Source organism: Apium graveolens, unplaced genomic scaffold (assembly GCF_009905375.1).
Source record: "Apium graveolens cultivar Ventura unplaced genomic scaffold, ASM990537v1 ctg1815, whole genome shotgun sequence".
Taxonomy (NCBI): Eukaryota; Viridiplantae; Streptophyta; class Magnoliopsida; order Apiales; family Apiaceae; genus Apium; species Apium graveolens.
The window spans coordinates 1-111590 of NW_027417407.1; the positions used below are offsets into that span (position 1 = coordinate 1).

Consider the following 111590-nt stretch of genomic DNA (forward strand, 5'->3'; position numbering starts at 1 on the left):
TTGGATCAAAGGATGAAGCAAGTGAAATCATTATCAATCACATCAGGCAAGTCAATAATCATCCTGACTTGAAGGTTAGGAATATCAGGAGTGACAATGGAACTGAGTTCAAGAATTTATCAATGATGCTGTTCTGTGAAGAAAATGGAATCATGCATGAGTTCTCAGCTCCAAGAACACCTCAGCAAAATGGGGTAGTTGAAAGAAAGAACAGATCTTTAATTGAGGCCGCCAGAACAATGCTTGAAGAATCAAAGTTACCAACATATTTCTGGGCTGAAGCTGTTAATTGTGCCTGTTTCACTCAGAATATTTCTTTGATCAATCGAGCTAAAGGCATGACTCCTTATCAGTTGTTCAAGGGAAGAAAACCAACTCTAAACTTTCTTCATGTCTTTGGATGTAAATGTTTTATACTGAGAAATCAATCTGACCATAAAGGGAAGTTTGATGCAAAGGCTGATGAAGGGATATTTGTTGGTTACTCAGCTGGAAAATCTTATAGGGTCTACAATCTAAGAACCAACATTGTTATGGAATCTGTGCATGTTGTGTTTGATGATAAAAAGATTGATGGACTAACAGATGAGGGACATCATGAGAGACTCAAATTTGACAACATTGAGATATATTGTGATGATAGTGAAGAGGAGACTGATGGAGATGACACTTCAAAAGGGATTCAAAACATGCCCTTGGATAATGCACAAAATACTGCATCCGTTGAAAGTCAGAATTCTGCATCCGTTGATAGAGGCAATGCAGTATCCGTTGAAAGACATAGTGCATCATCCGTTGAAGTACAAAATGAAGCATCCGTTGATCATAGTTTATCAACGGATAATCGATTTACATCATCAGTTGATAGAACTCCAAGTTCCCTGCAAAGGACCAACAACTCAGGGGGAGTTTCAACTAATCAACACTCTGTCTCACATCATGACAATACTGAGGCCACCTCATCTAGAGCACATCTTCCACCTCAAAGGAAATGGACCAAGAATCATCCCTTTGAACTGATCATTGGTGATGTATCATCTAAAGTGCAAACAAGAAGAGCTACTCAAGATGAATGTCTGTATAGTAGTTTTCTATCTCAGGAGGAACCTAAGAAAGTGGAAGAAGCTTTAATGGATCCAGATTGGATATTAGCTATGCAGGAAGAGCTGAATCAATTTGAGAGAAACAAAGTTTGGAAGCTGGTACCCAAACCAAAGAACAAGAGTCCTATTGACACAAAATGGGTATTCAGAAACAAGATGGATGAAAATGGCATTGTCATAAGGAATAAAGCCAGATTGGTTGCTAAAGGCTATTCTCAACAAGAAGGAATAGATTTTGATGAGACATATGCTCCTGTTGCAAGACTTGAAGCCATCAGAATTTTTCTAGCCTATGCAGCCCATGCCAATTTCAAAGTCTATCAAATGGATGTCAAGAGTGCATTTCTGAATGGGAAATTAGAGGAAGAAGTCTATGTAAGTCAACCTCCAGGATTTGAAGATCCAAATTTTCCAGACTATGTGTATTATTTGTTGAAAGCACTCTATGGACTGAAGCAAGCACCTAGAGCCTGGTATGAAACCTTATCAAAATTCCTTTTGGAGAATCACTTCACTAGAGGTACTGTTGATAAAACTCTCTTCTTTAGGAATATTAATGGCTCTAGTATACTTGTTCAAATTTATGTAGATGACATAATATTTGGTTCTAAAGATAATAAACTTTGCAAAAAGTTTGCTAAGCTAATGCAAAGTAATTATGAAATGAGCCTGATGGGAGAACTAACCTATTTTCTTGGTTTACAAGTTAAACAAGTTAGTGATGGAATTTTCATTAGTCAAACTAAATATATTCATGATCTTTTAAAGAAGTTTGACTTAATGGAATGTTCATTTGCAAAAACTCCCATGGCCACTGCCACCAAACTTGAATTAAATAAGACTGAAAGGTCTGTGGACATTACAAGTTACAGAGGCATGGTTGGTTCACTTTTATATTTAACTGCTAGCAGACCAGATATAACGTTTGCTACATGTCTGTGTGCTAGATTTCAAGCTGATCCTAGGGAGTCTCACTTAATTGTTATCAAGAGGATTTTCAGATATCTCAAGGGTACACCAAATTTAGGTATTTGGTATCCTAGAGAATCTGGCTTTGATCTAATTGGTTATTCAGATGCAGACTATGCAGGTTGCAAAATAGACAGGAAAAGTACAACAGGCTCATGCCAATTCCTGGGAAACAAGCTTGTATCATGGTTTAGCAAAAAGCAAAATTCAGTCTCTACTTCTACAGCTGAGGCTGAATACATTGCTGCTCTCAAGTGTTATGGATGAGGAATCAACTCCTTGATTATGGACTTCATGTTGACAGAATTCCTATCTTTTGTGACAACACAAGTGCCATAGCCATAACAGAGAATCCTGTGCAGCACTCAAGGACCAAGCACATTGATATCAAGTACCACTTCATTAGGGAGCATGTCATGAATGGTACAGTGGAACTACATTTTGTTCCAAGTGAACAACAAATTGTAGACATATTTACCAAGCCACTTGATGAATCAACATTCACAAGATTGGTAAGTGAGCTAGGTATGCTTAATTACTCTTAAAATTCATGTCCATATTGCAATTTGAATTGAAGCCTGAAATGTATTAGTTGATAGAACAAATTTAACTTTTAACACAGATTATTCCATCAACGGATATTTCCTATTTGTTGAAAGTCAAAATTGTTCTGTCAACGGATGTTCATTATCCGTTGAAAGACATATACATTTCTGGAATTTTTATCCATCAACGGATAAAACTGAAGTGCCTTTCAACGGATGACAGTTTACTTTATCCGTTGAAATGTCACATCAGTCGATTCAGGTGTTTCACAGCCGTTGATTCTATTTTCTTAACCATTGATACTCATACATACAGCTGTATGTATTTGTTTTAAAGGTAGTTTTTAGAATACTTACAGTTTATTCTTAAACGGCTGAAATTCACTTACATATAATTATTGTTTAATCTTTTATTTATGCTTTTTAATTTGAGAAAGTATATAAGCCCTTCTGATTTTTCATTTCTACTTTACGCTTTCTTGAAATTTCGAAGCTTTTACCATTTTCTCTCTGCAAAACCTTCAAGTTATTCTCTGCAATTTCTACTCACAACAATGGCACCAGTAGTAAAGATTATGTCTCAATCTGGGTTTATCTATGAGAAGAACAATTTCATAGCCTTGGTAGCAAAGAATGAAGCCCACTCAGATTATCACAAAATGATGGACTTCATCAAAAACTGTAAACTTAGCTATGCAATGCTGGAAGCCCCAACGATTTACTGTGAAGTAGTCGAGGAGATCTGGACAACTGCTGAGTTCAACTCCATAGATATGACTATCTCCTTCACTCTCAAAGGTAAAAATCACTGTGTTAACTGTGATGATTTACAAGCATGTTTTAAATTACCTGAGAACAATGCCATGACACCACACACTGATAATGATGTATCAAGCATGTTAGATTCCATAGGTTATTCTCTTAACTCTGCTAGTTTAGGGAATATTAAAAGAAAAGGCCTTAGGAAAGAATGGAGTTTTCTTGGAGATGCCTTTATCAAGGTTTTTTCTGGAAAAATTAGTAATTTTGATGCCATAACTTCATCTCTTGTTAATATGCTCTATATGCTTGTTTCTGATAGGTATTTTAATTTTAGCAACTATGTTATGCTAGAATTGGGTACTAGATTAGGTAACAAAGCTAATAGACCTAATAACATCTATTATGCTAGATTCTTTATGTTATTGGCTAACCATGTTGCTGAAGGTTTGGTCATAACCAATGAGAATAATAAACTCAAGTGCTGGGCACAAGAGAAAAGAGTTCTTGCAGATTTATTGAGAATGGATCTCAACAGCAGTGTGCCATTGGTATATTTACCAATCATGAATGCACCTCAGGTAAGTGAGGTAATTGCTTCTACAACTCCTACTTCTTCCAACCCCTCTATTTCTTTATCTTCTAGTGTGGCCATGGAATCTGTGACAATGCCCCAACAGATTTCTACCCAGGTCACCAAAACTAAACTTTCAAAATCAAAAACAAAGAAAACCACCTCTGTTGTTTCTCAAAAGACAACAGTTGTAACACCTACCATTAACCCTGAGGGGAGTGAACAGGGTGTGAGTGGTGAGGGGAGGGGTGAACATCAAAGAAACCCCCAGGATAAGGAAGGAGAGATAAGTGCTTCCCAAGCTAGCCAAGCCACAGTTTCTCAAAAAGCTGTGGTGGTTGAAAAGGTCTCTAGCACATCCCTAGCTGCATCCTCCCAAAAGGATGTAACTATTGAAAATAGTTCCCAACCAGGAACACAGAACAAACGAGGGAGGGACACTGAAGCCAAACACTCACCAACAAAAGCTTTTATTAGAAGAAAGAGGGCTAGAACCCAATCTTCTACACAGGGTGCACACACTGCACAGATACATCCATCTGTATCTATGCCTTCTCAAACTCAGTTTGATGTGGCTCCACCAAATGTGGAGTCACAGCCCCATTCTCTCACAATAAACACACATCAATCACCACACACTTCATCACCATCTCTGGATGTGGATATGTTATTCCCATCAATTCCTGATTCTCCCTCTTTACAACTCAGGGAGGAGCCCCACTCAAATACAGGTGATCATCATCTTTTAGATGATTTGTTGGATCACCCGCAAATTCTTTCAGATGTAATTGAAGGATCTGTGTCACCAAATCTCAAATGAATCCACACAGATTCAACAGTTATATCACTTTCAATTTCTACTTCTTTTCCTTCTTCAACGGATATCACTCATCCGTTGACAAGTGGTTGTTCTTCAACGGATAAGCTTAACAGCAGTTATCCGTTGATACTATCAGTTTCACCTTCAACGGCTACTCCATATCCGTTGATAGTCTCTACACACTCAACTGAAACAATTCCAAGTGTAGAAGATATGATTACTGTACAATCACTTCTAGGACTGAGGGAAGGGAGTGATAATTTGAGTGAGAGGCTGGGTTGCTCCCAGGCAAAAGGAGAGATTGAGAGCTCAAATATGCATGCTATTTCTTCCAGCATGGCAAAAGTAAGTGAGAGGAGTACCACCTTAGTAGGTGAAGGTGAGGGTGTGAGGAGTGTGAGCCAGGGGGAGCCCCTGATGCAAGAAAATAGAGAAAATGAGAGAAAGGCAGGTACAGCAGGTATAAGGGTGGATCCAGCCATTGCTAGTGAGTCAATGATTGTGGATGATGCTGAAAAGGGAAGACAATTTCAGCAACATTACAAAGCTGTAATTGATAACATTTCCTTGGATGCTGACACTTTTACTCATCCTGTGCCAGCCTATCAATTGTTGGCTGCTCAGGGCAATGAGGAGGCAGAAAATACACTACATCTAGTACATACAACAGAATCTCTTCAAAGAGATAAAGCTGCTATTAACAAGATGCCTTCTACAGCTGGTGAGTCATCTGAGGAATTTGGAGTAAATTCTGATGATGATGACTCTGTTTCTTCTGATGGAAGCATGAACTTAGGGGGAGATGAAGGCCCTAGTTCTATTCCAAATTTACCTGAATGGGCCTTGACAAAGGATTCTACACCAGGGCAATTCAATGTCTCCTTAGTCAAACAAATCAGTTCTATCCAACAGGCCATTTAGAAGACTTCCCATGCTGGTACCAAAGCAATCCTTACAGCTCACCTGGACTCACTGCATCTCATGAAGTTGCAGCAAGTAAGACAGAATCTGAGTGTGGATGAACTCAAGAAGGATATTGCTGACTTGAAGACCTACAATTCTGAAAAATTGGATTCAGTCATGCCCTATGGTACAATGCAGGACTTATTGTTGAGATTGAAAAAGGAATCAAATACTGAAAAGAGGCTGGCCAAGTTGGAAGACAGAGTTCAAGTTATTGAAGATTCTGTGGCCACCATTCTTCACAACCAACAATCTCAAACAAGTCTACTTATGCAGCTGGCAAAGGCACAGGGCTTGACCCCTCTCCTTGATGATAACAAAAAGGGGGAGAGTAAAAGGGAAGGGGAAGGAGAGCCATCTACAAAAATTCAAATATCTAAAGTGCTAGTTCCTGCCATCACTACTTCTCCAACCATTCAGATCAAAAGAAAGCCTGATGGAATTGATCTAATTCAGCTAGCAGCAGCTGAAATTCAAGTGAAAGAGCAAAGGAGGAGAATTGATGAAAGGGTGCAACAGATGTTTGGTTCTACACAAGAGAAATCAATATCTGTGAAACATAGCACAAAGATTGAACCAATCATTATGGAGCACAAGCCAGAAAGGAGGAATAAGGTTGGAGAGACTTCTTTCAAGAATCTAAAACCTATGGTTCTCAATCCCAACACTAGATCCAGCAAGGACTCTACAAAGAACCCCCTAGACTTTGCTCAGATGAAAGAAGTGGACTTTCCTCTTCCAAAGCCTGATGAAGACAAAGTTTTGGGTGCTAACATCATAAAGCACAAGGAGACCAAGGACATAGTTGAAAGAATGAACATGGCCATTATCTTTAGAGAGGGAAAGAGTATCTGTGTGATGCAAGGACATCCCAAATTTCCAAAGGCCAAGAGGGAAGAAACCAAAAGGTTAAAGAAAGAAGCTGAAAAACTCAAGGCTGACAAAAGAGCACAAGCAAAGCTTGAACAACAGCTAAAGTCAAGTCAAGTTGAAGAAAAGAAAGGAATTGAAGTCAGGGGTGAAGACAAGATTGCAAACTTAGATGAGGTTTTTGGGAGTATATTTGGTGAAAGTATGGAGGAAAGAGAGGAATGGCAGAAGGGAAACAGAAGAAAGGCCAAGGCACATAGAAGGAGTGAAGATAACACTGAAGAAACTAAATCAATATCTAAACCACTACCTTCCATACCTGAACCCTTTGTTGTTGATCCCACTATAAACATCCATGGTGAACCAATCATCCCAAAAGAGGAACCTATTGATTGGGACACCATCAAATTGCCTACCTTTTTAACCACTCTTCCACTACCAAAGAAACAGAAAAGAAAATCCAAATCTACACCTCCCCTAACCTCTAAGAAATTCACTCAAAAACAAAAACCTAAGCCTAAGCCACCCATTTCTAAAGATGATTATGTTCACATCTGTGACATAAAAGAAATTTCAGACATTGAACTCTATCTGGATGAGCTGGAGGATGTAAGGGGAATAGCTGCCTACAGACAGCTACCAGAGAGATTGGTGTTCAGATACAAAGGAGCTGGGGAAAGAACATGGCCTCTCTACAGGATTCTGAATGAAGGCTACTCTACCTTGATCAGAGTCTATTCAGCCATACAAAAGGATTCTGGCTTTACCAGGACTGCCAAGACTGAAATTCTCAACAAGATTGCCAACATAAGGAAAACTTGGAGGGAGCCCAATGCTTTGCCCAGAACTTTACTCATTCAAGAAAGGGGAATTACAATCCACAAATCACCTCATTGGTTGATGGAATTCAGAGATGATAAAGGAGTCAGAAGATTTTTCAGACTTGAAGACCAACTCAAGATTGCCAGCAATGAAACTCTCAAGGAAATGCAATCTAAGTTGGATATCAGTGATGAAGATGAAGCTGAATTCTATAGACAACTCCAACTCCAAATTGAGGAAAATGACAGAGGGCTAGGAAAGAAAACAAGGGAACAAAGAAGAAAAAGATGATTTGCTCAGGCTAGAGGAGCACCCTTGGAAATACTGTAAATCTTCAATTACCTTCTAGTACATACACTTTTGCAGCACTTTTAAATTTCTACTTAGTTTCAGTTCATATATTTGTTAAGTGTTTTGTTATCATCAAGTTAACCCTGAATTTATGTCTACAATTCTTATAGACATAAATAGGGGGAGATTGTTAGGAATATATGTGCATTAGTTTGATGATATGTTTAACAAAACACTTAAGTAGAAATCTAGTGTTTGTAGCCTCAACGGATAAGACCACTTTGGCTATCCGTTGATGGTGTAGCTTTACTTAGAAATAAGTCTAGTGTTGTAGCACATTTCAGTCTCTGAATTTGAGATATTATTCTTAGAAGTTGAGGGAAATTATAAGTCATGTTGACTACTAGAGGATATGCAGATAGGAAGGCCAATTGTAAATATTTCATGCCTTGTTAATTTGTATAAATGAGGTGGTGTCAACGGATAACTTAAAGACCTTCAACGGATGAGAAACAAAGCTTCAACGGATGTCTCTAAAGCTTCAACGGATAACATCCTTCAACGGATGAGTGCATCAACGGATAGAGCTTCAACTGCTAACACATCAACGGATAAAGCCATCAACAGATGAAGGCTTCAACGGATGATCTGTTAAATAGCAGTTGATAAGTGGTAGTTGTAACTGCAGACAGAGACACATGGGTTAACAGAGACAACTGAGATGTGACAGCCTAATTTCAGGAACATCAGAAAAAGCAGCCGTTCTACTCTAGTATAAAGAGGCAATAGTCAACAATGTATTGGAGTGAACTGGAGTAAAAACAAGTGGAGAACTTATTTTATTATTGTATTTTTATCCTTGTCTTCACTTGTAAACTTGGTGATATATAAACCAAGTAGCAGCTAGTAATTAGATAAGAATTTTTCCAGAGCTGTTTAGAAAAATCCTGAGAGAAAAATTATCTAGTTTGTACTAGGACGCAGCTGTGATCAACTTCTTGAATCACAGATTTTCTGAAATACCATCTCTGGTGGAACAACAATCCACCAGAAAAGTTTTTAAGGTCTGTTGTATTCTTTACATTAGTGTTTGAATATATATATGTCTGTATTAGCTTAAAGCAATTCACACACTTGTTTATCTTGAACACATAGCCTTTCAAACTGCTCAAAACTTGAAAAAGTTTTGAGATTTACATTCAACCCCCCTTCTGTAAATCTCATTGTTAGTCCACTAGGAATAATAGTATGTCAACTCTAATTCAATACAACACAAGAAATGTTATCGCGCTCCCACTAACCCTTTTGTAGACGCATGGTTCATCTACGTTTTTGATAAAATCAAACTCTTTGATTGTCTCATCAAAACGAATGTTCCATCTTTCGAGAAGCTTGCTTTAAACCACATATAATTCGCAGTAGCTTACACACTAGGTTTTCATTTCCCTTGGAAAGAAAACCATCTGGCTATATGCCAGATCTCATAGTCGTAGTAAGCAACAATCGCAAGCAAAATCCGAACTGATTTTAACAGGGCTACAGGTAAAAGGTTTCATCAAATTCAATCCATTGCCTTTGTTTGAATCCTTTTTTCACAATCCTGGCCTTATAGGTCTCCACCTGGCCATCTGCTCCAATCATTCTTTCGTATACCGTATACATAGATTCCATTCCGGATTTCATGGCACTATGCCATTTCTCTGAGTCAACACTACTCATAGCCTCATTATAGGTCACAGGGTCGTCATCATCAATGATCGACAACTCATTGTCATTCTCAATGACAAGGCCATATTACCTCTCAGGTTGGCGAGACACTCTCCCTGATCTATGAATGGGTTGTTCCACAAAAGGTTGTTCAGTCAGAACAGGTGTTTCCACTGGATCCGTAGTAGTTTGTGCTTCTAGAACTTCATCAAGTTCAATTTTGCTCCCACTGTTTCCTTCATGGATAAACTCCTTTTCCAAGAAGGTAGCATGTCTGGAGACAAACACCCGATGATCGGTGTAAAAGTAATACCCTAAAGTCTCTTTAGGATATCCCACAAAACTACATTTTACGGATCGATATTCCAGCTTATCTGGGTCAACTTACTTGACATAAGCTGGACATCCCCAAATCTTAACGTGTTTAAGACTCGGTTTCCTTTCTTTCCATATCTCATACGAAGTTTGAGGAACAGATTTTGGAAGACACCATATTCAGTAAATATGCTGAGGTTTCCAATGCATAACCCCATAGGAATACTGGAAGATTTGCATAGCTCATCATGGACCGAACTATGTCTAACAAAGTTCGATTTCTCCTTTCAGATACCAATCTGGAGGAGTCCACTGAGAGACTATACCATTTACTTTGAGATAATCTAGAAACACTCCATTAAAGTATTCACCACCTCGATTTGATCGAAGAGTTATAATACTATGTTTGGTTGTTTCTCCACTTCATACTTATACTCTTTGAACTTTTCAAAGGCTTCAGACTTGTGTTTCATCAAACACATATCCGAATCTAGATCTATCATCTATGAAAGTAATGAAGTTTGAAAATCCACCCATGGCTTGCTTAGACATTGGTCCACATACATCTGTGTTTACCATTCCTAGCAAATTTGCAGTCCTCTCTCCATGTCTACTAAATGGAGACTGCAGTGCCACTATAAAGTGAGATTTTCATCATCCCTTTTCTTTTATTAGTTTGTTCAATCTGAAGTAAATTATGTCACATATATACAGACCATTATTTAAAGCACCACGTCCATAAAGAATATTATCTCTAAGAATAGAACATTCATTATTCTCAATAATAAATGAAAATCAACCAAGTCTAATATAGGAATAATATTCCTCACAATCGAGGGAACAAAATAACAATTATTTAAAATAATAGTCTTGCCCATAGGCATATGTAAATGAAATGATTCTACATCTTCAGCAGCAACTCTTGCTCCATTTCTCATCAGTAGAATCACCTCATCTTCCTCAAGAGTCCTACTTCTCCTTGGTCCCTGCAACAAATTGCAGATATGAGAACCACAGGCGGTATCTAATACCCAAGTAGAAATTTGATTTAATGACATATTCACTTCTATCATGAACATACCTGAATCAGAAGCGGTAGTCTCACTACCCTTCTTCTTCTTCAATTCTGCAAGGTAAACCTTGCAGTTCCTCTTCCAGTGCCCCACCTTGTTACAGTGAAAGCAAACAACTTTGCTCTTGGGGTCTTCAGCTTTTGGTGGAACCAGCTTTTCTTCACCTACTTTCTTCTTCTTGGAAGAGTTCTTCTTCCTTTTCTTAGGATTGGAACCTTCACCAATTAGAAGAACAGAACTCTTCTTAGGGGGAAAATTCGATTCCGCAGTCTTCAACATGTTGTGGAGTTCAGGCAGGCTGACATCCAATTTATTCATGTGAAAGTTCACAACAAACTGCGAGAACGAACTCGGAAGCGATTGTAAGACCAAGTCTTGGCTCAGCTCCCCATCCATGGCAAAACCAAGTTGTCCAAGACGTTCAATCATATTGATCATCTTAAGTACATGGTCATTCACAGATGATCCCTCAGACATCCTACAACCGAACAGCTCCTTCGATATCTTATATCGAGCTGTCCTCCCTACCACATCATACAACTCTTGTAGATGCATGAGGATAGTGTAAGCATCCATATGCTCATGTTGCTTCTGTAGCTCAATGTTCATGGAAGCTAGCATGATGCATTGAGCAATATTTGCATCATCTATCCACTTACGATACACAACATGTTCATCATTATGTGCATCACTAGCAGGTTAAGTAGGCTTAGGTGAGTCAATTACGTATTCCAGCTTCTCAATCCTGAGAACAATTCTCAAGTTTCGAAGCCAGTCAGCATAATTAGGACTAGTCAATTTATGAGCATCTAGTATGCTCCTGAGTGATAGTGCAGAAGACATAACGTACAAAGTAAATCTGTAAATGATAAACACATAACAACACTTAGCAAATATTTGATTTCATTTTAAAAACACTATATGAATCGGGTCTTTATTCATAAGTGGCTCCCACTAGTTTATCTAATTTATTCAACCCCCTACGTGGAAAAATTAAGCATTCATAATGCTAGTGGGAATAGGGATCCTACATTCCATTACACAACCCCGGCTGTGGCACGAAACGCCATGTAATGTTCAATAGGCAGACAACTCTTGTCAATTACATCTAATGTTATTCCCTAATCAAACTTTAGCCTCTTGAATAATTGAGTCACGGCTGTGGCATGACAAACTCAATATTCTAAGTCAAGTCTAACCCAACATTTCGTACAATTGAATCAGTCCCCAAAGGCCCACGGCTGTGGCACGTAACGACCTTTAGATTCTTATTCAATGTACGCATCTCTATGTAATAGACAAGTATTTCTTATTTCGAAATCAAAGCCCTCGGCTGTGGCACGAAACGACAATGATTCAAAAATAAGAACTACTTTTCTATCATGTTGGAAGGCTATGACCGACACAAGCCCGTTGTATCATTGGCCAATTACTACTTGATATTATTTAATTTTAGAGGGATTATATTACGTTACAATCATAATCATATTATAAAGAAATTCTTCCTTTTAAATTAAATATTTCAAATCAATAATCAATAATCAGATGATTCCCAGATCGGGTGGAGCATTGTCAAGAGGCGTCACTTAATAACCCTTTCTTACAGATAGAAATCTGTTGTTGACAGAATCATCCTTTCTCTCATATCGAAAATTCATATTCAATTACGTGTTTCATAAACACAAGAATCTCATGATTGTATTCATAATATTATTCTTAAGGTTATGAAACAATTTCACTATACTAGGTTGTCTAACAAACGCCTTATGTTCATTTAAGTTCACCTAAATCTATCATCGCATGATAAACTAAGCATATATCACATATATCAACATGAATAAACATCAAGGTAGGCATGTTATATCATCTAGCACATTAGTCTAAGCATTATACATCTATATGTATCACATGAAGCATTTAAAAGCAACTAAAATAGTCAAAAACAGCTTTAAAACACTTCATGGAAATATAAACAGTTCAAAACTTTTATATAAACTAAAATTGATCACTCCATTAGATCCGTCTCGGAAAAACGAATCCAACGGTATATTGCACGCCTAAAACGGAGTTACGAAACTCCCACAAAATCAATTTTAATGTAAACAGTCGGGTTGTAACGCATTACAGGAACGCGTTACAAGCCCTGTAACGCATTCCGGTGATGCGTTACAGCCCTTTTAACCAATTAAAAGGTGTAACGCATTCCGTGAATGCGCCACAGGTGTGTAACGCATTCCCGGAATGCGTGACACCCTCATATTTTTTTTTCTTTTTCAGCAGCCGCCGTTGCTATCTCGGTTGCCGTGCCGCCGTACTGACATTCACCTGTCTTTTCCCCGTGCAATCACAGACAGCAAGCAAATGTAGTACAGATATATATACATACTTACAAACAATTTATATATATATATATGTGATTTATTTAATTACGAATTTAATTGTAAGAACTTCAAAAATTCATAATAAAAAATCTATACATCCTAAAATTATGAAAAATTACCCAGACGATCTACAACACTTGTAGAACCCAGATCAACACTCAAAATTATTTTGAGAAACGATTTCTCATCAGACAAAATTAATCCATGATATAACTTGTAAAAATCATAATTAATTCATACAAGCACATAAAATTCTCAAATTTTTACCACAGATCTATATGCATTCAACCTATGCTCTGATACCATTGTTGGATTTTAATCGCAGCAGGGGCATGGAAAAACACTTTTACACACATAAAATCCACATAAAAGCATACAGATCATGAATAAAAATTCGAGGGATCGAATCTAACCTTTAAAATAATTCGGAGACAACGATCAGAGATCCTTAGCAGTTGTTCCTCATGTGTGAAGCACTCCGCCTGTATCCACCAAGAAAACGATGTTAAGGAGGTGGAGAGAATTGGGTTTTCCAAACTTTTTGGGTTTTGGGGTTCCAATGTTAGAATAAAAATAGGGTCTATAATAGTATATTTATAGGCAAAATTTTCAGCTGAAATTTTCCCATAAATATTATTATTATTATCCCATTTATTATTCTCATTAATAATTAAAACACCTTTTAATTATTAATCCTTTTTCTAAACACTTTAGAAATAATTCTCTCTCTTGATTTAATTTCCAAAAATTAAATCCTTAATTAATAATATTAAGAACTTTTCTTAATTAATTTATAATCAATTAAATCTCATTTAATCAATTATTAAATTTGTCAATTAATTATTTATTTCACAAATAAATAATTATTAGCCAGTATTAATTAATTCCTCCACCATTAAATCATTCTCTTTTTATGGTGTGACCCTGTAGGTTCAATATTAAGTCGGTAGTAGAAATAAATAATAATAAAACTATTTTATCATTATTTATATAAATTCTCTAATTTATTAAATATGATTAATTAATTAATCACATTTATTCTACATCGTGAGGGATACTTCTCAGCATATCGCGACTATCCGGATAATATGAATTCACTGCTTAGAATACCAAGAACCTATTCAGTGAATAGTTACCGTACAATAAACTCCTTCTACCCTACAATGTCCCGATTAAATACAAGGCATGGATCTCGTGTCAAGCCTATATAATTTAATCACTTGCTTACCATTTACTATGCGTAGTTCTATGCAAATTAGAAACTCCTTTCTAATTTCATTCACTCTGGCCAGAGATTCCTGAACTAGCATAAGTGGATCAGCCTTGAACATTCGTTTCCTTCACTGGAAGGGGTAGATCCTATATTGATCATACACTATCTTCGTGTACAAATTCCTATACCCAGTAGAGCCCTAATAATTGTCCCTGGAGACTAAGAACTAAACCAAAGCATAGTTCAGTGTACACAAGATGAATATGATGACCTCAAGTCTAAGGATACTTGTACAACTATCACTATGTGAACAACTGCTGACACGTGAGTGAACTCCATCAGTTGTTCAGATGTGCGAGTCATGTTCAGTGAACTTATTCTATAATAAGCACCTACATACTAGCTATAGTGTCACCACACAAATGTCTATGAGAACAGACATCATTCATAATGAAGCAAGCATAGTATGTACCGATCTCTGCGGATTATTAATTACCAGTTAGTAATCTTATGATCAGGAACTATTTAAGTTTAGAGTTATCATCTTTTAGGTCTCACTATTATGATCTCATCATAATCCATAAAAGGCTTTACTCTAAACTATGGTATATCTTATTTAAACACTTAAATAGATAGAGCCCGTAATAAAAACAAAACAAGTCTTTTATTAATATCAATGAAATCAAAACAGATTACATAAAAAAGTTATTCCTAAATCCTAATACATGATTGGACTTAGGACATATTCCTTTCAAGATAACTGCTGATGAGAGAGAAAGTAAAAACAGTTATGATATTAAATTCACGTAATCTTTGCCTTTTAATGTTTTTTAATTAAATTAATTGGATGGCTCATATTAAAAGCTGAAATAAGGATTGAACAACTAGGATTGGTTTCTAGTTTTTATTTTAATTTGGGTTTCTATTTGATCATTCCCCTATATATATATTATAAAATATTAGTTTTAAATAATTTAAGATATAGATGAAAAAATTGTCTAAATAATTCTCCTTACATTTATTCCTTATTCAATAATTTAATAATATCAATTCATTCTTTTCATTAAAGTAAGAGAGAAAGATGACGTGACTCGTTTTTTATTATAAAATATTCCCAATCATTTTTTATATACTTTTTGCTCATGCATTATACGCATTTTAAGGTTAATATAAACATAATTTTATAATTTATTTTTTTCTGCATAAAAGCTTAACTATTATATTGTTATTTAAAAGAAAAAATATTTAAAATTATTTAGGAAACGTTACTTTACGGAGCCTAACTTAAAATGCGTGTCGATCCCCGTCCCAAATATAAAAAAAAATTGGAGGGACGCAAGAAGTAATGTTTAAGGGAGTCCGCAAGGGTTGGCTCAGTTGGTTTATTGAGGGGATAACTATCATCTTGTTCACATGTTTGAATCCCACGGGAGGAAAATTTATGATTATGTCTCCTAAGTCAGAGCCCGTCGCTTAAATGCGGTTTATCTTGATTCACGTGATTTACTGGTTATTGCGTGAACCCGTAGGGCAATAATCCGTAGGGTTTACCCAGTGCGCATCCAAAGGGTAGCGGCTGCGGGTTATCTACGATAAAAAAAGTAATGTGTAAGGAATTCTTAAGAAAAGAAGAATGTAATTTAAAAATAATCATATAAGAGCAAGTCCAACAACATCTTAATTCAGTCATCAAATATAATACAAAAAATTAGTTCTTAATGAATTAAGACATAAATTAGGATGTTTATCTACAACAAAACAATACTATTTATACTTATTCCTTATTTAATATTTTATTATTAAAAATCCATCACATCAATTATAATTTAACATTTAAAAGAGAGAAAGAGATAATGGTCCCATAATATATTATAAATTAGTAGTTAAAGGATCCTTAAAAGGACGAGGCAAATACTTAAAAATAAGAACTCGGAGTAGAGTCTTAACATTTGAAGAAAGTAGTTAGAGGTTGTTGGAGTACAAATTTTATTCAAAATCCTTATAATCAGAAGTTAAAAGGCCATATAAGTAATCTGTTGGATTTGCTTTGAAGCATGACCATAAAATTGTTGGAAAAATGACTAAAATAACCGTTTTTTTAAAAAAATTAACATAAAATAAGCATTATGAAAAATGACCAATTTTAACCCATTTAATACTCCACTCTCACTTTAATATCACTATTTATATAAAATATACCCCACTAATATTGAAATATTTTATGTATGAGATACTCTACTAACAGTTCAGTATTTCATAAATTGGATATTTTATATAAAATAAATATTCAAATGACAATTGAATATGTGATCGACTAAAATTGGTCAAATTTTCAGAAATTAATCATATTTATTATTTTATATAAAAATTGACTAAATTTGTCTTTCTCCATAATTATTCCGAGCACGATTTTGATCTCATTTTGATCAACTGAAACAGATATCAAAACATATTTGCACAGAAATGAAGTACTCAAAAAATTATTATTTAAAAAATATTAATACCTGATTTTTTTCATTTTTCATATTATATAGTTACAAATTTTAATTATGAAATTAAAACGAAGTTCCGCAATTTTTTTATTTAAAAAATAATTAAAATTTGATGAAATAGTTTAAAGTGGTTATATAGTAGAATCACATTAAAAATACACTTATCCAAAATTAGTACATAGTAAAATCAAATTTTAAATTTTTTTCTTCCGAATTTCAATTGTTAAATGTTTATTATATTCAAAAATAATTATTATTTTATATTAGCAATGAATTTGATAAAATTCTATAATATAATAAAGGATTCTATATGTTCAGTATTTAAGATGTTCTGTATATAAGAGAGTTATCTGTTAAAGAAATGCCTAATTACATATATTAAGTTTATTTTTAATTTTATTTTAATGCAACCTGAATATTATTTTATTTTAACATGAATGAGTAGTATATATTATTACGTTTTAATCGTTATCATTATATCAACATATGAATTATCCTTAAATTACGTTGTAATTGAAAAGATAACGTGTTTTAGTTAAATAAGTTAATAGGTTTGTATATTAAGAAATTTTTTTATTTTAGATATTTTTAGGATGGTTAAAAATATTGAAAAATACAAAACAAAGTTTTTAAAAATATGATCGTTGTTGGGCCATGATTTTCAATATATTTGACCATTTTCTAAAATGACATTTAGAATAACATCAGAAATAAACACTCATAAACCATACTCCCCGGGTCATCCATAGCAAATCCAAAAGGGTCTTAACTTATTCCTTATATATATAAAATATTAGTTCTTAATAATTTAAGATATAGATAAAAAATTTGTCTCCAACAATTTTCCTTACATTTATTCCTTATTTAATAATTTAATAACATCAATTCATTATTTTCATTAAAGTAAGAGAGAAAGATGATGTGACTCGTTTTTTATTATAAAATATTCCCATTCATTTTTTTTATATACTTTTTCCTCATGCATTATGCGCATTTTAAGGCTAATATAAGCATAATTTTATAATTTATTTTTTATGCGTAAAAGCTTAATTATTATATTGGTATTTAAAAGAAAAAATATTTAAAATTATTTAGGCAACGTTACTTTACGGAGCCTAACTTAAAATGATTGTCGATCTCCGTCCCAAATATTAAAAATTTTGGAGGGACGCAGGAAGTAATGTTTAAGGGATTTTTAGAAAAAGAAGAATATTATTTAAAAATAACCATATAAGAGCAAGTCCAACAACCTCTTAATCCAGTCATCAAATATAATACAAAAATATAGTTCATAATAAATTAATCCATAAATAAGGATATTTGTCTACAACAATACTATTTATACTTATTCCTTGTTTAATATTTTATTATTAAAAATCCATCATATCAATTATAATTTAACATTTAAAAGAGAGAAAGAGATAGTGGTATCCTAATATATTATAAATGTTGGGAAAATTCAATAGTACAATGACTAAATTAACACAATGAGGCAGTTATATAACGAATAACAAGAATAAGGCAGATCACCTATAACGAAAACAGGTCATGAAGGTTGAAAACATAAAATAATCAGAAACTGCTAAATAATACAAGACAAGAAAAAAAGCTTATCGTAATGAAGCTTTCACAGCTGAGTCACCAATCCCTCAAGAGGAATAGACTGTTCTTGAAGAGTTTATTACCCCCACTTACTGTGTTCAGAGTCCGCAATAACCCTCCCATGATAAAATAACAACAAAACACCGGGCTCACAGCAGCGCGATGCTCAACGGCGATCAGACCTCAGTCGCCCGGAAAACCTATGTATGTATGTATATTTTTCATAGAGAGAGAAGGGAGATAAGGAGGCTGCTAGGGTTTTCTAGATGTATATCCCTCTTTTCATCAAAAACGTTTTTTTTCTTTTTAATCCCAAAAAAACGTAACTAATTAGTTTTAATTAACATAAATATTTCACTTAAAACATAATTCAATATGAATATTATTTAGAATTGTAACAGTTAGACAAACCCAATTTATCAAGCCCAAGCCTATAAATTCTAGGCCCACTAACAAATTCTAACACATAATATTTATATTAAAAATATTATATTAAGTCACTATTTATTTAATTAAAATAATAGTAAAATCCATCGTCCAGGTCGCCTCGCGTACGCGAGACACCGAGACATTCGCACAAATCGCCCTTCGACCCGACTCCACCCGAGTCGTGTCATGTCATGGCGAGGCGAGGCGCGCGTGTGTGTACGCGAGGCCCACACAACACCCATGCATATCTACATGCCTTAGTAGTTGTGCATTACACTTGCATGTTATACAATATAAAGCCACCAACACTCTTTTACCATGCCCATGAATCTCTGTTGTATCGCAGAAAAAATTCATGGCCATGAATTTATATTCATGTCCATGAATCTCTGTTGTAACTCAAGTTGGTTCCATTTTCTAACAATAAATTAGTAGTTAAAGGATTCTTAGAAGCAACAAGAAGATGAATAAGATGAGGTTTTGTTTGAGTTGCAAATCATCATCAGGTATTTATCTTACGCCCTTTCTTCATTCACATTCTCTTCACATTAACCCTAATCATCCTAAAAAACCCTATATTCCTTCTTTATCAAACCCTAATGCTCAATTACTACAATTACTTTACGAGAAATCAAAGGTTGGTTTCGATAAGCTCGATGATGCTCTCTTTGTGTTCGATAAAATGCTCAAAATGAAACCTCTGCTTCCTGCTTTGAATTTTAGTCAGCTCTTAGCTGGCCTTGTTCGAATGAAAGAGTACTCTGTAGGTGTCTCTATGTTTAGAGATATGTGCGTTTTATGCGTTCCCGTTAACATATTTACCTATAATACTGTAATCAACTGTTGCTGTCACCTGAATAGACTTGATTACGCCTTCTCGTTGTTGGGCGGAATCATTAAGCGTGGTTTTGTCCCAAATGTTGTCACCTACAGCACTCTTATCAAGGGCCTTCTATCTCAAGACAGGCCTGTTGAGGCTGAACATTTGTTTAAGAAGCTTATTTTATTCAATGAGGTTCAACCCAATGTAGTAACCTATAGCATTATCATCGACGGTCTATGCAAAACTTCAAATACTTTCATGGCTGTCAAGTTGTTTAGAAATATGGGGAAGAAAGGTTGTATTCCCAATACAGTGACTTATTCCACCCTTATTGATGCTTTATGCAAAGACCGACATGTTGATCATGCATTGAGTCTTCTTTCTGCAATGAACCACAAAGGCATTTCACCGAATGTTGTCACCTATACTTCATTAATTCAAGGTCTCTGTAACTTTGGTCGATGGGAAGATGCAATTCAATTGCTAGGAGAGATGAATGCTAGGAATATCTCTCCAAATGTGCATACTTATAGTGTATTGATAGATGCATGTTGCAAAGAAGGAAAGGTCAAAGATGCGGAATCTGTGATGGAATTGATGATTCAAAGAGGCCAATATCCTAATGTAGTCACATACAATTCACTGATGGATGGATATTGCTTGCGTGGAGAAATTGATGAAGCCTTAGAGGTGCTCAAAACCATGAGGGGAAAGGGTATATTGCCCAATTCTCGTACCTACAATATTTTGATAAATGGTTGTTGTAAAAAGATGGAAGTAGACAGAGCAATTGATCTACTTAAACAAATGCCCCTTGAAGGTTTGGTACCAACAATTGAAACTTTCAATACTATTTTGCAAGGATATTTTCAGGCAGGTAGAGTTGTTGAAGCACGGAACTTTTTCCAGGAGATGTTAACCAAAGGTCAGAAACTGAATATTGTGACATGTAGGATCATATTGCATGGTCTTTGTGAGAACCATCTCGTTGGTGAAGCACTCTCGTTTTTTCACACAATGGAATGCGCTGGTATACATCCAGATATAATTATTTACACTATTCTGATTGACGGATTGAGCAAAGATGGACATCTAGAGAAGGCAAGAAGTCTTTTTGAAAGCCTACCTTCAAAAGGTTTACAACCCAATGTCAAGACATATACAGTCATGATCAGAGCATTTTGTCATGAAGGGTTACTCGATGAAGCGAATGAACTATTTGCGCAAATGAAAGATAGTATTTGCTTGCCTAATAGTGCTACCTACAATATACTTATCCGCGGCAATTTTCGAAACAAGAAGTACAATGAAGCAAGTGCACTCATAGATGAGATGCGTGCTTGCGGCTTCTCAGAAGATGCATCTACCATGTCCTTGGTACTGGCTTTACTTGAATTAAAAGATCAAGATCCTGCTCTTCTTGCTTTGCATAAGAAATACTTGACATAGTTACCTGGTATAATTCCAGCCAGGCTTTGATAAGCTCTATGATCGGGTTTTTTTTTCCGGTTAAAATCTCCAATTGATACCTTTGTTTTCTGTTATGATATATAACTGAAGGTTCCTGTATGAATTTTAATTCACTGCTAGCAAAAATTGCTATAAATATTAACATTTTGATGGATGCATATTATAATAAAAGAGAAAACTAGACCTAACTATTTATCTTCATGGAGAAATTGCAACTGTTCAGCATTTTGTTACATGGATCGTGTCAGCTGGGTAAATACATAAAGTACATTTTTTTAATAAGATGTAAGATTAAGGCAATGTCTTTGTTTCACTTGATGCATTGTAATGCTTAATCTTTTTCAATATCATTATCTGTGTATATGTGTTCAACATAAGACTTATAGTGAAACATGTGTACCTATTGACGACATTTTTGGTTGTGGCTTTTAAGGGGATGCATTCATAAGGTCCCTGTTATCATACAAATGTGATATACTTCCTAAATTGAATATATATACAAATGTGATTATCAGATGTTCCAAGCCCCTTGCTATGCAGCAGACGTCCTTTCATTCAAGAGGTAATTGCAGACTCTGCTCCCCATTCCAACCCAACAGGATATGACAATGGCCTTCCTTTGTCAAGCGCGAACCACTCGGTTGACTGTTTGAGTCTGTTGAAGCCTTAGAGGTGCTCAAAACCATGAGGGGAAAGGGTATATTGCCCAATTCTCGTACCTACAATATTTTGATAAATGGTTGTTGTAAAAAGATGGAAGTAGACAGAGCAATTGATCTACTTAAACAAATGCCCCTTGAAGGTTTGGTACCAACAATTGAAACTTTCAATACTATTTTGCAAGGTTTTTTTTATACCGGTAGAGTTGTTGAAGCACGAAAGTTTCTTCAGGAGAGGATGCTAAACGAAGGTTGTAAACTAGATATTGTGACATTTAGGATCATATTGCATGGTCTTTGCGAGAACCATCTTGTTGGTGAAGCACTCTCTTTCTTTCACACAATGGAATGCGCTGGTGTACATCCAGATATAGTTATTTACACTATTCTGATTGACGGATTGAGCAAAGATGGACGTCTAGAAAAGGCAAGAACCCTTTTTGAAAGCCTTCCTTCGAAAGGCTTAAGACCTGATGTCAAAGCGTATACCGTCATGATCGGAGCATTTTGTCGAGAAGGGTTTCTCGATGAGGCGAATGAACTATTTGCGAAAATGAAAGATAGTATTTGCTTGCCTAATGGTGCTACCTACAACACACTTATTCGCGGCTGTTTTTGCAACATGAAGTACAGTGAGGCAAGTGCACTCATAGATGAGATGCATGCTCGCGGCTTCTCAGAAGATGCATCTACCGTGTCCATGTTACTAGTCTTACTTGAATCAAAAGATCAGGATCCTGCTCTTCTTGCTTTGTGTAAGAAGTACTTGACATAGTTATCTTGTATAATTCCAAATCAGGCTTTGATAAGCTCGATAATCGCTTCTTTTATTTTGGTTAAAATCTCCAATTGATACCTTTGTTTTCTGTTATGATATATAACTGAAGGTTCCTGTATGAATTTTAATTCACTGCTAGCAAAAATTGCTATAAATATTAACATTTTGATGGATGCATATTATAATAAAAGAGAAAACTAGACCTAACTATTTATCTTCATGGAGAAATTGCAACTGTTCAGCATTTTGTTACATGGATCGTGTCAGCTGGGTAAATACATAAAGTACATTTTTTTAATAAGATGTAAGATTAAGGCAATGTCTTTGTTTCACTTGATGCATTGTAATGCTTAATCTTTTTCAATATCATTATCTGTGTATATGTGTTCAACATAAGACTTATAGTGAAACATGTGTACCTATTGACGACATTTTTGGTTGTGGCTTTTAAGGGGATGCATTCATAAGGTCCCTGTTATCATACAAATGTGATATACTTCCTAAATTGAATATATATACAAATGTGATTATCAGATGTTCCAAGCCCCTTGCTATGCAGCAGACGTCCTTTCATTCAAGAGGTAATTGCAGACTCTGCTCCCCATTCCAACCCAACAGGATATGACAATGGCCTTCCTTTGTCAAGCGCGAACCACTCGGTTGACTGTTTGAGTCTGTTGAAGCCTTAGAGGTGCTCAAAACCATGAGGGGAAAGGGTATATTGCCCAATTCTCGTACCTACAATATTTTGATAAATGGTTGTTGTAAAAAGATGGAAGTAGACAGAGCAATTGATCTACTTAAACAAATGCCCCTTGAAGGTTTGGTACCAACAATTGAAACTTTCAATACTATTTTGCAAGGTTTTTTTTATACCGGTAGAGTTGTTGAAGCACGAAAGTTTCTTCAGGAGAGGATGCTAAACGAAGGTTGTAAACTAGATATTGTGACATTTAGGATCATATTGCATGGTCTTTGCGAGAACCATCTTGTTGGTGAAGCACTCTCTTTCTTTCACACAATGGAATGCGCTGGTGTACATCCAGATATAGTTATTTACACTATTCTGATTGACGGATTGAGCAAAGATGGACGTCTAGAAAAGGCAAGAACCCTTTTTGAAAGCCTTCCTTCGAAAGGCTTAAGACCTGATGTCAAAGCGTATACCGTCATGATCGGAGCATTTTGTCGAGAAGGGTTTCTCGATGAGGCGAATGAACTATTTGCGAAAATGAAAGATAGTATTTGCTTGCCTAATGGTGCTACCTACAACACACTTATTCGCGGCTGTTTTTGCAACATGAAGTACAGTGAGGCAAGTGCACTCATAGATGAGATGCATGCTCGCGGCTTCTCAGAAGATGCATCTACCGTGTCCATGTTACTAGTCTTACTTGAATCAAAAGATCAGGATCCTGCTCTTCTTGCTTTGTGTAAGAAGTACTTGACATAGTTATCTTGTATAATTCCAAATCAGGCTTTGATAAGCTCGATAATCGCTTCTTTTATTTTGGTTAAAATCTCCAATTGATACCTTTGTTTTCTGTTATGATATATAACTGAAGGTTCCTGTATGAATTTTAATTCACTGCTAGCAAAAATTTCTATAAATATTAACATTCTGATGGATGCATATTATAATAAAAGAGAAAACTAGACCTAACTATATATCTTTCTTGGAGAATTTGGAACTGTTCAGCATTTTGTTACATTTTTGGTTGTGGCTTTTAAGGGGATGCATTCATAAGGTCTATGTTATCATACGAATATGATATACTTCCTAAATTGAATATATATACAAATGTGATTATTAGATGTTCCAAGTCCCTTGCTATGCAGCAGATGTGCTTTCATTCAAGAGGTAATTGCAGACTCTGCTCCCCATTCGAACCCAACAGGATATGACAATGGCCTTCCTTTGTCAATCGCGAACCACTCGGTTAACTGTTTGAGTCAGTTCCATTTTATTAGATCATTTCTAATTTTATATTTATAAAGTTGTCTGCGCTGTAATATAGGAGACTGATGTGCATTATGATCTCTGCTAGTGTGGCAACTGATGTTCCGAATTTGTGTTTTGTTATTATGGTAGTTCTCATAATATTTATCATGACATCCTCAATATCTAATAGAAATGTTTGAAAAGAAGGGAGAAATAGGAGGATGTGAAATTCAGTTGAAGAAAAAGCTTTGGTAGGTTCTTATTCCCTAATAATCTCGAATTGTTGCAGGTTAGATAATGGCCAGTATAATAATTACTACTCAGTCGAGTTGGACAAAAATTTAATAGAAGCTTCTAAATACTGATCTGCTTGGAAGGCCATCTGTAGAATATAAAATAGAAATATGGAGAGAGCCATGAGGTTCCATTTAAACAGCTTCGGAATCTGACTTTCCTCACCAATCTGTTTTTTTCAACCTGGACAATGGGTGTCTCTTTCACTCTTGGTCTACTAAACAGGTACTTATTAAGCATTTAAGCTACAGTGCACCTACACGCTTGCACACACACTCATATATGTAGAAAATCGACATGACAACGTAGAATAGTTTTCACTGGTGACATCTTTTCGCTATTAATGATTGTAAAGTTTCTTCTACATATATTGATTTTTTTTTTACCATCTCTTCTCTCTGACAAATCTTGCGGCATAGCTTTAATGACTGACAAATAGTGACAATATCTTGCAGATTTCGAACTCTCTCAGTATCTTGTACATCGAATTAGAAAAGATGAGATACAGATCAAACATTCGATACTTACGATCTGTAACACCTATAGATACAACCACAACATCATCATCATCCTTAGGTATTTATCTTACGCCCTTTCTTCATTCACAGTCTCTTCACATTAACCCTAATCATCCTAAAAAACCCTATATTCCTTCTTTATCAAACCCTAATGCTCAATTACAGCAATTACTTTACGAGAAATCCAAGGTTGGTTTCGATAAGCTCGATGATGCTCTCTTTGTGTTCGATAAAATGCTCAAAATGAAACCTCTGCTTCCTGCTTTGAATTTCAGTCAGCTCTTAGCTGGCCTTGTTCGAATGAAAGAATACTCTGTAGGTGTCTCTATGTTTAGAGATATGTGCATTTTATGCGTTCCCGTTAATATATTTACCTATACTACTGTAATCAACTGTTGCTGTCACCTGAATAGACTTGATTACGCCTTTTCGTTGTTGGGCGGAATCATTAAGCGTGGTTTTGTCCCAAATGTTGTCACCTACAGCACTCTTATCAAGGGCCTTCTATCTCAAGACAGGCCTGTTGAGGCTGAACATTTGTTTAAGAAGCTTATTTTATTCAATGAGGTTCAACCCAATGTAGTAACCTATAGCATTATCATCGACGGTCTATGCAAAACTTCAAATACTTTAAAGGCTGTCAAGTTGTTTAGAAATATGGGGAAGAAAGGTTGTATTCCCAATACAGTGACTTATTCCACCCTTATTGATGCTTTATGCAAAGACCGACATGTTGATCATGCATTGAGTCTTCTTTCTGCAATGAACCATAAAGGCATTTCACCGGATGTTGTAACCTATAATTCATTAATTCAAGGTCTCTGCAACTTTGGTCGATGGGAAGATGCAATTCAATTGCTGGGAGAGATGAATGCCAGGAATATCCCTCCAGATTTGCATACTTACAATATATTGATAGATGCATGTTGCAAAGAAGGAAAGGTTAAAGATGCGGAATCTGTGATGGAATTGATGATTCAAAGAGGCCAATATACTGATGTAGTCACGTATAGTTCACTGATGGATGGATATTGCTTGCGTGGAGAAATTGATGAAGCATTAGAGGTGCTCAAAACCATGAGGGGAAAGGGTATATTGCCCAATTCTCGTACCTACAATATTTTGATAAATGGTTGTTGTAAAAAGATGGAAGTAGACAGAGCAATTGATCTACTTAAACAAATGCCCCTTGAAGGTTTGGTACCAACAATTGAAACTTTCAATACTATTTTGCAAGGTTTTTTTTATACCGGTAGAGTTGTTGAAGCACGAAAGTTTCTTCAGGAGAGGATGCTAAACGAAGGTTGTAAACTGAATATTGTGACATGTAGGATCATATTGCATGGTCTTTGCGAGAACCATCTTGTTGGTGAAGCACTCTCTTTCTTTCACACAATGGAATGCGCTGGTATACATCCAGATATAATTATTTACACTATTCTGATTGACGGATTGAGCAAAGATGGACGTCTAGAAAAGGCAAGAACCCTTTTTGAAAGCCTTCCTTCGAAAGGTTTAAGACCTGATGTCAAAGCGTATACCGTCATGATCGGAGCATTTTGTCGAGAAGGGTTTCTCGATGAGGCGAATGTACTATTTGCGAAAATGAAAGATAGTATTTGCTTGCCTAATGGTGCTACCTACAACACACTTATTCGCGGCAGTTTTTGCAACATGAAGTACAGTGAGGCAAGTGCACTCATAGATGAGATGCGTGCTCGCGGCTTCTCAGAAGATGCATCTACTGTGTCCATGTTACTAGTCTTACTTGAATCAAAAGATCAGGATCCTGCTCTTCTTGCTTTGCGTAAGAAGTACTTGACGTAGTTACCTTGTATAATTCCAAATCAGGCTTTGATAAGCTCGATAATCGCTTCTTTTATTTCGGCTAAAATCTGCAATTGATACCTCTGTTTCCTGATTGAGTGTTCCTGTATGAATTTTGATCAATTGCTAGCAACAACTGCTATACATATAATATTTTGTTGGATGCATATTGCAATAAAAGAGAAAACTAGACATGAATATTTATCTTCATGGAGAAATTGCAAATGTTCAGCATTTTGTTGCATGAATTGTGTCAGCCGGGTAAATAAATAAAGTACACTTCTTTTGAATAAGATGTAAGATTAAGGCAACAATACGGTGACATACACTCCCTGTTAGATTGTTTTTGGAAGAAGTATCATAGTGATATGTCACTGTCTTTGTTTCTCTTGATGCATTCTAATGCTTACTCCTTTTATATTCCTTAGTTTCTAATTGCATTGCTTACAATATTGTTATATGTATATGTATTCAACATTATTCTTCTAATGAAGCTTCTGTACTGATAGACAACATTCTTGTTTGTGGCTTCTTAGGAGATCCTACATAAGGTCCATGTTATCACACCTTCGATAAGTATGCATACTATTATACTTCCTAAATTGAATACATTTACAATTGTTATTTTAGATGTTTTTAATCTCTTGCTATGCAGCACACGTCGTTGCATTCAAGAGGTAATTGCAGAGTGCAGATTCTGCTCCCCGTTTCGAGGTAACAGAATATGACAATAGCCTTCATTTGTCAAACATGAACCACTCGGTTCACTGTTTGATTCGGTTCCAGATTATTAGATCATTTCTATTTTTAATTCTAAAAAATTGTCTTCTACTATATGCCTTGTAATCCGGGAGACTGGTGTATATTATGACCTCTGCTAATGGAAACTAATGTTCCAAAGTTTTGTTATTATGGTAGTTCTCATAATCTTTATCATGACATCCTCAATATCTAATAGAAATGTTTTAAGAGAAGGGAAAAATAGGTGGACGTGGAATTCAGTTGCAGAAAAAACGCAGACATAGAATGTTATTAACATAATTGGATATATGATGTAGCTACTGATTCGGTGATTCATTTACACGATGAAAGCGTAAACATGGAATTAGAAATCTTTAGAAATGTAATTTTTTTAATTAAAAATTGTTCATGTAGTGATTCTGATGATATAAGAAATAGCCGAGGAAAAGAATGTTATTAACATAATTGAATATATGATGCTCCTTATTCTAATTTGTTGCTTAAATTAATACTTTAATACACTTAGCAGTCAAAAAAATTGAATTGGTTTATGACCTTTTAATGCTCGACTAGATGTAATTGGTTTTAGCAGAAATCTTTATAACTATGGCTGTACTGTATGATTTTTAAGTGTATTCGAACTTGGATGTTGTCTTGGTATTGCGGTCAAAATGTGACCTTGAGGCTCTTTTAGGTTAATTGTTACTCGTGTGTAGATCTATTATTTAACGAGTATTAGTTTATGAGTAAGCAAATTGTTACATGTTTATTCAGGTATCTTTCGTTAGCTCCGGTAGCATATTTGGTGCTTCTGTTCCTGGGGATTCATTATCCTTACAGTCAAGAGAGCATAAGAATTGTAAACTACTATTCACTATTATAAGTGTCTACTGTAATATATGCTGTTTTGATTTCTATCCCCTGTAATTGTTACAGAAAATCTAGTTCTCGGAGTATCCAACCAATCCAAGTTACAGCCCCTGAACAGCCACCTACCATTCAGAGTAAGAAATTTACGTTGTTACCTAATGCATGGCAAAAAATTTGAGGATTTAGAACTTCTAAGTCTGCTCAATTTATACAGAACTGGGAGGAAGACAAGATTCGGAATCAATAGTAAGTTAAGTTATGTATTGTGTTGTGTTTTATTTTAGTTTCTCTAATTGATTTATTTCTGATTTAACAAGGCAAATTTAAAATCCCTTGTCTGACACGACATTATTTGTCAGATCGTTTGTCCGAAATGTGGACGTTTTGACCAAGTACTAACTGAAAGACCACATATGAAATGTTCATGGAATTCAAATTGAAAGATTTGAGAAATGAGAAAAAAGGAGAGGGAAAGAGGTTGCCTAATATGCAAAGTCAAATTTTACTTGTTTATTAATAAATTAGGTCATCTGCCTTACCCGTTACCAAAGATTGGGAATAGACAATAGTCGTTTTGTAATTATATATAGTTGTCCTGTACCAATGTCCTTGCTAATCAAATGTTTATGTATATTAATCTTTTAGTAAAAAACTTTAAGTGCACTACTGGACTTCACCAGGAACCCTGCAGAGATACCATGTAGTGAATATGGGGCAGACTTTGTTTTTGAATCTTATGGGGTTTTCACAACAGTTGACAAGGCTTCAGAACACAAGAAGGTGGGTGCAATCTCTCTTGTTCTATAGCTATCTCTCTCACGCACACAAATGTCTCTCTCATCTCTCTCAAACTTTCTCTAGCACTTCAATTTGAGTATTTAATACGTTAATCTGCAGTGTGGTTTGAAGAAAGTTGTAATTTTTTTCTCCCTCAGCTGATGCTCCTATGTTTGTTGTGGGTGTTAGAGAAAACATACAAAGTGAACATGGATATCATATGCACTACCAGTTGCCTTGCTCCTCTTGCCAAGGTTGGTTTGTACTTTGTATAAATGCTACTGTATCTTGTACTGTTAGCCTGTGAACAAACTGTAAGTAACATGATTTTAATTGCTCAGTCACACGACCAAGTGATCTTCTTCGGAAGTATGACAGGGAAAAAAGACTAATATATAATAGTTGACATGAACAAATTCATATCATGGTTATGGCAACTGTGGACTCAGTAAATGTTTGATTACAAAACAATTTGTGCAGGTGGTTCACGAAGAGTTTGGCATTCTGGCGAGGTTGATGAATAATTGACTACTGTGCAAGTGATTTTGTTGGTGGCAACTCAACTCAAGGTCCCTCCCTCCCTCACCCAAATCACATTTAATAAAAAGGGTGAAATAAGCTATACTTCATGGCCACTGGCCAGTTTGGTCTTTTTGTACCATTGTTATCCCTTGGTAACTCTAAAGATTTTACATGCAGTGGTGTTGTTGTATCATATCATGCAAGAGTTCAGGGGATCAGTCATTTGTATCTATCTGTGTTCCTAGAATATCCTTCCATTTGAAGCAGATGAAAAATGGGTTCTGTTTGGAATTTTGTGAATAAAAGCTCTCTACACTGATATGTAGATGTAGGTCTGTTTACAAACGTAGACAATTGGTCAGTCTTTACTCTTTGGTAGTTTCTGGTAAATTAGGATTGGCATAGTTGCTAGAGTAATTGTTTTACAATATGTTTTATTATCTCGCAGGTCAAGTAAATTTGACGCTCAAGATGGGATGGGGTTGAGTGGGTCCTTTATAAAAGCTTGTATCGTGGTACGACAATGAGTGTGGCTTCAGGTACAGTTTTACTTTCAAATTGAAGCGAGTGCTTGTAACAATACCCAGCTAATCTTTCTTTCAGCAATGGAGTGTTGGACCTGATCGAACGTGGCATTGGTAGCAGCCGGGAAGCAGCCGGTGCTTCAATTTTTGCTCTATCATAACTACTAACTAGTTTGTCTAACATAGAAATCAAAAATACAGTGGTCATTTTTTGCTGTTGAGTTGACCTTTGTTATCCTTTATAAGATCTGACCCAAGAGGAAACTTTTAGTTGAACTGTATCAGTATCAATGTTATATTAATGGTATGATTGTGTAAACTGTAGCCTTCAGATGTTTTTCATAATAATAACCATGTTGGAATATTTGCATGGTCCAATCAGTTTATTTTTTTTGGGTTTATTGTCATTCATGATTGTACTAATTCTATACTCCCCCGTTCATTTCTATACACTTTCCTTTTTGGATGTCCCATTCAATTCTATACGTTTCAAAACTTACCAAAAATAGTAAAAGTTTTATAATATAAAAATTTACACTCATTAACATCCACTATTTTTTTCCACTACACTAACTTTATACGTTAAATATTAATTTATCCCATCACTTTACCCATTTTTCTTACCTTTTCTTACAACATACCACTTTTTCTTAACCTTCGTGTCCAAAAACTTTTTTTAACCTCCGTGCCAAAACGAAACGTATACTTCTTAACGGGATGGAGGGAGTAGTAATTAAATGTTTCCAACAGTGCGCTCTAATTTAACGGATCATTTAGACTTGTCAATTGTCATCTATGCCTTCCAAATGTTTTAGTATGGAGGGGCATGGTTGGTGACTGGCACAGGTGTAGTAAATTATGTAGAAACAGTAGAAGAGAACTTGTGTTGAAATGGTAGTTGTAATTAGAGCCGGCCAAACGGGCGGTTTGGCTCGACACGAGCGTAGTTCGGCTCGCCTAATATTCGCATTACTCGTCTCGTCACGGTCCGATTCGTTATTCGGCACTATTCGGATATGCACACGAGCTCTGTATTTTGAGAAACCGGAACCGTCCCGTAACCACTCGCCAGAGCTGTAGACGAATAAACAACAGAAAAAATGAATAAAAAACGAATTAACCAGCCCGTTATTCGCGAGGCCCGCCAGCTCGGCGGTTATTCGCGAGTCATCTATTGACTTGTCCTCTTTGTGAACCAGAATATTAGCAATAGTTAGCTTCTGACTTTCTGACTTTGTGAATTAAGAATTCAAAACTTCATTACTTTATGTCACACTATTTGCTTCTAACTAAAAATCAATCAGATAATGAATTTGTTATAGTTTATATTTTATTTAAATTATAAATACGGTTTGTTCCGTTTTGTTAGAGAAGAGTTCTATATAATTAATTTTAACATTTTTTTAATTAATAAAATTTATAGAGGTACCGTCCTCTTTTTCCTTATTTTAATACATATTATATTTTAATACATATTAGTTTTCCAAAATCGAAAAAATATTTTAACAGAAAAAATTAAGATCAGAAAAAAAAGAAAAGTAAAAACAAAATATACATTATATACAATTTGCGTACATGTGTATAAAAAAGGAAAAAAATAAAAAAAACAAAGTAATAAATATAAGGAGAAAAACGTGTAAACAATAAACAAGTAAAACAAGTAGTGTGATTTATGAACTATGTGAAGTGCAAGTGCTAAACAACATGATGGAACCGATTTATTCTTTAGTTATTCGCCTAACCGCCTAAACCGTGTAACTCGGATAAATCGCGTGCCGTTCACGGTTGATTGCTTTTCAGGACCGGCTCGGCACGGCCCGGACCGTAAATTTATACGGGCTGTTCACGAATTCTATTCAACATTAACCGGCCTGTTAATTATTCGGCCCGACACGCACGGCCCACTCGTGTGGCCAGCTCTAGCTGTAATGCACGTACGTATCAACATTTCACTTAATAAGCGATGAATAAGCTCAATTCACCCTGCTTGTCACCAAGAAAGGGCCGGTGCAGTGGTTACGCTCTTATATTCTCTTGCAGGAGGTTATGAGTTTAACTCCCGGTGTAATTAATTAGCAAAAGAAAAAAAAAGTTAACCCTGCTTTTAAACACCATAAATTGACCTAAAGCGTTTTCACAATCATGCCATCAAGAAAACAATGATAACTAGTTCAACGGAAAGTTGTTGGACAAATTGTATCAAGCTCCAGCCTTTTGTTAATAATCTTACAAAGGATAACAACAAAGTTCAACTCCACAGCAAAAATGACCTATATTTCTGATTTCTATGTTTGACAAACTAGTTATTAATTGAGCGAAAATTGTAGCATCGGCTGCTTCCCATCAAATTTAGTACGTAGCTGCTACTAATGCCATGTGTTCGATCAGGTCCAGCACTCGGTTGCTGAAAGAAAGATTCGCAAGATATTGGCACAGGCACTCACATCGAAGAGAGATAACAGAGTAAACGGATTTGAAAGTTAGATGTAGGATATTAACTGTACCTGTAGCCCCACTCATTGTCGTACCACGATACAAGCTTCATGAACGATGCACTCAACCCCATTCCAGCTTGTGCATCAAATATACTTGACCTGGGAGATGGCAAAGATAACATATATTGAAGGAATTACCCTAGCAGATATGACTAGTTGTCCAAATTTATTAGAAGATTGACCAACTGTCTAGGTTCAAGACCAAAGCTACATTTCAAAATATAGAGCTTTTAAATTGCATAAATCCGACCAGAACCCATCTCTAGTTTTTAAATTGCTTCATAAGCTTCAATTTTAGGACTATAGATATACACAAATGACCGAACCCCTGAACTCTTGCATGACTTGGTACAACATTATTGCATGCAACATCTTTAAAATTACCAAGGGAAAAACAATGGTAAGGAAGACCATGCTGGCCATTAAGTATAGCCTATTTTTGCCCATTCACATAATCTCATAACAGAATATCGGGTAATAATTTAGTCGGCGCCTCCATTTCCACGATAATTTTTAAATCATTATGTAAATGTGTGTGTGTGTGTGTGTGAGTGAGAGAGAGAGAGAGAGAGAGAGAGAGAGACCTTGAGTCGCCAACAAAATCACTTGAGACAACATCGTCATCAGTGTACCCAAGAATCCCATGAAGTGGTCCCTCAGATGCGTACCTTCAAGCCAAATTACAATTGTAAATATAAAAAAGAGTGCCACAAATACAATGAGCATACATGAAGGATGTAACAGGAAAAGCAGAAAAAAGAAGACAGTACTTTATGGCAGCTTTTACATCTTCGTATGAAGCACTCTTCTCAAGTCGACAAGTCAAATCAACAACAGAAACATTGGGTGTTGGAACGCGGAAAGCCATTCCAGTGAGTTTGCCATTGAGTTCTGGCAGCACTTTTCCAACAGCCTACAAATCCGATATTAAGCAGAATCATGCACAAGGTCTTGACAGTATCAATATGAATATAACTCCAGCTCATACCTTTGCAGCACCAGTAGAACTAGGGATAATATTTTGCCCAGCACCACGTCCCCCGCGCCAATCTTTCATGGAAGGGCCATCAACTGTCTTTTGCGTAGCTGAAAATTCAATATGAAAATTTAAAATTACGAAAATGCAAACAGAAGTGCAAAATGCATTTTTTTTTTGTGTGAGAAATACCTGTTGTTGCATGGACAGTAGTCATCAACCCCTACAGAATGCCAAACTCCTAGTGAACCACCTGCACAAATTTTTTTGTTATAAACATATAAAAACTCCGTTCATTGTCAATTATTTTATTCTAGTTTTTTTCTCTATTATATTTTCGAAGAAGATCACTTGGTATTGAGGCTGTGAGCAATTAAAGTCATGTTATAGTTTGGATAAGCACATTTCACAACCTAATAGTACAAGAAACAAGTAGTGTTTATACGAACCAACCTTGGCAAGAGGAGCAAGACAATTGGTAGTGCAGCTCGCGTTAGATACGATATCCATGTTTGGATTGTATGTTTTCTCATTAACACCGACAACAAACATAGGAGCATCAGCTGAGGGAGCAGAAATTACAACTTTCTTCGCACCACCCTGCAGATAAATGTTGCAAATACGCACATTAAAGTTCTAAACACAGTTCAAAAGAGAGGGAAAGAGATGAAAGAAAGACATTAAGAGCGATAGATAGAGAGAAATGGTACCCACCTTTTTGTGTTCTGAAGCCTTTTCAATCGTTGTGAAAACCCCAGAAGATTCAACAACAAAGTCTGCCCCATATTCACCCCACGGGATCTCTGCAGGGTTCCTGGTAAAGTTCAGTAGCACATTTCAGTTTTATAATAAAATAAATTAAATACATAAACTTTTGACAAGCAGGAACATTGGTACAGGACAACTATTTATAATTGCGAAATGAAAAGCTGTACTACCTGTTGCTAGTAACTTTAATCTTCTTTCCATTTATTTCTAAAGTGGTTGCATCCAATACTTTAATGGATCCAGTGTATACACCATGAGTAGAATCATATTTAAACATGTATGCCTGTATTGTGAATAATAAAATCCATATGAGCTCTTTAGAATAAGCTAATTGCAATCATCTTCATAAGTTTGACAATAACAGAAAAGTTAGCATTTAAAATTTAGGGGTCGTTTGGTTCGCTAGGTGGTATCGGGTTGAAATCAGGAATCGGGTTAAGATGATATGAGTTTGGAACTTGATACATAAACTTTTGATAAAATAAATCAAGAATCAAAAGACACTTTATTATTTTTTGTTAATTTTATTTTAATATTAAAAACCAAAATTAAACAGGGATCACTTAATTTAATCATAATTATTAATAGAGTTTTTTTGAAAAATAGCTTAGGCTAAAAACATTTTTACAAAAATACTATAATTTTTTTAAAAATTTGCAAAAATACTATTTTTTTGCAAAAATACTATTTTCCAATATTTTTTTGTGAAAATGCGATTTTATGCACCTCCATTTAACCTCATCTAACCTCAAATGCAACAAAAAAACTCGATTCAACTAGTTACATGTGTGCCTGATTTTCATTGATTCCATATTTTTGCAAAAAAAATCAGAAGATGATAAAATCGCAAAAAAACAAGGAAAAAATAATATTTTTGGTAATTTCTCTTATTAAAATATGAGATTATATATTTTACCTAATATCTAAGAAAATAAAATATACATTCACAATTTTTATTCATCAATATTGAAATTTGAGCTAAAAAAAGTATTACACTTTAGTTCATACCCACCTCTTAGCATGGGTTTCTAAACCCTATACCTCATGGGTTTGAGGAATGAGTTTTAAAATAAATAAATTCCAACCAAACACGTATGAGTTTTATCCATTCCAACCTCATACCTCATACCCAATATTGTTGAACCAAATAACCCCTTAATTGGTCTATATTTATATTCAGAATGATAAGAGCTAGATTACTGAGTACTGACCAATGCCATAATTGCCATTGTGGGTGAAAGTATAGGAAAACCTCATAACAAAAAAAAGGAAAAAGAAAAATAAAAAATAAAAAACAAAATATATGAATATGTCCAAAAAACCTTTCCAGCGTTATCGTGCAGAAAAAATAACATTAATAATTCATAACAGCTACAGGTCATTACCATGTACTTGGCGTCCACAAATGGATCATTAACAGCTACAACATCAATATCATCTCTAAAAGTCGCTACTCTTAACACCAGCCTCCCAATTCTTCCAAAACCTGCAACATGACCATGTTATTACTTGAAATATAGTTGTATACTGTGATATCTTTTCAAAGTGTAACATGTGTTACTTTGGACTTGGGTACAGAGTTTAAAATGAAGGACACGACCGTTTGGTGTTTCCTTATAAAAATCGGTAACAAGGACTCGGGCCTATCTCTAAAAAACGGGCAAGGGAGATGACGTGATTTATTAATAAACATTTTGTATATTAATCAGCTGAAATTAAACAGAATTTATCAATAAAACTTTGTATATTAATCTCATTTCTTCTCTCAATTTTTTTACTTTGCTTCCTATATCCATCTCAGATGTGGTCTTTCAGTTGGTCCATGGTCAAAGTGTCTGCATTTTAGTCAAATGATCCAACACGGAAGGTAGTGTCTGACAAGAGATCCAAAAAGATTCTTGTTAAATCAGAAATAACAAATTGAAGAAACTAACATAAAACACAACACACCAAACAACTTTACATACCATTGATTCCGATTCTTGTCTTCCCGCCAGTTTTCGACCCTAAGAAAGAAAACAAAGTAATATTAGAATTTTAAATCCTCAATTTTCCAGCCATGCTTAGGTTTCAAACTATCTATCTTACTCTGAATGGTAGGTGGCAGTTCAGTAGCCGTAGCTTGAATTGGCTGGACACTCCGAGAACTAGATTTTCTGTAACAATTACAGGGTATAGAAAAACAGCATCAATTACAGTAAATGATCTTATAGCTATCACAGTAAATAGCAGTTTAGGATTGTTACAAATCTCTTAACTGTAAGATCAATGAATCCCCGGGAACAGAAGCACCAAATAGGCTTGACCGAGACTTTGACGAATCATGACAGAAGCTAACCGAAGACACCTGAACAAATTAATAACAACCTGCTTACTCATATATCGAACATTTCATTTAATATATCTACTGAAAGGTAACAATTAACCAAACAAACCTAAATTCCAAATTCTGACAACACAACATTCAAGTTCAAATCCGTTAAATCCTCATAAAGTACACTCGCTACAAGATTCAAACTTAAATCAGTCAATCCTCAGCATTACAAGAATCTTAAATCAGTCAATCCTCAGCATTACAAGGTCTTAAACCACTTCAATATTTTCGACTGCTAAAACTATTTAAAAATTGTTTAAACATCAAATTAGAACTATTCACAGCATCTATAAAATTATGTTGATAACAATTATTTCTTAGACATTTCTTGGGTTAGGTATCAATTTATAACTAGCAAAATATCAAATTTACCACCGATTAATTCGGAGTCTCAAATTGGCCACTTGAAATTGTCGCGGTAAATTTGAAATTTTGCTAATTATATAGTTGTCAACCCAATATTTCTTTTATTATCAAAATCACTGCAGCAAAAATGAAAATAAAATTTTAATTTATTTACATTTCATTTCGTAACATAACATAACAAATGCAACTGTACAAAATTTACAAAAAATAATATTGAATAAATAAAATCGAATTTTAAAAAACTGCAAAAAATAATGAAATAAAAAAAGGATAAAATGAGGGTAGGTGGGAGAGTGAATGGACCTTGGAGGGGTAGAGATTAGCCCTGGTGGCGCCGGGGAGGATGGCCGTGGATCGGAGAATTGAATTGGTGGCCATTGTTAGAGAGAGAGATAGAAGAGAGAGAGGGAGAGAGATATAGAGAGAGAGAGAGGAGGGAGAGAGAGAGAGAGAATGAGAGAGGGAGAGAGGAGAGGGAGAGAGAGAGAGACTAAATGAGGATTCAGGAGAGAGAGATGAGAGAGAGAGAGGGTTTTAAAAAGGGGAGAAGAGTGGCTTTTGAGGGTTTATATAAGGGCGCGGCTACGGCTGCGGAGGATTTTAAGAGCCAGCTAACTCTTGCCTCTTTCGTAAACTACAGTTTTATAGAAGCGCTACACTTGCACGTGAAACATTGACCAAAACTATATTAATTTTTGAGTGGGTGGAAAATCAAAATTGGGTTTATATGTTTTTCTAGTGTGCATGTCACAGCGGCACAGGCATGTCAAGATGGGCATGTCATGACGTCATTTAGCCAGACATGCCTTTTCATGATTCGGCATGCCTTTTTACTATTTTTTTTATTTTTTAATAATTATTTTAATATTAGAAATATCCAGAAATAACAAATATAATTTTAAAATATTTACATCTATACTATACTATAATAACCGAAATGAAGTATAATTTGGTATGCCTTTTTTTGGTTGGTTTGGTTATCCCCATTTATGACCGTCAGATCTTTTTAATTAAGTGATAAGGATCGTTCGATTCAATACTAAAAGAATATACACTACTCAAACTCCCATGTTCGAACCCCGACAAACGACAAATATTTATATTATTATTTATACAATACTAAAACTCCCAAGTTCGAACCCAACGAACAACAAACATTTATATTATTATTTATACACTACCCAAGATTCAGGTTCGAATCCTGCCAACAACAAATATTTATATTACTATTTATAAATATACTAATAAGGTAATGATCCAATTTTTTTTTATTGTAATTTTAAATAATATAAAAATATTAATGAAGACCCGTGCATCGCACGGGTTGTAAAGCTAGTATATTTTAATATTTAAAAAGTTACTAATTTAAATGAGTATTATGATGGTATTTGGTTGTTACTGTCAACTAACTTTAATTTTATATTCAAATTCACTGTATATTTGTATAATAATTATTTATTAAATTTTATTATATTTAATTGATAAATGACATGCCATTTGGGCATGTCTTTTTGCAAAAAGAGTCTTGTGACAAGTACCCTATTCTACTTACATAATTGGAAATTCAAAAACTATTTTTTTATTTCATAATTTATAATAAAAAGTATGGATAAATAAAATTTAAAAATTAACAATTTGACCAAGTAATTTTGTATTTTCCCGAGAAAAAGAAAGAAGTTAACTAGAATTTCAATAAGATGTCAATTACGGAATCTCACTATTATTTTTTTTGGCGTAAAAATAGAAATTTCACTAAATTTTTAACTTATTGACCAATACATGAGTTGGGTCATCGATCAATATATGAGAAAAATTCATGTGAATATATCAGATATAGAACTAAAATGTCTCGGTAGATGATGAGTTAACCGATACATGAGACATCGACTAATACATGAGAAAAATTCGTGATATAAAACTAAAATATCTCTTTAAATCATGAGTTATCTTATTCGGGAATCGTTTTATAAATTATAACATATTATCATTATTATTCTTATTGCTAATTAAATTTAACGTAATAAACAAATTAATTCTCAAGAAATGTTTCTATTATTTTTTTAAACAAAAAATTGATTTTGGGAAGGGGAAGCTGCTATATGTAGCCTTTTGCTAGACACGCGACAAAATAAAAACTACATTTTTGTCTTGGGCCAGAGCATTTTATAATTTGTGGGCCTTGTGATTTTAATTATGGGCCTTATCTGTGGCTGAATCTACTGAAATGTTAAATGGTTGATTAATGGACGGAAAGTTATGGCCCATTTATTTTGTTCATTATTGGAGTGTTTCCCCATTACAGCCCAAAAATTAGTACTTTAAAATAATGCTATGTTTGGTATTATCGTTAAAAAGTTGCGCTTTTAGAAAAAATGTTGATTTAAAAAATGTTGGTGAAATAATAAGATTATTTTTTGATAATATTTTTGATATGCATTTGTTTTGATGTAAAAAAATTATAATAATATTTTGGATGAGATTTGATGATCAAATAAGCAATTGCTTCCCGCAAAAATCGAAAAACAGTTTTTTTTCAAAAATAAGGGGTGACATACTTTCTCTAACAACAGTTTTTTGATCAAAAAAATTGCAACTATTTTTCTTTGAAAAAACTGTTATAATTGTCTGCAACACCAATATCAAACAAAACCTAAATACATTTTTTTTATCTTTAAAAATTAAATCGACTTTGTTATATTTCATTGCATCAAAGTATAATTTACACGGGAAATGATAAATATCCAAATAATTTTTCAATTTTTTAAAAATAATATGAAATCGATCACATATTATTATTTTTTTATATGTAATACCACGTCATTTGCATCATTTGTGAAAAGTTTGAAAAGTACACGCTCATTGTATTCATAAGTCATATCACATCATACACATCAACAATTTGCAAAAATAGGCACAAACAAAGACAAGACCAATAAATGAATTCAAATAACTACAATAGGCAAGTTTTACATTTTTTTCAATTTTAAGAAAAATAAGAGAAATTAAATGACAGTTTCATTTCTTCTGTTTATATGACAGCTTTCGTCAAATCATTGTTCTGTTAATCTCTATCATGCCGCGTAACCTGGCGGGAAAGAGACGATGGCAACACACCTCATACAAGAGGGAGGGAGTCCGAACAGCCTTGTACGTACGCCGCCCGCGCGAAGAAGTTTCCAATCATTAACAGTATTAGCCAATATGATAATTCTGTTTGAACAACATGGCACGTATTGATGAACCCCTAGAGGAGATGTATGCGAATTTGGTCATCGAGGATGAGGAGATGGACGAAATAGTGATTGCAAATAATACGATAACTGAACAAAAAACAACGTTTATGTTGATGGGAAAATTTTTGACGGAGAAAACTATAAACTTTCAAGCTATGAAGAATCTAATGGAGTCATTATGGCGGCCACGAGAAGGAATGGAAGTCTACAGTACGGGGGATTTGAAGTATTTGTTTGTATTTTACCACAAGATGGATGTGCAAAATGTAATGGAAGGTGGCCCTTGGTCGTTTGAGCAGGCGATGCTTGTGCTTCATCAAGTGGAGATGGGGGATGATCCAGCTACAGTTAAGTTACAGAATATGGAAATGTGGGTGCAAATATATGATTTACCTAGGGGTTATGTTTCAGAAAGTATTTTGAAAAGTGTTGGTGCGTCTCTGGGAACGTATATTAAATCAGGGCCAGGAACGTTTGATGGAGGGTGGACACCATATGTACGTATTCGAGTTGCACTGAATGTTGATAAACCATTAAAGAGAAGTACAAAGATAAAGAGAGAAGGAAATAGTTGGAGTTGGATTAATTTTAAGTATGAAAAATTGGGTACGTTTTGTTTCGTATGTGGCATTATTGGCCATTCTGATAGAGATTGTATTGTGGTTTACGTGAATCTTGAGAAAGTGGTAGAGAAAAAGTATGGAGTATGGCAACGTGCATCTTCAAAAAGAGGACAACGTAATCCTGGATCGAAATGGCTTTGAAATAGTGGTGTAAGGAAGGAGGATTGAGGTGCAAAGCAATAGCAAGGTGACTCATCGGGAAATCATGGTGGCAACCCGGGTGATGCGAGATTCATGGAGGTAGATGGTAAGATTTGCGAGATTGGTGGAGATGCTGGTGGAATTCTGGTTAGGCAGCGGGATTTGAGGGAACAGAAAACAGGAAAGAGTTTGAATTTGAATGACAAATAAACAAATGAGGATATGAGAGAGGAGTATAACGAGTTTCCTTCCGATAATGTAGTGATGGATACGAAAAGAAAGCGGGTTGACAATACGGAGAGTGAGGCTAAAGATGAGCTGTATAATATGCAGATAAGTGGAAATGAACATAATGTTGGGCCAAAAAACTTGATACCCGCCAAAGATTATGAGTATCCTTTCGTGGAACTGTCGTGGGCTGGCCAACCCACGGATAGTCAGACTTCTGTTGGATATTGATCAACAGTATAGGCCCAGTCTCATTTTCTTGAGTGAGACTCTAGTTAAACATGATACGGTGCAAAAGGTTACTAAACAATCAGGATTTGCTGGATGTTATGCAATTGATGTTCAAGTTCATTCAGGAGGGATTGCTTTGTTATGGAGGAACGATGTAGCAGTTCATATTACAAATAGTTGTAGGAATTTTATAGATTTTGAAGTAAGTAATGAGCAGCTAGGGAGATGGCGATATACTAGATACTATGGTTTTCCAGAGAGGGCGAGAAGAATGGAGGCTTGAAATATGCTTAGGGAATTATCTGTAGCTTCAGAATTACCGTGGTGTATCCTGGGCGACTTTAATGATATTGTTTCGTTGGAAGAAAAGAGGGGAGGAAAACAGCAACCAAGAAGGTTAATGGAAGGCTTTTGGGATGGGTTGCATGATTTGGGTTTTACTGGAGATATATTTACTTGGGAGAGATCTAGAGGGACGGATAAATGGGTTCAGGAGATATTGGATCGTGGGATGGCAACACAACAATGGGGGAATATGTTCCCGTTAGCAGATGTTACAGTCTTAGAGGTAACAACTTCTGACCACCTACCGTTAATGTTGCAGTTGCATAGAAAAGTATTTGAAAAAAGACGACGCAAATTTAAATTTGAAAATATATGGATTGGAGAGAGAGAATGTAGAAATATAGTGTAATGAGTGCTGGAGGCAGGATGGTGAACGAGATTTGATGGAGAAAATTATGAGTTACTCGTTGAAACTGGAGGAATGGGGCGGGGGCTTGATTCGTGAGATGAAGGTTCAGATAGGCAAGTATAGAAAAGAAATACAGCGTTACGATCTAGGAAAGATACATTTGGAATCCAAAAGTATGATGCAGCACGGTGGCAGTTCATGAGATTGTTAGAGAAGCAAGAAATTTTTTGGCGTCAAAGAGCCAAACAGTTTTGGTTAAGGGAAGGTGATATAAATGGTAGTTTTTTCCATAAGTATGCAACCACTCGAAAAGAGCATAACAAAATCAAGAAACGGAAGGATAAACATGGGGAGTGGAAAGAATAGAACGCTGAAATTCAAGAGGTTATTACTGAGTATTTTACAGAGTTATTCAGTAGTGTTAAAGATAACATGAGATTATCTCCAAGGATTAAATTCCCGGTAATCTCAGATATACAAAAGGAGATACTGGTTAGACCTGTCGCAGATGAAGAGGTTAAAGCGGCTGGTTTTGCTATGCATTCAGATAAATCACCTGGTACTGATGGCTTAAATCCGGGTTTTTATTAGACTTATTGGGAGATAGTAGGCCAGGATGTTATTAAGTTCTGCAGGGAATTTTTTCAGAATGGAGAGCTACAGAGTGGTTTAAACCGTACAATGGTGTGTCTAATTCCTAAGGTAAAACATCCAAAAAAGGTGGCTGATCTGAGACCAATCTCATTGTGTAATGTGCTGATGAGAATCCTCTTTAAAGTAATGGCGAATAGGTTAACACCAACTCTAAATGTAATTATTTCTGAGAAGCAGAGTGCATTTATTGAGGGACGACTCTTAACTCATAATGTGTTGATAGCTTACGAGGTGAACCACTACATCCGGAGGAAAACATAAGGTAAATTGGGTGTTGCTGGGTTGAATGTGGACATTTTTAAAGCGTATGATAGATCGGAATGGTCTTTTATTGAAGAGATGCTTCAGCGTTTTGAATTTCCTACATTGTGGGTTGACAGAGTAATGAATTGTGTGAAATCGATCTCGTATAGTTTTCTAAGGGATGGTGATGTGTTTGGTGAAATAATTCCCCAAAGAGGAGTACGGCAGGGAGATCCGATATCGCCATTTATGTATATCATTTGTGCAGAAGGGTTGAGTGGTATGATTAGGGTACATGAGGAATGTGGTTTATTGCACGGACGTAAGATTGCGAACAAAGCACCAAGTATCTCTCATCTTCTATTTGCATATGATTGTTACTTTTTTCTAAAAGCCAAAAAATCGGAAGCTATAACCTTAAAAAGTGCACTGCAGAGGTATGAAGTTCTATCAGGTCAAATTATCAATTATGAGAAATCAGAGGTGGTGTTCAGTCCAAATACAAATGAAGAGGATAGGATGGAGGTTTGTGAAAGTTTAGGGGTAAGACAAGTTCAAAAACCTGGAAAGTACCTCGGAATGCCTATGAATGTGGGGAGTAGTAAAACAGAGGTGTTTGGTTTTCTTGTAAATCGAGTGCAACAAAGGTTGAAAGGATGGTATGGAAATGATGTATCTCGAGCTGGGAAGATAATTTTATTGTCTTCAGCAGCTCAAACAATACCAAGTTTTTGGATGAATCTGTTCTTGATCCCAGTAACTATATGTGAAGAGGTTGAAAGGAAAATGAATGCATTTCTATGGGGGAGTGGAGGTGGTAGTAAGGGCAAATCCAAGAGTGGCCATATTTTTTGGCCTAAATTTGGACCGAGACAACTCTCTATTCCAACAGTTCGGTCTAAATTTTGGTCCAAATTCATATATCAATATTTTATTCTTTCAACTATTAATATATTGTTATTTTAATGTATTGATATTAATTCACATACATATTAATTCAATTGGACGCCAAACGAATAAGATCACTTTAAGTTCAAACTTAATAAATTTATTAAATTGGAAAAACATTACACTTAAACAAGAAAATGAAGAAAAAATAATATTATATTTAATTAACTAAAAGAAAAATAACAAAGATTAAACTACCCCGAATTAGTATATTGTTCTCACAAATACTCGATTAGTGCATCTCGAAGAGCAATATGAGCTTCTTTATTTTTTATTTTTCAATACCGTCTATCAAAACCGTAGGATGCAAAAATCTTATCTTCTGCAAAAAGCTAATCAAATCTTATCATGTTTCACAAGTGACAAAAGCATTGGGACACTAAATCTTATCTTCTGTGTACAAGATAAGAAAATTTTACTTATCTCATATTCACCATTAGATGGATTTCACTACCGTTGGATGAATTACCTTTTTTTCTATAAATTGTTTTATTACCCAACTCATTCCACCATCCTCTTATCTACTTCCATGCAATTAAAAAAAATGAGTTCAGGAAATCGTAGTGTATCATACACAGTTGAGCAAGATATGCACTTAAGCCAAATTTGGCTTGACATTTCTCAAAATCCTGTTATAGGAATCAACCAATCTGGAGATCAGTTTTGGTCTCGAGTTGCAACTGCTTTTCACTCGGATCCAAGATTTTAACATCTTAATCGAACCAAAGAATCACTATGCAAGCGCATGCAAGCCATCAATGCTGCAATATCCAAACTGAAAGGTTGTGTATGCCAAGTTGAAAACCAACATCCAAGTGGTGTTTTAAATGAAGATATCGTAAGTAAACTATTAGAATTTGAATTTTAGTACTCATCTATGTTACTTATATTTTATTTCTCATCTAAGTAACTTGTATTTTGCGATGAAGAAAGCTAAATTATTTTTGAAAGACGACCCAAAATATCAAAAAGGGTTCAAATTCGGTCATGTATGGCATATACTTAAAGATTGTGAAAAATTCTCCAGCCCAAACACAACACCACATGTTCAATGTCCAAGTTCAACCGATGATATTCGTCCAAATTTATCAGCATTTGATATTAATTCAACTGACGAGGAAATTGGTGCTACATCGAGCGTTCGTCCAATAGGAGTCAAAAAAGCAAAAGGAAAACGAAAACATGATGAAGGCATTTCTAAAATTATCGAACAAAATAATGTTCTTGTCGAATTAATTAAAAAAAAGAATCAAGATTCGGAACCAAAACTATCTCTCGCGGAATACAAAGAGGAAAATAAAATTTTGTTGAAGGATTTGAACTCTATATTTGATCCTAACTTACGTGAATTTTTTCGTACTGAACAGACCCGAATTATGGAAAAAAGGGCTCAACAACAAAGATCAACTTCTCAAGCTCGAGGTTCAGAAGATGAAGGTCAAGGATCACAAAATGATCATAATTATATTCAATATTATGATTATCTAGGAGGATCAAGAAATAATTTATTTGATTAAATCAATGTTTAAGTTCATATTATACTTTTGTATAAGTTGTATTTGTAATTGTTTTTTATCAAGTGTAATCTTTATTTTATTTTTAATGTATTAATAATTTAAATTAAAACAATTCATGGTGTTTAATATTTTTTTGTTAAATAACTATTATATATAAGTGAAAATTAAGAAATATAATTAAAAACTGCTTAATACATGTATATAATTACATTCAATCAACAAATTAACAAATATATAAAATATAAAAAGTTAATATTTTATAATTAAAAAGATTTAGGCCGGTGAATAGTGCTGGCCTAAATTTAGGCCGACACTATTCACTGGCCTAAATTGGAACGGGGCAATAGACCACTGTTGGGTAGATTTAGACCGAAATCGGTCCAAATTTGGGCCGATAGGCCACTGTTGGAGATGGCCTAAGGGCGTGAAGTGGATGTTGTGGAACAAGGTGTGTAGGCCTAAGTAGTTTGGAGGGTTAGGGCTTAAAGAACTGCGGAAATTTAACTTATCTATGTTGGCTAAGCAGGGTTGGCGACTACTCAAGGAAACTAATCCGTTAGCTTCTACAGTTATGAAAGCGAAGTACTATCCAAAAACAAGTTTGTTAGATGCTACAGCAGGTGCAAATCCAAGTTTTGTTTGGAGAAGTATTATGGAGTCTATGGAGGTGCTTAAGGCAGGGACTAGAAGACGAATTGGAAATGGGAAAGATACAGGTGTTTGGGATGTTCCTTGGCTGCCAGATATGATTAATGGTTGTATTACAACACCAAGATATGAGCATCTTCATGAAATTAGTGTGAATAATCTAATGCAGGAAGGAGGTAATCAGTGGGACAAAGATATAGTATATGATTTGTTTCAAAGTGGAGATGCTGATTTGATTAAGCAGATTCCACTACCAATTCAAGATAAGAATGATTCTTGGCTCTGGATACTTGATGAAAAAGGGGAATATACAGTTAAAAGTGGCTATCGTTGGTTGCAAGGGGAGTTTGAAGATGTAAATAGATGTTATTGGACTAAACTGCGGGCTTTGAATCTACTAGGAAAGGTGACTAATTTCCTGTGGAGGGTATGTCGATCATGCTTACCTACAGCAAGTGCATTGATTTTAAAACGGATTAGTATTGATATTATGTGCCCCTGGTGTCATTCTAAAGCTGAAACTGATGGTCATGTGTTGTTCTCGTGTGATTTTGCGAGGACAGTATGGGCTATAGCAGGGATGGGGCAAGTTTTGCAGTGTTCATCCTATGAGTCTGCTGGTATTATAATTCGTAGAGCTTTTGATACTTTCTCAAAAGAGCAGTGTGGTCTTCTAGGGATGGTTTGTTGGAGTTTGTGGAGAAGGCGTAATAAATGGGTTTGGATCAAGGCAAACGGATCTGCTTTTGGAGTTGTTTCTGCAGCAAAACATTTACTCAGTGACTGGAGACAAGCTCAGATGATGAGTAAGGGTGAAGAACATGTGACTGCAACTCGGCACTGGGAAAAACCAAATGCAGGTTGACTCAAGATTAATGTTAATGTAGCGGTTTTCCAGGACGGTAATATAGGTTGTGGTGCTGTTGTTAGAGATGCCCAAGGACAGTTTAGGGCAGCCATGAATAAGAAGGTAGCAGGGAAGTGGAGCCCGAGAGAAGCAGAAGCTATTGGGTTCAAGGAAGCTTTGTCCTGGATAGTTAATTTAAGGTGTGAAAACTGTGTGTTTGAAACCGATTCAAAAACTCTGGTGCAGGCATGTAAGGGAGCTTCAGGTGATCCATTGTTTGGACGATAGTTGATGATTGTACTTATTTATTAAAGCACATAAATCACGTGCTAGTTCATTTTGGTTTTCGATCTGTGAATAGGGTGGCACATGAGTTAACTCGAGCTACCAATTCTATGTCAGATTCTGGCTCCTCCTAGTTTTATATCTCATGTATTCAGTGGCGGATGTATGTGTGTACATGGTGTCTCAAGTGACACACCATTATTTTTTGGGGAAGATTACTTTTTTTTTTACAGTTATGGTCGTCCAAGTTCATTATCTCCATCTTCTTAAATCAATTCTTTTGCTATTTCATTGTAGCTGATAACTAAAAGCAAGACATTTTAATAATTTAGAGTAATAGAGACATTATACTTCATATGTTCTTGTTTTAATATCTTTTTACTAAAATTTGATTGAATTAGTAAAAAAATGATTAATTTAACTTAAATTTAGTCAAATTTAATTTAAAAAATTAATTGAACAAAAATATTGGAGGATAACAAAAAAATATATTATACATTAATATATTGATAGTGACACACCATCCTTTAATTTCTGCATCCGCCACTGTATTAGATTGTGATATGATTTCTTAAATGCAAGTACGGTTTTATTAAAAAAAAAGAAATGAAATGGTTATATTTATACTAATATTAAACAAACAGCGCTATCATCGGTAGACTGCCACATGGGCCTTTATACATTTTTTTTGCTAAATACCTTTATACATTTTTCTTCACCCAATATAAATTACTTATATTTTTTGGGTAATTTTTTTTTTTTGAAATAAACGTACTTGCATTAACTAAAACAAATCAGAATCCAAAACATGAAGAATAAAATCAGGAGGAGTGACATTCCACTCCCCTAAGCCTGACTCAGACAATGCGGTTTTTGCTAATACATCAGCTACATAATTCGCAGACCTAAACACAAACTCTACTAGCACATTCTCCAGGTGCTTCAATAAAAAAACACAATCTGCAACTATTGTGTTAAAATAAGCTCCACCTTTTGTACCCTTACAAGCTGTCGCAAGGATCTTCGAGTTTGTTTCTACCATACAGTTAGATAACCCAGCTGTTTTAATCCATGTCAATGCTTCCTTCAAGCCTATAGCCTCAGCTTCACGAGGTGTCCAGGTACCCACAACACGATTACACTTGGCTCTAATAAACCGACCTTGTGCATCCCGTAGAATGCTTCCCACTCCAGTTCTCTCATCCTGGGTAATCGCAGCATCAACATTCATTTTAACCCATCCCACTGGTGGTTTACTCCATTTTATCCTCCCTTCCCCTATCTGTTGTCTCCTTGTATCTCCCTTTCTTGCCTCTCTCCAGTCAACCAATAGGTTGTTAGCTGCAGCCTTCACACCAAACACTGACCCATTTGCCTTATCCCAAACCCATTTATTCCGTCGATTCCACAAACTCCAGCAGTACATACCTATTTGTACACACTGATCTCTAGTAGCTACTGCAAATGCATTACTCAGAACCTCACCAGCTGTTACACTCACTGCCATTTGAAGCATATGTTCCAGTCCAGTATTTGTCCAAGTTGTTCTCGCGAAATCACATTCAAACAAAACATGCTTATCAGTCTCTATAGCACTATGGCACCATGGACATTGATTACTAACCTCAACTCTTCTCGTAGTAATTGCCTGATTTGTAGGTAACCACCCTTTACATACTCTCCACAAGAACATAGTAACCTTTCTTGGTATTTGAAGTGACCATAATTTATTCCAAAATCTCGCCCATCCATCATTTCGATCCCCCTGCAAATCTCTGTAACAGCTCTTCACTGAAAACTCTCCATTTTCTTCTAAGAACCAGAACCAGGAGTCCTCCTTATATCTCATTGGGATTGGTATTCTCGTAATAAGTTTTCTGTCACGCTCATTACAAATATCATTAAGCACGTCATAGTCCCAACCATTATGTTCTTCATTCATCAAACTCTGTACTGTAGCTTCTCTTAATTCGTCTGGCATAGTAGTAGTGAGAAAACCATTTTCAAGACATGGTAGCCAAGGTACTTGCCATACTCTCGTACTTGCCCCATCTCCAATCCTCCTCCTACTCCCTTTCACAACTATCTCCTGCGACTCCAGAATACTACGCCACATATAACTAGGATTTATTCCAATACTCGCCTCAACAAAATCCTTACCTGGGTAATATCTTGCTTGCATAATGTCTGACACCAATGGATTTGCTCTCGTTAAGAGACGCCACCCCTGCTTCGCTAACATGGTTGTGTTAAACTGTTTGAGACTTCTCAGACCTAAACCTCCACCTGCTTTTGGCGCACACAATTTATCCCATGAAGCCCACCTTATTCCTTTACCATTTCCCCCGTGTCCCCAGAAAAAGCCATTCATTTTCTTTTCTATGCCATCACATATCGAGCTTGGGATCGAAAACAAACTCATCCAGAAATTCGGTATAGCTTGCGCTGCTGACTTCAACAAAACCAGTTTACCTGCTTTTGAGATACCCTTATTCCCCCACCCCTGCAATTTTTGATGCACTCGACCTTGCAAATCACCAAACACCTCAGTTTTATTTTTACCAATATACATTGGCATACCAAGGTATTTACCAGCTTTTTCAACCTCCGGAATTCCAAGTTGCAGACAAACCTTCTCCCTATCCTCTCGAGTAGTGTTTGGACTAAAACAAACATTAGACTTCGTATAATTAATGGCCTGACCCGAGATTCTTTCATATCTCTCCAAAATACCTTTCATACTTTTTGCCTCCACTTCTTGTGCTCGTATAAATAGGTAGCAATCATCTGCAAAAAGCAGATGCGATATCGTTGGTGCATTCCTAGCCACTCTACATCCATGGATCAAACCCATTTCTTCATTTCTTCGGATTATGGCACTTAAACCTTCCGCACAAAGAATATAAATATACGGCGATATTGGGTCACCCTGTCGAATCCCTCTCTGTGGTTTCACCTCCCCAAAAACTTCCCCATTACGGACAAATCTATACGTAACTGATGTAATACACCTCATTATTCTATCTACCCATTTCTGATCAAACCCAAACTTACACAACATACTCTCTATGAATGCCCACTCAAGTCTATCATATGCTTTTGAAACATCCAATTTAACTCCTGCCACCCCATTCTTTCCTTGAGTCTTTCTCCGAATAAAATGATTAATCTCAAAAGCAATCAATGCATTGTCAGTGAGTAACCTTCCTTCAATAAAGGCGCTTTGTCTATCTGAAATTATATCCGGCAAACATTTCTTCAGCCTATTCGCCATAACCTTTGACACAATACGCATTAGAATATTACACAATGAGATAGACCTCAAATCAGACATTTGTTGTGGTTGCTTGACCTTGGGTATCAAACAAACAACAGTCCGATTGATCTCCTCCGATAACTGTCCCTTATCAACAAAATCCTTACATACTCCCACTACATCCTCCCCAATTATATTCCAATATACCTGGAAAAAAGCCGGATTAAACCCATCTGGACCTGGTGATTTATCCGGGTGCATACTAAACACTGCTTCTTTAACCTCTTCACTTGTCACTGGTAAAATTAGCTCCTTATTTTGCTGATCAGATACTCTCAAAATGTTCTCTCGTTCTGTCAACCCAGCCTCCCCACCCCCCATTGTTTTGTACAACTCTGAAAAGTAATCAGTAACAACTTGCTGAATGCCCTCATTGTCTTCTTGCCATTCCCCATTTGCATCTTTCAGCCTCTGTATACTATTATTTTTTTTTCTTACCGACGCAAACTTATGAAAGAACCGAGAATTTGCATCTCCTTCTTTGAGCCAGAACTGTTTTGCCCGTTGCTTCCAAAACACTTCTTGCTTTTCTAACAAACCCAAATACTCCCATCTGACATCATTATATTCATTCAATCCTTGACCATCTCTTCTTGAACGCAGCTTTCTCATCTTTACCCTACACATATTCAGTTTTGCATGAATCTCCTGAACCATTCCACCTCCCCATTCTTCCAACTTAGCACAACATAATAAAAGCTTTGACATTATATCTGCTCCTTCCCTCCCATTCCAGCAATCCTTGACAATATTAAAACATTCATTCTCTTTTATCCACATATTCTCAAAGCGAAATCTTCTTACTTTTGGCATAAAAATTCTCCTATTCAAGTATAGATATAACGGCAAATGATCAGAAGTTGTGACATCTACTACTCGAACCTCTGCTTGTGGAAATAAATCCTTCCAAGCTTGTGTAGCCATACCCCTATCCAGCCTCTCCTGAACCCAACTACTACTCCCTCTCGACTTCTCCCAAGTAAACTTATCTCCAATGAAACCTAAATCACTTAATCCACATCTATCACTAGCGTCAGAAAAACCCTCCATAAGCCATCGTGGTTGGACTCTCCCCCCCTGCTTCTCATCCCTGCTCACAATATCGTTAAAATCTCCAATAATACACCATGGTAGTGAAGATTTACCTGCCAAATCTTCTAACATATTCCATGATTCACGTCTCCTTCCTCTTTCCGGGAACCCATAATAACCTGTGTATCTCCATCGACCAATCTGCTCATTTACCACTTCAAAATCAATATAATTATGACACACATCCCTCACAGTGACACCTCCCTCTGTTTTCCAAAACAAAGCTAAACCCCCTCCATGCCCTTGAGCATCTACAGCACAGTAATCAGCAAACCCTATATCTTTACATATTTTTTCGATTTTTTCTTTTTTGACTAAAGTCTCCGACAAAAAAACTAAATTGGGCCGTAATTGTTGGATGATTTCTTTAAGAAATCGAACTGCCCGTGGTTGGGCCAAGCCACGACAGTTCCAAACTAAGAAGCTCATAATTCTCGGTGGGCCTGGAATCCAGAGCCCACCCCTTGCAAGTTTTTTGGCACATGTACTAGATTCTCCATACTCCCATCTGTAATCATATTATCATGCCCAATATCTCTTTTGTCTTGGTCCAATTCAATCCGTCTACGTTTTGGATCCACTACTACATTTGCATTAGTTCCATTCCCGCTCAAATTCATTTCATAATTTGCGTCCTCATATGGCTCCTGATTTCCAGTGGTAATTATAACAGCTCCCTTATCCCCACCTTTCTCTCGCACAATACCAGCATTTTCCTCAAATCTCTCCGTGTTTTCCTCATGCCTACCCGTTGATGGATTTCCTACTGCACCGCCGTACTCCGTCCATCGTCCTCCTCCATCCATATTCCTCAACCACCTAGCCCCCGCTCCGATTTTAATATTACGATTTGGTGCTCTTAGCCAAACCCCGTATGCACGTTCAATTTCCATATCTGGGTTCTCATAAACAATACCACACTCCCTCTCTATATGGCCTATTAATCCGCAAACAAAATAGAAATTACCCATTCTCTCATATTTAAAATTTATCCAGCTCCATGCTCCCCCTTCTCTTTTGATTTTCATACGACGTTTTAACGGTTTATGAATATCCATTGTGACACGAATCCGGACATACGCCTTCCATGCTCCTTCAAAATTTGCAGGATCTGATTTTACATACTTACCAATATATTCTCCCACCCCTTTAGTATATTCTCAGATATAAAACCCTGTGGTACGTCGTAAATCTGAACCCATATATCGATCTCATTCAACTGCAACGCCTGTGGATCTCCCATCTCCTCCAGTTGCTTATACACCAACATGTTTTGCTCAAATGACCATGGCCCTCCTTCAATTACTTTTCGTAGATCCATGACATGATAGAATACAAAAGAGTATTTATATCCCCCTAGGTCATGTACCTCCATTCCTTCCCTACGCCGCCATATAGAGGCAAACAAGTTCTGCATAGCTTGAAAGTTGATACTCCTGTCCGTCGTGAATTTGCCCACCAATACAAACGTTTTCTTCTTCTCCTTTATCTCTCCAACCCCCACAACAAATCCACTCTCATCAGCATCCTCAATGGATAAATTAGCATAAAGTTTCTCCAAACCAAGTTTCTTTTGTTGACTCATAACTTTGTGTTCGTGAAAAATGATTGTGTATGGTTTAACTCAATTGAAATGAAAAAGGACTGAAAGAAAAGATAGCATATAAACTTATAAACTTGCCACAAGGGCAAGACGACTCTGAAAAAACAGAGAGAAAAAAATCTTGTTTCGCCTTTTCGTAAGTAGATGGTGTTTATGATAATGCAAATGTAACAAGTACAGGTGAATATGTAATACTCGTTTATAATAAGTAAAGTGATGGAATCATTATAAGTACAATTAAACAAACAGCTAAGTGAGATCCATTTGGTGTAAATATAAATGCCCTTATTTGTCTGCCTTAATATGCATCTTTAAATTAAAGAAGTGGGCAGGATTATTTTTTGGGTAATTGATTACACATCCAGCAATGAGTTTTCGAACTCCTGGTCTACAACAAAGTATATAAATATTCAAATATTGCACCCACGCTTAGTTAGCTAATTAATTAACTTTCTTTACCTCCACTTCTCATTAATTACTACCTCAAACAAAATTAACTTTTTATTACTAACATCTCTCTTCTCATTAATTATTTAACTCCAGTAATTCTCTTTCTCCCTATTTTATATCTTTTTCTTTCTTTAATTATAATAATAATATTTACAAATATTTTTAAAATATTATATTTAAATATATTTATAAAAGTAAACTTAATGAAACCAGAGGAACTAATCTAGTGCGGTAATAAAAATAACCAATCGAAATATGACATTTCGTAGATATTTTTGTATTCATTCAAGAACTTTAATTATTCTAAAAATAAAGAAAATTCCCAAATCTACTATTTTTAAGCTATGATCACTCATATATGTGCTGACACATTCCCACAATTCGTCTCCCTCTCCCATTTCTAAGTTCCAACAAACTCACTACATTGAAGCCTTCCCTACAAGCAAGCAATCTTATCTGTTTTCTACTCATCACACTTGTCATCTTCTCTTTCACTTCATATATATAGGCACACATGCATACATCATAATATGTACGTGTGCATGTTTTGTGTCACAGTTTCTCTCCTGGCAACAAGTTTCAGATATGGCTTTCAAGATAGTGGTAAAGCAATATTGGATCAATGTCTATTTCTGTTGATTCCTATATATTTGTGTGTTAACACTAGAGATGTGATTTACATTTATGCAGAAGTACTGGAGATCTATGTCAAAAAATGTGAATGTGATTAATGGGCAATTTGGATCATCGGTTTCGTCATCTCCCAAAGTGGTCACTGTTTCCGATGTTGGAGATCATCAGGGACGAACAATGTAATAAGTCTCTCTCTCTCTCTCTCTCTCTCTCTCTCTCTCTCTCTCTCTCTCTCTCCCCTCTCTCTCTCTCTCGCCCCCTCCCTCTCTCCCTCTCTCTCGCCCCCTCCCTCTCTCCCTCTCTCTCTCTCCTGGTTAATATGATCTCTTCAATGCATGTGTATGGATAAAAATTGCTAAACAAGGACGAAACACACGTACTAGCACAGGCATTTGCATGTTTTCTCCTTTTTTCTTAACCTTCCAAAGATTTAAATTTGTACAACAAAAAATAGAGTCAGTTCCGACCACTATAAATTTGATCGAATCCCTTCAAAATCGAGCACGGTCAGTTCTGACTCAGTTTCTAATAGTGATATATAATATTTCCAGAGCCTATAATAGTATGAGTAGTGCTAGGTATACAGAATTTTGTACAAAAAATTTTGTACAGAATGACATGACAATTGATGCGAGTTGTTTTAATTAGGTTTGTTGATGTGAATATATGGGGTCATTTCAATTAAAACACACCACATATCATTATGTACAAAATTTTGTACACAATTCTGTACACCAAACATTTTCCTAGTATAGTTTTCGAACTCAAAAATGTTCTGTCATGGTCCAAAAATTCATGTAATTGTAGGAAAGGAGGAGCTAGAAGAGGGAAGCTTGTACTTGAGCTATTGCCATTGATGGGAATAGTGTTTGGAGCGGTGGGAATGGGGATTCACACAGCATATCATCAACTAGTTCATTCTCCTGCAGTTAAAATCTCCAAAGAGAACAGATCTTCCTTGTGGGAATTGGACCGTCCCCAGCAGATCAGACATTCCGGTGATAAATTTGTCAACAGATCTTTTTTCCGAAAATTCGGCAAGATTCATCATCAGCCTGCAGCCTCTTCCGGCAGCTCTAGCTCTCAACGGAAACCTACTTATACTACTAGTAGTTACATAAGTACTGCTACTACGACAACTACTGATAAATTAGTTAATAAGATTTAGAACTTTGGCTTTTCCATACCTGTAATTTGTAACTTTTGGTACTCTAGTTAATTATTTTTTTAGTATTTATTTTTGTAATTCTAAAATTTAATATGCAATCATGCTTGCAAGTGTTTTTTTATAATAATGTTGAGTAACGAGTTCATCCAAAATCACTCATGACATATTTGATCTTATAGAATAAACGTAAATTAATAGTTAACCGCTTACTATGAATAATGTCAGAAGTCAAAAGAGGAGAAGTTTTATGAGACGGAGGGAGTAAGATATATGTATCAGCACATCAATCACTTTTAGTTTTGTGTACATCACATCGATCAGTTTTATTTTCGCATTTTAATCGTGAGATATGATCAAGATAATATACAAAACAAAACTCATATCGATCAGTTTTATTTTCATATTTTTAAGAATGTGAGTACATACAAAAATTAAATTTTTCATAAACCGAATTAGTCATACTTTACACCATAATTATTAACTAATGATTAAATAGAAACACCTCAAACAGAAAATTTAGCTAAATTTTAATCAAAAAAAATTCAGTAATTGGCTACTTTAATTTGACAGGCTCTGTTATAAAAATCGGCCGATTTTTCAAAAATCGCCGATAAATCGCTCAAAAATCGGTCAAAAATATTTGTCCGATTTGACTGATTCCCGATAAATCGCCGATAAATCATCCGATTTTATAAAAATCGTCCGATAAATCGTAAATCGGTACCTCAACCGAATAGTTCCGATTTTCGAAATCTGTAACACTGTTTACAGGTGTTAAATGTTATCTCTACCATCTATTATGCATCTGATACATCCACATAAATCTCCCTCTATTTATATTCAGGTACCTGCAGATAGCAACAGAAAACATAATTTTCGAAATTTCATACCAACACTTGTCATCTACTAAGTCTCTGTCGCCTATACAATTGCATGTAGAATAGTTCCTTCATTTTCGTTTCTGCATAACAGATATATAAATGTAGCTGTACCCTTTGGCTCTCCCACAAATTCATGCTTATTGTTGGTTAATTTTGAATTATACTTCTTACTTCACGTACAATTGTTAAAATTCTAGTTTTGAATATGGCTTCCACCTGGGCAGCGGTAAGTTCAGAATTGATTTTAATGGTGTTATAATTAGATAGATCGCAAAAATGTGTACATATTATGATAGCGTTATTCTGTTGAGAACTATTTAAATGTGAGAATTCGAAAGTGTAAAATTAATATTACTTTGCATCGTTTTCATATTTTCAACATTGTATTGTTGTGTCGTGTTCAATATTACATATTTTTCATATTTTCAGTATTATGATATTTAACTGTAAAATAATATTGTTTTTGCTATTCTCACGAGTTTTTCATAAAAAGCGACATTATTTTGTGATGATAATAATTTTCAACACATTTATAGAAATACTGGAGATCATTTTTCGGAATGAAGACTGCGATGGCCTCTGCCGATGCTACAAGGTACGCGCAAACTAAAACCGAAACATTTAAAATTTGGAAAATGCTTGATATACAGAATTGTGTATAAAATTTTGTACATAATAACATGTGGTGGGTTTTAATTGGAATGCGCCATCTTTATTCACATCAACGAGCTCAACTAAAACATCTCACATCAGCCCGCAATGGTTGACTCGGTTAGTTAAAGAGGAGATAACTATCCTCTTGGTCAAATATTCGAAGCCCACAGGAGGAGAATTTATGATTACGTCTCCTGAGTTAGAGCTTGTCGGTTAAATGCGGTTTAACTGCGTGTATCTCACATCAATTATCATGTCATTCTGTATAAATTTTTGTACACAATTCTGTACACCTAACGTTACTTTTAAAATTCGGTAGCCCATGCAATTACACTAACAACTGCAACATTCTGTGTGACAGCAAAACTGGATTTAAAGGATACCAAATGGGCACACAAAATGTGAGCCTTGGAGTGGTAACATTAGGAATCTGCATCAGTGTAGGGGTGGGCATGAGCACAGCATTTCAGCATCTAGCACATTCTCCGGGGGTGAATTTGTCCAAAAAGAAAAGACTAACTTTCCCAGAGCTTGATCTTTCCAGTGAAGTCATGGCATCAGCTGGTAAAAAATATGGTATCTGCAAGAAACTGGGTCAGCTCAATTACAACTTTATTGGACAACAATCTAATGCATCTTCGCCTAATCCCTACCAGGTAATAATCTGTAGCAACCTATCTTATATACTCCTCGATTGTTTGACACGTATTTTAAGACTATTATAAAATATAATTTTATAATTTATTTTTAATTTTTTTTATAAAAATTTGAATATTATATCTTTATTTAAAAAAATATATTTAAAATTATTTAGGCAAGCATGTTTTGCGGAAAGTCAGAAACCTTAAAACGCGTTCCGGTTCCCGGTCCACAATGTAAATAATACTTAGGGAGTAATGATATTTGGATACATAAATTAACATTTATATAGTACCGGGGCAAGGGAGACATGTTTCAAGTAAATAAATTTTTTAATCTTAAGAGAAGGTGTCTTTCCGAATTTACTCCAGTGCCCTTCAAAATAAAAGTTTCTTTCATTACCTACGCTATATTATTTTATAATAATTTTGGTACTAATTTGGTATCCTAGTATTACTCATAAGTCATAAATCAAACATCAATGTATAATTTATTTATTTTTTACTAAATACAATATAACATCGATAAATGAATCTATACTATATTATTATGAGCCAAATATGGTTTCGTTTGGTCTTGGTTACCAACTTCCTAAAATGCCTATTAATACTTTCCAAAACAAAGTTAAAGTAAATATATTTTATTTAAATAAATTAAATCATGTATTTAATATAATTACAAACTCTTTGAATGATAATCCTACTTGATTTCTAATCGCACTCAACTTCTTTTTCACTTTTTTCGTAGGTAATTAAACACTTTCAAAATTAATTTTAATAATTCAAATTTAAAAATAACAATTTATTAACAAATCAAGAACACATTAAAAAAAAATTATCACATCATTCGCATACACCAAATCAACCGCATACACTGCTCTGATAAGCGTCCACGGTCGGAGGACTTTTTATTACTTTAACTATTTAGAATTTGAATCTGTCAATAACAATAACACGATATATAAATCATTACCTTTGTCATGAATTTCAATAAAACATATTTATTATCTGCTATAATTTAATTTTATATAATAAAAAATAATAAAATAATAAAAATAATAATCAGTCCGTGCGTCGCACGGGTTATAAGCTAGTATTTGTTAAACGAATTATCTCGATAAATGAATACTACTATTTTTTTTGTTCCTAACATAATAGAGACAATATAGTTTTCATTCGGATAAATGAATAATCCCGATTAATGAGTAAAATATTTCAATTCCAAATATATTTATTTATTTAAACCGTAAACATCAGTATATAATTATATACGCTGACATCTTGTAAAAATAAAACAAATGTGAATATATTAGTTTCTTCTTTAATAATTCTTTTTATAATTTAGCAGACTAGCTGACTTTTTATTTTATTTTATTGCGTGCATGAATGAAGATGTAGAGAAAGTGGAAGCTTAAAATTGAGTCCAGCCGAGCCGAGTTCCTGCCGCGCGCTGCATGCTACCCGATTAATTATCTACTTCATTTGTATATATATTTATTATTTCATTCTTAAAAAAACTTTTATTTCATTTGTAATAAAAGTCTGTATGTAATTAAATAATACTAGTAATTAAGTAACTGAATGGCCGCCAGTTGCCTTTTTCTTGTAAATAAGTGGTGTGTTCTTTTTGGCCAATTATAAATGGTGAATTTTGATTTGTTTTGATTTAATTAAATAAATAAAAGTGGTATACATTCAAAATGAAATTCATGCATGACTCATTATTAATGAAAAAAAATAAAAGTTATACGTCTATACTATACTATTATAAGCAAACACCCTCTATTTGGTTGTTGGTCGGTTATTCAGTACAGTTGTTTGGTACGGTAAATATCAACCGCAATATCTAAAGACAGATAGATGAGAATCGTTGGATGTAATAATCAAATAATATTATATTAATATTTAAGCTGCTGTAATTGGTTTAGGGTTCGAATCCCGTCAACAGCGTATTATATTTAAATTTTTATATTTTTTATTTTTAACAATTTTTACATGTTCAAGGTTCGAGTCCCGTGAACAACATATTATATATTATATTACTTATTTTCAGTTAAGTCTCAAATTATCATAAAATGTATATTATTATAACTTATTATGTTCTTCAATTTATTTTTCAACTAAATCTATACTCATATATTAATAATTTTATAATAAAATATATTATTCAAAATTATTCGAGTGTTAAAAAACAATCCGTGCATATCACGGGTTATAAGCCAGTACCTAATAAAATGAAGAATTGGACATCACGAATACCGATACACGCAAGAATATACTCCCTCCATACCCTCAATTTTTTACATCGATCGACACGCATTTAATACTTTTATTAAATGTAATTGTATAATTTTTTTAATTTTTTTTCTAAATAAAAATATAATGTACAAATTTTTATAAAAAAGGAAATTTTTAAAAATGAATTACGGAACTGTATTTTATGGTTATTTTAAAATACGTGTCAAATATGTGAAAGAAAATGTAAAGAAATTAGGGGACGGAGGTGGTAAATGTTATTGTATATTCACACTGTGGGAGATGATTATATTGTCTCAGCTAGCATCTAGCCTCTTGTACAACTCCACTCTCTCTCGTTAAGAATAAAAAGATGGAAAATGCTAGAGATACAAAATTAATTACTAAAATAGTTACAGATGAAACATGTCACATGTTGGTTGGCTAAATATAAATGAACTCTCTGTAGTTATATTAATAGGACCAATTGAGCGCGATGAGATAGTTCAAGTGGTTAAGAGCTTATCTCTTGTCGTCCCAGGTTCTGAGTTCGATTATCGCTCACCCCGAGATTTGTTAGAACGGATACTCAATTCTAAGACATATAAGCCATATTAGTAAAAAAAAAAAAATAGGATCAATTGAATTATTTCATTTTGTCACATCACCCATGTCATGTCATTTTGTTACAATTTTTTGTAATTTTCTTTTGTGCCTCTAGTATTACCTAAAAAGATTGACCCTATTGTTATTTTCTTTTGCTATTATATCTTCTTAATATTACCACAAGTCCTTAAATTATTAGTATCAGTGGGTACGTAAATTTATAACAAAAATTAGTTTCATGCAATGAGAAAAACTTTTAAGTAAAAGTTAGTTTCATCAAAAGCCGTCACTATTGGTAATATTGACCAATTAGGTTAGGTACTGCACCAGCAGTATTAATGTGGAGAGTACATTACGTAATTGATTGTTGGCCTAGCAGGCTCATGGTGTGATTGTAATATGATCTGTTTAAATTCTGGGGCAAGTTCATCAAGACATTTACGTACCCATGTCACTTGATTAAACGTTTAAAGTCAAATTCATGTGCAGTGTGGGTAATATTTTTCATCAAGGTGGAAACAAATCATCTCATGCAATGTTCTCACAGGACGTAAGTAAGTGTAACTATACCTGACAATTCGTTCATGTAGTGTATTTTCGTGTTTCGTGTACTTGAATGTCAAACGCAAAATCGACATGTTTAGGGTTTCTCTATATTCGTGATCGTGTACGTTCATTTTGTGTCGTTTCGTGTATGTCATATTAATTGAATATTAATATATATTAAATTTAATATTAATATAAATTAAAATATAAGATTTTTAGATAAAAATTTATAAAATATATGAAAAATATATATTCGGATCTCAATTCTATACAATATAATAAAATCAAATAATATTTTAAAAATAAATATGCATACATTTATTATAATACTACATATATTTATAAAAAATATTAAAAATTTATTATAATATTTATTTATGTCGTATATTTCGTGTCGTGTCATGTACTCGAAGGTTAAACACAAAACCGACACTAAATCTAGACTATGTACTTTCGTGTTCGTGTATTTTCATGTCGTTTACTAAAAGAGCAAACACAAATACTAAATTTTCATGTCGTTTCGTGTCGTGCAAGCGTGTCGTGTCCAAAATTGTCGGGTACAAGTGTAACATACTAATACAGCTTTTTGTTCAAGACAAACAATTATCAAAGTGTCTATAAAAGCGCTTTTTACTTGTTAGCTTCAAATCATCCATCTTTATAAACTAGAAAAGATCCTTTCAGTTAATCATCGATCCTATCAGTTATTCATTTTCGTGAAATATCATTTTCTTACATGTGATTCAAACAATAGCTACAGCATCAGTGCAAATCTTTTGAATTCTCCTTTCACTCTCTCGTATTTAAATGATTTCACTGTGGTCGGTTGTGATGATCGAGCATTGATCACCAACCCTAAAGAGAAGCATTACAGTACTAGTACTGGTTGCAGTTCCGAATGCATCAACGCTAAAGATGTTCTTAATTATGGTTGTTACCGGATTGGTTGTTGTCGAGTACTAATACCAAAAGGTCTAAAGTACTTCGAGGCTCAACTTGAATCAATAAGCAACCATGCCAGGGCTTGGTCGTTTAACCGTTGTAGCTATGCTTTCTTGGCTGAAAAGGATAGATTTAAGTTCCGTGGTGCTTCAGATTTATCTGATCCTACATTTATTGAGAGGACAATCGATACTTGACTGGGTACTTGGGAATCAAACTTGTGATGAAGCACAAAAATCAAACGGGTATGCCTGTCAGTCAAATACCAACTGGATTAATTCAACCAATGATCTTCTAGGGTACACTTGTAGATGCCGTCAAGGTTTTCGAGGCAACCCATACCTAGCTAAGCCCAGGCTGCCAAGGTCAGTCTTCATTCAAAACATACTCAAAAACAGTACTGATACAAATATTTAGCACATTGTATCCTGATTGTGCCTGTATAATTTGTTGTGATGCTCTTTGGTAGATTTCGATGAATGTGCTGATCCAAACAAAAAATGGTGCGAGAAAATGTACACCAATACTATTGGGGGTTATTACTGTTCTTGTCACTACAACAAATTCGGCTATTTACGACGGCCAACTTACGACGGAAAAAAATGCGCTCCTAACTTACGACGGAAAAAACCCGTCATAAATGACCAGATTTGTTGTAGTGGCACGGGTACTATGGCAATGGCAAAGTTAATGGTTGCATCGCTGTGAAATCCAAATTTCCAGCAATCAAATTCTCACTAGGTAATATATATTTTTCCTCTGAAAATATTGTGTTATTGAAAAGATGTTCATGGATCGTGGGAGTATTGAGGTTGATGATGTATATGCTTTTTCCGTGACATCTGATATTATTATGAACTCCGATCCTGAACCACAAAGTATGGAAGAGTGTCGACACCGAGATGATTGGCCAAAATGGAAAATTGCGATTCAAGAAGAATTGCAATCATTACGCAAGAGAAATGTATTTGGACCTGCAGTCCAAACACCAGCTGGTGTAGTCCCTGTCGGGAATAGATGGGTGTTTATACGAAAATGAAATGAAAGGAATGAAATTGTGAGATATAAGGCCCGACTAGTAGCCCAGGGATTCTCTCAAAGACATGGTTTTGATTACCAGGAAACATACTCTCCTGTGATGGATGGAGTTACTTTCCGTTTTCTAATAGGTATGGCTTGTATGGAAAAACTGGAAACACGTTTGATGGACGTTGTGACAGCATACCTATATGGATCACTTGATATTGATATTTATATGAAAATTCCTGAAGGGTTAAATATTGAGGACACTAAGCCTCGACATCTATATTCTGTTAAATTACAACGATCATTGTATGGTTTGAAACAATCTGGTCGTATGTGGTACAACAGGCTGAGTGAGTACTTATTGAATGATGGATATGTTAATAATCAAGTGTGTCCTTGCATTTTTATTAAACAATCATCAACTGGTTTTGTTATTATTGTTGTATATGTGGATGATTTGAATATTATCAGTACTACTGAAGATATTACTAATGCTGTTAACTATTTGAAAAATGAGTTTGCAATGAAAGATCTTGGAAGGACAAGATTTTGTTTAGGTATACAGGTGGAGCACTTATCTTCAGGAATATTTGTTCATCAATCAAACTACACTGAAAAGATTCTTGATCGGTTCTACATGGACAAAGCTCATCCACTAACCATACCAATGGTTGTTCGATCACTCGAGGTTGAAAAAGATCCTTTCCGTCTTAGAAAACAAGATGAAGAGACTCTTGGACCTGAAGTTCCATATCTCAGTGCAATTGGCGCTCTCATGTATCTTGCAAACAACACACGACCTGATATTGCATTTGCAGTGAACTTGTTGGCAAGATTTAGTTCTGACCCTACTAAAAGGCATTGGGATGAAATAAAACATATATTTAGATATCTTCGAGGGACAATCGATCTTGGACTATTCTTCCCAAACAATTCAAGATCACTGCTAGTTGGATATGCGGATGCTGGATACATGTCAAATCCTCATTTTGGGCGATCACAAATAGGTTACCTATTTACATATTGTGATAGTGCTATCTCTTGGAAGTCTACAAAACAGACTATGACCGCAACTTCATCAAACCACGCAGAGTTACTAGCAATTCATGAAGAAAGCAGAGAATGTATTTGGCTAAGGTCGGTCATTCAACATATTCGAGAATCATGTGGATTATCAAGTATTTCAGATAGTCCTACAGTTTTATTCGAGGATAACTCGGCCTGCATCAAACAACTTAAGGAAGGATATATTAAAGGGGATCGAACAAAACACATATTGCCAAAATTCTTCTACCCTCATGAACTTCAAGAAAATGGTGATATTGATATTCAACAAGTTCGCTCATGCGATAATCTAGCAGATATGCTTACAAAGTCACTACCTACATCAACATTTGAGAAGCTAAGAAATAATATGGGTATGCGGAGGTTAAAAAGTTTGCTACATCAAAATGTCAAAATGTGAGACATTTTATTGAGGGGGAGGTTGTACTTGTTTTCCTTCGTCAAGGTTTTTATCCCACTCGGTTTTTCCTTGTAAGGTTTTAACGAGGCAGTCAATCTTTGCAATAATTCGCATTTGACAATCAAGGGGGGGTGTTAAAATATTTGAATAAAAAAAAAGTGATTGTCAAAGCGTATCGAGGAAGTCTCTCAAATCTTACCAAGGAAGACTTGTAAAGCTTATCGAGGAAGACTTGTAAAGCTTATCGAGGAAGTTTTGTAATACTTAATGAAGAAGATTTGAATAGCTTACTTAGTAAGCCTTGTAAACCAACTACTATAAATAACTCATTTAGCTAATGAAATACAACACAACTTTCTCTGCATCTTCTATTCTCCTATACTTCCTCTACATTAAACATAACTAATATTTTCAGTCAAGGTTTATAATAATTTCCAATATATTTGACCATTTTTCAAAATGACATTCACGGTAACACTAGAAATAGAAACTCCTAAACCATATTCCCTGAGTCATTCATAGCAAATCCAAGAGCGTCTTAACTTATTATATATATATATATATAATAAAATATTAGTTTTATTAATTTAAGATATAGATGAAACATTTGTCTCCAACAATTCTCCTTATATTTATTCCTTATTTAATAATTTAATAATATCAATTCATTCTTTTCATTAAAGTAAGAGAGAAAGATGATTTGACTCGTTTTTTATTATAAAATATTCTCACTCATTTTTTAAATATTTTTTGCTCATTCGTTATACGTATTTTAAGGCTAATATAAGCAAAATTTTATAATTTATTTTTATGTATAAAGCTTAACTATTACATTGTTATTTAAAAGAAAAGATATTTAAAATTATTTAGGGAACGTTACTTTACGGAGCCTAACTTAAAATGCGTGTGGATCCCCGTCTCAAATATTAAAAATTTTGGAGGGACGCATGAAGTAATGTTTAAGGGATTCTTAAAAAAAGAAGAATGTTATTTAAAAATAACCATATTAGAGTAAGTCCAACAACCTCTTAATTCAATCATCAAATATAATGCAAAAAATTAGTTCCTAATGAATTAAGACATAAATAAGGATGTTTGTCTGCAACAATACTATTTATACTTTTTTAGCAAAAAAAAAAAACAATACTATTTATACTTATTCCTTATTTAATATTTTATTATTAAAAACCTATCAAATCAATTATAATTTAACATTTAACGCACGCGCTCCCTTGCACTCGATATCTCTGTAAATCGATTAGAAGCAACAAGAAGACGAATAAGATGAGGTTTTGTTTGAGTTGCAAATCATCATCAGGTATTTATCTTACGCCCTTTCTTCATTCACATTCTCTTCACATTAACCCTAATCATCCCAAAAAACCCTTTATTGCTTCTTTATCAAACCCTAATGCTCAATTACAGCAATTACTTTACGAGAAATCAAAGGTTGGTTTCGATAAGCTCGATGATGCTCTCTTTGTGTTCGATAAAATGCTCAAAATGAAACCTCTGCTTCCTGCTTTGAATTTTAGTCAGCTCTTAGCTGGCCTTGTTCGAATGAAAGAGTACTCTGTAGGTGTCTCTATGTTTAGAGATATGTGCGTTTTATGCGTTCCCGTTAACATATTTACCTATAATACTGTAATCAACTGTTGCTGTCACCTGAATAGACTTGATTACGCCTTCTCGTTGTTGGGCGGATCCATTAAGCGTGGTTTCGTCCCAGATGTTGTGACCTACAGCACTCTTATCAAGGGCCTTCTATCTCAAGACAGGCCTGTTGAGGCTGAACATTTGTTTAAGAAGCTTATTTTATTCAATGAGGTTCAACCCAATGTAGTAACCTATAACATTATCATCGACGGTCTATGCAAAACTTCAAATACTTTAATGGCTGTCAAGTTGTTTAGAAATATGGGGAAGAAAGGTTGTATTCCCAATACAGTGACTTATTCCACCCTTATTGATGCTTTATGCAAAGACCGACATGTTGATCATGCATTGAGTCTTCTTTCTGCAATGAACCACAAAGGCATTTCACCGAATGTTGTCACCTATACTTCATTAATTCAAGGTCTCTGTAACTTTGGTCGATGGGAAGATGCAATTCAATTGCTAGGAGAGATGAATGCTAGGAATATCTCTCCAAATGTGCATACTTATAGTATATTGATAGATGCATGTTGCAAAGAAGGAAATGTCAAAGATGCGGAATCTGTGATGGAATTGATGATTCAAAGAGGCCAATATCCTGATGTAGTCGCATACAGTTCACTGATGGATGGATATTGCTTGCGTGGAGAAATTGATGAAGCCTTAGAGGTGCTCAAAATCATGAGAGGAAAGGGTATATTGCCCAATTCTGGTACCTACAATATTTTGATAAATGGTTGTTGTAAAAAGATGGAAGTGGACCGAGCAATTAGTCTCCTTAAACAAATGCCCCTTGAAGGTTTGGTACCAACAATTGAAACTTTCACTACTATTTTACAAGGATATTTTCAGGCAGGTAGAGTTGTTGAAGCACGGAACTTTTTCCAGGAGATGTTAACCAAAGGTCAGAAACTGAATATTGTGACATGTAGGATCATATTGCATGGTCTTTGTGAGAACCTTCTCGTTGGTGAAGCACTCTCTTTCTTTCAGACAATGGAATGCGCGGGTATACATCCAGATATAATTATTTACACTATTCTGATTGACGGATTGAGCAAAGATGGACGTCTAGAAAAGGCAAGAAGCCTTTTTGAAAGCCTTCCTTCGAAAGGTTTAAGACCTGATGTCAAAGCGTATACCGTCATGATCGGAGCATTTTGTCGAGAAGGGTTTCTCGATGAGGCGAATGTACTATTTGCGAAAATGAAAGATAGTATTTGCTTGCCTGATGGTGCTACCTACAATATACTTATCCGCGGCAATTTTCGAAACAAGAAGTACAATGAAGCAAGTGCACTCATAGATGAGATGCGTGCTTGCGGCTTCTCAGAAGATGCATCTACCATGTCCTTGGTACTGGCTTTACTTGAATTAAAAGATCAAGATCCTGCTCTTCTTGCTTTGCATAAGAAATACTTGACATAGTTACCTGGTATAATTCCAGCCAGGCTTTGATAAGCTCTATGATCGGGTTTTTTTTTCCGGTTAAAATCTCCGATTGATACCTTTGTTTTCTGTTATGATATATAACTGAAGGTTCCTGTATGAATTTTAATTCACTGCTAGCAAAAATTGCTATAAATATTAACATTCTGATGGATGCATATTATAATAAAAGAGAAAACTAGACCTAACTATATATCTTCTTGGAGAATTTGGAACTGTTCAGCATTTTGTTACATTTTTGGTTGTGGCTTTTAAGGGGATGCATTCATAAGGTCTATGTTATAATACGAATATGATATACTTCCTAAATTGAATATATATACAAATGTGATTATTAGATGTTCCAAGTCCCTTGCTATGCAGCAGATGTGCTTTCATTCAAGAGGTAATTGCAGACTCTGCTCCCCATTCGAACCCAACAGGATATGACAATGGCCTTCCTTTGTCAAGCGCGAACCACTCGGTTAACTGTTTGAGTCAGTTCCATTTTATTAGATCATTTCTAATTTTATATTTATAAAGTTGTCTGCGCTGTAATATAGGAGACTGATGTGCATTATGATCTCTGCTAGTGTGGCAACTGATGTTCCGAATTTGTGTTTTGTTATTATGGTAGTTCTCATAATATTTATCATGACATCCTCAATATCTAATAGAAATGTTTGAAAAGAAGGGAGAAATAGGAGGATGTGAAATTCAGTTGAAGAAAAAGCTTTGGTAGGTTCTTATTCCCTAATAATCTCGAATTGTTGCAGGTTAGATAATGGCCAGTATAATAATTACTACTCAGTCGAGTTGGACAAAAATTTAATAGAAGCTTCTAAATACTGATCTGCTTGGAAGGCCATCTGTAGAATATAAAATAGAAATATGGAGAGAGCCATGAGGTTCCATTTAAACAGCTTCGGAATCTGACTTTCCTCACCAATCTGTTTTTTTCAACCTGGACAATGGGTGTCTCTTTCACTCTTGGTCTACTAAACAGGTACTTATTAAGCATTTAAGCTACAGTGCACCTACACGCTTGCACACACACTCATATATGTAGAAAATCGACATGACAACGTAGAATAGTTTTCACTGGTGACATCTTTTCGCTATTAATGATTGTAAAGTTTCTTCTACATATATTGCAGGGATTTGCGCCATAATTACATGACAGGCCCAGATGTTAATAGCAGCATGCCGAACTTGTGAGCAAATTTCTTACTAATTTATATTTCTATATTTTTCAGATAATTTGATACAACTCTGATACATTTCTTACGTGACGTTTATGGGACTCGGGATGTTAATTGATTATTCGGGGGAAATCCGAAGGAATTTGGGAGAATGTTACTAATTTGACATGATTGTATGGTTTTAGTCCCTTTTGGCAAATATTAAAAATCAAATACTGTCGATCTATTTAATATCAGTCTATCTAAATTTTGCGGGTTTATGAAATGTATCTTACCTCTTAATATTGCAGGTTTATTGCCTTAAACAATGTCAGTGGCCCTTTGCCGTCATAGCTTGGGAGGTTAACAAAGTTAGAGCAGATGTAAGTGTTTAGTTTTGAAGTTCTTATTAAAATCAGTCCCAGTGTTTAGATAAAGAGTGTCAGTCCTGTTATGGCATTGAAAATTATAAGTTTTGTGTGAGCTTGACATAGTATGCTATAACAGTATGACAAGCCACATATAACATGACTTTATTTTCTCACAGCCTCACAACGAAGTGATCTTCTTCGCAATTATAACGGAGAAAACAAAACTAGTGTATATATCAGAAATATTGAGGTCTTTTTCCCTGTTGAGTTGATCTTTGTTGTCTTTTTAATAAGACTAGCCACAAAATGCTGGAGTTTAAAATTTTTCACTCAAGTAACATCTTTCTGTTGAACTGTATCAGCATCATTATGATGTATCAGTATTCTCATCATGGCATGATAGCCTGGCGCGTGTATGGGTTTATGATGATCCCATAATTGTCGTAATTCTATTTTAGTCGAATGTTTTGAATTAATAGTGTCGTTTTTTTGCCAAATGTCTTGTCGCGTCATTAATCATTGAACATATATCCAAGTCGTTACATGTTCCAAAATTTTAAGGCGAAATGTTAGGTTCTCAAAAACGTTTCAAAAACAGTTCCAAAATGCTTAGTTGTCAATATATGATTGGTTATTTCCTTACTAATGATATGGACCACGTGCATAAATATGAGTTTTTCTGAATTTAATCACGCCATGTGTTATCTTGGAACCATTTTTGGGTATATAGCACTGCTCAAATTTTAGTGGCGATTAAATACGGGGTCATAAAATACGACATTGGGGCATGAAATTAGTGAAGCTAACGATAAACAAATCAGAAAGAAAGCCGAAAGTATGAATTATTGCCGTTGATTACGGAAAGGGAAGAATAAATTAAACTTTTGTTTTGGCATGAAGTCACCTGAATTTTAAAGTAGTATTAATTTATGATTACAACTAATAGACGTGATTAACAGACTACTAAACTTGCTTTCACATAAGCTTGAGATCTCAATCTCATGCTTCCTTCAATGAAAGTAGCAGCAGAATCACGATTTCAAAACAGTTCCGCCTAAAAAGTAATATCGGCAAAATTTGATTTTTGTAAAAGTTAAACAAAAAGTTCACCAACTTCTAACTAAAAATCGGAATTTCAAAAAAAAAACAATTATTAAAATTTTCAGCTCAGCCGAGACTTTAGATACGTCCTCGGGTTTGACCCTGTTAGCAAGTTTTTTTTCTTCCATTCATTATTTCATGTAAAATGACACTCCTTCCGTCTTAAAATAGAAGTGTCTTTGACTTTTTATGCGTGTTTTAAGATGTATAAAAATTATAATTCCGTATATATTTTTCTAAAATTTCTTTTCTTAAATAAAAATTTAATATATATATTTTTATTCAGAAAAGGAAAATTTGAAAAATAATTTATCTAATTATAATTTTTATTTATTTTAAAATATGTGTAAAAAATCATAGATACTTATATTTCAGGACGGAGGGAGCACCGAGAAGGAACGGAGAAAAACCGAAATCTTCCTGGGGGAGCAATTTAGTCTAAAAAGACGTCTCTTTGTATAAATTACAAGAGGTGTCGGCTTGTTTAAACCATTAAATTACTCATTTCAACACATTAAACCCCACCATCAACAACCTAGATTGATTTCTTCTCAATTTCCAATAATAACCCCGTTGGTAATTACTACTCCGTCCGTCCCAATTTATCTGTTCTGTTTGATTTTTTGCGGTCAAATTAACCCAATTTTGACTGAAAATTTCATAAAGTATATAATCGAAAAAAATTATATCATTAGAAAGTACACGTAATCTAATTTAATATGTATTCTTCATTTTTTCAAAATAACGAAACATTGATGTTTAATTTATGGTCAAAATTGAGTCAATTTGACCACAAAAAGTCAAACATAACAGATAAATTGGGACGGAGGGAGTTGTAGTTTTGTTAAATTTACCATGATTTGCTCACTCATGGCATGATTCCTTTTTACCGTGTTTATTATGAGTCGTATCCAGTACACAAGTCATCCGCATCGTTCACGAAAGCATCTCACGAAGCAGGTAAAATCTAAAATGCTCTATACAAATAGAAACGCCCCTTCACTAACAACCAACATCAACCTACCTTGATAGATAAGTTTCAACTCTAATAATCAATACATTGATACATAATCTTTAATATGAACAGCTGTTTTTAATTACATATCAACTTGAATAGTCAATCTTTTGCTACTCTTCTTTTGTACTACTCATCATTAATGCACTTGTGAGTCATCTAAAACTATAGCATGCTTTATATGGCCTAAATGTTATGTTTTTGCTCACAAATTCTTGATTTTGTGCCTGTGTTATGTCTGTTGTCCAGCAACAATACTAGCAGACTGAGGTTTATTAGCTTATCTGATTGAATGGGGTGCATTTCGTCGAAATTCATAACGAAATCATTAAGTTTTCGAGAAGATCTTAGCAATCGAAAAAGGGGAGTTCATGGCTTGACTATGCTTGATGAATTTTTCACTTCTGATGATGGAAATAGTACTAGCAATGATCATCATTTTTTCGCGCTTGTCAGCAAACTCCGGACTGGGGATTTTGCTTTGCCTGCGAAAAAAAGTGTGGAGGAGAAAGATAAAGAGACGATTAATGCTTGGGAACTGATGGCTGGCCTTGAAGAACAAGCAGATCAGAAGGAAGAATTAGCATATTCGAAAGTACCTGATCTCGACAAATTGAAGCGTTCTAAAAGCTGTGAGATATCAAAATTAGCTACTGCTTTTGAGCTTAACGATGATCAAGATAACAGGGGCGTAGGACGGTCTAGAAGCTTTCACACAGTAGAGGAGTATGATGCGATGATGGAAAGAATTATGATCTCACACGTACATAATGATGATGAATCTGATCAGTATACGAACAACCATGTGGCTAAGTTTCAAGAAACAGCTCAGTCTGTTCCAAGAAAACAAATTGACAATGATAAGGATCAGACTACGGAACCAGATATTAAAGAAGTGATCGCGGATGTTAGTAGCAGTGTTAATAAGGATGGTTTTCAAGAAACAAGCAATCCTGATACAGGCCTGAAACGAAAGGCCTTAAAAAAAGGGCTGGAATCACTTCAAATCCCATCTGCAGCTGAGTTCCGGAAAACAGGAAGTCTTAAAGATTGGCTTCAGAATGGAGGAAATATCAGCTCTCCTGGAGAATATGTTACGCCTAAATTTGGCAATTACAATAAACCAAAATCTAAATTATCCGAAGAATACAGAGATGATTCCGTCTTCAATCCAGAGCTGGTGGCTGCATTTGAAGAGTTTTTGCAACAACTTGAAGTTGAAGAAGACAGCATTCTTGAACAAATTGAAGGAAATCGCGATGAAATCACAGCAACCGAGTGATCAGCACAGGGAGTTTTGTCAATCTTGAAGACTGGAATACAGTAGAAGAGTAGATAGTTGGTTAATATAGACTTGTTTTTTCATTACAGTTTTGTTATTGTGAGGATGTTGCAGGAATTCTTGTATGTTTAGAGTTGCCTGTTGATACCAAACACGTAGTACTCAGTGCACAAGACTCGTACAAGATCTCGCGCATCCTTACCCTTACCCTTTATATTCCCACTTGATTTTTGGCTTGTAAAAAGTGAAATCAATAGCAAAATGTTTCATCATTTCAGCAAAATTCAGCAAAACAAGGCAATTTGTCAATCTTCATAGCATGCCTGCAGTCTGTCTAAACTTGAAAGACTTGAGATATGTAAAAGTAAACTATCGTCATTTAAGAGTCCCCAAACTTGGTTGAACACGGCACTAAGAGCAACTCCAAGTGTTACTTAGACCATTCTCTTAAGTCATTTTTGATGAATCTAATAAAAAAGTTTCTGTTTTTCTTTCTTTACTGGATTAGTTCTCGGGCATATGTCCGGTTATATTATAATTCTTTTATAAAAATATAATTTAAAATAGTTTAATTTCAATATATATTATATTTATATCATGTTATGATATTGAGAAATATAATAAAATTATAAATATAAACGCCTAAAAATAGTATGACAAATTATAATATTTTTTATTAATTATAAAAATATATAATAAATTGATGAATATTTAAATTAGTGGAAGAGAGAATTAGTAAGAGACTTTAAAAATGAGAAGGGAGAAATGAGAAATGAGGAAGAGAGAGAATAAGTGGAGGTTATAAATAAAAGATAGACATTGCAAGTATAATTAATTAGGGAAAAATGTCCGTGGAAGATGACATCATCAAATTAATGTGAGTTTGACAAGTAGGATTTGATGATAGGGATGGCCATCGGGTCACCTTGGGATCGGGTCCCCGAACCCAAAATCGATTCCCAAACCCGTCCGGATCCCCGATCGGGGATTATTTTACTCCCCGTTCCCCGTCCCAAACGGGAACGGGAATTCCCGCGGGGATTCAGGAATTTTTTTTATTTTTTTCGTTTAATAAAAATTAAATTTTAAATAATATTTTTCAATAAAAATTCACATAGTAAATCATAATATATAGATTTTCTTTTAAATTTAATATTAATGTTAAACCTTAATTTAAATTAATATTTATTTCTAGTATAATAATAAACAAAAATAATATTATTATAATGAAATAATATCACGATAAGTACATTTAAATCATATAGGAGATAAGAAATTGAAAATAATAATATATTTTATATATTTCAATATTTATTTGAGATATTTATATATATAAAATATTATTTTTATTTAAAATACGATTCGGGGTCGAGGATCGGAACGGGGAGACACTAATCCCCGCCCCCGCCCCCGCCCCTGCCCCTATCCCTGATTTTTTTACACACACATCTCCCCGATCCCCACGTCGTACCCCAAAAAATCCCCGATTTGATGATGTCAGTTATTTAATTAGAGCTTGACATATCATTAATGATATATTCTCTTTTAGTATAATGTAGATTTTATAGATGGTAGAAACCCAAATAAAATGATTTTGGAGGTAATTTAATATTTATTTTCATGAGGAGTCTCTCAGCAACACTTGTAATTGCTCGAACTAATTAAGTCATTTGGTTATCATTTTTTATTCAAAGACGAAAAGTAAAACTACTCAAAATAGCCGGATACCTCTCTGTGCAGCGAAATCTAACTCGCTTCTTCTGCGATTTAGATGGAAGGCAAAAAAAAGACCAATTAAAATATCATTAATACTAGCCTATAACCCTATGATGCACGGGCTACTTAATGTTAAATAGTTTATTTTTTTATATATTTAAATTTTTTTATTTCAATTTATTTATCTTTCAACTATAACGGCCTTTTGTGTTATTTCTGTTTGAAAACTAATTTTTTTTTTATTTTATCTTAAGAGATTAAAAAAATTAATAATAAAATTTTTTATTTTCTTAAAAGCTTTAGTTTTTTCTTGCTAAAAACTCCATTTAACAATTTTTATAGTTGTTATAGTTTTATAGAAGACATATATATTCTCAACAGTTGAGTTTACTAAATTTGTTTTTTTTTCATTTTCCCTTTAATTCGTATAGATGTACAATTCGTTTATATATCCTCACTTAATAAGTGTACTCTTTTTTTTTCTTTATGAACAACTATGTAGACATGTCTGCTACAAAGTAAATATAAGAAATATAGTAAAGACTGAAGAGGTTGATAATAGTAACTAATTTGAATTATTATATATTAATTAATAACATTAATTAATAATATGCGAAATATATGGAGGGTTTATGCTAAAACTTATTAATAGAGTTTTGGCTATGATGGGAGTGTGCAAGTATTGGTAATTATGTAGGATATATAATTTTACCTTAATTAAACAGAATCAACGTGTTTCCAAATTAATTATATATATATTTTTTTATTTTTTTGGAAAGTGTTAGTAATCTTTGTTGGAAGGTGTTAACCAACCAACCAAATTATCCTATGTTTTACTTATAATAGTATAGTATAGATGACATATTTCTTAGAAAAATATTTTGTTATTAAAAAATTATTTTTTATTATATAAAACAAAAACACCGACTACAGAGATTCATGGCTTTGCATGCAGATGCTTGAGCCCAATTGTAAATGGGCCTTTCGTGGGTTTTTTTTCGGCCCAATAATCTTTTCCTTCCATTATACTTATTAGGTTTCTAGGTTTTAAAAAAAAATTCAGTAATTGGCTACTTTAATTTGACAGGCTCTGTTATAAAAATCGGCCGATTTTTCAAAAATCGCCGATAAATCGCTCAAAAATTGGTCAAAAATATTTGTCCGATTTGACCGATTCCCGATAAATCGCCGATAAATCATCCGATTTTATAAAAATCGTCCGATAAATCGTAAATCGGTACCTCAACCGAATAGTTCCGATTTTCGAAATCTGTAACACTGTTTACAGGTGTTAAATGTTATCTCTACCATCTATTCTGCATCTGATACATCCACATAAATCTCCCTCTATTTATATTCAGGTACCTGCAGATAGCAACAGAAAACATAATTTTCGAAATTTCATACCAACACTTGTCATCTACTAAGTCTCTGTCGCCTATACAATTGCATGTAGAATAGTTCCTTCATTTTCGTTTCTGCATAACAGATATATAAATGTAGCTGTACCCTTTGGCTCTCCCACAAATTCATGCTTATTGTTGGTTAATTTTGAATTATACTTCTTACTTCACGTACAATTGTTAAAATTCTAGTTTTGAATATGGCTTCCACCTGGGCAGCGGTAAGTTCAGAATTGATTTTAATGGTGTTATAATTAGATAGATCGCAAAAATGTGTACATATTATGATAGCGTTATTCTGTTGAGAACTATTTAAATGTGAGAATTAGAAAGTGTAAAATTAATATTACTTTGCAACGTTTTCATATTTTCAACATTGTATTGTTGTGTCGTGTTCAATATTACATATTTTTCATATTTTCAGTATTATGATATTTAACTGTAAAATAATATTGTTTTTGCTATTCTCACGAGTTTTTCATAAAAAGCGACATTATTTTGTGATGATAATAATTTTCAACACATTTATAGAAATACTGGAGATCATTTTTCGGAATGAAGACTGCGATGGCCTCTGCCGATGCTACAAGGTACGCGCAAACTAAAACCGAAACATTTAAAATTTGGAAAATGCTTGATATACAGAATTGTGTATAAAATTTTGTACATAATAACATGTGGTGGGTTTTAATTGGAATGCGCCATCTTTATTCACATCAACGAGCTCAACTAAAACATCTCACATCAGCCCGCAATGGTTGACTCGGTTAGTTAAAGAGGAGATAACTATCCTCTTGGTCAAATATTCGAAGCCCACAGGAGGAGAATTTATGATTACGTCTCCTGAGTTAGAGCTTGTCGGTTAAATGCGGTTTAACTGCGTGTATCTCACATCAATTGTCATGTTTTCTGTACACCTAACATCACTCTCAAACTTAACTTCGGTAGCCCATGCAATTACACTAACAACTGCAACATTCTGTGTGACAGCAAAACTGGATTTAAAGGATACCAAATGGGCACACAAAATGTGAGCCTTGGAGTGGTAACATTAGGAATCTGCATCAGTGTAGGGGTGGGCATGAGCACAGCATTTCAGCATCTAGCACATTCTCCGGGGGTGAATTTGTCCAAAAAGAAAAGACTAACTTTCCCAGAGCTTGATCTTTCCAGTGAAGTCATGGCATCAGCTGGTAAAAAATATGGTATCTGCAAGAAACTGGGTCAGCTCAATTACAACTTTATTGGACAACAATCTAATGCATCTTCGCCTAATCCCTACCAGGTAATAATCTGTAGCAACCTATCTTATATACTCCCTCCGTCCCTTGATTGTTTGACACGTATTTTAAGACTATTATAAAATATAATTTTATAATTTATTTTTATTTATTTTAAAAAAAATTAAATATTATATTTTTATTTTAAAAGAATATATTTAAGATTATTTAGGTAATTATGTTTTGCGTAAACCTTAAAACGCGTACCGGTTCCCCGTCCACAATGTAAAGAATATAGGGGAACCGAGGAAGTAATGATATTTGTACCGGGCAAGGGAGATATGTTTCAAGTAAATATATTTTATTTAAATAAATTAAATCATGTATTTAATATAATTACAAACTCTTTGAATGATAATCCTACTTGATTTCTAATCGCACTCAACTTCTTTTTCACTTTTTTCGTAGGTAATTAAACACTTTCAAAATTAATTTTAATAATTCAAATTTAAAAATAACAATTTATTAACAAATCAAGAACACATTAAAAAAAAATTATCACATCATTCGCATACACCAAATCAACCGCATACACTGCTCTGATAAGCGTCCACGGTCGGAGGACTTTTTATTACTTTAACTATTTAGAATTTGAATCTGTCAATAACAATAACACGATATATAAATCATTACCTTTGTCATGAATTTCAATAAAACATATTTATTATCTGCTATAATTTAATTTTATATAATAAAAAATAATAAAATAATAATCAGTCCGTGCGTCGCACGGGTTATAAACTAGTATTTGTTAAACGAATTATCTCGATAAATGAATACTACTATTTTTTTTGTTCCTAACATAATAGAGACAATATAGTTTTCATTCGGATAAATGAATAATCCCGATTAATGAGTAAAATATTTCAATTCCAAATATATTTATTTATTTAAACCGTAAACATCAGTATATAATTATATACGCTGACATCTTGTAAAAATAAAACAAATGTGAATATATTAGTTTCTTCTTTAATAATTCTTTTTATAATTTAGCAGACTAGCTGACTTTTTATTTTATTTTATTGCGTGCATGAATGAAGATGTAGAGAAAGTGGAAGCTTAAAATTGAGTCCAGCCGAGCCGAGTTCCTGCCGCGCGCTGCATGCTACCCGATTAATTATCTACTTCATTTGTATATATATTTATTATTTCATTCTTAAAAAAACTTTTATTTCATTTGTAATAAAAGTCTGTATGTAATTAAATAATACTAGTAATTAAGTAACTGAATGGCCGCCAGTTGCCTTTTTCTTGTAAATAAGTGGTGTGTTCTTTTTGGCCAATTATAAATGGTGAATTTTGATTTGTTTTGATTTAATTAAATAAATAAAAGTGGTATACATTCAAAATGAAATTCATGCATGACTCATTATTAATGAAAAAAAATAAAAGTTATACGTCTATACTATACTATTATAAGCAAACACCCTCTATTTGGTTGTTGGTCGGTTATTCAGTACAGTTGTTTGGTACGGTAAATATCAACCGCAATATCTAAAGACAGATAGATGAGAATCGTTGGATGTAATAATCAAATAATATTATATTAATATTTAAGCTGCTGTAATTGGTTTAGGGTTCGAATCCAGTCAACAGCGTATTATATTTAAATTTTTATATTTTTTATTTTTAACAATTTTTACATGTTCAAGGTTCGAGTCCCGTGAACAACATATTATATATTATATTACTTATTTTCAGTTAAGTCTCAAATTATCATAAAATGTATATTATTATAACTTATTATGTTCTTCAATTTATTTTTCAACTAAATCTATACTCATATATTAATAATTTTATAATAAAATATATTATTCAAAATTATCCGAGTGTTAAAAAACAATCCGTGCATATCACGGGTTATAAGCCAGTACCTAAAAAAATGAAGAATTGGACATCACGAATACCGATACACGCAAGAATATACTCCCTCCATACCCTCAATTTTTTACATCGATCGACACGCATTTAATACTTTTATTAAATGTAATTGTATAATTTTTTTAATTTTTTTTCTAAATAAAAATATAATGTACAAATTTTTATAAAAAAAGGAAATTTTTAAAAATGAATTACGGAACTGTATTTTATGGTTATTTTAAAATACGTGTCAAATATGTGAAAGAAAATGTAAAGAAATTAGGGGACGGAGGTGGTAAATGTTATTGTATATTCACACTGTGGGAGATGATTATATTGTCTCAGCTAGCATCTAGCCTCTTGTACAACTCCTCTCTCTCTCGTTAAGAATAAAAAGATGGAAAATGCTAGAGATACAAAATTAATTACTAAAATAGTTACAGATGAAACATGTCACATGTTGGTTGGCTAAATATAAATGAACTCTCTGTAGTTATATTAATAGGACCAATTGAGCGCGATGAGATAGCTCAAGTGGTTAAGAGCTTATCTCTTGTCGTCCCAGGTTCTGAGTTCGATTATCGCTCACCCCGAGATTTGTTAGAACGGATACTCAATTCTAAGACATATAAGCCATATTAGTAAAAAAAAAAAAAATAGGATCAATTGAATTATTTCATTTTGTCACATCACCCATGTCATGTCATTTTGTTACAATTTTTTGTAATTTTCTTTTGTGCCTCTAGTATTACCTAAAAAGATTGACCCTATTGTTATTTTCTTTTGCTATTATATCTTCTTAATATTACCACAAGTCCTTAAATTATTAGTATCAGTGGGTACGTAAATTTATAACAAAAATTAGTTTCATGCAATGAGAAATTTTTTTAAGTAAAAGTTAGTTTCATCAAAAGCCGTCACTATTGGTAATATTGACCAATTAGGTTAGGTACTGCACCAGCAGTATTAATGTGGAGAGTACATTACGTAATTGATTGTTGGCCTAGCAGGCTCATGGTGTGATTGTAATAAGATCTGTTTAAATTCTGGGGCAAGTTCATCAAGACATTTACGTACCCATGTCACTTGATTAAACGTTTAAAGTCAAATTCATGTGCAGTGTGGGTAATATTTTTCATCAAGGTGGAAACAAATCATCTCATGCAATGTTCTCACAGGACGTAAGTAAGTGTAACTAGACCTGAAAATTCGTTCGTGTCGCGTATTTTCGTGTTTCGTGTACTTGAATGTCAAACACAAAATTGAAATGTTTAGCGTTCGTGTACTTTTATTTCGTGTCGTTTCGTGTTGCGTATATCATATTAGTTGAATATTAATATATATTAAATTTAATATTAATATAAATTAAAATATAAGATTTTTAGGTAAAAATTTATAAAATATATGAATAATATATATTCAAATCTCAATTCTATACAATATAATAAAATCAAATAATATTTTAAAAATAAATATGCATACATTTATTATAATACTACATATATTTATAAAAAATATTAAAAATTTATTATAATATTTATTTATGTCGTATATTTCGTGTCGTGTCATGTACTCGAAGGTTAAACACAAAACCGACACTAAATCTAGACTATGTACTTTCGTGTTCGTGTATTTTCATGTCGTTTACTAAAAGAGCAAACACAAATACTAAATTTTCATGTCGTTTCGTGTCGTGCAAGCGTGTCGTGTCCAAAATTGTCGGGTACAAGTGTAACATACTAATACAGCTTTTTGTTCAAGACAAACAATTATCAAAGTGTCTATAAAAGCGCTTTTTACTTGTTAGCTTCAAATCATCCATCTTTATAAACTAGAAAAGATCCTTTCAGTTAATCATCGATCCTTTCAGTTATTCATTTTCGTGAAATATCATTTTCTTACATGTGATTCAAACAATAGCTACAGCATCAGTGCAAATCTTTTGAATTCTCCTTTCACTCTCTCGTATTTAAATGATTTCACTGTGGTCGGTTGTGATGATCGAGCATTGATCACCAACCCTAAAGAGAAGCATTACAGTACTAGTACTGGTTGCAGTTCCGAATGCATCAACGCTAAAGATGTTCTTAATTATGGTTGTTACCGGATTGGTTGTTGTCGAGTACTAATACCAAAAGGTCTAAAGTACTTCGAGGCTCAACTTGAATCAATAAGCAACCATGCCAGGGCTTGGTCGTTTAACCGTTGTAGCTATGCTTTCTTGGCTGAAAAGGATAGATTTAAGTTCCGTGGTGCTTCAGATTTATCTGATCCTACATTTATTGAGAGGACAATCGATACTTGACTGGGTACTTGGGAATCAAACTTGTGATGAAGCACAAAAATCAAACGGGTATGCCTGTCAGTCAAATACCAACTGGATTAATTCAACCAATGATCTTCTAGGGTACACTTGTAGATGCCGTCAAGGTTTTCGAGGCAACCCATACCTAGCTAAGCCCAGGCTGCCAAGGTCAGTCTTCATTCAAAACATACTCAAAAACAGTACTGATACAAATATTTAGCACATTGTATCCTGATTGTGCCTGTATAATTTGTTGTGATGCTCTTTGGTAGATTTCGATGAATGTGCTGATCCAAACAAAAAATGGTGCGAGAAAATGTACACCAATACTATTGGGGGTTATTACTGTTCTTGTCACTACAACAAATTCGGCTATTTACGACGGCCAACTTACGACGGAAAAAAATGCGCTCCTAACTTACGACGGAAAAAAACCCGTCATAAATGACCAGATTTGTTGTAGTGGCACGGGTACTATGGCAATGGCAAAGTTAATGGTTGCATCGCTGTGAAATCCAAATTTCCAGCAATCAAATTCTCACTAGGTAATATATATTTTTCCTCTGAAAATATTGTGTTATTGAAAAGATGTTCATGGATCGTGGGAGTATTGAGGTTGATGATGTATATGCTTTTTCCGTGACATCTGATATTATTATGAACTCCGATCCTGAACCACAAAGTATGGAAGAGTGTCGACACCGAGATGATTGGCCAAAATGGAAAATTGCGATTCAAGAAGAATTGCAATCATTACGCAAGAGAAATGTATTTGGACCTGCAGTCCAAACACCAGCTGGTGTAGTCCCTGTCGGGAATAGATGGGTGTTTATACGAAAATGAAATGAAAGGAATGAAATTGTGAGATATAAGGCCCGACTAGTAGCCCAGAGATTCTCTCAAAGACATGGTTTTGATTACCAGGAAACATACTCTCCTGTGATGGATGGAGTTACTTTCCGTTTTCTAATAGGTATGGCTTGTATGGAAAAACTGGAAACACGTTTGATGGACGTTGTGACAGCATACCTATATGGATCACTTGATATTGATATTTATATGAAAATTCCTGAAGGGTTAAATATTGAGGACACTAAGCCTCGACATCTATATTCTGTTAAATTACAACGATCATTGTATGGTTTGAAACAATCTGGTCGTATGTGGTACAACAGGCTGAGTGAGTACTTATTGAATGATGGATATGTTAATAATCAAGTGTGTCCTTGCATTTTTATTAAACAATCATCAACTGGTTTTGTTATTATTGTTGTATATGTGGATGATTTGAATATTATCAGTACTACTGAAGATATTACTAATGCTGTTAACTATTTGAAAAATGAGTTTGCAATGAAAGATCTTGGAAGGACAAGATTTTGTTTAGGTATACAGGTGGAGCACTTATCTTCAGGAATATTTGTTCATCAATCAAACTACACTGAAAAGATTCTTGATCGGTTCTACATGGACAAAGCTCATCCACTAACCATACCAATGGTTGTTCGATCACTCGAGGTTGAAAAAGATCCTTTCCGTCTTAGAAAACAAGATGAAGAGACTCTTGGACCTGAAGTTCCATATCTCAGTGCAATTGGCGCTCTCATGTATCTTGCAAACAACACACGACCTGATATTGCATTTGCAGTGAACTTGTTGGCAAGATTTAGTTCTGACCCTACTAAAAGGCATTGGGATGGAATAAAACATATATTTAGATATCTTCGAGGGACAATCGATCTTGGACTATTCTTCCCAAACAATTCAAGATCACTGCTAGTTGGATATGCGGATGCTGGATACATGTCAAATCCTCATTTTGGGCGATCACAAATAGGTTACCTATTTACATATTGTGATAGTACTATCTCTTGGAAGTCTACAAAACAGACTATGACCGCAACTTCATCAAACCACGTAGAGTTACTAGCAATTCATGAAGCAAGCAGAGAATGTATTTGGCTAAGGTCGGTCATTCAACATATTCGAGAATCATGTGGATTATCAAGTATTTCAGATAGTCCTACAGTTTTATTCGAGGATAACTCGACCTGCATCAAACAACTTAAGGAAGGATATATTAAAGGGGATCGAACAAAACACATATTGCCAAAATTCTTCTACCCTCATGAACTTCAAGAAAATGGTGATATTGATATTCAACAAGTTCGCTCATGCGATAATCTAGCAGATATGCTTACAAAGTCACTACCTACATCAACATTTGAGAAGCTAAGAAATAATATGGGTATGCGGAGGTTAAAAAGTTTGCTACATCAAAATGTCAAAATGTGAGACATTTTATTGAGGGGGAGGTTGTACTTGTTTTCCTTCGTCAAGGTTTTTATCCCACTCGGTTTTTCCTTGTAAGGTTTTAACGAGGCAGTCAATCTTTGCAATAATTCGCATTTGACAATCAAGGGGGGGTGTTAAAATATTTGAATAAAAAAAAGTGATTGTCAAAGCGTATCGAGGAAGTCTCTCAAATCTTACTAAGGAAGACTTGTAAAGCTTATCGAGGAAGACTTGTAAAGCTTATCGAGGAAGTTTTGTAATACTTAATGAAGAAGATTTGAATAGCTTACTTAGTAAGCCTTGTAAACCAACTACTATAAATAACTCATTTAGCTAATGAAATACAACACAACTTTCTCTGCATCTTCTATTCTCCTATACTTCCTCTACATTAAACATAACTAATATTTTCAGTCAAGGTTTATAACAATTTCCAATATATTTGACCATTTTTCAAAATGACATTCACGGTAACACTAGAAATAGAAACTCCTAAACCATATTCCCTGAGTCATTCATAGCAAATCCAAGAGCGTCTTAACTTATTATATATATATATAATAAAATATTAGTTTTATTAATTTAAGATATAGATGAAACATTTGTCTCCAACAATTCTCCTTATATTTATTCCTTATTTAATAATTTAATAATATCAATTCATTCTTTTCATTAAAGTAAGAGAGAAAGATGATTTGACTCGTTTTTTATTATAAAATATTCTCACTCATTTTTTAAATATTTTTTGCTCATTCGTTATACGTATTTTAAGGCTAATATAAGCAAAATTTTATAATTTATTTTTATGTATAAAGCTTAACTATTACATTGTTATTTAAAAGAAAAGATATTTAAAATTATTTAGGGAACGTTACTTTACGGAGCCTAACTTAAAATGCGTGTGGATCCCCGTCTCAAATATTAAAAATTTTGGAGGGACGCATGAAGTAATGTTTAAGGGATTCTTAAAAAAAGAAGAATGTTATTTAAAAATAACCATATTAGAGTAAGTCCAACAACCTCTTAATTCAATCATCAAATATAATGCAAAAAATTAGTTCCTAATGAATTAAGACATAAATAAGGATGTTTGTCTGCAACAATACTATTTATACTTTTTTAGCAAAAAAAAAAAACAATACTATTTATACTTATTCCTTATTTAATATTTTATTATTAAAAACCTATCAAATCAATTATAATTTAACATTTAACGCACGCGCTCCCTTGCACTCGATATCTCTGTAAATCGATTAGAAGCAACAAGAAGACGAATAAGATGAGGTTTTGTTTGAGTTGCAAATCATCATCAGGTATTTATCTTACGCCCTTTCTTCATTCACATTCTCTTCACATTAACCCTAATCATCCCAAAAAACCCTTTATTGCTTCTTTATCAAACCCTAATGCTCAATTACAGCAATTACTTTACGAGAAATCCAAGGTTGGTTTCGATAAGCTCGATGATGCTCTCTTTGTGTTCGATAAAATGCTCAAAATGAAACCTCTGCTTCCTGCTTTGAATTTCAGTCAGCTCTTAGCTGGCCTTGTTCGAATGAAAGAGTACTCTGTAGGTGTCTCTATGTTTAGAGATATGTGCGTTTTATGCGTTCCCGTTAACATATTTACCTATAATACTGTAATCAACTGTTGCTGTCACCTGAATAGACTTGATTACGCCTTCTCGTTGTTGGGCGGATCCATTAAGCGTGGTTTCGTCCCAGATGTTGTGACCTACAGCACTCTTATCAAGGGCCTTCTATCTCAAGACAGGCCTGTTGAGGCTGAACATATGTTTAAGAAGCTTATTTTATTCAATGAGGTTCAACCCAATGTAGTAACCTATAGCATTATCATCGACGGTCTATGCAAAACTTCAAATACTTTAATGGCTGTCAAGTTGTTTAGAAATATGGGGAAGAAAGGTTGTATTCCCGATACAGTGACTTATTCCACCCTTATTGATGCTTTATGCAAAGACCGACATGTTGATCATGCATTGAGTCTTCTTTCTGCAATGAACCACAAAGGCATTTCACCGAATGTTGTCACCTATACTTCATTAATTCAAGGTCTCTGTAACTTTGGTCGATGGGAAGATGCAATTCAATTGCTAGGAGAGATGAATGCTAGGAATATCTCTCCAAATGTGCATACTTATAATGTATTGATAGATGCATGTTGCAAAGAAGGAAAGGTCAAAGATGCGGAATCTGTGATGGAATTGATGATTCAAAGAGGCCAATATCCTGATGTAGTCACATACAATTCACTGATGGATGGATATTGCTTGCGTGGAGAAATTGATGAAGCCTTAGAGGTGCTCAAAACCATGAGGGGAAAGGGTATATTGCCCAATTCTTGTACCTACAATATTTTGATAAATGGTTGTTGTAAAAAGATGGAAGTGGACAGAGCAATTAGTCTCCTTAAACAAATGCCCCTTGAAGGTTTGGTACCAACAATTGAAACTTTCAGTACTATTTTGCAAGGATATTTTCAGGCAGGTAGAGTTGTTGAAGCACGAAAGTTTCTTCAGGAGAGGATGCTAAACGAAGGTTGTAAACTAGATATTGTAACATTTACGATCATATTGCATGGTCTTTGCGAGAACCATCTTGTTGGTGAAGCACTCTCTTTCTTTCACACAATGGAATGCGCTGGTGTACATCCAGATATAGTTATTTACACTATTCTGATTGACGGATTGAGCAAAGATGGACGTCTAGAAAAGGCAAGAACCCTTTTTGAAAGCCTTCCTTCGAAAGGCTTAAGACCTGATGTCAAAGCGTATACCGTCATGATCGGAGCATTTTGTCGAGAAGGGTTTCTCGATGAGGCGAATGAACTATTTGCGAAAATGAAAGATAGTATTTGCTTGCCTAATGGTGCTACCTACAACACACTTATTCGCGGCTGTTTTTGCAACATGAAGTACAGTGAGGCAATTGCACTCATAGATGAGATGCATGCTCGCGGCTTCTCAGAAGATGCATCTACCGTGTCCATGTTACTAGTCTTACTTGAATCAAAAGATCAGGATCCTGCTCTTCTTGCTTTGCGTAAGAAGTACTTGACGTAGTTACCTTGTATAATTCCAAATCAGGCTTTGATAAGCTCGATAATCGCTTCTTTTATTTCGGCTAAAATCTGCAATTGATACCTCTGTTTCCTGATTGAGTGTTCCTGTATGAATTTTGATCAATTGCTAGCAACAACTGCTATACATATAATATTTTGTTGGATGCATATTGCAATAAAAGAGAAAACTAGACATGACTATTTATCTTCATGGAGAAATTGCAAATGTTCAGCATTTTGTTGCATGAATTGTGTCAGCCGGGTAAATAAATAAAGTACACTTCTTTTGAATAAGATGTAAGATTAAGGCAACAATACGATGACATACACTCCCTGTTAGATTGTTTTTGGAAGAAGTATCATAGTGATATGTCACTGTCTTTGTTTCTCTTGATGCATTCTAATGCTTACTCCTTTTATATTCCTTAGTTTCTAATTGCATTGCTTACAATATTGTTATATGTATATGTATTCAACATTATTCTTCTAATGAAGCTTCTGTACTGATAGACAACATTCTTGTTTGTGGCTTCTTAGGAGATCCTACATAAGGTCCATGTTATCACACCTTCGATAAGTATGCATACTATTATACTTCCTAAATTGAATACATTTACAATTGTTATTTTAGATGTTTTTAATCTCTTGCTATGCAGCACACGTCGTTGCATTCAAGAGGTAATTGCAGAGTGCAGATTCTGCTCCCCGTTTCGAGGTAACAGAATATGACAATAGCCTTCATTTGTCAAACATGAACCACTCGGTTCACTGTTTGATTCGGTTCCAGATTATTAGATCATTTCTATTTTTAATTCTAAAAAATTGTCTTCTACTATATGCCTTGTAATCCGGGAGACTGGTGTATATTATGACCTCTGCTAATGGAAACTAATGTTCCAAAGTTTTGTTATTATGGTAGTTCTCATAATCTTTATCATGACATCCTCAATATCTAATAGAAATGTTTTAAGAGAAGGGAAAAATAGGCGGACGTGGAATTCAGTTGCAGAAAAAACGCAGACATAGAATGTTATTAACATAATTGGATATATGATGTAGCTACTGATTCGGTGATTCATTTACACGATGAAAGCGTAAACATGGAATTAGAAATCTTTAGAAATGTAATTTTTTTAATTAAAAATTGTTCATGTAGTGATTCTGATGATATAAGAAATAGCCGAGGAAAAGAATGTTATTAACATAATTGAATATATGATGCTCCTTATTCTAATTTGTTGCTTAAATTAATACTTTAATACACTTAGCAGTCAAAAAAAGTTGAATTGGTTTATGACCTTTTAATGCTCGACTAGATGTAATTGGTTTTAGCAGAAATCTTTATAACTATGGCTGTACTGTATGATTTTTAAGTGTATTCGAACTTGAATGTTGTCTTGGTATTGCGGTCAAAATGTGACCTTGAGGCTCTTTTAGGTTAATTGTTACTCGTGTGTAGATCTATTATTTAACGAGTATTAGTTTATGAGTAAGCAAATTGTTACATGTTTATTCAGGTATCTTTCGTTAGCTCCGGTGCTAGTTCGTTAAAGTCTCAATCAAGCATATTTGGTGCTTCTGTTCCTGGGGATTCATTATCCTTACAGTCAAGAGGGCATAAGAATTGTAAACTACTATTCACTATTATAAGTGTCTACTGTAATATATGCTGTTTTGATTTCTATCCCCTGTAATTGTTACAGAAAATCTAGTTCTCGGAGTATCCAACCAATCCAAGTTACAGCCCCTGAACAGCCACCTACCATTCAGAGTAAGAAATGTACGTTGTTACCTAATGCATGGCAAAAAATTTGAGGATTTAGAACTTCTAAGTCTGCTCAATTTTTACAGAACTGGGAGGAAGACAAGATTCGGAATCAATAGTAAGTTAAGTTATGTATTGTGTTGTGTTTTATTTTAGTTTCTCTAATTGATTTATTTCTGATTTAACAAGGCAAATTTAAAATCCCTTGTCTGACACGACATTATTTGTCAGATCGTTTGTACGAAATGTGGACGTTTTGACCAAGTACTAACTGAAAGACCACATATGAAATGTTCATGGAATTCAAATTGAAAGATTTGAGAAATGAGAAAAAAGGAGAGGGAAAGAGGTTGCCTAATATGCAAAGTCAAATTTTACTTGTTTATTAATAAATTAGGTCATCTGCCTTACCCGTTACCAAAGATTGGGAATAGACAATAGTCGTTTTGTAATTATATATAGTTATCCTGTACCAATGTCCTTGCTAATCAAATGTTTATGTTGCTGAGATACAGACTACATCAGCATTACAACAGCAATAAAATAACACCTCTGGATATATTTGTAAATACACTAGTTAGTATTTATATGTGGTCCTGATAGGAGATTCAGTTAGTTAGTTACAACATATCATTCTCTCTTTCTTGAATTGAGAACACTGTAAATATCTTTTCAGTCATAAATGATTAGCTATGGTGTTCATACCAAATCTGCAGAATCTTATGCTTAATTACATCTGATAACATGGTATCAGAGCAGTACGTTTCAGTAATTTCATTCGTTTCTTCGTTTCCGCATCAAGTAAGATCGTTACATACTGTTCTTTGATCTGTTCTTCGTGATTCGTAATCATATCTTCGTAATTGATGTTATGATTTGTTTACATTCTATACAATAGCAGTAATCAGATTGTTAATCATAACGAGTTATGTAATCATTGAAGTTTCGTAGCATAATCTGTATAAAATCTGTACGGAATTGCAGATTCATAGCAAAATTCGATCTCAAATTTCGCAATTCGATCTAAAATTTCTCCGAAACATTGTTATCTCTCCAGTCTCATTTCTGAATTTCATTTCTTGATCTAAACTTTACTCTAAATCAGCAATTGTTCTCATTACTTTTTCACAAACCTTGTTAATGGCGACTCAAGTCGAAAATCAGATAGAGTTAACACAAGATCCATCTAGTGTGTATTTCTTGCATCCTTCGGATAATACTGGTATGAAACTGGTTACTACACCTTTTAATGGAACTTCTTATGGAAATTGGAAGCGTTCTATGGTTATTGGATTAACAGCGAAAAATAAGATGTGTTTTGTTGATGGAACTCTTGCTAAGCCTGCAATTACTGATACTAGCTACAAGTTCTGGTCTCGCTGTAATAGCATGATCACAGGTTGGATTATTACAGCTTTGGATCCTCAGATTGCAGCAAGTATATTGTATGTTGATACTGCGAGAGCTATTTGGCTTGATCTTGAAGAACGTTTTGGTCAAGTATCATCAGCACAATTATATGCTTTAGAGCAGGAAGTCTTTCAGATTTCACAGGATACGTTTTCCATTTCTGAATATTATACTCAGTTAAAGAGGATTTGGGATGAGATTGATAATCTCAAACCATTACCTAAATGTGAATGTGCTCATTGCAATTGTAACATGACTCAGAAGGTTCTTAAATTGCAGCAGGATCAGAGGCTAATGATTTTTCTCATGAAAATGTCTAATGAATTTGCAAATGTGAGATCACATATTCTGATGATGGAAACACTTCCTACTCTACCACAGGTTTACAGAATGTTGATTTAGGAACAGAGGCATAAGGAGATTTCTAAACTGTCAGTTCAGGAGCCTGTGGCATTTGCTAGTCAGAACAATTTTAGGCAGTTCCCCAATTCTGGTTATCAAGGTTCTCAGAAATTTAACAGAGTCTATTCTGCTGGAAAATTTACCCCTGGAACTGGTTCACCAAGTTTCCAGCAGAGAAAGAACAACTACTTTTGTGACCATTGCAAAATTCCAGGCCATAGCAAAGAAAGGTGCTTCAAATTGAATGGTTATCCACCTGGTTTTAAACCTAATCAGCAGAGGAAATTTGCAGGTTGTGCCACAGTTGATGCAACTGATGAAATTCAGTCTGTCAAGGATTCTTCTGATAGTGGAATTGGATCACAGTCTTCTTCAAATAATATCTCTGTGGAGCAGTACAATCAGTTGATACAGCTTTTGTCTCAAAATAATATTTCTGAACATGACAACAACTCTTACTCTGGTAATATTTCTGAACATGACAACAACTCTTACTCTGGAAATGCACTTTTGGCAGGTACTTCTCTTTGTTTATTATCCTCAACTCATACCAATAGTTGGATAATTGACAGCGGTGCGTCTGATCATATCTGTTCTTCTATGAATCTCTTTCACACTGTCAAACAAATTGATGAGAATAGTTTTATCACTATCCCTGATGGCACTAAGATACAAGTCACTCATGTGGGCAACATAAAACTTAATAATCTCATAGAACTTACAGATGTTCTATATGCTCCTTCTTTCAAATTCAACTTAATTTTTGTGTCTAAGCTTGTTCGGAATACTACTTACATCATTTCGTTCACTTCTGATTCTTGTATGCTTCAGGAGCATTCAATGAGTCAACCCAAACTTCTTGGTAAATTCTTCCATGGACTATACTTTGTTGATGAGGGCTTTTTTTCTCATGCTGCTGATCATTCTCTCATCACAGCTAATAAAGCTTTGCCATACATTAGTCATACTTCTGTAGTTAATATTGCTGTTACTTCTAAACTAGATGAAGCCAAGTTGCTTCATCTTAGACTTGGCCATATGCCTTATTCGAAAATCAGTACAATTGTAAAACATTTTGATACAAGTGTTTTGTCTGATTGCATTTGTGCAATTTGTCCTTCTGCAAGACAACATCGTTTGTCTTTTACTGCAAGTGAAATAAAAACAACAAAAATTTTTGAACTTCTTCACGTTGACGTTTGGGGCCCTTATCATACTGTCACTCACAATGGTTGTAGATATTTTCTAACAATCGTTGATGATTATAGCCGTGCCACTTGGGTACATCTTATGAAATCCAAACTTGATTCTGTCTCCATTTTAGATATCTTTCTTAAGCATGTTTTTACTCAGTTCAATACACGTGTTAAGATCATTCGAACAGATAATGCGTTAGAGCTTTGTCAAGGCAGAATTTTAGAGATTTATCAGTCTTATGGCATACTACATTAAACAAGTTGTCCTGACACACCCCAACAGAATGGGGTGGTCGAACGAAAACATAAGCATTTAATGGAAACAGCTCGTGCACTTTTCTTTCAGTCTAATTTGCCATCGCGATATTGGGGAGATTGTGTGCAATGTGCTGCATTTTTTATCAACAGAATGCCTGTACGGAAATTAAATAATGTTACTCCTTATGAACTCCTGTTTGATAGTGCACCAGATTATTCTCTTTTGCGATGTTTTGGGTGTCTTTGTTTCGTTTCTACTTCTAAACAATCTCGAACCAAGCTAGAACCTCGGGCTCACCCTTGTGTTTTCCTTGGCTATCCAGCTGCAACAAAAGGATACAAAGTGTTAGATTTGGTCACTAATAGGATTCTTTATGCTTAATTACATCTGATAACATATGTATATTAATCTTTTAGTAAAAAACTTTTGCACTACTGGACTTCACCAGGAACCCTGCAGAGATACCATGTGGTGAATATGGGGCAGACTTTGTTTTTGAATCTTATGGGGTTTTCACAACAGTTGACAAGGCTTCAGAACACAAAAAGGTGGGTGCAATCTCTCTTGTTCTATAGCTATCTCTCTCACGCACACAAATGTCTCTCTCATCTCTCTCAAACTTTCTCTAGCACTTCAATTTGAGTATTTAATACGTTAATCTGCAGTGTGGTTTGAAGAAAGTTGTAATTTTTTTCTCCCTCAGCTGATGCTCCTATGTTTGTTGTGGGTGTTAGAGAAAACATACAAAGTGAACATGGATATCATATGCACTACCAGTTGCCTTGCTCCTCTTGCCAAGGTTGGTTTGTACTTTGTATAAATGCTACTGTATCTTGTACTGTTAGCCTGTGAACAAACTGTAAGTAACATGACTTTAATTGCTCAGTCACACAACCAAGTGATCTTCTTCGGAAGTATGACAGGGAAAAAAGACTAATATATAATAGTTGACATGAACAAATTCATATCATGGTTATGGCAACTGTGGACTCAGTAAATGTTTGATTACAAAACAATTTGTGCAGGTGGTTCACGAAGAGTTTGGCATTCTGGCGAGGTTGATGAATAATTGACTACTGTGCAAGTGATTTTGTTGGTGGCAACTCAAGGTCCCTCCCTCCCTCACCCAAATCACATTTAATAAAAAGGGTGAAATAAGCTATACTTCATGGCCACTGGCCAGTTTGGTCTTTTTGTACCATTGTTTTCCCTTGGTAACTCTAAAGACTTTACATGCAGTGGTGTTGTTGTATCATATCATGCAAGAGTTCAGGGGATCAGTCATTTGTATCTATCTGTGTTCCTAGAATATCCTTCCATTTGAAGCAGATGAAAAATGGGTTCTGTTTGGAATTTTGTGAATAAAAGCTCTCTACACTGATATGTAGATGTAGGTCTGTTTACAAACGTAGACAATTGGTCAGTCTTTACTCTTTGGTAGTTTCTGGTAAATTAGGATTGGCATAGTTGCTAGAGTAATTCTTTTACAATATGTTTTATTATCTCGCAGGTCAAGTAAATTTGACGCTCAAGATGGGATGGGGTTGAGTGGGTCCTTTATAAAAGCTTGTATCGTGGTACGACAATGAGTGTGGCTTCAGGTACAGTTTTACTTTCAAATTGAAGCGAGTGCTTGTAACAATACCCAGCTAATCTTTCTTTCAGCAATGGAGTGTTGGACCTGATCGAACGTGGCATTGGTAGCAGCCGGGAAGCAGCCGGTGCTTCAATTTTTGCTCTATCATAACTACCAACTAGTTTGTCTAACATAGAAATCAAAAATACAGTGGTCATTTTTTGCTGTTGAGTTGACCTTTGTTATCCTTTATAAGATCTGACCCAAGAGGTAACTTTTAGTTGAACTGTATCAGTATCAATGTTATATTAATGGTATGATTGTGTTAACTGTAGCCTTCAGATGTTTTTCATAATAATAACCATGTTGGAATATTTGCATGGTCCAATCAGTTTATTTTTTTTGGGTTTATTGTCATTCATGATTGTACTAATTCTATACTCCCTGTTCATTTCTATACACTTTCCTTTTTGGATGTCCCATTCAATTCTATACGTTTCAAAACTTACCAAAAATAGTAAAAGTTTTATAATATAAAAATTTACACTCATTAACATCCACTATTTTTTTCCACTACACTAACTTTATATGTTAAATATTAATTTATCCTATCACTTTACCCATTTTTCTTACCTTTTCTTACAACATACCACTTTTTCTTAACCTTCGTGTCCAAAAACTTTTTTTAACCTCCGTGCCAAAACGAAACGTATACTTCTTAACGGGATGGAGGGAGTAGTAATTAAATGTTTCCAACAGTGCGCTCTAATTTAACGGATCATTTAGACTTGTCAATTGTCATCTATGCCTTCCAAATGTTTTAGTATGGAGGGGCAGGTTGGTGACTGGCACAGGTGTAGTAAATTATGTAGAAACAGTAAAAGAGAACTTGTGTTGAAATGGTAGTTGTAATTAGAGCCTGCCAAACGGGCGGTTTGGCTCGACACGAGCGTAGTTCGGCTCGCCTAATATTCGCATTACTCGTCTCGTCACGGTCCGATTCGTTATTCGGCACTATTCGGATATGCACACGAGCTCTGTATTTTGAGAAACCGGAACCGGCCCGTAACCACTTGCCAGAGCTGTAGACGAATAAACAACAGAAAAAATGAATAAAAAACGAATTAACCAGCCCGTTATTCGCGAGGCCCGCCAGCTCGCGGTTATTCGCGAGTCATCTATTGACTTGTCCTCTTTGTGAACCAGAATATTAGCAATAGTTAGCTTCTGACTTTCTGACTTTGTGAATTAAGAATTCAAAACTTCATTACTTTATGTCACACTATTTGCTTCTAACTAAAAATCAATCAGATAATGAATTTGTTATAGTTTATATTTTATTTAAATTATAAATACGGTTTGTTCCGTTTTGTTAGAGAAGAGTTCTATATAATTAATTTTAACATTTTTTTAATTAATAAAATTTATAGAGGTACCGTCCTCTTTTTCCTTATTTTAATACATATTATATTTTAATACATATTAGTTTTCCAAAATCGAAAAAATATTTTAACAGAAAAAATTAAGATCAGAAAAAAAAAGAAAAGTAAAAACAAAACATACATTATATACAATTTGCGTACATGTGTATAAAAAAGGAAAAAAATAAAAAAAACAAAGTAATAAATATAAGGAGAAAAACGTGTAAACAATAAACAAGTAAAACAAGTAGTGTGATTTATGAACTATGTGAAGTGCAAGTGCTAAACAACATGATGGAACCGATTTATTCGTTAGTTATTCGCCTAACCGCCTAAACCGTGTAACTCGGATAAACCGCGTGCCGTTCACGGTTGATTGCTTTTCAGGACCGGCTCGGCACGGCCCGGACCGTAAATTTATACGGGCTGTTCACGAATTCTATTCAACATTAACCGGCCTGTTAATTATTCGGCCCGACACGCACGGCCCGCTCGTGTGGCCAGCTCTAGCTGTAATGCACGTACGTATCAACATTTCACTTAATAAGCGATGAATAAGCTCAATTCACCCTGCTTGTCACCAAGAAAGGGCCGGTGCAGTGGTTACGCTCTTATATTCTCTTGCAGGAGGTTATGAGTTTAACTCCCGGTGTAATTAATTAGCAAAAGAAAAAAAAAGTTAACCCTGCTTTTAAACACCATAAATTGACCTAAAGCGTTTTCACAATCATGCCATCAAGAAAACAATGATAACTAGTTCAACGGAAAGTTGTTGGACAAATTGTATCAAGCTCCAGCCTTTTGTTAATAATCTTACAAAGGATAACAACAAAGTTCAACTCCACAGCAAAAATGACCTATATTTCTGATTTCTATGTTTGACAAACTAGTTATTAATTGAGCGAAAATTGTAGCATCGGCTGCTTCCCATCAAATTTAGTACGTAGCTGCTACTAATGCCATGTGTTCGATCAGGTCCAGCACTCGGTTGCTGAAAGAAAGATTCGCAAGATATTGGCACAGGCACTCACATCGAAGAGAGATAACAGAGTAAACGGATTTGAAAGTTAGATGTAGGATATTAACTGTACCTGTAGCCCCACTCATTGTCGTACCACGATACAAGCTTCATGAACGATGCACTCAACCCCATTCCAGCTTGTGCATCAAATATACTTGACCTGGGAGATGGCAAAGATAACATATATTGAAGGAATTACCCTAGCAGATATGACTAGTTGTCCAAATTTATTAGAAGATTGACCAACTGTCTAGGTTCAAGACCAAAGCTACATTTCAAAATATAGAGCTTTTAAATTGCATAAATCCGACCAGAACCCATCTCTAGTTTTTAAATTGCTTCATAAGCTTCAATTTTAGGACTATAGATATACACAAATGACCGAACCCCTGAACTCTTGCATGACTTGGTACAACATTATTGCATGCAACATCTTTAAAATTACCAAGGGAAAAACAATGGTAAGGAAGACCATGCTGGCCATTAAGTATAGCCTATTTTTGCCCATTCACATAATCTCATAACAGAATATCGGGTAATAATTTAGTCGGCGCCTCCATTTCCACGATAATTTTTAAATCATTATGTAAATGTGTGTGTGTGTGTGTGTGAGTGAGAGAGAGAGAGAGAGAGAGAGACCTTGAGTCGCCAACAAAATCACTTGAGACAACATCGTCATCAGTGTACCCAAGAATCCCATGAAGTGGTCCCTCAGATGCGTACCTTCAAGCCAAATTACAATTGTAAATATAAAAAAGAGTGCCACAAATACAATGAGCATACATGAAGGATGTAACAGGAAAAGCAGAAAAAAGAAGACAGTACTTTATGGCAGCTTTTACATCTTCGTATGAAGCACTCTTCTCAAGTCAACAAGTCAAATCAACAACAGAAACATTGGGTGTTGGAACGCGGAAAGCCATTCCAGTGAGTTTGCCATTGAGTTCTGGCAGCACTTTTCCAACAGCCTACAAATCCGATATTAAGCAGAATCATGCACAAGGTCTTGACAGTATCAATATGAATATAACTCCAGCTCATACCTTTGCAGCACCAGTAGAACTAGGGATAATATTTTGCCCAGCACCACGTCCCCCGCGCCAATCTTTCATGGAAGGGCCATCAACTGTCTTTTGCGTAGCTGAAAATTCAATATGAAAATTTAAAATTACGAAAATGCAAACAGAAGTGCAAAATGCATTTTTTTTTGTGTGAGAAATACCTGTTGTTGCATGGACAGTAGTCATCAACCCCTCCAGAATGCCAAACTCCTCGTGAACCACCTGCACAAATTTTTTTGTTATAAACATATAAAAACTCCGTTCATTGTCAATTATTTTATTCTAGTTTTTTTCTCTATTATATTTTCGAAGAAGATCACTTGGTATTGAGGCTGTGAGCAATTAAAGTCATGTTATAGTTTGGATAAGCACATTTCACAACCTAATAGTACAAGAAACAAGTAGTGTTTATACGAACCAACCTTGGCAAGAGGAGCAAGACAATTGGTAGTGCAGCTCGCGTTAGATACGATATCCATGTTTGGATTGTATGTTTTCTCATTAACACCGACAACAAACATAGGAGCATCAGCTGAGGGAGCAGAAATTACAACTTTCTTCGCACCACCCTGCAGATAAATGTTGCAAATACGCACATTAAAGTTCTAAACACAGTTCAAAAGAGAGGGAAAGAGATGAAAGAAAGACATTAAGAGCGATAGATAGAGAGAAATGGTACCCACCTTTTTGTGTTCTGAAGCCTTTTCAATCGTTGTGAAAACCCCAGAAGATTCAACAACAAAGTCTGCCCCATATTCACCCCACGGGATCTCTGCAGGGTTCCTGGTAAAGTTCAGTAGCACATTTCAGTTTTATAATAAAATAAATTAAATACATAAACTTTTGACAAGCAGGAACATTGGTACAGGACAACTATTTATAATTGCGAAATGAAAAGCTGTACTACCTGTTGCTAGTAACTTTAATCTTCTTTCCATTTATTTCTAAAGTGGTTGCATCCAATACTTTAATGGATCCAGTGTATACACCATGAGTAGAATCATATTTAAACATGTATGCCTGTATTGTGAATAATAAAATCCATATGAGCTCTTTAGAATAAGCTAATTGCAATCATCTTCATAAGTTTGACAATAACAGAAAAGTTAGCATTTAAAATTTAGGGGTCGTTTGGTTCGCTAGGTGGTATCGGGTTGAAATCAGGAATCGGGTTAAGATGATATGAGTTTGGAACTTGATACATAAACTTTTGATAAAATAAATCAAGAATCAAAAGACACTTTATTATTTTTTGTTAATTTTATTTTAATATTAAAAACCAAAATTAAACAGGGATCACTTAATTTAATCATAATTATTAATAGAGTTTTTTTGAAAAATAGCTTAGGCTAAAAACATTTTTACAAAAATACTATAATTTTTTTAAAAATTTGCAAAAATACTATTTTTTTGCAAAAATACTATTTTCCAATATTTTTTTGTGAAAATGCGATTTTATGCACCTCCATTTAACCTCATCTAACCTCAAATGCAACAAAAAAACTCGATTCAACTAGTTACATGTGTGCCTGATTTTCGTTGATTCCATATTTTTGCAAAAAAAATCAGAAGATGATAAAATCGCAAAAAAACAAGGAAAAAATAATATTTTTGGTAATTTCTCTTATTAAAATATGAGATTATATATTTTACCTAATATCTAAGAAAATAAAATATACATTCACAATTTTTATTCATCAATATTGAAATTTGAGCTAAAAAAAGTATTACACTTTAGTTCATACCCACCTCTTAGCATGGGTTTCTAAACCCTATACCTCATGGGTTTGAGGAATGAGTTTTAAAATAAATAAATTCCAACCAAACACGTATGAGTTTTATCCATTCCAACCTCATACCTCATACCCAATATTGTTGAACCAAATAACCCCTTAATTGGTCTATATTTATATTCAGAATGATAAGAGCTAGATTACTGAGTACTGACCAATGCCATAATTGCCATTGTGGGTGAAAGTATAGGAAAACCTCATAACAAAAAAAAGGAAAAAGAAAAATAAAAAATAAAAAACAAAATATATGAATATGTCCAAAAAACCTTTCCAGCGTTATCGTGCAGAAAAAATAACATTAATAATTCATAACAGCTACAGGTCATTACCATGTACTTGGCGTCCACAAATGGATCATTAACAGCTACAACATCAATATCATCTCTAAAAGTCGCTACTCTTAACACCAGCCTCCCAATTCTTCCAAAACCTGCAACATGACCATGTTATTACTTGAAATATAGTTGTATACTGTGATATCTTTTCAAAGTGTAACATGTGTTACTTTGGACTAGGGTACAGAGTTTAAAATGAAGGACACGACCGTTTGGTGTTTCCTTATAAAAATCGGTAACAAGGACTCGGGCCTATCTCTAAAAAACGGGCAAGGGAGATGACGTGATTTATTAATAAACATTTTGTATATTAATCAGCTGAAATTAAACAGAATTTATCAATAAAACTTTGTATATTAATCTCATTTCTTCTCTCAATTTTTTTACTTTGCTTCCTATATCCATCTCAGATGTGGTCTTTCAGTTGGTCCATGGTCAAAGTGTCTGCATTTTAGTCAAATGATCCAACACGGAAGGTAGTGTCTGACAAGAGATCCAAAAAGATTCTTGTTAAATCAGAAATAACAAATTGAAGAAACTAACATAAAACACAACACACCAAACAACTTTACATACCATTGATTCCGATTCTTGTCTTCCCGCCAGTTTTCGACCCTAAGAAAGAAAACAAAGTAATATTAGAATTTTAAATCCTCAATTTTCCAGCCATGCTTAGGTTTCAAACTATCTATCTTACTCTGAATGGTAGGTGGCAGTTCAGTAGCCGTAGCTTGAATTGGCTGGACACTCCGAGAACTAGATTTTCTGTAACAATTACAGGGTATAGAATAAACAGCATCAATTACAGTAAATGATCTTATAGCTATCACAGTAAATAGCAGTTTAGGATTGTTACAAATCTCTTAACTGTAAGATCAATGAATCCCCGGGAACAGAAGCACCAAATAGGCTTGACCGAGACTTTGACGAATCATGACAGAAGCTAACCGAAGACACCTGAACAAATTAATAACAACCTGCTTACTCATATATCGAACATTTCATTTAATATATCTACTGAAAGGTAACAATTAACCAAACAAACCTAAATTCCAAATTCTGACAACACAACATTCAAGTTCAAATCCGTTAAATCCTCATAAAAAGTACACTCGTTACAAGATTTGAACTTAAATCAGTCAATCCTCAGCATTACAAGATTCTTAAATCAGTCAATCCTCAGCATTACAAGGTCTTAAACCACTTCAATATTTTCGACTGCTAAAACTATTTAAAAATTGTTTAAACATCAAATTAGAACTATTCACAGCATCTATAAAATTATGTTGATAACAACTATTTCTTAGATATTTCTCGGGTTAGGTATCAATTTATAACTAGCAAAATATCAAATTTACCACCGATTAATTCGGAGTCTCAAATTGGCCACTTGAAATTGTCGTGGTAAATTTGAAATTTTGCTAATTATACAGTTGTCAACCCAATATTTCTTTTATTATCAAAATCACTGCAGCAAAAATGAAAATAAAATTTTAATTTATTTACATTTCATTTCGTAACATAACATAACAAATGCAACTGTACAAAATTTACAAAAAATAATATTGAATAAATAAAATCGAATTTTAAAAAACTGCAAAAAATAATGAAATAAAAAAAAGGATAAAATGAGGGTAGGTGGGAGAGTGAATGGACCTTGGAGGGGTAGAGATTAGCCCTGGTGGCGCCGGGGAGGATGGCCGTGGATCGGAGAATTGAATTGGTGGCCATTGTTAGAGAGAGAGATAGAAGAGAGAGAGGGAGAGAGATATAGAGAGAGAGAGAGGAGGGAGAGAGAGAGAGAATGAGAGAGGGAGAGAGGAGAGGGAGAGAGAGAGAGACTAAATGAGGATTCAGGAGAGAGAGATGAGAGAGAGAGAGGGTTTTAAAAAGGGGAGAAGAGTGGCTTTTGAGGGTTTATATAAGGGCGCGGCTACGGCTGCGGAGGATTTTAAGAGCCAGCTAACTCTTGCCTCTTTCGTAAACTACAGTTTTATAGAAGCGCTACACTTGCACGTGAAACATTGACCAAAACTATATTAATTTTTGAGTGGGTGGTTCTACTTCCATCGTTCTACTTTAGGGTGCATGTCACACGGGCATGTGCCATGGGCATGCCATGACGTCATTTAGCCAGACATGCCTTTTCATGATTCAGGTATGCCATTCCTGAGGAGATATGCCTTTTCAATACTAAAAGAATATACACTACTCAAACTCCCATGTTCGAACCCCGCCAACGACAAATATTTATATTATTATTTATACAATACTAAAACTCCCAAGTTCGAACCCAACGAACAACAAACATTTATATTATTATTTATACACTACCCAAGATTCAGATTCGAATCCTGCCAACAACAAATATTTATATTATTATTTATAAATATACTAATAAGGTAATGATCCATTTTTTTTATTATAATTTTAAATAATATAAAAATATTAATGAAGACCCGTGCATCGCACGGGTTGTAAAGTTAGTATATTTTAATATTTAAAAAGTTACTAATTTAAATGAGTATTATGATGGTATTTGGTTGTTACTGTCAACTAACTTTAATTTTATATTCAAATTCACTGTATATTAGTATAATAATTATTTATTAAATTTTATTATATTTAATTGATAAATGGCATGCCATTTGGGCATGTTTTTTTGCAAAAAGAGTCTTGTGACAAGTACCCTATTCTACTTACATAATTGGAAATTCAAAAAATATTTTTTTATTTCATAATTTATAATAAAAAGTATGGATAAATAAAATTTAAAAATTAACAATTTGACCAAGTAATTTTGTATTTTCCCGAGAAAAAGAAAGAAGTTAACTAGAATTTCAATAAGATGTCAATTACGGAATCTCACTATTATTTTTTTTGGCGTAAAAATAGAAATTTCACTAAATTTTTAACTTATTGACCAATACATGAGTTGGGTCATCGATCAATATATGAGAAAAATTCATGTGAATATATCAGATATAGAACTAAAATGTCTCGGTAGATGATGAGTTAACCGATACATGAGACATCGACTAATACATGAGAAAAATTCGTGATATAAAACTAAAATATCTCTTTAAATCATGAGTTATCTTATTCGGGAATCGTTTTATAAATTATAACATATTATCATTATTATTCTTATTGCTAATTAAATTTAACGTAATAAACAAATTAATTCTCAAGAAATGTTTCTATTATTTTTTTAAACAAAAAATTGATTTTGGGAAGGGGAAGCTGCTATATGTAGCCTTTTGCTAGACACGCGACAAAATAAAAACTACATTTTTGTCTTGGGCCAGAGCATTTTATAATTTGTGGGCCTTGTGATTTTAATTATGGGCCTTATCTGTGGCTGAATCTACTGAAATGTTAAATGGTTGATTAATGGACGGAAAGTTATGGCCCATTTATTTTGTTCATTATTGGAGTGTTTCCCCATTACAGCCCAAAAATTAGTACTTTAAAATAATGCTATGTTTGGTATTATAGTTAAAAAGTTGCGCTTTAAGAAAAAATGTTGATTTAAAAAATGTTGGTGAAATAATAAGATTATTTTTTGATAATATTTTTGATATGCATTTGTTTTGATGTAAAAAAATTATAATAATATTTTGGATGAGATTTGATGATCAAATAAGCAATTGCTTCCCGCAAAAATCGAAAAAACAGTTTTTTTTCAAAAATAAGGGGTGACATACTTTCTCTAACAACAGTTTTTTGATCAAAAAAATTGCAACTATTTTTCTTTGAAATAACTGTTATAATTGTCTGCAACACCAATACCAAACAAAACCTAAATACATTTTTTTTATCTTTAAAAATTAAATCGACTTTGTTATATTTCATTGCATCAAAGTATAATTTACACGGGAAATAATAAATATCCAAATAATTTTTCAATTTTTTAAAAATAATATGAAATCGATCACATATTATTATTTTTTTATATGTAATACCACGTCATTTGCATCATTTGTGAAAAGTTTGAAAAGTACACGCTCATTGTATTCATAAGTCATATCACATCATACACATCAACAATTTGCAAAAATAGGCACAAACAAAGACAAGACCAATAAATGAATTCAAATAACTAGAATAGGCAAGTTTTACATTTTTTTCAATTTTAAGAAAAATAAGAGAAATTAAATGACAGTTTCATTTCTTCTGTTTATATGACAGCTTTCGTCAAATCATTGTTCTATTAATCTCTATAATCCAATCATTAACAGTATTAGCCAATATTATAATTCTGTTTGAACAACATGGCACGTATTGATGAACCCCTAGAGGAGATGTATGCGAATTTGGTCATCGAGGATGAGGAGATGGACGAAATAGTGATTGCAAATAATACGATAACTGAACAAAAAACAACGTTTATGTTGATGGGAAAATTTTTGACGGAGAAAACTATAAACTTTCAAGCTATGAAGAATCTAATGGAGTCATTATGGCGGCCACGAGAAGGAATGGAAGTCTACAGTACGGGGGATTTGAAGTATTTGTTTGTATTTTACCACAAGATGGATGTGCAAAATGTAATGGAAGGTGGCCCATGGTCGTTTGAGCAGGCGATGCTTGTGCTTCATCAAGTGGAGATGGGGGATGATCCAGCTACAGTTAAGTTACAGAATATGGAAATGTGGGTGCAAATATATGATTTACCTAGGGGTTATGTTTCAGAAAGTATTTTGGAAAGTGTTCGTGCGTCTTTGGGAACGTATATTAAATCAGGGCCAGGAACGTTTGATGGAGGGTGGACACCATATGTACGTATTCGAGTTGCACTGAATGTTGATAAACCATTAAAGAGAAGTACGAAGATAAAGAGAGAAGGAAATAGTTGGAGTTGGATTAATTTTAAGTATGAAAAATTGGGTACGTTTTGTTTCGTATGTGGCATTATTGGCCATTCTGATAGAGATTGTATTGTGGTTTACGTGAATCTTGAGAAAGTGGTAGAGAAAATGTATGGAGTATGGCAACGTGCATCTTCAAAAAGAGGACAACGTAATCCTGGATCGAAATGGCTTCGAAATAGTGGTGTAAGGAAGGAGGATTGAGGTGCAAAGCAATAGCAAGGTGACTCATCGGGAAATCATGGTGGCAACCCGGGTGATGCGAGATTCATGGAGGTAGATGGTAAGATTTGCGAGATTGGTGGAGATGCTGGTGGAATTCTGGTTAGGCAGCGGGATTTGAGGGAACAGAAAACAGGAAAGAGTTTGAATTTGAATGACAAATAAACAAATGAGGATATGAGAGAGGAGTATAACGAGTTTCCTTCCGATAATGTAGTGATGGATATGAAAAGAAAGCGGGTTGACAATACGGAGAGTGAGGCTAAAGATGAGCTGTATAATATGCAGATAAGTGGAAATGAACAGAATGTTGGGCCAAAAAACTTGATACCCGCCAAAGATTATGAGTATCCTTTCGTGGAACTGTCGTGGGCTGGCCAACCCACGGATAGTCAGACTTCTGTTGGATATTGATCAACAGTATAGGCCCAGTCTCAATTTCTTGAGTGAGACTCTAGTTAAACATGATACGGTGCAAAAGGTTACTAAACAATCAGGATTTGCTGGATGTTATGCAATTGATGTTCAAGTTCATTCAGGAGGGATTGCTTTGTTATGGAGGAACGATGTAGCAGTTCATATTACAAATAGTTGTAGGAATTTTATAGATTTTGAAGTAAGTAATGAGCAGCTAGGGAGATGGCGATATACTAGATACTATGGTTTTCCAGAGAGGGCGAGAAGAATGGAGGCTTGGAATATGCTTAGGGAATTATCTATAGCTTCAGAATTACCGTGGTGTATCCTGGGCGACTTTAATGATATTGTTTCGTTGGAAGAAAAGAGGGGAGGAAAACAGCAACCAAGAAGGTTAATGGAAGGCTTTTGGGATGCGATAATGGATTCTGGGTTGCATGATTTGGGTTTTACTGGAGATATATTTACTTGGGAGAGATCTAGAGGGACGGATAAATGGGTTCAGGAGATATTGGATCGTGGGATGGCAACACAACAATGGGGGGATATGTTCTCGTTAGCAGATGTTACAGTCTTAGAGGTAACAACTTCTGACCACCTACCGTTAATGTTGCAGTTGCATAGAAAAATATTTGAAAAAAGACGACGCAAATTTAAATTTGAAAATATATGGATTGGAGAGAGAGAATGTAGAAATATAGTGTATGAGTGCTGGAGGCAGGATGGTGAACGAGATTTGATGGAGAAAATTATGAGTTACTCGTTGAAACTGGAGGAATGGGGCGGGGGCTTGATTCGTGAGATGAAGGTTCAGATAGGCAAGTATAGAAAAGAAATACAGCGTTACGATCTAGGAAAGATACATTTGGAATCCAAAAGTATGATGCAGCACGGTGGCAGTTCATGAGATTGTTAGAGAAGCAAGAAATTTTTTGGCGTCAAAGAGCCAAACAGTTTTGGTTAAGGGAAGGTAATATAAATGGTAGTTTTTTCCATAAGTATGCAACCACTCGAAAAGAGCATAACAAAATCAAGAAACTGAAGGATAAACATGGGGAGTGGAAAGAATAGAACGCTGAAATTCAAGAGGTTATTACTGAGTATTTTACAGAGTTATTCAGTAGTGTTAAAGATAGCATGAGATTATCTCCAAGGATTAAATTCCCGGTAATCTCAGATATACAAAAGGAGATACTGGTTAGACCTGTCGCAGATGAAGAGGTTAAAGCGGCTGGTTTTGCTATGCATTCAGATAAATCACCTGGTACTGATGTCTTAAATCCGGGTTTTTATTAGACTTATTGGGAGATAGTAGGCCAGGATGTTATTAAGTTCTGCAGGGAATTTTTTCAGAATGGAGAGCTACAGAGTGGTTTAAACCGTACAATGGTGTGTCTAATTCCTAAGGTAAAACATCCAAAAAAGGTGGCTGATCTGAGACCAATCTCATTGTGTAATGTGCTGATGAGAATCCTCTTTAAAGTAATGGCGAATAGGTTAACACCAACTCTAAATGTAATTATTTCTGAGAAGCAGAGTGCATTTATTGAGGGACGACTCTTAACTCATAATGTGTTGATAGCTTACGAGGTGAACCACTACATCCGGAGGAAAACATAAGGTAAATTGGGTGTTGCTGGGTTGAATGTGGACATTTTTAAAGCGTATGATAGATCGGAATGGTCTTTTATTGAAGAGATGCTTCAGCGTTTTGAATTTCCTACATTGTGGGTTGACAGAGTAATGAATTGTGTGAAATCGGTCTCGTATAGTTTTCTAAGGGATGGTGATGTGTTTGGTGAAATAATTCCCCAAAGAGGAGTACGGCAGGGAGATCCGATATCGCCATTTATGTATATCATTTGTGCAGAAGGGTTGAGTGGTATGATTAGGGTACATGAGGAATGTGGTTTATTGCACGGACGTAAGATTGCGAACAAAGCACCAAGTATCTCTCATCTTCTATTTGCATATGATTGTTACTTTTTTCTAAAAGCCAAAAAATCGGAAGCTATAACCTTAAAAAGTGCACTGCAGAGGTATGAAGTTCTATCAGGTAAAATTATCAATTATGAGAAATCAGAGGTGGTGTTCAGTCCAAATACAAATGAAGAGGATAGGATGGAGGTTTGTGAAAGTTTAGGGGTAAGACAAGTTCAAAACCTGGAAAGTACCTCGGAATGCCTATGAATGTGGGGAGTAGTAAAACAGAGGTGTTTGGTTTTCTTGTAAATCGAGTGCAACAAAGGTTAAAAGGATGGTATGGAAATGATGTATCTCGAGCTGGGAAGATAACTTTATTGTCTTCAGCAGCTCAAACAATACCAAGTTTTTGGATGAATCTGTTCTTGATCCCAGTAACTATATGTGAAGAGGTTGAATGGAAAATGAATGCATTTCTATGGGGGAGTGGAGGTGGTAGTAAGGGCAAATCCAAGAGTGGCCATACTTTTTGGCCTAAATTTGGACCGAGACAACTCTCTATTCCAACAGTTCGGTCTAAATTTTGGTCCAAATTCATATATCAATATTTTATTCTTTCAACTATTAATATATTGTTATTTTAATGTATTGATATTAATTCACATACATATTAATTCAATTGGACGCCAAACGAATAAGATCACTTTAAGTTCAAACTTAATAAATTTATTAAATTGGAAAAACATTACACTTAAACAAGAAAATGAAGAAAAAATAATATTATATTTATTTAACTAAAAGAAAAATAACAAAGATTAAACTACCCCGAATTAGTATATTGTTCTCACAAATACTCGAGTAGTGCATCTGGAAGAGCAATATGAGCTTCTTTATTTTTTTTATTTTTCAATACCGTCTATCAAAACCGTAGGATGCAAAATCTTATCTTCTGCAAAAAGCTAATCAAATCTTATCATGTTTCACAAGTGACAAAAGCATTGGGACACTAAATCTTATCTTCTGTGTACAAGATAAGAAAATTTTACTTATCTCATATTCACCATTAGATGGATTTCACTACCGTTGGATGAATTACCCTTTTTTTCTATAAATTATTTTATTACCCAACTCATTTCACCATCCTCTTATCTACTTCCATATAATTAAAAAAAACGAGTTCAGGAAATCGTAGTGTATCATACACAGTTGAGCAAGATATGCACTTAAGCCAAATTTGGCTTGACATTTCTCAAAATCCTGTTATAGGAATCAACCAACCTGGAGATCAGTTTTGGTCTTGAGTTGCAACTGCTTTTCACTCGGATCCAAGATTTTAACATCTTAATCGAACCAAGAATCACTACGCAAGCGCATGCAAGCCATCAATGCTGCAATATCCAAACTGAAAGGTTGTGTATGCCAAGTTGAAAACCAACATCCAAGTGGTGTTTTAAACGAATATATCGTAAGTAAACTATTAAATTTGAATTTTAGTACTCATCTATGTTACTTATATTTTATTTCTCATCTAAGTAACTTGTATTTTGCGATGAAGAAAGCTAAATTATTTTTGAAAGATGACCCCAAAATATCAAAAAGGTTCAAATTCGGTCATGTATGGCATATACTTAAAGATTGTGAAAAATTCTTCAGCCCAAACACAACACCACATGTTCAATGTCCAAGTTCAACCGATGATATTCGTCCAAATTTATCTGCATTTGATATTAATTCAACTGACGAGGAAATTGGGGCTACATCGGCATATCCGGTCCAATGGGAGTCAAAAAAGCAAAAGGAAAACTAAAACATGATGAAAGGCATTTCTATTCTAAAATTATCGAAAAAATATGCTCTTGTCGAAGTTAATTAAAAAAAAAGAATCAGATTCGAACGAAACGATCTCGCACGGAATACAAAAGAGGAAAATAAAATTTTGTTGAAAGATTTGAACTCTATATTTGATCCTAACTTACGTGAATTATGTTTCGTACTGAAGCAGACCCAAATTATGGAAAAAAAGGGCTCAACAACAAAGATCAACTTCATCAAGCTCGAGGTTCAGAAGATGAGGGTCAAGGATCACAAAATGATTCATAATTATAATCAATATTATGATTATCTAGGAGGATTCAAGAATCATTGTATTGATTAATCAATGTTAAGTTCAGATTATGCTTTTGCATAAGTTGTTATTTGTAATTGTTTTTTTATCAAGTGTAATCTTTATTTTATTTTTAATGTATTAATAATTTGAATTAAAACAATTCATGGTGTTTAATATATTTTTGTTAAATAACTATTATATATAAGTGAAAATTAAGAAATATAATTAAAAACTACTTAATATATGTATAGAATAACATTCAATCAACAAATTAACAAATATATAAAACATAAAAAGTTAATATTTTATTATTAAAAAGATTTAGGCCGGTGAATAGTGCCGACCTAAACTATTCACTGGCCTAAATTGGAACGGGGCAATAGACTACTGTTGGGTAGATTTAGACCGAAATCGGTCCAAATTTGGGCCGATAGGCCACTGTTGGAGATGGCCTAAGGGCGTGAAGTGGATGTCGTGGAACAAGGTGTGTAGGCCTAAGAAGTTTGGAGGGTTAGGGCTTAAAGAACTGCAGAAATTTAACTTATCTATGTTGGCTAAGCAGGGTTGGCGACTACTCAAGGAAACTAATCCGTTAGCTTCTGCAGTTATGAAAGCGAAGTACTATCCAAAAACAAGTTTGTTAGATGCTACAGCAGGTGCAAATCCAAGTTTTGTTTGGAGAAGTATTATGGAGTCTATGGAGGTGCTTAAGGCAGGGACTAGAAGACGAATTGAAAATGGGAAAGATACAGTTGTTTGGGATGTTCCTTGGCTGCCAGATATGATTAATGATTGTATTACAACACCAAGATATGAGCATCTTCATGAAATTAGTGTGAATAATCTAATGCAGGAAGGTGGTAATCAGTGGGACACAGATATAGTATATGATTTGTTTCAAAGTCGAGATGCAGATTTGATTAAGCAGATTCCACTACCAATTCAAGATAAGAATGATTCTTGGTTCTGGATACTCAATGAAAAAGGGGAATATACAGTTAAAAGTGGCTATCGTTGGTTGCAAGGGGAGTTTGAAGATGTAGATAGATGTTATTGGACTAAACTGCGTGCTTTGAATCTACCAGGAAAGGTGACTAATTTCCTGTGGAGGGTATGTCGATCATGCTTACCTACAGCAAGTGCATTGGTTTTAAAACAGATTAGTATTGATATTATGTGCCCCTGGTGTCATTCTGAAGCTGAAACTGATGGTCATGTGTTGTTCTCGTGTGATTTTGTGAGGACAGTATGGGCTATAGCAGGGATGGGGCAAGTTTTGCAGTGTCCATCCTATGAGTCAGCTGGTATTATAATTCGTAGAGCTTTTGATACTTTCTCAAAAGAGCAGCGTTGTCTTCTAGGGATGGTTTGTTGGAGTTTGTGGAGAAGGCGTAATAAATGGGTTTGGATCAAGGCAAATGGATCTGCTTTTGGAGTTGTTTCTGCAGCAAAACATTTACTCAGTGACTGGAGACAAGCTCAGATGATGAGTAAGGGTGAACAACAGGTGACTGCAGCTCGGCACTGGGAAAACCAAATGCAGGTTGACTCAAGATTAATGTTGATGCAGCGGTTTTCCAGGACGGTAATATAGGTTGTGGTGCTGTTTTTAGAGATGCCCAAGGACAGTTTAGGGCAGCCATGAATAAGAAGGTAGCAGGGAAGTGGAGCCCGAGAGAAGCAGAAGCTATTGGGTTCAAGGAAGCTTTGTCCTGGATAATTAATTTAAGGTCTGAAAACTGTGTGTTTGAAACCGATTCAAAAACTCAGCCATGTAAGGGAGCTTCAGGTGATCCATTTTTTGGGACGATAGTTGATGATTGTACTTAATTATTAAAGCACATAAATCACGTGCTCGTTCAGTTTGGTTTTCGATCTACGAATAGGGTGGCACATGAGTTAACATGAGCCAATTCTATGTCAGATTCTGGAGAGTGGTTTGTCACTCCTCCCAGTTTTATATCTCATGTATTCAGTGGCGGATGTATGTGTGTACATGGTGTCTCAAGTGAGACACCATTATTTTTGGGGAAGATTATTTTTTTTTACAGTTATGGTCCTCCAAGTTCATTATCTCCGTCTTCTTAAATCAATTCTTTTGCTATTTCATTGTACCTGATAACTAAAAGCAAGACATTTTAATAATTTAGAGTAATAGAGACATTATACTTCATATGTTCTTGTTTTAATATCTTTTTACTAAAATTTGATTGAATTAGTAAAAAATTGATTAATTTAACTTAAATTTAGTCAAATTTAATTTAAAAAATTAATTGAACAAAAATAAGTACGATTTTATTAAAAAAAAGAGAAATGAAATGGTTATATCTATACTAATATTAAACAAACACCGCTATCATCGGTAGACTGCCTAGTTACACATCCAGAATGAGTTTTCGAACTCCTGATCTACAGCAAAGTATATAAATATTCAAATATTGCACCAACGCTTAGTTAGCTAATTAATTAACTATCTTTACCTCCACTTCTCATTAATTACTACCTCAAACAAAATTAACTTTTTATTACTAACATCTCTCTTCTCATTAATTATTTAACTCCAGTAATTCTCTTTTCCCTATTTTATATCTTTTTCTTTCTTTAATTATAATAATATATTTACAAATATTTTTAA

At 34.6% G+C, this 111590-nt stretch overlaps 11 protein-coding genes, 1 long non-coding RNA gene and 2 pseudogenes across 54 annotated transcripts; 12 read left to right on the forward strand and 2 right to left on the reverse strand.

Moving 5' to 3' along the window:
- The first annotated feature begins 19244 nt into the window (after positions 1-19244).
- Positions 19245-21414, forward strand: LOC141700136 (uncharacterized). Its single transcript, XM_074503945.1, has one exon. It carries the CDS (start codon positions 19392-19394, stop codon positions 21198-21200), a length of 1809 nt encoding a protein of 602 aa, XP_074360046.1. The 5' UTR covers positions 19245-19391; the 3' UTR covers positions 21201-21414.
- A 481-nt stretch (positions 21415-21895) lies between these two features.
- On the forward strand, positions 21896-27321 carry LOC141700132 (uncharacterized). The gene is made up of 5 exons (XM_074503904.1): positions 21896-22635; positions 23193-23317; positions 23431-24091; positions 25037-25119; positions 25350-27321. The coding sequence occupies exons 1-5, from the start codon at positions 21906-21908 to the stop codon at positions 27237-27239; spliced, it is 3489 nt and encodes a 1162-aa protein (XP_074360005.1). The 5' UTR covers positions 21896-21905; the 3' UTR covers positions 27240-27321.
- A 2317-nt stretch (positions 27322-29638) lies between these two features.
- LOC141700143 (uncharacterized) lies at positions 29639-31031 on the forward strand. The gene is made up of 5 exons (XR_012566224.1): positions 29639-29881; positions 30108-30196; positions 30327-30506; positions 30598-30664; positions 30753-31031. It is a non-coding gene; the product is annotated as an uncharacterized LOC141700143 (long non-coding RNA).
- A 1790-nt stretch (positions 31032-32821) lies between these two features.
- LOC141700139 (glyceraldehyde-3-phosphate dehydrogenase GAPCP2, chloroplastic-like) lies at positions 32822-38304 on the reverse strand (annotated as a pseudogene).
- Positions 38305-40875: 2571 nt separating this feature from the next.
- LOC141700144 (uncharacterized protein At4g02000-like) lies at positions 40876-41649 on the forward strand. The gene has a single exon (XM_074503952.1). The coding sequence runs from the start codon at positions 40876-40878 to the stop codon at positions 41647-41649; it is 774 nt and encodes a 257-aa protein (XP_074360053.1).
- Positions 41650-54829: 13180 nt separating this feature from the next.
- Positions 54830-56304, forward strand: LOC141700140 (uncharacterized). Its single transcript, XM_074503949.1, has 3 exons — positions 54830-55008; positions 55096-55217; positions 55846-56304. Exons 1-3 carry the CDS (start codon positions 54991-54993, stop codon positions 56204-56206), a joined length of 501 nt encoding a protein of 166 aa, XP_074360050.1. The 5' UTR covers positions 54830-54990; the 3' UTR covers positions 56207-56304.
- Positions 56305-57165: 861 nt separating this feature from the next.
- LOC141700142 (uncharacterized) lies at positions 57166-60063 on the forward strand. The gene is made up of 4 exons (XM_074503951.1): positions 57166-57313; positions 57624-57682; positions 58103-58397; positions 59772-60063. The coding sequence occupies exons 1-4, from the start codon at positions 57293-57295 to the stop codon at positions 59775-59777; spliced, it is 381 nt and encodes a 126-aa protein (XP_074360052.1). The 5' UTR covers positions 57166-57292; the 3' UTR covers positions 59778-60063.
- Positions 60064-66418: 6355 nt separating this feature from the next.
- Positions 66419-70311, forward strand: LOC141700138 (uncharacterized). Of its 2 annotated transcripts, none has more exons than XM_074503946.1 (4): positions 66419-68290; positions 69060-69289; positions 69441-69497; positions 69776-70311. In XM_074503946.1, the coding sequence occupies exon 1, from the start codon at positions 66484-66486 to the stop codon at positions 68281-68283; it is 1800 nt and encodes a 599-aa protein (XP_074360047.1). In that variant the 5' UTR covers positions 66419-66483; the 3' UTR covers positions 68284-68290; positions 69060-69289; positions 69441-69497; positions 69776-70311. The 2 variants fall into 2 exon arrangements, with proteins under 2 accessions (XP_074360047.1, XP_074360048.1); XM_074503947.1 differs by having other exon boundaries at positions 66419-68211.
- A 1932-nt stretch (positions 70312-72243) lies between these two features.
- Positions 72244-73233, forward strand: LOC141700145 (uncharacterized). Its single transcript, XM_074503953.1, has one exon. It carries the CDS (start codon positions 72244-72246, stop codon positions 73231-73233), a length of 990 nt encoding a protein of 329 aa, XP_074360054.1.
- A 3192-nt stretch (positions 73234-76425) lies between these two features.
- On the forward strand, positions 76426-78967 carry LOC141700141 (uncharacterized). The gene is made up of 4 exons (XM_074503950.1): positions 76426-76573; positions 76884-76942; positions 77343-77637; positions 78676-78967. The coding sequence occupies exons 1-4, from the start codon at positions 76553-76555 to the stop codon at positions 78679-78681; spliced, it is 381 nt and encodes a 126-aa protein (XP_074360051.1). The 5' UTR covers positions 76426-76552; the 3' UTR covers positions 78682-78967.
- Positions 78968-85303: 6336 nt separating this feature from the next.
- On the forward strand, positions 85304-94157 carry LOC141700133 (uncharacterized). Of its 42 annotated transcripts, none has more exons than XM_074503925.1 (11): positions 85305-87157; positions 87833-87891; positions 88694-88802; positions 88880-88956; positions 89028-89059; positions 89173-92756; positions 92912-93007; positions 93234-93317; positions 93448-93627; positions 93719-93785; positions 93874-94157. In XM_074503925.1, exons 1-2 carry the CDS (start codon positions 85375-85377, stop codon positions 87856-87858), a joined length of 1809 nt encoding a protein of 602 aa, XP_074360026.1. In that variant the 5' UTR covers positions 85305-85374; the 3' UTR covers positions 87859-87891; positions 88694-88802; positions 88880-88956; positions 89028-89059; positions 89173-92756; positions 92912-93007; positions 93234-93317; positions 93448-93627; positions 93719-93785; positions 93874-94157. The 42 variants fall into 42 exon arrangements, 38 of the variants coding, with proteins under 38 accessions (XP_074360026.1, XP_074360037.1, XP_074360019.1 ...); XM_074503936.1 differs by having other exon boundaries at positions 92657-92756; XM_074503918.1 differs by having other exon boundaries at positions 88880-88947.
- A 1783-nt stretch (positions 94158-95940) lies between these two features.
- Positions 95941-101420, reverse strand: LOC141700148 (glyceraldehyde-3-phosphate dehydrogenase GAPCP2, chloroplastic-like; annotated as a pseudogene).
- Positions 101421-103689: 2269 nt separating this feature from the next.
- LOC141700146 (uncharacterized protein At4g02000-like) lies at positions 103690-104490 on the forward strand. The gene has a single exon (XM_074503954.1). It carries the CDS (start codon positions 103690-103692, stop codon positions 104488-104490), a length of 801 nt encoding a protein of 266 aa, XP_074360055.1.
- Positions 104491-108220: 3730 nt separating this feature from the next.
- LOC141700147 (uncharacterized) lies at positions 108221-109003 on the forward strand. The gene is made up of 3 exons (XM_074503955.1): positions 108221-108313; positions 108404-108639; positions 108736-109003. The coding sequence occupies exons 1-3, from the start codon at positions 108221-108223 to the stop codon at positions 109001-109003; spliced, it is 597 nt and encodes a 198-aa protein (XP_074360056.1).
- Positions 109004-111590: the final 2587 nt, after the last annotated feature.

Bases quoted from the DNA above. Each gene is read 5' to 3' on its own strand.
- LOC141700132 (XM_074503904.1), top strand. From the start codon at position 21,906: ATGAGGGGAAAGGGTATATTGCCCAATTCTCGTACCTACAATATTTTG. The intron at 23,318-23,430 runs GTTGACTGTTTG...TGTTGTAAAAAG, and splicing joins TGTCAAGCGCGAACCACTCG to ATGGAAGTAGACAGAGCAAT. The intron at 24,092-25,036 runs GTAAGAAGTACT...CCATTTAAACAG, and splicing joins TCCTGCTCTTCTTGCTTTGT to CTTCGGAATCTGACTTTCCT.
- LOC141700144 (XM_074503952.1), top strand. From the start codon at position 40,876: ATGGCACGTATTGATGAACCCCTAGAGGAGATGTATGCGAATTTGGTC.
- LOC141700136 (XM_074503945.1), top strand. From the start codon at position 19,392: ATGAATAAGATGAGGTTTTGTTTGAGTTGCAAATCATCATCAGGTATT.
- LOC141700133 (XM_074503910.1), top strand. From the start codon at position 85,375: ATGAGGTTTTGTTTGAGTTGCAAATCATCATCAGGTATTTATCTTACG. The intron at 87,158-87,832 runs GTAAGAAGTACT...CTTGCTATGCAG, and splicing joins TCCTGCTCTTCTTGCTTTGC to CACACGTCGTTGCATTCAAG.
- LOC141700145 (XM_074503953.1), top strand. From the start codon at position 72,244: ATGGGGTGCATTTCGTCGAAATTCATAACGAAATCATTAAGTTTTCGA.
- LOC141700142 (XM_074503951.1), top strand. From the start codon at position 57,293: ATGGCTTCCACCTGGGCAGCG. The intron at 57,314-57,623 runs GTAAGTTCAGAA...ACACATTTATAG, and splicing joins TGGCTTCCACCTGGGCAGCG to AAATACTGGAGATCATTTTT. The intron at 57,683-58,102 runs GTACGCGCAAAC...TCTGTGTGACAG, and splicing joins GCCTCTGCCGATGCTACAAG to CAAAACTGGATTTAAAGGAT.
- LOC141700147 (XM_074503955.1), top strand. From the start codon at position 108,221: ATGCAAGCCATCAATGCTGCAATATCCAAACTGAAAGGTTGTGTATGC. The intron at 108,314-108,403 runs GTAAGTAAACTA...TTTGCGATGAAG, and splicing joins GTGTTTTAAACGAATATATC to AAAGCTAAATTATTTTTGAA. The intron at 108,640-108,735 runs GCAAAAGGAAAA...AAAAAGAATCAG, and splicing joins GTCCAATGGGAGTCAAAAAA to ATTCGAACGAAACGATCTCG.
- LOC141700140 (XM_074503949.1), top strand. The intron at 55,218-55,845 runs GTAATAAGTCTC...ATGTAATTGTAG, and splicing joins GATCATCAGGGACGAACAAT to GAAAGGAGGAGCTAGAAGAG.
- LOC141700141 (XM_074503950.1), top strand. From the start codon at position 76,553: ATGGCTTCCACCTGGGCAGCG. The intron at 76,574-76,883 runs GTAAGTTCAGAA...ACACATTTATAG, and splicing joins TGGCTTCCACCTGGGCAGCG to AAATACTGGAGATCATTTTT. The intron at 76,943-77,342 runs GTACGCGCAAAC...TCTGTGTGACAG, and splicing joins GCCTCTGCCGATGCTACAAG to CAAAACTGGATTTAAAGGAT.
- LOC141700138 (XM_074503946.1), top strand. From the start codon at position 66,484: ATGAGGTTTTGTTTGAGTTGCAAATCATCATCAGGTATTTATCTTACG.
- LOC141700146 (XM_074503954.1), top strand. From the start codon at position 103,690: ATGGCACGTATTGATGAACCCCTAGAGGAGATGTATGCGAATTTGGTC.